The sequence below is a fragment of the Enoplosus armatus genome, chromosome 3 (assembly GCF_043641665.1).
Source record: "Enoplosus armatus isolate fEnoArm2 chromosome 3, fEnoArm2.hap1, whole genome shotgun sequence".
Taxonomy (NCBI): Eukaryota; Metazoa; Chordata; class Actinopteri; order Centrarchiformes; family Enoplosidae; genus Enoplosus; species Enoplosus armatus.
The window spans coordinates 20,985,158-21,129,336 of record NC_092182.1 but is presented as its reverse complement, the minus strand read 5'-3'; the positions used below and the strand labels follow the sequence as shown (position 1 = coordinate 21,129,336).

Here is a 144,179-nt window from a genome sequence, read left to right as displayed (position 1 = left end):
AAAAACAAAACCAGAAATTAAATGATTTATTGATATAAACATGTAGATGTTATATGTAGTTCACAGTAAATTCATGCTGTAAAATTCTTGTTAGACCTAGTTAGACTGAAAAGATGAAAAACTTGGGACAACCAGTATTTGGAACATCTGATCATTTAGTTACCGTAGAGAGTGTGTGTGAGTATCGTTGGGGAAAAAGCTGATTATGGACATGGATATGGACTTAATAATGTAGTGATAAAGGCATAAAGCCACAACAATTGTTCATCATAACACAGGGTAACACTCGAAAAGAGGTCACAGGCAACATCATTTTGGTAGTGTGGTCACCAGCCATATGTACATGTTCTTCCAGGAATCCAGCACCTTCCTGTAAAGATAAAGAAGTCATTTTAAAGTAACTTTAAAATTTGTATTCATCATTGTGGATGACAGTTTTAGAAACGCTACAAGTGTCACGCACCTTATGCTGCAAAGGCCTCATTCCTTCTGCTCCTAATTTGGGATTGCAACAGATGAGCAAATAACAACAACAGCTGTTAAAAAGGAGTCAGTACTGCAGTTGTAGAAACAGCAGCGATTCAGAATCACATAAAGTATAAAAGAAAATAATCTTCTGTTTTTAAATATATGTGTTTAAATATATCCAGCAATTCAGCATTGTATAAAACCACAACATTACACAGATTAAAGCTCCAAAATGTTTAAACTGTGTTAGTATTGACTAGTAACCTGCAAATAAAATGCCGTATCTCAGCGTCCTAAAGGAGACTGCTGCTGCTGCTGCTGAGTCAAGGAAATGTGATTAAGTCACCTGACCGAGTGCATGAGGAGCCATTACAGATTTAATTTATGGGCGCTACCTCTTGGACTCTTTCAGAGGCAGAGGCCACCTTTTCCAAGTTTAGTGCCCTCCATGTATGGAAAGTAAGTCATGGAGACGGCAGATGTCACCTCAGGACTCATATAGATCAACCTATCCAATACGTGCAGTTTAATTGTTAAGGTGTCCTTGCATTCATTTCACAAATAGGCCTGCTGTGCAACTGAACTACTGACAACTTACTCCAAATAATAATATAATCCAAATATAATTAGACTATATTCTCATATATGTTTTACAAGATTGACAGGCAAGACACTAATCATTTCTGACCTGTGAGAATGTGAATGTTGACCTATTTCTTGTCTGCATCTGCAACCAACGGCTCTGTTTAACAGAAAGACAAGGTATCAGCTTTCAGAAGACTCAAACATTGGTAAGGCAAGTGCTACAACTTAAATACAATTTTTACACCCATAAATACATTAAAAGGAGATCTGACTTACGTTTGACCTCCAGCTTGCAGCTGACTGTTACTTCTCCGTGATCGTTCTTGGCTTTGCAGGAGTACACACCTCCGTCAAAGTTACCAGGCTTGCGGATCTCCAGAGAGCAGATACCCTGAACGCAGATCTGCCTGAACTTGGGGTCGTCTCCAATAATCATCTGGTTCTTCATCCATATAACCTTGGGCTGTAAAAAAAAAAATGTGATTTTTGCATGTTTTCTTGCAGGAGTATGGTAATAACAACCATCATCTCACAAATAAACGAGCAGCAGTGGTGTTGTGTTATTTATGTTTGTGGTGCTTGGCAAGAAAAAAAACCTTTTGATTGAAGTGGACAAACAGCACACACCCAGTTTGGAAGTTTTAATGGCACTGACATGGTAAGAGCCTCCTGGGGCCCCACAGGGAATGTTATACATGTGACCCTGCTTCCCCACTGACCTGTCACCCTCATGGCCTCTCCTCCTCCTCCTCCCCTTCTTCAACAGCAAAGAATACCAATTCTAGCCTTCTCATCAAGACCATCCACACTACTGTCATGTCTGCGACCCGGTGGGATTATGTGCCCAAACAGGAGGTGAGAGGCTCAGACAGCAGGCTAACAAGGCCAGGTGAAGATTTCATACATTCTCAGCTCTGAGCCAAGCTGCTGACAAGTAGTTTTTAGCACTGGTGCTACAGTATAATCCAGCTAACACTGAATGCACTCTGCTAATGTTTTCTTGCAGCTGTTAGTTTAATGGAAAAATGTCATGATATGAAGCTGGTGGAGCATAAAAAAAGTTACTGTACTTTTGGGGATCCCCTGACGGAGCACAGCAGCTTGGTGCTGTAGCCGACAGTGGTGGCTCTGTCAGCCAGAGAGGTGGTGAACTTGGGCGGCTCGCTGAAGTTGTGTTCCTTGTACTCAGGAGGCTTGTACTCAATACCTGGAGGATGGAAGAGAAACAGACTTGACCATGAAGCTCCTACTGAACACATTAGTTGTTTTTTTTGGCCTATTAGTTTGGTTGATATTGATAATGATATTCTGACACTGTATGAGATGATTTTCATGCTCATCTCTTAACAGTTCTTAGAAATATATATATTAGAATTTCCTTTCTTTTATTTTCCACAAGGTTCAATCTAAAGGTCGGTTGCATTGCGCAATCGAATGTAGGATTACATCTTTGTCGATAAAGGTACCTACTGTATATGAGTAGATGACATTCGGGATCTGTAACAAAATAACCTCAGAGTCTGCTGAAAGTGGACTTTTGATTGTAGATTTGTTATATTTAGTTACATATACTGCTCCTAAAGGTCAAGAATGAACTTTCATACACACATTTGAATCAATTTAACTGAGTGAAAGCCTACAAGCAGACAACAGTAATGTTAATATACATTGCTACTGAATGAATACAGTCGTAAATGTCAGTCGAGGAACAACGAAAGAGAAAGTTACCTGTCTTCACGATCTTGGCCTCCTCCTTTGCAATAGAAGCGTCCTCGCTTATTCCACATTTGTTTTCAGAAAACACTCTGAACTTGTAGGTGTTGCCCATGATGAGGTCAGAGATGGTGGCATTCAGTCTATGGTAATGCTCCAACACAGTGAACCAGTCCTGTAGAAATGATGAATTAGAGGAGGACGTCTTGAGGATTCAGGATTTACTGTTTGTAATTTATCCTTCTGATAATAATCACCGTGTATAATTTATTATGACCTTGCAGTCTGACACCCTTTGATACTGAAAACTTACTCCGGTCTTTTTGTCGGCCTTCTGGATCATGTAACCTGTGATTTCTGTGTTTCCGTTGTCGGAGGGTGGGGTCCACTCCAGAGCGACATTGAAGCCCCAGGTATCCACAATCTTTACACTGGCAGGAGGCCCTGGCAGCTCTGTGAACAACGGGGCACTGATTAGGTATCATAGAGTATTACTTCAACAGTTTTCAATCTCATCAAAATCAAAATAATCTTCCACAACACTTCACTGCATCTCGGACACACCGATCACATTTCCTCTTTTTTTCCTCTCCCAACATTTTGCTCACCGACAATTTGAAGGATGAGTGAAGACTTGTCCTCGAAGTCATCCACCTTCACACTCATCTCATACACTCCAGAGTCATCTCTCTCAGATGCACGAATAAACAGGATGCTGTCTCTGTCAGTGCTGCGGATGTTCACCCTCTTTGTGTCCAGGGGCTGCCCATTCTTTGTCCAGGAGACCACAGGTTTGGGTTTGCCCTGGTATGAATGAAAAAAATAAATCAGACAGTGAATTTTGAAGAGTTACATAGTTTTATTCATCATGCATTTACAGGAAGATACAGCCATCTTCAGCTTACTGTGAAGGGGATGGTCAGGTTGATCTTAGCTCCAACGTTAGCGACGTATCTCTGCCTGAGGTAACGAGGCAAGCGGACCTTCGGGCGATCTGGAGAGAAAAACAATGAATAAAACAACCAGTGATTATTATAGTAAGTCAACATTTATACGCCAGAGCCTTTTTGATTTTTTTTTTTAATCTGCTGGTTCTAAGGGGGGAACAATGAAAGGAAGAAATAATCTGAAAAGGATTTTCAGGATCTGTTAAGAGGCTTTTGGAGTGAAACAAGAGGATTTCACTTTCTTTTGTGACCAACAAATCATGAGGAAATCAATAAACCTGCTGAGCTGATCTGAGCCCATCTTAGCCAGGGATTTTCACTGGTGCCATCAGGGTGTGTGCATGCTTTGACTGGTTTTAAAAGTAACTGTACTGTAAGTCCTTTATCCCTTTTGCTGTGTATATGTCTACTCAACACAATGCAACAGAATATGGAACAATGAGGACGTTGTATTGATGATAATGAAGGTAAATAAAATGAGAATTAGCTCATAATATTGGAAGACAGGAATCTATGAGAAGCAGGATAGTTAATATTTGTTTATGTTTATGTGTATGCATTTGTATGTTTGTATCCGTGTGTTTTTTTGGCCTAAAATATTAATCATAAAATGTTTTCTTAATGCCTTAATAATTGATGTTTTATTTATTCGTTTATTTAATATTCACTGAAACTCATCATACAACTTTTAACAATGTTTTATCAGTGATATGGGTTATCCAGTGTTTTTCTTCCCCCTAGTTTATTGTAGTTTGTTGTCCTATGTGCAGGCTGACAAGTACAATCGCCTTATTGGGACAAATCAAATTGAAGTGACACATGAAATTGGAAAAGTAAGAGGTGTAAATCTGCAGGTAGGGAATCAAAATCATTATAAATAAACAGGCGTGAGGTGCCCTGGTGGCTCATTTAGCAAATATGTGTACCATGTAACTGTGGCTCAGAAGCCACCCTTCTTCATATAACAGATCAGGCCTCTTTTATAAGCTATCCCTCCACTGTGTATTAGCTTGTAAAAATCCCAAAATAGCCCATAAATCATCATAAAAAGAAAATCATGAGGATACTTAGGCACTGTGACGTTTGAAATGACACTTAAGCCTCAGAAGTATCTTGCTGAGGCTCATTTGTAAGAGTGATTTGGTGAGAAGCACCACCTGCTGAGTCCAGCAGAGCAACATTTGTCAGGACTCTAAATAAAGCAAGCGTACTTTAGTATATCACCTCCCCTCGCGACACATGATTGGGAGCTTCAGTTACTCCCACTCACACCAGAATGCATTAAAATCAAACATGAATTACGCAGGATACAGAGACAGCTCCTAATAGCAACTGATGTGCAAACATAAACTGGAACATAAATTATTATCATTAAGAAATACACCACATGTTAAGTGTCTTATCACTTCATACGTAGAGGATTAGGCCTAATGAACATTCTCCCTGTAAAGTCTGTGGCATGTTTCAAAATAAACAGGGAATCTCTGGAAGTGTCATGAGATTTGGGTGCCACCTGAGAAGTTAGATCCATATCCACCCCCACTGCATCCCACCCCCCACCACTACGCAGAGACGGGACACACTGGAATTTACCATCGACCCCCTCTCCTCCCCCACAGCCCCCACCTGCTGGCAGCCAGATCACTTGTCACCATCGATCTTGCGTGAAAGGAGCCTGACACTCCTGCAGCATGAATCCTGGCAGGCATCACAATGCAATGCCAAGCCCTCCACAGAAAAATCCATGTTAATAGCTGAGACATCCCAGCTATTTTTTCCAAAGCTTTGTGGTAATTTTGTCGGAAACCATTCATAAGTTTCTATATGTGGACCGCCTGCTATGGCGAACATGACGGTGAACGTGGACGTGACTATTGAAATATTGCCCGTCCAGCTGGGATCAAGTTGCCGTCCCCTCCCTGTTCAGCTCTCCATTACGCATAACGATGATTTGTGAGTGAGGCCAAAGTAACGCAGCCTCTCCTTTTAAAGCCCTCAGGGTCCAATCATCATTTTCATCATCATCATCTCTTTAGTTATACTGTCTATGATTAACACTGTAAGGTGTATGCCATCAGTAAAACCGTCTACTTAACAAGCGTGTAGTTATCACGCTGTGGTTGGTTGGATCAGTGTTTCAACTCAAAGTGGAAACGAGTGAGAAGACCACAGTTTTACACCGTTAACACTGCAGGTATGTGCCAACAGGACAGCTGAGACGAAAACATTGCTGAGCTGCTTCGGTTTGACTCCTGGACTTTACAAGCCCCCTTTCCTGCAATAAAGGGGCTCTATAACGTTCAGGCCAGACCTGCGTCGAATAGCATGTCCCATATTTGCTTAGCTTATAAACAAATATATAAACAAACAACAAATACAAACAAATATAACAAATATTATAAACTTGTTTAACAGATGGATCAAGTTCATCATGAAGCATGTGAGAGAAAGTTTAATCACATAATACGACTTAGCGTTTTTCTCTTTTGTGGAAGCTTCTTTAACTGTCCTAATATGATAAACCCATTACAAATTAAATTAAAACATTTTTACCAATTCGATCTTAATTATTGGTCATGTGGGAGTTACGGTCCAACATTTTACACTGTGTAGTTACTATTTACATATGTATGGTGTATGTAGTGTTTAGTAACTTTTATTTTTGCTTCACTTTGGATAAAGTAGATGATACACAGAAAAAAAGCCTTCGTTGTTTTGTGGTGTTGATGCCAATGAGTGCCTGTACTTGTGCTCATATTTATCTCACTGTTCTGCATTTACTGCTCATATTGTTTAAAGTATTGTAGTATTTGTTGAAGGTTACTTGTCTGTATGATGCATCTGTTCCTGGCCTTCATTTTGCTGCTGTGACACCTTAACTTCCATGTGTGGGATCAATAAAGTTTATCTTATCTGACATTTTTTGTGATGAAGTGGTAACAGTAAGTTGTTCATTTATCGTGCTGAAAATGTACACTCTGCTGTTACTACATGTTAAGTTGCTGTGCTGGAGTGGATCTCGCTGTCTGTCTTTGTGAACACTTCTTACCAGCAACCTCCTTCACCAGGACAGCCTCGGGGAGGGTAACGGGGGGGCTGCGGCCGCCAGCATTCACAGCCACCACACGGATCTTCAGACGGTCACCGGTGGTCTGGTTCTTGATAACGTAGCGGCAGGACTTCTGCAGATCCTCATTGACTGCTTTCCAGTCCTCAGCTGAGTGGGAAAATTATACAAAATGAAGACAGACTGGTACAATTCACAGAGCTGTTGCTTATCTTGATATTATGGGATAGAGACTGTGATTATATAGGATGCTGACTGTGAGGAGCAGATCTAATTCATACAGAATGAATACATTAGAACAGTAAGCGCTGCTTGTTGTGCAGCTTTGTAACGGAAATAGAGTGATTACGTTTGACACTCATTTCTTGTATTATATATGAAATTGCTGCTCTGTGGGTAATCAGCGTGTCTGCTAAATCAAGCCTACATTGAACTGCCGCTGATATTAGCTTAGGGCTGTAAGTCTAAAAGCAGGACCTCCAGCAAGACCACAGCAGGTCCTGAAATGCCTCTTTCCTTGTAGGGAGAAGTTAGGTAGCTCATGATATAACTCTGCGAGTGACACTTCAGGGACAGCTGCAACCGATATGGCTGACCCACATTAAAACAGCAATTTAACAAGTTCCTGAGTGTATTTAAAAAGCATTTTTAACATTATAGATATAATTATAGATATTAGCAATATAGATGATACAGACATAATGACACTTAACAGAAAAACCTAAAATCAGCTTTCAAAATAATTTAAAGGTCAGCTGACATTTTTGTCAAGGTGTATTAATAATCTGACCCCTTCGGTGCACATGCCAGTATTCAGTGCACCTGGTCCAAAGCAGAGCAGGACTTACTTCCTTCCTTGCAGATTTCAATGGTGTATCCGTCCAGACCGGATGGCCCGACGGTCTCTGGCTGGCTCCAGATGATAGTGACTGAAGTGTCATTCTTATCCTCAACAAACATATCCAGTGGAACACTTGTGGGCTCTGCGGATGCCATAAAAACATTCAGTTATTCAGCAGACACAGAAATGCACAAAATCCTTCAAATCAGAAATCGATTCAAAGTTGAGGTTCACAAGAGGTGATGGCGCACTTCTTTATTTTAACACTGTAATAATAAAAAAAAAAGAACAAGTGATTAAAGTTTTCTTTCTGAATGCTGAATGGAGGGTTACCTTTGGGTGGAGGTGGTGGAGGTGTGGGTGGTTTAGGCTCCTCTGGTGCAGCTTCAGCAGCTTCAGCTGATGTTAAATAGGCATTTGCATTATTATTGGCAGCATGTGATAAGCAGAGCGATGCTACAGCATCAAATAAAGTCAAAGTTATGTACCTCGCAGCTCTCTGTCTCCCTTACTGGGAGGTCAAAGGATTTACAACGCTAATACTTATTTATCCACTTATTTGTCTTACATGACAACATCATCTCAGGTGTTATTGAGAGAGGAGTGAACAGGAGGATGTTCTGTTTTTGAAGGTTGGTTTACCATCAGCAGGTGCTTCAGAGTCAGCAGCGGGAGCAGCATCCCCTGTGGCTGGAGCGGCAGCAGCTATTATTAAATGTTAGATATTAATAATAGTTAGTTTTACTGTAGGTAGACAGCTCAAGATTTAATAATACTTATATAAGATGTCTGTCTGGTGCTCTTTTTTACCATTAGCAGGGGCTCATATTAGAGATTAGAAGATATTAGTGTGGCTAACTTTATTATAGGAGGTTCAAGTTTTAATAATACTTATAAAAGATCTCTGTTAATCCACTGATAATCCTCCATCAGCAGGAGCAGCTGATATTAGTGGTTAGAAGATGTCAGCAGGCTGTAACATTTTGAAAAAATTACATGACATTTTCAAAATGTTATGAAAGAGGTTGAATCTAAAGGGAAAAGTTAAAATGAGCAGAAATGGGTGAGTTAGGTGGTAGCTAAGTAGTAGAGTGAGATACTCCTCTCAGGGTGTCATACGATCAGCAGCAGCTTCATCAGTGGCAGCAGCTGGTGTAGATGTTAGATGTTAGAATGAGGGCTGAATCAATGTACAGGACAGGCGTTGTTAATATGCGTCATATACATCAGTCATGTAGAGTACAGCTAACCAGTCTCACCACCTTGAGTGTTTTTAGGTAACTTATTTTGATGTTTAGGTTTGTTAATGTTTGCTTGTTGGGCGTCAAGATGGAGCTTTCACTGAGGTATAAAAGCGCATATTAGCAACGACTTTACAAGTTAACGCCACAGTTTAGCTGAAGGGAGGCAATGCGCCCTTAAAAGAAAAGTAAAAGAATAAGACTTCCGGTAACTTTTGGAAATGAGGTAGTCAGACGTAGAAAGAGTCCAAGCCGGTGGTTTATGCAGGAACCATGCAGTCTCCTTACCAGCAGCACCTTCACACTGGCGCACCAGCGCACGTGCGTAACGGTTACCGCGCACTTACCACGAGACGAACCGACTACCTTGGCTTACATTAAAACAACAAATCCGAGGCTCAACCACTGACAATGCAATGAGGGTTGACTGTGTGCAGTTTAACCGACAACAACTCATGGCTCACACGCCGCTGCGCTCGGTGCATTACCATCTGCGGGTGGAGGGGTGGGGGCTTTGGGCTCCTCAGCTGGCGGGGCGGCAGGGGCCTCTCCCTCGGCAGGGGCCGCCTCAGCAGGTGCAGCTTCGCCCTCAGCGGGTGCTGGGGCGGCCTCAGGGACGGCCTCTGGGGCGGGTTCGGGAGCCGGCTCGGGAGCCTTCTCCTCCTCCTTCTTGGCTGGTTCTTTCTTAGCCGCCTTCTTGATTGGGGCAGGCTTGGACGGCATGTTGGAGGTTGCAGCTAATTCCCAACTCGGTTAAGTCCTTAAAACTGGATCCAATGCCGCAATTGCTGAGGGGGTGGCAGGCTTATATAGGGCTCAACAGATTCAGGCACCGCCCCCTAATGAATTACATGTAACAGATACTGGGCTCCATGTATGACTCAGACCACCATGTCTGTTTGTCTCACTCATCAACACTCACTGTGCATCATTTAATGTCCCAAACAGACTGTGGCCTAGCTAAATGATAATACATAAATATATGTATATATAATATATATATATATATATATACACACGTGTATGTCTTTATGATCCCATGTGTAATAAGTTTTTTTTGTTACTGAAAAACAACTTGATTTTTAACATTTGATCATCATCATGATGGGCCTTCATGATTACTTAAAGCAAATACATTACTACATTATCTTTCATAGGTCTTAACAACAGGTCAAATTGACACACAAGAAGCAACAGAATAAATATAACATGTATTTTATTGATTCCAACAACCAGTGATAGGTGGATGAAAGCCTTCAGAAACATGCCTTATCCATGTATTGGACCCAACTCTGAAGAAATATACCTTTCTCTCAAGGATGACCCCCCCCCCTCTCTCCTCAGTGATTGTTGCCGCATCCAGAATGCTGACCTATTTACAATCTTTACAATGATGTCCTGTACAAAATAGAGAAATTAAGTTTTACAAAGGATTCTTTAGAAAAAAAAGAAAAGAAATATCAAATATTTGAGTATTAAAAAGGAAAAAACATTATCTAGAATGATTTTCCTAAACAATACATTAACGTTAATGTTTTTTTCTCATCACACAGCAAGTTTACATGCATTTACAACACTTATAAACCCTTAACATTTGTACGTCAGTGACATTAGATACCGCATAACATTTTTTTAAATCTTAGTTTAGTCCACAACAAGCTTTGCAAAAATGACTATTCAGCAACCTGTATTGGCCTAAAATATCAGATTGACATCTTTATCTGGTTTGATTCTACTTTAAATCAACTATGCAAACAGTGAAGTGCTGATTCTTGCTGACTATTTCAAGCTCAAAATTCGATTTTTAATCTTTTTTTAAATTTGTTTATCGTCATTTGACCATTTACAAGTCCAGTCATGATACTTTTGTTGCCATTCATAAGGACAAAACACATAACACAGCTTCCAAACAGCTTAATTTATATAACTACATCTATGAACCCTGTTCTCAACGCAACGCCAAACAAATCTTCCTCTCTTTAAGGCTCTGTATCACCTGCTTAAACAAGCCTCCGCTTTTATCCCGTGATGCAATTTGGTCCAAATTAAGAACTCAAAGACAGACCAGATGAAAACACACCGCGTTTGTTCGTGAAGTTCAGACATTTGCTGATTGCCAACACCAGTAGAAGTTGCTGCATAGTCCTGATACACTAGTAAGCAAACACAAATCACAGCTACTACAGAGCAACAGGCACAACAACCAGTGAATGAGATGAGAAGCTTGAGCTGATGGCTTTTGTTAACCTGCAGAAACAGACCAGGGTGGGGTTGGTAATACTGTCTAATACCTGAAATATTTACAATAACTGACATTATTCTCAATCAGCATGTAACCAGTGTGAGAGTCACTGGCCATTTGCATCTTTTTGCTCTTTGATGTCTTCAATTCATTCATTTTTTAGTTTACATGTGACCAATCAGAGCTGCGGATTAGCTTGAAGTTTTGTTATCAGCCGTATGCAAACAGTGCAATAACGAAGCAAAAAGCAGCTCAGACACAATTTCAAATGTCAAACGTTCTAATCAAGCTGTCATAAAAGTGGTCTGACATTCATTTACAGGATTTATGTACATGTGAAGTTTAGTCTGAGCACCTGAACAATGACGCAGCTTGGGATGAACAGGTGAAATATTTCGGCACCACTTGCACAAAAACGTGCTTTGTCAGTCATTTACTACACAAAGCACCTTAAAAAGTGTTTAAATCTTTTGCTTTTTACTCTTGCCTTGGAACAAGTACTCTCCATAATCAGTTTGTTACTGTGTCGTGTACCCAAAGTGTTCTTAAATATGAATACTGTACGACATCAACATGGGCATACACCATTACAATGTCTCACATGACTTCACTGTCTCTACGTAATGTCTTCAACACTTCTTCAACAACACGTCCTAAAAAATATCAGAAATTTCTTTAGCGGTTGACAGCTCTGTGACACAAAACTAACCTACCCTGAAAGTCTACAAGATCTTTACTCAACACTACAACAGTTCGGGACATTGTTAAAGAGCACCATAAACCTAAATGATGATAATAACCATGAGTGACATTAAGAATGAGATTTTCAATTATGTTTAAGTGCATGAACTGTCGCAAATGAAATGGGCATAGGTAGCTTTAAAGTCACTCTACTCAGCCATTGTTAAAAGTGTTTTGCAGTGGAGCTTTGTGATAAGGCTTTCTTTAAAAAGCACCTACTAGATGACGGATACTGTTAAATGGTTGTTTTATAAGTGTTTTCTATACATTCATAATTGAACTTAGACCCCTAACTTGACAGTCAATATGCATGATTTAAGTACAGTATTTGGTTCAGTATATTAGATATTTGCACCAACTAATATAGATAAAATAACTGCGATGTAGCCTGATTGTATGTACATAATATATATAGTTACTACTCTGAATATGTGGGGGATAGATTTGAAACAAATGTACACTTTCCTGGATAAATGTTATAGAAAAAAATCTGAATTCACAATCAAAATCTGGATTCAAATAGCATTTGCTCGATCTGTTTAGTCAGAGGGTGTTTGTTATGTTATATAGTATCCCTGTGTATCTAATACCTGATATATATGGCAACATTGGTGACACCACTTGTTTTACATAAAGGAGTTCATAAAACTTAATTAAGTGCTTGGAAAATATGGTACTGTGCAGCGACAAAGTGATAAACTCACATCACTGATAAATAACTTTTGTTTTATGCAAAAGAGTATGACAGCAAGTTTAATTGTTTAACCACAAAAATGATAAAGAAGATGTAAAAAAAAATATGTGAAAACGTACACTGATAATTTATCCTGGAATATTTTATCATTTTATATATTGTAAAGAAAAGATGATTCATATAAATAATATAGAGAATTGAAGAAATAACTGATTTCTGACCATCTTAGCTGGGATGATATTGATGAAAGCACCAGTATACTCTGCTGAAGTTGAGGTGACACTGACGTCTTTGTTCTTAAGGCATTTTGCTTGTTTCACCTGCTCGGGTTGTAAAGTTCAGGATTGCATATGTATAAGATTTGGCCTTTGAAGACTTATACAGTAGATATGTACCAAAGAACTTTGCGATAAACAGTAACATCTGTCATGCTGTCATACTCTTTTCCAAAATTAGTCATCATAATTGAGATTAGCTCCTGTTGACAAGCACTCCATATCCCACGATGCACAGCAGCACACAACGGGATGGCCTGCGTGTGCTGTTGCAGAATCACCTGAAGTCTGAGTGCTGAGACGATGAGTTTCATAGTGATCTATTAGCACCGATCTAAGAGTACTGAGGGCTAACATGGCGGTAAAGGGATGTGAACTGAAGTGAATGTCATCCAGTCAAATATATAGTAAAGTCATACAATATAGCTTTTCATCCAATGCTTGTGAAGAGAGTTTTGAAAATACTGTATGTATTAGGATGATTTGTAATTACCCAGTTAGACTTTTAACCTACTGCGGGAATGACCGTTTAAATCACCCTACAACCATTTCTGAGGGTTCATTTGTTCCTGAATGTGCACTGCGTCATTACAGTGGGCAAAAAAAAAAAAAAAAAATTGAAGTGCTAAGTGTGAAGTCTAAGCTTTGTGTTCAAAGTTTAGGCAGGCTAGGGTCTTCTTTGTCTGGGGATTCAATGTAATTGGCAGCCTCTTGGAGTTTCAAAAGCATTGCCATCTACAACAAAGAAAAGAGAGAGTCGAGAAATCAGCAATCCGAAAAGGATCCATTTCAGTTTTAGGTGTTAAACAAGGCTGATAATTCTGACAAAAATCACAAGAAAAGACCATGAAGAGTTCTCTCTTACCAGTGGATCAGATTCCATGGAGCTGGGAGGAGTCTCTTTGTGAGGCCTCTCCTCGCAGGGCTGACCAGGGCTGCTGGAGCCAATGCTGGGGGGAGGCAGGTGGAACAGCTTCGCCTGGTCCTGCTGGGCAGACGGCCAAGGCAGGGTGCCCCTCACCCACTCCACTGGGTCCTCCCACACCGCCTTCTGTCCGTGGACCTGTGTCACAACACACCAGCAACAGTAAAATTAGAGCGCAGCTTTTCCTGTGAGAGGGAAGCCACAAGCACTTTGTGAGGAAGCATCTAATTCTAGCTGGAGACCATTTTCTAGATCTCTTGACTGTGGTTTTTCACCTTGATGCCGTCCTTGGCCCCCTCTTGCAGGTACGGGATAATAGAGTGGTTCCAAAGGTCAATGAACCATGATCGAAACTCATCCACCGTGACTGGGCAGGACAGGAAAAAGCAGGGGCCTGAGGAGACACGGTAGGAGGCAGAAGAACATTAAGGACACACACTGAGAAAAATTCGGCATCAAATTCGGTTCTACAAAATAAAAATGCAGCTTTCTTCAGCCCTTAAGTCATGCCCTGCCCTGATAAGAGTGTGTTTCATACCAATGAGGAAGTCCGATGTGCTGTGCTTCTCCAGGAAGGTGTGCAGATGATACCACAGTTTGGGCACCCAGTCTAAGACCCTGATCAGGTCCTCATTGGTCAAGCTTCTCTCATCCTCAGACTCCATCAACTTCCTGTGCAAATAGCGCACCAGGAAGCCGTTGGCTGGCTCCACATTGTTGGAGAAGGTCACCATCCTGACACGATGAAAAGCACATGACAAAAGTCAATCAAAATACAGACCGATATGTGTGTACATCAGTTGGCCAGTTTGTTAGCTGCATATGGGATTAGCTATGTCATTATCCCTCTTACACACATCAACATTAGATCCTTGAGTTTACGGTTTAAGTTAGACTCATAGTGATGGACTAATGGAAAACTGGATTGAGATCTAAAAACGTCACTTCCTACATTTTAACTATGGAAACAACCAGAAGTAATGATTTACAAACAAGTTCTTATTTCAGTCTTCACGTAGCTATATAAACATAAATGTATTAAAAAAACAAACAGCTGCTATTGCAATCTCTCATCATCGGTTTGATTCAACAAAATATTGTTAATTTGATAGTTTCACAGTCAAATCTTTTATTTTTTGTTTGATGTGTTTTCTGTTTTTGGTAGGGTTTTTTACTATTCTCAGGTTAAAATGTTACTTGAATAATCTCAAGTGCAAGTAACTGTGAGATGTTCATTATTGTTGTCCAACTTTAGACTAAGTCCTGACTGTCACTTACTATGCAGAAATTTGTGGTGTGTTATTTTACAGATATTACACTTTCTGTGTCTCAGCCAAAACAGAGTAAATTCATTGTTGGTATTCATGGCACTGAGGGAAATCAAACAGTATTAAATCATACTGTATCGGATAACATATAAACACATTAACTTACACTTTACTATTGATCTGCTTTTATTGTATTGACTTGTTTACTCCACAGTGAGCTGCAAATGTAACTTCAGTAGTAATCAGAAACAAATTTAGCTGTAACACATAAGACAATAACGCAGAAGAAGAAAATCCCACGTTCGTTCCTTTAACCCACCTGAAGCTGAGATGGAGGCCGTGGTTCGCTATCATCTTCACTGGCTGATTGCTTGTTCCAATAATGTACGGACTAAGGGCGGGAACAATATTACAGTTTAGGTCACATTAAACGATCACATAAATACTCCTGCACCATTGTTTAAGTCTGTGTATGTGGAGCTTACCATTTGTGATATTTGCAGGTGAGAGCACCATTGACAAGCTCACTGATGGAAGCAGGGTCATGAATATCATCCAGAATGACTACCAGCGGTGTTTCTGACGTGCTGGTTTCCCGATCGATTTGATTGGCCAGGTTGGAAAGATAAAGCTGCAGATCCTGCGGAGAGAACGGAGAGAGAGAGAGCGACGAGAGATGACTAAAGGAAGCTGACAACACGACACAAGAAATAATCCACTGTTGCACAGATTCACACAGGTCGTCAGCTTCTGTCACCTTGCATGACTGGCGGTGCATGTTGAAAGTGACCACGATGCCCTCTGTGACTTCGCGGGCGCTGCGGTCCACCAGGTACTCAGCCAGCCGGGAAGCGAGGTAGCTCTTACCCGTCCCGCTCGGTCCAGACAGGATGAGACGGCGGTGTTTGAGTAGCAGACTGATGTAGTGTTGCATCATGGGTTTAGGAATGAGGGTCTCGAATACCAGGTTGTCCACACACTTCTCCTTCAAACCTGAACATAGTGAGGAAAAGTGAGAATGGACTGTGCTGTAATAAGCAATGAGGTTGATGACTATCTGCCAATTACCCAGCACAAATTAGAACTGGTGATAAACTGTAGTGTGATACATGACATTTTAGCTCTTCTGTTAATATCTATTCCAAAACGAACATCACCATCACAAAGAGGAGGAGCCTGGGTAATAAGATGTGGTGAAAATGGATTTATATCACCTTGAAGGTCCTTCATAGGCAACATGGAGTTCAAGCATTTTGCTCTGAAAATAACTTTGCATCAAGTGTAGGGAGTCTGTGCACCCCCCCCCCCCCCCCCCCCCACCAGCCTGCAGGAGTCTAATGTTCCACCTTAACATCTATGGGGCCCATGTGTCTGAGGCTAGTCCACCAGCTGGGCCTCGCTGCATTGAGATCATGTTACCCAGAGCCCTGTCTGGGCTGCCGCTGCTTTCCCAGCTCTCCTAGCACTTCGCTCCTTGCATTCCTGCATGCAAAAGTTGGAGAGGGGTCGACTACCAAACCAGACCCCCGATTCTCCTCACTGATCACAGCTCTGGTTTAGAATCACTGATGGGCTCCACATATGTGCTACTCGCAAACCAAAACAATGCTGTTACAGAAATATAATGTATGTAAGACAGATAAATCTGTACTAGTAGTGATAATGTTAAATTTGCATGCATACTCTGACCAAATAAATCTACACTGTGGCTATTTCCAGAAAAACAAAACATAATGTTGTTAAACTGACGAGTTCATCAGCTGCCACGGGGTTATTTGAGTTTATGTTTTGGGGACAGCTCAAAGTTCAATGTAACTGAACGCACGTTGGACGTAATGAGTTGTAAAGCATAAAGAGCAACACTGGATCAAATGGTAATAAAGACAGACAGGCCCAAATGTAGTCGCTCTGATAAGCAGACAGACATGAGGATTTGCACTCAGTCCAGACTTGATTAGCACAAATTCAGATTGACTAGAGGTAAAAAAGCATCTCTTGCTTTGTTTTTCCAAAATAATATCTTTGAGCCTGTTCTATAGTCTTCACAAAATCAATGCTTTGACAGTGAAATTGTTCTCTAAATCTAAATGCTACTTATGCCGCCTGAATTAATTTACTTCCAAATGTGAGGAAGTAAATCTTCAATCTTCAACCTCATATGATTTTATATGTCACAGTTATATAAAATGTTTTGCCACAAACCTTTCAGAGCGACTGTGATGCCACTGGGGCCTCGGGACATGCAGCGAGAGGGCTGTGTCTCTGGAACTTCTCCTCCCAGCACTCTCTTAATGTGGCCCATACTGTAACTGTAGATGGAGTCTGTAGACAGGCCCAGACTGGAAGTGGGATCCACCTTGGCTATGTACACCTGGAATAAAAAGGAATGGGTGAAAAAGAAAAGTTAATCTATCTAAATAGGATTTAATGTGTGCTTTAGTGTGTGTAGACAGACAGTGCCCCTTGTAATGGTTCAGAGCTAACTTCCAATACCTGTCAAGGTGAAAGTAAACTCGATATGTAAATGGGGTTTACGACCTGCTCGTGAGCTCTTAGGTTTTATTGGGCACCTACATACTACGAAGTAAACTAGCAATTCCCTACAAGCAAGCCGTGGACAATCTTGTTTGATGACCTGCCAACATGTTGCAGTAAATTCAAATACCTCTTTTGAGATTTCTGAGATTGTCCATTTTCATGAAACCAGGATTCCAACGTGCTTCCATACGCAATCTCTGCATCTCAGTTTTCACCAGCTTGCAAAATTTAATGTGGCAGCTGGGTCAGGAGTGTGAGCATGCTTGATGCAAACTGTGCATTCAGTTCATGGATGGGTCAGAATGAATGAATGAAGCCGTCAGAAGAAAGCGACTCACCTTGAAAGCCTGGCTTACTGCTGAATCCAGCATGGGCCAGTCCATCCTGCCGTTCACCCTGACAGTGCCGACGAAGAAATCCTGCTGTTTGACCTCCTGTTGATACAAAGTGCAACAAACAGGTGATACAACGATTTAAAATCATGTTTATTGTTTATTGAAAGATGACAGACAACATACTTACATCTTTGAAGACATGTAAGTCTGCAACACAAATCACCACCCTGACACGGTGATCATCTCTCTGCGAGGAAAGACTGAGAGAATCTGCAGAGTGGATGTCTGCTGAGGAGTAGATTTCAAAAAAAGAGGAAAGAAAAACAAACAGAAAAGATAGATCATGTAGCATGTGTGACACAAGTGAGAACAAGATATAAGCAACAGCTTTTTGCGTTTGTTTTATAGTTTTAGTTCATCAGCACTGTGCCTCTCGAAGGTCATAAAATACCCTGAATGTCAAACTCTAAATGAAAGCACAGATTAATAATTGATATTGGAAAAATAGGGAAATTACTATAATACACCTTCTGTTTATACATTAGATAGTGCACAAAATGAATGAGAGGATTTATGAGAGGGCAGGAGGATCTGCTTTACTCAAATGTAAACTGCACCTGAGTAAAGTATTAACTATAAATGTCTTATGTGTCTTACACACATAAAGTATACACAATCATTAGGTAAAGTAATTAAGTAATGTGTTTATAGAAAGGTAATACACTACATTCATTTCACTAATTTGTGATTCATAGTGTAAACAGATAGTTTACATTATGAATTACACAGTGAACAAATAGATAGTATTTACAATTCATTCATTTTCTATCATGCGTGTATAAATACCATTTAATCCAAGTGCTGGTCCTACTTGTCTTACACACTGGTGAAACCATTCTGACTCTACATTGTCAACATGTCAGAAGTCGAACTGTACCTGAGCTGCTCCCCTCACTCAGCCCTCTGCTGTAGCTTTTGGGCATGTGCATGGCTACCGACTGTCGAGGTGATGAACTTCCCAGAGCGGTGAGACCTGAGGACTGGGAGGCGGAGCTGGAGGGTCCAGGAGATGGACAGGGGGACAGACCACCCGTCTTCAGTTGGTCATTCTCAGCCTTCAGGTTCTCCACCGTCACCTACAGACAAAAACACAATTGTTTGCAATTGTTGCTGCAATTTTCACACATTACAGTGCCGCTTCCACAATACGACTGCAGAGGTGATGCTTTTGTGAGTGCATATTAAAAAGATTTCTAATATTGAAGGTAATATTTGTTGGAATATTTAAGTTTAAAAACATTAACTATCACAAGACCAATTTTAGACACACACATTAGACATCAAACTAGAAAATAAATGACTTTACAAGGTGAACCTTGGCATGCAACTATAATTGTAGAAAAGCAAATCCAGAAAACAAGTAGATCGTATGGATGTAAGTCAAACCAATACTCCAAGTTGAAGATATATTTTATTAAAACCAAAAATATCTGCAAACAGTAAACTAAAAATGTCCTCGACTTTCTCCACATATTTTCACACAGTGTGGAGTATTAAAAGTTTGGCATCCAAATCATTTTTACCAACTCAACAGATGAACTGCAGGAACTAAAAGTGTTTTAACAAGAAAGTTTTGTGGAAGTAAAAATAAAGAAAAGAAACACATCACACATACCTGCATGTTGGTCATGGCCTCCTGCAGCTGCTCCAGGTGATGGGCAGAGCTGAGAGCCTCCAGGCGGATGTCTGTCAGTTTACGCTCCTTCTCCCAAAGCTCTGTACGCAGCTCTGTTACAACCTTATCATCCGCCTGCTCACCTCCTTCACAGAGGCTGGAGATATTCAGTTCAAATAAGATTAGATTAACATTAGAGATGTGTGAAGACAGCAAGGATCATCAGACAGTCAGCCAGAAACCTAAGGACCACTATGGACACAGCTAAACATAGATACAGTAACACATGTAAAAAAGCATAGAGTTCTGTAATAATCTACTGTATATTCACATCAATGTTTACAAATTACATTAATTTATCAATATGTTATAATGCGATTCAAATATTTACTGCATTGCCAGTTTAAGAGATCACTGCAGGGAGACGTTTACCCTGATGATAATGTAGAGGTTGAGGATTTCATTGAAGATGGAGGGTTATCTCTAACATGGTGGACTTTGGGGGAGGAAGGTGCCGAGGATTCTGGGGTGGAAATTTCCTCAATGTCAGCATACGGCCCTGACGACTTGGAGCCCTTCTTACTGAAAGCCTTGTTGAAGGAGCTACGTAACTGTACAGGGAAGACATACGAGACTGAAGTGAATGATGCGTCTGAAAATTACACCTGAGTATAATACAATCAATTACAGCGCTTGTGTTGAGCTGCTTCTATCAGATAAGCCATGTTTGCCACTGAAAGTTGTCATCCACACTTCTTTCCAGTGTACCTTTTATTTTACGCACCGTAAAATACCGTTTCTGAAAACCATCTCCATGTAAAGCTCCTACAACAGTAATACTCATCTTCACTGAAGTGTTTGATGTCAGTATTACAGAACAGTTGAATTTTTACAGATTACATCAGTACATAAAACCCAGATTCTGTAATTTATTTAACAAGTTAATATGATCAAAAACATAATCGCAAAGTGATTCTGTGAATCAAGTTTAGAAAGACACGGACGACAGAAACTTTCCAAACATTTCACAAGTATGACTCATGAAGTGCATGCAGGCTGGAGAAGGGGAGGGAGTTTATTTATTTACTGTAGCAACATCACTCACCTCAAAGACCTAAAATAAAAAGCAGGGCAGCATGAGGGAGAGACCAGAGTCATACTTAATAACAGATTTGGAACAAGATAGGCGGAGAATCACACACACACACACACATACACACACACACACACATATGGACATGCAGGAGAACAAACTAGGACAGCAGCTGACTGACTTCTGTTTTCTTCAGATCAAATACAACATACAGTAATAACACCAATGATAGCTCACAGCTCACCTACACTCTGGGCAAATATAAACGTATCATTTTTTACTTTTATTGCATATATTTACGATTTTTTATCTTTGATATTATATATTATTGTTATTCTTTATTCCAAATTAGATTTTCAGCTCAGACTCACTGCACATATTGTACAGTATGAGCATGTGACAAAACACCCTTTGAAAGTTTTTAAATTTGATAATCAAGGGCTATTAAAGACAATCATTAAATTTGCTCAAAGACTAATTTGTCAGAGATTGACAAAACTCTGATACACCAAACAGTATTTCTGCTCAGTGTGTCCTCACCCAGCTCTTCTTCTTCTTCTTCTTGGCCTCCTGCTCTTTAAGACTACCCATACTTGAGTGGCTGGTGGTGCTGGTGAGGCTGGTGATGCTTTCTGAGGAGTTCTGGCGATTAATCTGCAGTTCTAAATATCGGGAGAAAAGACAGCACATTGAATATTTTCGAAATCTTCATCTTCGCATGTGTTTTGGACAACAGTCCTCGTCACGCTGTACATATTCTCTACCTTTAGGTGTGATGTCCGGATTACTGAGAGCCACGTGTATGATTTCCTGGGCCTCTGTATTTTTGACCTTCAGGATCTCGATGGTATCTTTCAGGTCAGTGAGCTCAGTGTCCTGAAAAGGGAAAATATCAATATGTGTTCATGTTAGCTTACAGGCTGGTAACTGAATCAAGATTCTTCTGAACCAAGTATTGTGGAATGACTATCCGCTTTCAACAAGGATAACAGGTTGTGTTGAGTGGCTGATGACAACGTGGAAATCCCGCCATGCAAACCTTTGACCCACATCTCATTTCCAGAACGGCACTTGGTAGCTTCTCTTTCACTGACAGGATCTTATATAAAGTGGTTGAACCATGATTAGACTTATAATTCATCATGTATTTGTCGAGTATGAAGTTGACACAAGTATTTCTTTAGAACGATATTCAACTTTGCCTTTCAATCGTTCATCAATGGCTAGTTTCTTTGAGTGTCATGGACTTTTCTCTTCACTTTCCTTATACAAATAATATATATAATCTCTTTACAAAACGAGTCACAGGTGGTATAACACTCATGATATCACCAAGATACCTTTTGGTCCGAGGAGACGGACAGGGTCTGCAGGCGTGCCGTCATCAGTGCCAGACTCTGCTCAAATGCTGCTACCAGATTAGCCTTTAGAGGAGGACACAGAGGTAGAAGGAGACAGAGAGAGACAGAGAAAAGTGGGGGGGGGGGGTTGAGACCACGGACAGGTATGAGTCACCGGCTGCAGAAATTGAATTGGTCTGCAGCCTCACACTCACTGCACATCAAGCAAATGGCTTTCTCCATCTGATCTGCTGTGAGAGGAGGGAGGAGTAGTGGACAACTGTGGATGATGTCAGAGATGAAAGAGGACGTCAGGGCAATGGTGGTGAGGGAGGGCAGCGGTGTGGCACTGGGAGACAAACCTCGTCAACCTCATGTAGCGTGTTTGACCTTTAGGCTAGGATGTCCAACACTATTTCTGCTGATGATTGAGAATTACAATTTATTCCTGTAACAGTTAAACATCTTCTAAAATCTATGGCTGACACCATCATTGAGAATCTGTCAAGAAATTCTACATTGTGGGCCAGATAGTCCTCTTTTTATGGCTTTATTTCTGTTGGGTTTGTTTCTTCTTTGGTTTGATAGTTTAGGGAGACCGCCCAGGTCAGCCTATTGTGTGGTTGGTCTGTTCCATTCCTTTTGTTAAATTTGGCCAGCCTATTAATTACTTCTCCATTTGTTTTTGTTGGTACCTTGCTCAGGTATTTCTTTGGGGTTACATTTGTTTAATAATAGAATACTATTAGAACAGAATAATGTTGTGCTTTGAATCTGTTTGAATGATGTTACTGACCTCCTAAGAACAAACCTTTCAGAGGGTCGCAATGACTCAATAAAAATGCAATCAGCTATTCACTTTTTTCCATGAGCAGCAGACCTCGACTATGGCTGCTCTAAGTGTGTTACATCACCTTAAAGTCTTATAACTGCATTTCTCTCTAATGCCTATGAGTTGTATCCCAAAGGTTAGTATGTAGTATTACCCTTCAAATCTATGAAAGCTATCAGGAATAGTGTTGGTTAATTTATAGACAATAATCTAGATAATTGTTTGAGGAATTTATTCAATTTATTCATTGTCACCCTTCCAAAAATGCAGGGCAGATATTATAGATACACAAATGGGGTTTCTGTATCTCAGTTAGAGCAGCAACTCCTCAGATATCAATGTAAATTGAATATCTTTGGACTGTTAGTCAGACAAAACAAGACATATGAAGACACCAGTTTGGAAATTATGCTGACCTTTTCTCCCACTTGGACTCCAAAATTGCATTTTAGAATAAATGATTAATTGAAAACATAGTTGACAGATTAATAGATAAAAACAATAATTGGTTGCAGCCCTTGGCAACATGCTTTACAGAAAGTGATGAGATCAGCTGTGCCACGCAGCAAGCCCAACAGAGATGTAAGATGACATTAACCGGTCAGTTTGAAGAGAATCATGCGGAAGCGACAGACAGCGCTCTGGAAGCAACGGTCCAACAAACCTGGCCTAGCTGCTACACCCAGCATCCAGAGGTGTGGGGCAGCGGGAGGCAGGAAGGGGGCAGCAGTGAGTCCAGCAGTCAACACAGCCAAGAACGTAAAAGAGAGGGACAGTAGCATTAGGCGGGTGATTAAACTTCTCCTACAGTAAAAACATATACAGAGAGACACACACAGATAGGCTTCATGCAGTCACGTCATATGTGACTGTAAACACCCAGATTAGCCCAGGCTAGTTGATAGTTTAGCAGAGGCAGTGGGTAAAATGTGCAATAGGAGACTGTAGTCCTAACCGTTCATACTGGTTGTCTATTATTAGATCAGGATCAGTGGATAGGTGGTGTAAAAGTAAAAGTTGAGTGTGATTCAAACAGCAAGACTCAAGCGTCTAGAAGCTGCAGGGTGATACTATATGAAGAAGCAGAGGTGGAACATTTTCTAGATGGTTCAATCAAAGAGTTAAAAGTATTGAGGGTTATGGTTCAACAGGTGTCTATCAAGACGGCAGAGCTGAAAGATTATAGCAATATACAGCAGTGGAAAGATGTGAGTGTCAGTGAGAGAAATGGAAATATAACATGTCTGCCGTAAGACCAATGTGATAGGGGTCTTTCCTCCCTGCAAATCAGACAGGGGCCAGAGTTATGCCTTGGCATCCAGAGTCATCTACACTGATCCTCATTTTCTTAAGCGAGCAAGGATTCACACCATATTTTCCCAACATCTCACCCTCACAAAAATGCAGGGTAGATATTACAGATACACCTCTTAAATGGAGTTTAGTTGTAGGGTACAAACTCAATGACTTGGAGGTGTAATCTACATTTTGGATTGATTACAATCTGATAAAAGATCTGGCATGCATCCAAGACATTAACACATTAGCTTATGAAAAGAAGCCAAAAGGGAATCTTAAAGTAAAAAAATAATAATAACAGTACATACATTGGCAGAAAGCTGCATGGTCAAGTCAGCAACCTTTTCCTGCGATGATTCCAGCTCTCGCCTCAACTTGCGGATTTGCTGTGGACAAATTGAAAAGTAAGCCCTGCCAGTATTGATAATGTGTTGTACAGTTACCTCGGACAAAAAGCCAGAAGTGCTGAGGACATTAACAGGTATTGATTATGATGATGCAGCAGCTGAAAGTGTACAAATGTGTTGTCTGGTTAATGAAAAAAAAAAGAATATGCAAAAAAAAAAGAATAAACAACAAAATATGAAAGTTACTGTTCCACAATAGAAACCAAAATGATGGTAGGTAAATACACTCCAAACCAAAAGAAAATGTTTAATCAAGGGATGACAGTGGATTTTTACCACTTTTCTCATGCACTGAGAACTTTATGAGGTCTGAAATGTCTTTATTAAATGTTAGATGGTTGTGCTAAAGGACAAAGAATATTAGAGATAAAACAAAATGAACTGAGTTATGAGCTCCTGGGTAAGAGATCCGTGGTCACACTGAGCACTGATAACACCATCTGATGAATGGACCCCGTTTCAACAGGAAATGACTGACAGATGATGCAGACAAAAGGCACAATGTGAGCTGAAGAGTTATGGCACGTTGGCCTTACCTCTCCTTGTATCCTCTCCTCATTCTAAGGAAGGCATGGTGAAAACAAATAAACAATAAAGAGGGATAAGGTAGAGCATTCACTTTAGGGGCAGTTATGAAAATTACTTATCCACAGTAAAAGGGACATGACTGAAGTTTTATATAGATGACAATGGTGAAATACAAACTTGGAATAGGTACCGAATAGTTGTCCAAAACAACTAGGGAAGGCTTTAAGGGCATTTAATATAATGAAAGTAAGTTTCTCTTGCATGTAAAATGTTCATGAATCATTATGATTGTATTGGTTGTAATGGAGAAATAAGCTTTCTTATATAATCACTTTGCTTTTTGAAGACAGGACAATGTGTAAACTAAAGTCACAAAGCACCAAACTCAAAAGTTACAAAAGTAACATTATACTGTACGTGTTATGACTGCATCTACTCACCGAGGAATAGTTGGATGAAGCATTGGACGCCAAAGAGAGTACAGAGCCATGCACTGAAACAGGCAAGGTAGATATCTGACTTAATATCAAAAGTGATTCTTGATTTTAAGATATTAGTAGACTAACCAGGTTCATCAGAAATGATAGTATACAATAATCTATCATAATTTCCCAGCAATCACAAATAAATGATTAAAGTGGAGCATAAATTTTTGTTAATGTTTTTACTGCTGACAACCCTTAAGACAATGGAATATCTTCGACTCAAGTCAGCTTATCAAGAACATAAAACACATTCACAGATGTGATTGAAGAGTTCGACTTACTTCATAAAAATACAATTAAAATAGATGCTTGTTTGAATTTATACTTGAGAACAAACAAACCTTTGTTATAGCATTGAAATACATTAAGGACTTGGAGTTAGCGGTAGTCTAGTGCTGCAACGTATTAAAAGGCCTGCCAGTTATTTGAGGGTGAAAGCAGGCGTAAATTATTGGTGGAGGATCTCCTCTTCCATTTTCATTTGGATCACAGATGCATTAAGTGCATTCAGTCCTCATATAACTCCCAATTAATCTAAAATGGAGGCACCAAGACTCCTCTCCACTTTTCCTGTTCATGAAAACAAATGTTCCTTCTGACATTTTGCTTAACAGATTGCATGCTGTATGAGCGGACAGCTTTGTTTAAATTTGAGGCCATGTCGGGCGCCTCCCCTGCAGGGAGGCCGGCTGAGCAGGCTCACCATCATCCCCTGGTTCACGGAAAGACCCACACCGCATCATGCTTTTTGGCCGGTCAGCCAGGGACATACTGCTGCCCAGGGGGGAGGATCCATAGAGATCGCAGGCTGACTCACTGGGGGGGCCTATGCTGTTGGAGCGCGATATCCTCGGTGTGCCACTAGAAATTGGGGCAACTATCAGAAAAGAGAGATGTTTGGAAAGACAGTGAGTGGCACAGATAAAACTGTGGGACGCAGTGCTGTAGAGAAGCACTCCTTCACACACACACACAGACACACACACGCACGCGCACGCGCACGCACACGCACACACACACACAGTACACCTAGCAAACTTATTCTGATGACTCGGTGAAACGCAACACTACGGTTCCACAACAGTCAAAGAGATAAATATAGCCTGACTTGACCCCCTATTGCCTACATCTCCAGCATATTTCAGACTTTAACTCAAGTCTTAATGAGTGCAGATATGAGATTATAGTATTCACACGGTCAAATCTGATACCATAATAATTTGCCACCACTTCATCATTCAGACATAACTGGGTCTATTATTGACAACTTGTGTCAACATTTGTTAACTAAAACTAAGCTGGATTTCCCTCTCAGTGTGAACTCAATATCCCTGTCCTCAATAATAATCAACGATAAGATGGATGGCCTATCAGAGATCTCAAGTCTCATTAGTTTCAAAGCTCAAACAGTGAGTGTTTTTAGAACTTGGCAGCCAAATGGAGCGAGCAGACTCACCCACGTTGGTGAGAAGAGCCTTGCCGGAGGAGGGGTGGAGAGGGCGGGTGGGAGAAGGCAGCTGAGGGGGGCTATCGCTCTCTGTCATGCTCACTATGGTGTGGGAGTGGCGCCGTCCCGGTTTGCTTCCATCACTCTCTGACAGGCTTGAGCCGTAGCGTCTAAGAAAAGAGAGGCCACTTTAACTTCAAACAATGAGGAACACAGTGTGAGATTTCAAATATATGCTTGGACAACAACTGCTTTGACGTACTCTAAGCCTTTCTTCGGAAAGGTATTTCTGTCTGTTTGCAAGCTGCAAAGAAGAGAATAAAAGTATTAATTGAGAATAAACAAACAGTCATTGTGAATAATTCTAACAAACATAGCATGCTTCACAGACAAACACCATCACTGATTTATTCATTTTAAGTTTTGTCATAGGACTTGCTCAACACCCGGGTAAGACATCTCATGGGTTCATCTTCTAATCCTTTTTGTACATCCAGCCCATATGGCACACTGGGCACTTTCATACACACAGCGTGGGTGCCTAAAAGTACATTTCTTTGGCAGGCAATAATTCAGACCTTCTCCACCTTGACAAAGAAACATTTTCCAATGGATCCAGCCCTCCATCTTCTAAATGACACCTCAGAGTATTTGTTCCCGGAAAAAGCACATAAAATATGGTAGGCTGCTACATCTGCTGCCAAGATAACCCAATATTGGATGTCTTCAGGCAGAAACAGTGGTTCAACTGCCTACTGGACATTATGTTTCACACACAGCTGCTGGGGTAAATGCAATTACTTCTAGTAAGTATTGGTTCATAGGAAGATGGAAAAGTGGACGAGAGAGGCTTTTTACTCTTTGCACTTGCAGTTTTATGTCCCATGCAGGAGAGGGGGACTTAGGTGTCTTGGCCAATGTGCATTTCTTGTGTTGTTGACGGAGTTGCTTGGTTGCCAACGGAAATAATACAAATTGAATAACTATAGAGTTTTAAATAACTCAATTTTGCGGTTTGTTTTCCCACGCCTGTTTTTTAGAATAGTAAAATTATGTTTATAACTTAAGAATTCAAGAGGCTTGGAGGGCAACCTACTGTACCAAAAGTGACCTAATTAGTTTCTTTGTAATAATAAACACTGCGATTGTTTGCGATTGGTTGTTGTTTGTCTCAAATGAAAAATGCTCACTTGGAAATGATGGAATCACATTTTGTCACAAATACAGATTTTGACACTATGGACATTACATACTTACCTATCTGTGAGGTTCAGGGATGTCCTGCTTCCGGCTCCCCAGGTCCCTGTACCCCTCTCTTCCTTGTCATGCATCTCAGTTTTGACAAACCTCGCACTGGAAGGCACGCTCATCTGGAGGGGCAGGGACTCCATGCTGCGGTGCATGCCGGACAGCTTGGGGTACAGCAGCGGTGATCCGCTCACACTCAGGCTTTCACTGGTGTAGGAGCCGGGGGAATCGATGTGGAGCACAGGCGCTGGGCTGGGGGTGAGGCGGGCGGAGGTGTGGGAACTAGCCAAATCGTGCAGCTTGGAATATGGGGGTACTTTGGGCGGGAGGTCCTGGATGGTCACACAGGAGTCAAGACTGTTGGAGTTGACCTTGTCCAGGTGAGCCAAGCTGGGTGGACGACCCAGAGACTTAGTGTTCAGCATCCTAGGGATCAGGCATAAAAAAAAGATGTTAAAATATAAAAACGAGAAACCCTGAGACATGATGTTAAAAACAACCAATTTTATGGTATCAAGAAACCTTTATCTATAAGTCATAAAGCAATATATAGCCAGGCAGATAGTGGATGTATTTGCCAAAGTTTTGAGATACCTGTCTCGAAGATTTCTGCCTCTAAATTTCAACATAAATCCAAAGAAACAATATCCCCATTACTCTAAACCATTTCTTTGGCAGAAAGTAGTTGTATTCAAAACTGTTCATACTCTTTTTATAGAGTAAATGGGACACTGTTTGTGGAAAGAGATACTGCTGTTGAATTTTCTAAGATGTCATTACTCAGTGCCACAACTGGAATTTCATTCATTTTTATTAGTATTGTGGTGGCGTATTGGGGGGCAGCAGATATATATAAAACAAAAGTTACTGTAGCTGCATGGCTAGATACCACTAGAGAACAAGACATATAGGTTTATTTTCTTTGTAATTTGGGAGAACCAACAACCTTGGTGTGGTGGGTGATGACAGTTCAGGGTATTTGCTGCTGCTGGTCCGTCTCAGGCCATGCAGTTTCACAGCAGACTCTCCTGTGGATTGAATCTCCTCTCCTTTCAGAGAACCACAGTCCATGTCAGCCTTGGCTTTAGCTCTCTCCTTCTCCTTCTCGCGGTCTGTCTGGTTCACTGGGCCTGTGCTCGTTCGACTAGCCATTTTACTGCTGCAGCTACTAGGCTCTTTAACCCTGGGGCCTGTGGAGGCCATGGGCACAGGTTTCAAACTCAACAGACTGGGGTCAATGGTACCGCTGACTGGCCGAGGCACAGGGCGACCAATCACGCTGAGCGTGCTCGATTTGGCCGGTCGAGGCAGGCTGCGGTATTGAATGCTGTTTCGGGCGCTTGGCCCCAGGAAGCTCTGCTCACTGCTGGCATCAAAGCTGTTCTTTCGACCCGAGGGTGTTCCTCCTCCCACAGGCTTCACAGGGATGCCAGATGACTTGGGGGTTTTCCCCACAGTAGCAGAACCACTGGAGATGGTGGCGCCCCCTGCTGTCATAACAGTGGCGGTACCGGTGGCTATTGGTGGTTTCTTGTAGCCAAAGGAGGCTCCAGCAGTGGGTTTAACTAAACCTGATGGGGGCTTGCGGTGCTCTCCATGATGATCCCTGCCAGCATCTGAACGAGAGCGCTGTAGACCAGCAGTTTTGATGGAAATCTTGGATTTATCCAGTGGCCTTTCACTTTTAAGGGCTACAGAAACAAAGACATTGTATAGGTGAATAACAGTTATATGTACTGAAATTATGATAAGAAGCAGCAAGAATGTGTTGGCTGCTGTGTTTGCCGTGTTGCTACCATGACCTTCACAAGAATAAGCTACTCAGAAATAGATGGATAGATGATAAATGGACAACAGACTGGATGGGTTGATGGGCCAGTAAAACCAGTAAACTCAGGCTAACAAAAATGACAACAACTCCACTTAAATGACTGAAACTGAAATGGATAATCAGTAGTGTCATCCATCATTTCTCTCTAATTACTAGTAAACATGCATTTCATTCCAGCCAGCTGAGATAAAATATAAGCAAGAAACATCTGTATTTACTTAGAAAGCTTTTATGTGCCCATGACGTCAAATGTGACTCAACAACTGACTCTGACTAAAACACATCCAAGTTATATAATCAATCAAAATCTCATCTGTATGGATCATTAATGTAAAGTACAGAACTAGCAAATACATGGAGATTGAGGGGATCATTATAAGATAAGGGTAAAAGACTAAAATCGGATTTTTAAACTTGGGATTAAGGGTAAAAGTGAAGTTATTGTTAGTCATTCTGTAAACGCAGCACAAGCCTTAAAAATGCACCCACTAACAGAATATGTTTTCCTTACAAACCTGCAGCCAGAATACATACAATCAGATCTAATTTTAATCACTTATGTTTAAAGCCAGGGATATTAAAATGAAAGGCCAAGAAATGTTGGTTTTGGAACTTGATTTTAACCTATTATTTAATCATAGCATGTTTTGTTGGGGATTAAATACATTTAGTTGCTGCAGATGGCAGACACTGTGTCTCTGCAGACATGTAAAGAAACAGGCTTTTCTCTGATAATAGCAGAAACATGGTTCTGGCCTTTAAGATGAGGTTTTTTTCAATGAAATGGATTTCATGGTGCATTTTTCTTCAATATACTGTGCTGTGCAAGAAATCAAAACCTGGCTTACGCTAAGGGGTACACTTCTGTATTCATCTTGACACCAAGCAGATATCCGCCTTGGCTGCTCTATAAACAGGCTCTGTTTTACATTTGGATCCAGCATACAACGAGATAATGGATGACATAGATTTTATAGTTAAAACAAGTTGAAAACAGCAGTGGTACACTGAATTCCTTTAGCAGAGGAATAGCAGAGAAAAGGACCATTCGATCTCACCTGCGACTTTCAACGTGCTCTGAGAGGTGTGGGTGATGGGGGAGGTCACGCCTATAGGAGGATTACGACCCTTCTTGAAACTTCCTGGTTGACCCAAACTTTGAGGCTTCTTCAGTTCTCCTTTACCCCCCGAATCTTCGCTGAGACTCGGAGGCTTCTTTCTCCACTTGCTTGGGGCCTCTGTCTTGAGACTCCCCGTGTCATAGCTGCAACTATTGAGCTTGAGGCTGGCTTTGCCATCCTCGCTGTACCATGAAAGTCCACTTTCCACCAGGGAGCGCTTCTCTGCATCAGTGCGGAGCTGCAGAGAGAGGGGAAGGGAAGAGGCACCGTGTGGGTAACCATGAGACATGGTCTGTGTTATCTATGGAATTGAATGTTCTCTGTAATCTTTGTTTAATCTCAGCTGCATTCCAGTGGGAAGGAGGGAGAGATAGACGCCCCGAGAGGATTAAAGAAAACCACAGAATAAGACAAAGGAAGGAAAACTAAAACTAAAAAAACAGTTTCAGAGATAAATCAACACATTAAAGAATAATAAAGAAAATGTAAGAATAGAGTAGAGCTTGATCCTTTATTTTTGTAACGTATGACGATGATGCGCAGTGGTTAAAAAATACAGATTCACTGTAATAGAAAAACCATCATGTGGTGCATTGAGGAGGTGGCACTGAGGACAAAATTGGGCATGCTGCTTCTTGGCTCCCTATTAATGTGATATAAAGCGACAGATGGCTCACTGAGTTGCACTAATGCTCATTTCTTCCTACTGAGCATTCTGTAAGTAAGCAAAAAGACTAAATGTTTACCTGAGGAAAAAGTAGAAACAACTACCACTGATCCAAAGAGAACATGTAACAAGTTTGATCAAATTCGAAGATCCCCTCCAGACATGTAGATGTTTAAAATGTATTAATACTACATCTACTCCTTCTCCCTTATTGAATTTGATTTAAAAGTTTAACTACTAAACACAAGATGTCTCCTACTTCACAAGTCCATTGGCAATAATGTCAAACTCTGCACAGTGAAGGTACATCCAAGTGAATGAACAATAAGCAAGAGGGCTCAGTGGAACTACCAGAAGTTTACATGTCATTTTCTGAAGAGGCCAAACAGAGACCTGCCATAGTAAAGAGTTCCTGCACTGTGACGGAAAGTGTTTCTCTTCAGTTTCATTTCAGTGACAGAGGTGAGGTCTGTGGTGTCTCTTTGTGGTCTTGTCAAAACAAAGGACTCGCATTTAACACACAATACAAAGTAAACCACAGAGCTGTCACAGAGAAGTGGTTGCAGTCTTTAGCACTGCTTTTACAAAAAAAAAAACAAGATAAAGGAAAGCCAAATGTTGTCACAGACTGTGGGGGGACAGTATTACCATAGCAGAAGAGTTGCGTCTGGATCCCAGGGGTGTGCTTGGGAGGGAGTTGAGGGAGGAGCTGGCGTTGAACTCCTCTGAACTGAGGTTCTCCGAGCCATCACCATCACCGTCGCTGAGCCCACTGCTGATGGAGCTGCTCTCATCCCAACTGAAACAAGACAGGGTGACCATTCAGCAAAATATGTGCTGTAATAAAAATGTAAATCATATGAATTTACAGTAGGTAAAGCTGCAGAAACAGTGTTTGAAAAGGCTGGCAGCAACAGCGGCATGTCCATCTGTCTGCAGTAAGCTGTCTCTGGAGGTGGCCACACGCTCAAACAAGCAGGTAATTCCAACAAGGCTGCAGCTGCTTTGATTCAACTAATACGTCAGAGCTCCAGACCATATGGTGACCAAAGCCTCAAGGTGGTTCTTTCATGTTCTAATGAAATAAAGTACAAGTGTTTCACTTTTTATCTAACTGCCTATATCATAATGTTCTAAAAACAATTTTCAGGTATGTGTTTTTATATCAAATAACTTTGATTATATTTGCATTTATAACAGTTACTATGCTTACTGGTAAGAACATAGCATGATTAAGGCGCCAGATGCTGTAATTTATTCATTTTGACTGCATGATGAGAGCTAGTTTTTTGACTTTTTCATAAAATCAGGGCTTTTATTTGGATCTTTTCTCACTCAATATAACCCACCATTAACAAACTTTACAAAAGGTGAATGAAGCTTTTAGCAATCCACTACAATCTATTTGGGAATGGGACAGTTAATTTTAAGCTATAAAAATATAAGCATTTAATAAATCACTATGACAGCAAAGCTAGCCAGTTTTTAAACAAGGGGCAATACACTGCAAACTTTAACTGTAGCTTCAAGGGAAAATTTACAGGATATGCTGATAAATCATGCTGAATAAAAAGTATGGCGACTGACAGCTCAGGGCTTAAAAAGCAGTCTGGTATGCTCGAGAAGAAGCAGGATGAGGGGAAATCAGTGTGACAGGCTTCTGAACCCTCCCTGACCCTTCCCTCCACCCCACAATGAAGTCCTGCGTCGCCCTGAAACAGATGCTGCCAGACTGGCCCCTCATGTGAGGAAGGCAGGGAGGGCCAGCGCGGCTCAGAGAAATTGGTCACTAGGCATCAGGTCTCTGGATGTATTCATATTTGAATAACTACATTTAAAATGCAGATCACAGTGTGGAGTTCAACAAGGAGGTGAAGCCTCTCAGTCAACCAAAACATTGCAGGAGGATAAAACAATTCAGAGTCTGTGGGGAGTTTAAAATTGAAGAGTAAAACATTTTTATGTGCTTTAGAAGAGCAATAATGCCTTGTTGAATTCAAAAACGATATCTCCAGAGAGCTAAATATGAGTCCAATTGCGATTTGTATAATTACGTTCCCCATCATTACTACTGGCAACCACAGGTGGTAATCAAATTTATGTTGGCGCACAAAAATGTGGCACAGTGGAAACGGTAAATTAATAAGACCCTTTAAAGCTGAGTCACTGCTTGAGCTGAATCAGTTCTTTTCCCTTTCTTTTGCTTTCCCCACCGAGATGAAAATGCTCTTTGTGGGTCTGCAGCCTGCAATTAGCAGAGGCATGGAACATGGAATTGCATAGAAAAATACAGGGAGACAAAAATGGCCCATACACGTTCAGAGTTGGATTTAATTACATGGCTGTAGTTGAGTTGTAGTCGCAGTTGTGAAACAGAGAAGAAGCTTACCCTGACACTTTGTACTGGTTTAGAGCATTCTGATGCATAAAAGAAGTGATTTGTGGCCATAGATACACAACCTCAGAGGCGACCTTTGACATGAGCAAGGAAAAACCTAAGATTAATGTTTGATTTGAGAATTTTAAAATGTTTTCACACACCATCAATAAGGAGAATAATTTTGATTTACATTAATCCCAGATGTTCGTGGTATGTTTGAACAATACCACCTCTGTCAGGGGCGACAGGGAGGCCATGAATAACCCCACAGGGATGTCAGCCTAAGAAGAGGCAGGAGGGCTGTTGATGTTTCAAGCCAAACTGTCTGCTCTCAGAGGTGAAATCCAGTCAGGGAGAGGGTGGGAGTACACCAGCAAAGTGCATACTTCATACATAGGGTGGCAATTAACTTTTTGTTTTCTGTGGCACAACTCCAACATCTCTCTGATTTGTGTGTCCGTGCTATTATTCGAGTTGGGTTGCTGTGAAAACGTTTTGATTTAACAAGACTGAGGGGTGATTGGTGTGGTGGAGCAGAGTGGGGATGTTACAATCACTGTCCAGACTTGGACCTGGATCTAACAGCATCACTAAAGACGCGCTCACGGTGAAGCACAAGGCAAAGACAGATGAACAAAAAAAAAGGATGCATGACATTTTACAGAGAAACAAGGTGAGATTTTTAACTTGAACTGATACATGTACATAATCTCCACCCTATTGTAGCTATAAAACCAGATAACATAGCACACAGTAAGAATAATGCATCTTGCAGTCCAGACACTGTGTCTATTTTCTGCATAAAGGACAGCAAAGACAAGGCTCCTGGGGTGCATGCCTATGGCTGAGTGAGTGGCGAAGGCATCCTCTATTATACAGATAGCTGTGGTGGCAGTACCGCAGTGTCCTCCAAGAATAAAATGCGTTTCCACAGATGTTATGATTTCTAGTGCCAAATCACTCTCAACATAAATTCTTGCACTTTTCAACTTCATGTCAACATAATGCACACGTGTAGGCTATAACTCTGTAACAGTATCAGCCTATAACAGTAGAAGCTCAAAAAAAAAGAAATATAACTACTTACTAAAATCTATTTTTATCATGAAAGTATTCCAGTGTGATTTCATTATTAGAGCACAAAAGATGTCATGAAACCAGCCGAATTCATCCTGTACTTATTAGTAGCTAATCGGCTATTGTTACTATACTGTACCGTAAGTCAAAAGCAAGGTCGGAGGATGAATGATTTAAAGCCAACTAATTAAGCTAACCGACCACAGCCCCTATAAGTGGAACAACCATTAACGGTAGACAAATTACAAACCAGCAAACCAAGTAAATTCACAACTTTAAAAATGTCGAAAAAGTTGTTCATTGTGTCTAAGCGAAAAACGTAACGAAATATCACCATTACCTCGGCGTAAAAAGTAAAGTCCTTCTAGCTGTTGGCGCCGACTGCAGAGGAGGCACCTTCCCGATCAAAACACGACCGCTCATTTGTGACCGTTTATTGGTGAGCACAACTTCCTTGAATTATCTGTGTGCTGAGATTCAAATTCATATCCTCCGCAGGCAGAGACCCCCTTTTTTCCTCCCATTCAGCGAGCAGAGAGAAGAAACAGTCAGCCACTGGACAGGCAACACCCCCCTCCCAAAAAAAATTACAAAAAAAAAGAGAGAAAAAAGAGGCAGGGATGACGAGACCAGAGAGACCCCGATGTTCCTCTGTGAGATGATGGCAGACGACTGTCGAGCTGAGCGGTAACCATGGTAACCTCTATTACTATGCCACGGTGTAACACGTTACTGACCCGCAAGTGATCTGATTATTCAGAAATAAGCAGCGGTGGAGGAAGTATTCACATCCTTTACTAAAGTAAAAGTACTAATACCACACTGTAAACATATTCTGTTACAAGTCCCGCATTGAAAATGTAATAAGTAAACGTATAAGCAGAACAATGTCCCCTGTAACTGTCATAGATTATATCATTGGATTATACTCAGGCATTAATGTAAAAACAGGATTTTACTGCTTCAGTTGGTTGAGATGGAGCTGATTTTTTAACTATTTTGTATCAGACTGCAACTGATTATTTTCGTTATGGATTGACCTGCTCATTATTTTCTTAACTGATTGTTTGGTTTGTAAACATTGAGAAAATAGTGAGGAATGTCATCACAATTACCCAGAGCCCAAAGTGACACCTTCGCAATGCTCGTTTTATACAATAACAATTTAACAATTCAATACTACTTACTTTTATTGAACAGTTTTCTTATCAAATATCTCTCTCTGAAATCAGAATGAATGTTACCAAAAACAAAAACGCATGCAGTTCAATTAAGATTTTTTTTAATTGCCAGATATTAACCAAGACCACAGGTCACCAGATTTTACACTTTTTACTCCTCACGAGAAGTATTACTCCAACCCCCCCAGCCCCCCCTTGAGTCTTGAGACCAAAAATGAGAATCAAAAATCTCACAGAAAGCCTGCATAACATAGGCGTAGGGTAATGACACAGACATTTAGGAGGCAGGAAAGGTCTAATGTAAGAGTTAGCTATTGAGTTACAAAATGGGAAATGTAGGATCCAGCATTTTTGGAACTTGACCCGTACTAGGAACTAAAAGTCAGGATCTCTTTCCCTCTGCTGCTTCGATTTTGAGCTTTCTCTTCATAATGTCTCTCTTGCTTGAGTACTAAGCTTTAAATGTAAGGGAAGATGCACTATTTTGGAAATGCATATTACATATAGCAAGCTAGTGTATGGCATTTTATACTGCAGTATGTACTGTATAATGTAGTATGAATATAGCCAATTAGCTTAGCTATATCCTCAGATTCAGTACCTGTCACTAGGCTTACTACTACTAAGTGTGGGACCTGTGAGAGGGTGGTGTTAGTGAGATGGGCTCCTATATGACTTTGCCACACAAGCTACAGCAACTTAAGAAAAATGTTGAAAGCTACCATATGTGAAAACAATAAATGACAGCTGCTTGTAAATTCACAAGGCAGTATTCCAATGGGATGCCCATGTTGCTCAGTGTCTGCTGTAGGAAACTTTTACAGTTTAGCCGTAAGAACTGGACAGATAATAAAGTATATTAAGGCTGCTATGAGCACTAAATGGTGATTATTGTTTGTATGAAACACTTCAGAGTCAGTCATATTCACAGTGTTAGGTCCTTCTCAAACTCAAAAAATGCTGTGAAATAAAGCTAAGAGATTTAGTGATTTCTCACGGGAGTCTTGGGAGTGAGTTTGAGTCATTGTCAGGGTTTTGAACTGGCCTAAAACTGGACAAAGAATGTATTTATTTATTTATTTAAACACACAAATAAGTCAGACATTCTTTTAACGTTCTTAAAAATACAACGTGTTCTACCTTCATTCCTTACCCTCTGGGGCCAAGCTGGAAAAACTCAGTCCAAGGTAAGGCCTGAATCACTGCGAGTGCAACCACAAACCCACAGATGACACGAGGACCTCCAGTGAGGCATGAGTAGCCTTGGAAAACCTCCCTCCCCCTCTCATTAGCAGTGGAACAGTCTCACAGGGATGATCTCACCAGATCTCAGCTCTGTAAACTAACCACGCCAGGAGGTAGAGGCTCTGTGGGCCAAGGAGGTCCCACACCCTGTCCACATCTTAGGCCAAATCGGTTCAGCATATACAGTCAAGCCGGACTTATTTTGGCTCAGCATGTAGTGACAAAACATCATACGTGACCATGAGTTTGTGCTCATTTCATCTGGCAGGTAATCCATTACAGAGCAGGTAAAGCAAAGACGCAGGAAATGACAAAAGCATATAAGAAAAAGTTAATATTTCAAACGTAAGACCTTATTGACCCTTATGATGTGTTTCAGTTTTGAGGCTTTCTCTGTTTTTCCACATGAGGCCACATTTTGTAATATAAATACAGAGTCAGCTTAAATGGAATTTAAGATGACTGTGGTTTTACTTTTTGTTGAAATTAAACAAACTGTTTTGCTGTCGTGCGTGTACCAGACATACAGGCATTCCTCAAAACATCTTTAACAGAATGAGAAGCTACTTTGATAAAAGATTGTTGTGTCTGCCTCCATCTTTTCATATCGTCGCTGTGATCTTCATCTGAGAAAGAACGACGCTTCTTTGCCTGTTGCTGCAAAAAAAAGAACTATGTTTCTCGCATCTCCTGTTTATCTCAGCCCGGCCACCGAGCTGCTAAATAAGCGACCATCTAAAAAGCCTTTAAGTCATGTTTGTACTGTATACTAACAGCTGTCCTGCACTGATAACCAAATGGCTTGTGTCAGAAACATCCTCTGCATGTTTGCTTAGGTGGAGGGTCATTGAGCATTGTTGCCAGCGCTGGGTTTGGGTTATTTACAAACTGTTCAAATAGAGATTCAACCCATCTGTGAGGTTATCAGTCAAGAAACCACTTCCATGATCTGACCTTTACCGTTGGCTTTTGATCCATCAGTGCTATCTGCCTCTGGTGCCGAAACTGTGCCGCAGTAAACTGTGCTGCAATATGAGTCTAAAATTAAAAAATAAAAAGATATTGGAGGTAATAAAAGGGCAGAGACATTAAATCTCAAGTTCTCTAAAGGCCTTTCTTGATATACTTTATATATTTTTATGTTAGTTTTAAATATTTAGTGCAAATTGGAAGTTACTTAAATCAAATTGCAGCTGAACAAGTGTTCTCATTTTTTTTCTACAATGAGTAACGAGCCAAGGTGAAAAAACTGTCAAATATACTATCCATGGCCAAAAGTATGGGGACATGCAAACAATAACACCCATGTTTGATCATCGTAAATTTCAATCAAAACCATCATATGAAGCTATACTGCAGTTTCCACTCTTCAGAGATTTTGGAGCCTGGCTGCAGGGATTTGCTCCCATCCATCCAAGAGCATTAGTGAGGTTGGGCACTGATGTTGGGTGATAAGGCATGGCTCTTTCAAACCTTGTTGTTCCAGTTCATCCCAAAGGTGCGCACGCCAGTAAAGTGTTCTCCACCAAACTTGGAAAACCCTTTCTTCATGGATCTTGCCTTGTGCACAGACAGAGGCACTGTCATGTTGAAAAAGGAAAATCATAGATCTCCCTTGATTGGAACTGCAGGAGCCTAACCAAAAGCATGAAAAACAGCTCTAGACCATACAGTATAGTATGTGGAGAGGGGAGTCTGCATACTTTTGGACATACAATGCATCTTCCAGCTACAAATGTTCCCTAATCAATCGGAAAACATACATTCTGTGCAGGTAAAACTATATACAAATACAAAATCCCAGTTAATCTTACATTATAGGATTATAAATCAACACAGTAAACCTGGATGAGTTTGAATTGTGTTGCTGTTACACAGCCTGTTTCCATGTGGTGTCATGACATTAGATTTCCAGCAGGAGGCACAATGAGCTCCTATGGCTGCAGTTTAGTTTACATGCTCTACAACTGTGTATCAAAGGAGGCACCACTTGGCATTTAGAAATAAAAAAAAAGATTTTTAACCCTTTGATGCAGAGAAAGAGCAGACATTCCTCTACTCTGTGCATTCAATTCAATGGTACAATGTGGGGAAGACAGCATCACAGGAAAACACTGTGTTCAGTCATTTATGTCTGTTTAAGGATCATTCATTCAAAAAGGACTACAGATATAAAAGGCAGCGGATCTGTATTGAGCTTTGACCATAGCTAGGCAAACAGGATTGGGCTGCCTTCATCACAGAGCAGTGGTATATCAATGTGGTAAATGGGTCTGAAATGCATCAGTGACTGCGTCTGGGAGCCGGCCGCTCCATCTCCGCAGAGCCCCAGAAAATGGACTCGTCGCCTGATTATCGGACTGGAAAATGAATGTACGGTCTCCATCAACCTCAGACAGGAAACTTTCTCCCACAGATGTAGCCACAAAACAGCGGATGCACACTTCATCCTGAGACGCACAGTCTCATGTGGTGCCACATTTACAGCCTGAGTCTGGAATACTTTGTGGGTATCATGATGTTGTAGTGTTTCATGATGTTGCTCCGTTTTTTATCTCAGCCGCACTGAGAGAAATTCATATCGACTTGATTGATGCGACACTTAAATACTGAACTTAAACTGACTCTGCTTGTTATTTGAGTAATGCAGATTGTGTATTGTGTAAGTTGAAGAGGAGCCAAATCCAACATACAGCAGTATATTATGAACTAATCTCAACCAACCAGACTTCATTAGCCATGCTTAATGCAGATAATCTGACATTTTTGTACCAACCTCAAACAAGCATAGTGATGAACAGGGAATGATGGATGAACAGGTACCACATGATTCACATTTTGTAAAAAATATAATGCTGTCATCCAAAACAGTATCATATTTTCCACCTTGGGCAGAGTATTACGCACCGGTGGAATCCAAACTGCACACCCAGACGACCACACGCAGACATGATATAGGGATGATTCATACTCCCTGGGGTGCTGCTGTAATGGTCCATTATACACGTGGCTGAAGATGCTGGTGACAGTGGAGGCAGGTTTGTTGTTGGGGGGGCCTTCAAGATCCAGTATTTTACTGACCCTTGTTGGGGAATGAGAGCCCCATATTGACCCCAGATGTGTTGGAGCTGCCGACTGTGGGAGCCTGCGCGTACTGTATGTGTGGTTAACAGTACAAATAACAGGGTCTAACAGAGTGGGGGCTTTTTATTATTGCTCTTTCTTCAACCATTTTGAAACAAATGCAAATTACGAATTAAGTCAGCTTGAAAAAAAGCATTTCAAAGTGATTAGTGTATGACTTTATGTGTGTGTTTAGTATTCTGAGGCAAGAAAACAACATCCCTTCTCACTGAGCTGTAGCCCATAAAACACTGACCCCAAGCAGTGGCTTCACTAAACTGTAATCCCAGCAGCGCCTGCGGAGAGCCAGAGCAGAGAGGCCAAAATCCCCCAATTTTTGTGCAGATGGGTTTAAGTGGGTCAGAAAACGTGTGAGGCTTCAATAGTTAGGGAAGCACTCAGTGACTATAGAAAGGTCCACCCCGGCCAGGAAAGGGAAATTGAGTGCAGACTGCCGGGGGCACAGATCCAGGATCAGAGGACTGCAGCAAACCCTTTGTGCATTACAGAATGTGTTTGTCGATACACATAGTTTCCATGAGCGAGGCTATGAAGCATTCCAACATTTAGAAAACTATAAACACTCACTTTCATACTGTACATGCCAAGCTTTGAACAGATCCACTCACTCACTGGCAGAGGCAAAGCTTTATTATGGTTACCATGGAAATGACATTGCCAGAGAAGAAAACTAAGCCAAGGTCTTATCTACAATATACCGTAATGTGGGAAAACATATCAATGAAATACATTCAGTGCTTGTGAGGGATGAAAATATTTGTGTCTATAACATGCATGTATGTGTAACATCGTATACTTTCACTATTAAAGGAATTACATATTTTTGTTCTTTTTATGTCAATCTTCGAGACCAGATTTCTGGAAAGTCTGCTAGAATTAAATATTTTTACACAACCAGCGCTACTGTAAATCCTGGAAATACCAGGACGCAAATGGAAAAACAAACAATAGCTTTACAGGCAGACAGCTCTCCTCCATAAAGCCAATTAAAAAACGATCTAATTAAGAGGTTAGCGTGCTGTCTTCACACCAGTCTCTCTCTCTCTCTCTCTGTCAGTCTGTCTTTCGTTTCCTCTGCCTGTGTTTCTCTCTCTCTCTCTCCTTCTTTTTCTCCATCTCGCACACCAACCAGCCGTCGATGCACATCCTCCACACATACACCCGCTCAGCAGCAATCACACTGACACACAAGGCAGCCCATCAGTGGGTCAGTGGAAGACGGTTGCCATGGCAGCACATCCCGAGCCATGTTGCCGCATGATCAGAGGTGTGATGCTGCTGAACCAGCCTCCTTTCTCTGCTCTGCATTGCTGCCTGTATGCTCCTTTATAGAAACACAAAATGGTACAGTCCGGATTCCCAGATGTCCAAATACTCGCCTCAAACCCTCTGTTACCTTGTAGAGTAAAGGACAAGCAATTTTGCTTCACCTGCAACCAGTCTTTTTCCACAATATGTAATCTATACACATTGGCTATGATGAAACTATGACTCGCTCTGTGTCATGTGTGAGGCTATAAAGACATTATAGTGCTGTCATGAAATCTAATAAACGTACCAGATGAAACAAACATAGCATTAACCTGTATTGTATTGTATTCCAAAATATGCTCCATATCATATCCATACTATATTCTACATTAACCAAATAATTGCATATCATATAACAGAGTAGATGGTAAGATAAATGCATACTTCCCTGTCTATTCTCCTGTTAGCTACAGTTTTAAACAGACAGGAGTTGCTTGACAACAATAATGTCCCTCTGCATATGTCAGAAAATTAAAGCTGCTGTAATCAATATTTTTTAGTAACAATAGATCAGATGACTGTGTGTAACCTCAAAGGGGTTGCCAGACTCTGCTCTTCCCCTCAGCTATACAGAGAGTTTTAGGAACTGTTTTCAGCAAAAAAGCTGTGATGAACCCACTGTATACTACCAGCCCAGCACCAAACGAGAGACAGACAAAGTTACGACTATTGAACACAGTCGAGCATTTAGCAGATAACTGGGCCAGATATTTCCTTCAGGAGTTAGTGGAAACCAAACCAGAACTAAGAGCAGAGTGAATATTGGACTTCCATTCATCACGTGGCAAGAAACACGTCTCCAAAGGAATGATTATGATGTTAGCTGATATTGTTGTATCTGCTGGATGTGTAAACCTGCAATTATTTGCTAACATGTTTGCTAGGTCAACTTTATGAAGTGATAATACAGTATGTTGATGTGTTTACAGCTTGTTGTGCTGCCCCCAAGTGGTCATAAAAGCAATTAATGCAGGTTTAAGTCTAAGGCTAACTGCTTAGGTGTAACAACAGCAGTAGGTCTAAGCGTGGCCACTGCACAGACCATGGCATGCTATGGCAAGAGGAATGAAGCAACCATACTGTTTTATAAGTCTAATTTAGAAGTGAATTAGAATAATAACACTGGCCACACCTAATGGAGTATTCTAATACAGGTATCACAAGTCTTTGTATTCTAGTGACTCAGGTTTTAAGAGAGGGTGATGAGAGAAACAAAAGCATCATGTGGAACAAAAGCCCAAAAGTGAGGTGGGACCTCAGCTTCCTATAAGGCACTGCAGTCATCAATAGCTCTTTATTGCAGCTAAGTGCCTTTCGCTGCTTCTCTCCCCAGTCAGCCAAAGAGTTTGGAGCCAAACCAAATGCTGAGAGATATTTTTTTCGTCGAGGTCCTCCAATTTAAGGCTTTGAATCAGTTAATCTGCCAAGATAATACATAAATCTGTCGGATACAATAATCATGTTCACGCAGATGGGCCTCCTGTGAAATTCACATGTTCTGTTACAAACATTAAACTTTTAGCATTCATCCCATCAACTAAATGACATTATGGAAAAAACAAGTAATTTTCCCGGTGAACATCTGTATTGAATATGAAAAGCTAACCTGTGCTTACATACACTGCAGCTGAGCGCCTGCAAAACATCAACCATAATTGACTGAACACCACTAAAATGACACTGAATGCTGAATAGCACTCATAATTGATATACCAGATATGGAAAAACCAACCATCCACCAGCAATATAATGTGATTACTGCTCTACTCGTCAACCAGCGTTTTAAATATGGCTTGCAATAGTATGATATCATTGAGTGATGGTTAAAGTCTGCCAATATGGTGTGAAGAATGTAGCCACAGGAAACAGTTATGATTCTTGACGTGGTCAGACGTGGTCAAGGCTAAATAAGAAGCCACCTCAACACTCCTGAGACATGAGACACAGTCACTCACTCACTCCCTGTCAGAAAAGTTAGTGAAATTAGCAAAAACTCTTTTTATATTAAATATTGTATATAATATTATCATCTGAGTTAACAGTTTGAAAATGTGTCCTGAATGACTGCAAAAAACACTGTACGTAACGCAAACTGATGCAACTATCCTGTAATAACAAATATTTCCTTTGTGAACCTTTTTTGTGTCATTGACAGAGTGTCAGAGAGGCAGTTATTTAATATTTGAGACTGTACTTTGTAGTGTTGTTGGACCAATAATTAGAAACACCTTTCAATATAATACATCACCACAACCCTCAGTACAAGCAACCCCTTTCACATCACGTTTTTAAACTTCTTTTAGCTCATTGTGCCTGCAGGAGCCGCTCTAATCAACACAATTTCCAGCAGCAGCCAGCCGTTTCCAGTAAACACGCTCTTATAACCTACCTTGCAACAAAACTGCAGATAGACAATGATAGTCGCTAACTTTAGCAAGCTAAAGACCTAAATATAAGAGTTGGTGAAGACCAAACTAGAGCTAAAACATGAGCAAATATTGGACTTATGTACATCAAGTGATCAGGGAACAAGTCATAACGAATACTTATGGTGGCCGTGTCTGCTGAATGTGAAAATAAGCAATTGTTTGCCCTAAACTTTATGAGTTGGGGATATCATAGTGGTTGTGTATTTGTAAACTCATTTTGTTGTTGGTCTGCCCCATAGTGGCCAAAATGGATTAATGTTATTCCATGTCTGCTGGATGTGTAAATGTGCTAATATTTGCTTGCACGTTACGTTACGTTACGTTACGTTACGTTGCTACATCAGGATGTTTATGTCAGGACTATGTGTCTGTCAGCTTGTTTCTGAGTTCTATTGTCCTCTAGTGGTCAAAAGTAGGGTGTTTTTTATTGTAGGTCATTCTATTCTGCGGGATGACATATAGTAATAGTTGCAATGATAGAAACTGGCAACAGATTAAGGACCCTGTTTCCCAGGAACAAACACAAAGGCTATATGAGTGATTAATAAAACAGGCTAAGCCTTGTTGCTGTGGAGAAGTGACTGTTCCTCTCTGATGGAAAGATGGAGCTCATGAGGAGATTGGGGTGTATGTGGGATCAGATTATTGATGAGGCAGACACACAGTAGCAGTGATTACTGTCAGTGTGTACAAATTTAGCCTTAGATAGCCAGCACTGTCTGTTGTGGGCTAATCAATATCCATTAGACATCAAGCAATGTGCTGTAGTTCCATTCATCGACAAACAACAATGCACTGTGTCTTATTATGGCACCAGTCGTCAATTTCCAGATTGTTTTAAGCATTATACATTGGTCTTGTACATTATACAAACATTAAAATCATATTATTGATTGGCAAAGAGTCTCACTCTACCATTCAGATATATTCCAATATATTTGGGCTAATTTCAGATCAATGAGATGTATGAAACTGGGGCTTTAGTGAAAGGGAACAGAAATTGCACCTCTCCATACAGTCGATTACCAGCTGGTTTCCATGGTTACGCAGGAGGAGCCTGATCTATTTTCAAGAGCTGGGTAGCTAATGGCTCTCCATGAGCTGAACCGTGAGTGTGTGACAGGGCATGTACAGTAAAAATGCAAATGTATCACAGATTTTGTAAGAGGAGACCATAAGAAGAAAATTAGAGCATGTGCTGCTGAGCCTGCTTCAAAAACTGGATTAGCTAGTTATCTACACCAAAGGTTGTTGGTATATTTATGAAGCAGGATTAATTCTTGATATACGGAACAGCAGCACCAGCTTTCTAGTATTCCTGCAGGAGAATCAAGGATACTTTCCCCTGAGCCAATGCAAACACAGACCAGCAAAGCATACATGTCAGAGGGGTTTCCACAGTGTTGTATTTTCTACGTACAAGCATGCAACCTACTCAAGGTCAGAGAGAAAATAGCACCCAGTATTTCCATATCTTGGTGTGCTTTGGCAACAACAATAGCCTATTTTTACTCTGATAACACATTGGAAAAGCATGCATGTATTCAAACACACCCATAATCCTCTTGATGTCCTCAGCGTGTGTTACATGGTAATAATCTATTGCAGGGACCGGTTGTAGCCTTCAGTGTGTCTCACAGTCACCTTGAAAGCTCAGGGACTGTCGTCATCGGAGGCCTAACACTGAGCATGATGAGGCATTTTTAAAAAATGGTTACATAAAATGATTAGCATCTTTGGTGCCTGTGGTGTTGCAAAGCAGAGGCGAGTCCCCATGCTCACCTCTCACATGAATTTGAACCACCACAGTGGAGCTGATGCAGCGAGGGGCAGGACAAAATACAGGGCAGATTTAAATGGATTTCGAGTGCATGGATATTACTGTGAGGAATGGACCCATATGAAATAATCCCTGTTTAATCCCAACCTTATCAGGGTTCTGCTGTCTGATCTTTTTCACCTCCCTCCAAACAAAATGCCAGACCTTTAGACATGGAGCTAGTTCATCATCATTCTTAGCATCCATCTCATCATGTCGTTCTGATTCACCGCAGCTCCAAATTTTACAGAATTTAAATTGACCCATTTCCATTACACACTTTTTCTTCTCTGCTCTAATTTTGTACTCATCTAAAATGTGTCTCATCTCTTTTCGTCTCCTCACTGCACTCTGTAGTAAGAACGTGACCTGGCTAGCAGGGCCTAGAGAGCTCTCCAGAGGCTGAGCTTAAATCCCACTGCATGTGCAACAGCGATAAAGCTGCTAAACCACACTAGAGAACTGTCCTGGATTCTTTCTCTCCCTCTCCCTGACTCTCACTGTCAGCTGTCAACTCGGGAGAGGGAATTAGATAAAGACACACAAGGGATGTGAGAGGAGGGGAGCAAGGGTGAAGAAAGAAAGACAGAAAGAGAGAAGAAGCAGCAGCAAGGTTGAAGTAAGAAGAAGAAGAAGAAGAAGAAGAAGAAGAAGAAGAAGAAGAAGAAGAAGAAGAAGAAGAAGAAGAAGAAGAAGAAGAAGAAGAAGAAGAAGAAGAAGAAGAAGAAGAAGAAGAAGAAGAAGAAGAAGAAGAAGAAGAAGAAGAAGAAAGGGTGAAGTAAGAAGAAGAAGAAGAAGAAGAAAGGGTGAAGTAAGAAGAAGAAGAAGATGAGGAAGCAAGGGTGAAGTAAGAAGAAGAAGAAGAAGCAAGGGTGAAGAAAGAAAGACAGAAAGAGAGAAGAAGCAGCAGCAAGGTTGAAGTAAGAAGAAGAAGAAGGAGAGAAGCAAGGGTGAAGTAAGAAGAAGAAGAAGAAGAAGAAGAAGAAGCAAGGGTGAAGTAAGAAGAAGAAGAAGAAGAAGAAGAAGAAGAAGAAGAAGAAGAAGAAGAAGAAGAAGAAGCAAGGGTGAAGTAAGAAGAAGAAGAAGAAGAAGAAGCAAGGGTGAAGTAAGAAGAAGAAGAAGAAGAGGAAGCAAGGGTGAAGTAAGAAGAAGAAGAAGAAGAGGAAGCAAGGGTGAAGTAAGAAGAAGAAGAAGAAGAAGCAAGGGTGAAGGAAGAAAAAGAACAAGAAGAATAAGGCTCTGTATTTGTTGTCATAATCTTCACAAGATTCAAAAGCTGTACAGTTTATACCAGTCAGGGGCGAGGGAGCACTTATTGCGTAACCAGGAGGACACCTGATGAGTTTTTAAATTCTCTCCTTAGTGAAAAACTTCTGAAAGCATTCTCTCACAGTCAGCAAAACAGCATCCGACAGTGTCAGGGTCACTTTGAGAAAAAAGAAGAAGAAGAAAAAACTATCAACAGAGACTGCTGAAATGAAGAAAGCTCTATGATGAGCCTGACATGTACAACCATCAGATACCAGCACAAAGCAGAAAGAAGCCAAGATTTCTGCCCCACTGTTCAATGTTAAAATGCACATATTCTACGCATCCTAATTAAATACTGAAATGCAGCAATGACCAGCAATTACAGCAGGACACCGATCAGCATATTGCTTACTGTGAGCAAAATGCAATTTGACAACAACAACAACTAACTGACCTTTTCAGAGTCACAAGGTGGAGCCCTAAAGGACAAACCAGCATGCAGCCGTCTGCAGTCACTGATTGGTTCGTGTTGTCACGGTAACAGGAGGTTCAAACGCATGCTTATCTTCAGATACTCTTTCTTACCCATTCGCCAGGTTGTCGTCGTCATCCGGCAGGCTCTTCCCTAGAAGGTCACTGTCACTCAGGTAACCAGACTTGAGGTCGGTGTCATCCACGTCCAACCCTTCGATGAGCTCGATGCGAGACGTGCTGCTGAGGCGGCTGGAGCAGCGGGCTGGCATGGTATGGGCCGTATACTGGGAGCCAGTCTTACTCCCCTGGTATCCTCCACCAGTGGAGGATGGGGCGTCACCCGCTTGAAGACGAGGACTGGACTGGCCATGGCGCCAGGAGAGAGGTGACGAGCGGTTGGACAAGCTGGATATGCTGCGAGCGTTGGTCTCGTCACTGTCATAGGCCACATTACTGCTGTCCACACAGCTAGAGACACGCATGAGGGAACACATGGCTGTGTGTTACATTTATATACGTGAGGCATTTAGTTGAGAGTCTTGTCCAGAACAACACACAAAATCAGTATATCAACAACAGTGCAAAAGGATGAGACCCACCCAGCAGGACACTTTTCTTTCTCTGTCAAAAGTCCTTCAAAGAAACCCACAGTGGCATTGAGTCGCTGTTGACCCAGTTACAGAAGTTGTGTCGTATCATCTTCAGGGACTAAAGCTAGAAATGTGGCCTCTCAGAACCCAAAGACAAAGAGAGGGATGACCTGATATCTCTGTGTTAGTACACCATACAGTATCTCTCGCTGTCTCTCTGAGCAATACATTTACATACACTAAGGACTCTTCTTCGCATGACCACGCCCTTAAAATGCCGTTATAAATACAGTACACCTCTTTCCTTTATTCTGTATAGAGTTCAAAAAGTTTTCCTATTCACTCCTGTAAGTGGGTCAGGGTTAGAAATGCCCTCCAAATGGCTGTGAGCATCTTCTGTGTCTGCAGATTACATAACCACATGTACCAACTCACCCAAATAAATATTGCAATGGCCCCGACCATGGGAGTATTTTTATCCATTGTTGATGGATAATTTATCAATACGGAGGCTAACTGGTGCCACTCCAGTACTGAAACTGACATAGTGAATTAGTGATATAGTAACATGTTTAAAACACACATGAATGATTGTAAAAATGTATCTAATAATGTTTATCAAGATAACTGCCAAACGGCTGAGTATTACAAGATGTCTTTTTAAGCATCAAAAAGGTCTGGCCAATGTCAAGTGTACAAGATTTCACAGATAAGATAATGGATGGAGATGAATGAGGGATGACAAGCATATATTATTATATTGAAGTCACTTTCATAGCAGCCTGTGAAAACTGTTCAATCAAATAAATGGCTTTTTATTATAAAACATTAAACAATTAAAACATGCATCTTGTTTCATTGAGGCTGTGTAAGCGCAGATACTAATATCGATATTTGAGAGTTAAAATCTAACAATGATATCTCACGACGATATTCTAAATTCGGTTATAATAACCAAAAACATTTCAGTGCTCTCTGGTGGACACACAATATAATGGTGACCTTAAACATATCTAAGGCATTGAAATTTCCTGTTAATTATTGGTCGGCATATTTGCTGATACCAAAATATCCGTGATAAGAAAATCTGCTCTTGTAGGCACAGCATTATACGAAAACAGGAGACTTTAAAGCAGCTTTAATTCATTTCTGGTCACTAGGTGGCAGGAAAACAGTCACAGATACACAACCGCCACGGATTCACTAGCTTAAGTTGTTAGAGCAGTCAAGTCTTGAAATTTAGCCTAAGTTTAGTATTTTACTGGCCTTGTAGCTATGATTTGGGCCAAAGTTTCTTCTTTCTTATCTTGATAATGGGCATGTTGATAAACCAATTATAAGCTTATAATAATAAGCTTATAATTGGTTGGTTCTGTGTTAATAAAGAGATATAAGCAGAATGATGTACATGCTTGCGTTCATGTTACACAGTTCATGATATTACATCCCAACTTTAAAGTCCAAATTAAATAAAGACCAGTGTCTTGTTGAGGGTGTTGCAACAAATTATTGCCTGGGCCTTTTGCCTTTGAGAGCCAAACAGAGATTCCTAGAATGAAGTCATGACCATGAAACAGAGACGGGCTATTTAAGAAGGATAGAAGCCAGATGTGGACCAGGTGGCAACTCTCCAAGTGGCCACAGCACAACTGTTTACACATGATTGTGTTATGTATCGATCAAATAAGCCATCCGTCGGGTTTTCCACATGAGATTGTGTTTCTTTTCAGTTTAAACCAAAAACAGGAATTTGGCTCAGGGTTTTATGATTTCATGAGCATGTATTTGGTTTATATGTGATATTAGCCAGCAGACATCATTATGAAACAATGCAAAATTCTAAAATGCAGATATAGTGCACTTACCTATGGCTAAGCTGGGAGCCCCGCAGACTCGACATTGTATCCTCCAAATTCTGGCGGAGGTCAAGCACATTCTGCACGGTCCGCTTCCTCTGGGATTCAGGGTCTGTGGGTCAGTCATGCAGAAGAAAAGGGTTATAAAACATTTAGAGTGTCAAAATAAAACTCATATATAAAGGTGCTGTTTTATTGTAGTCTGTGCTTGTGTTTGAAGAGAATTCACACACACACTCACACACACACACACACACACACACACAATTTGCCTCCACATGCATGTGTTCTCGTTTGCATTATTTGTGTCTGGACTGATGTGACAGGTGTCTTCCTTGTAAGCACATCATTAGGCAGACAAATTTCACTCCATGGGCTCCCTCACCATGGTAACCTCCTCTCTACCCCACCTTCTGCACTGACGTGGTACATCCTGAGAATGAAATACTGAAAGGTTGCTTGTAACTTATTGGCCACCAGGGGGGTGTATTCTGACATTCATACCACACCAGGATCTCATTCAAGGCGCTGAGTTTTTATCTTTCCAGAGCGTGTGTTTTTTGTTATACTGAGCATTATCTCAGCGTCGTTCAGTTGAAGTTGTAAAGCTAACTGCAGCCAGAAGGATTTCACCGCAGGTCAGCTTATTTGGACAAAGCTGCGTACAATGTGAAGCGTGCAGTCAGTGGGTCATGACCATGTCAAATCAATATTACAGAACAATTCGGAGTGTTGTTGTGTTAGCTGTAACAAATGAGGGAAACCTCCCTGTCTCAAAAACACAAGGAGATTGGGTTTTCCACTGCAGCATGGAAGCAAAAACCCTTTGGGGAGAAAGAAATTAGCATTCAATGCATTAACTGGAATAGCTGGAGGAGAGACGAGGACGTCAGGGGAACACACGTCAAATAATGTGCTGCTCTCATAAGGAGATGTTGAAGTAATTCAGAAGGGTGTATAGAGGGTGTGAATTGTAAGCATCAATATCACATAGACACATTTACATACAGTTCACACATTCAAAAGATACATGGTCCAAATCTGCAATGAAACTGAGGGCTTGTTTAATCTAGAACTTCTGATAAATTAGCTGATTTCAATAGCAGGTTTCAATAGCATAGACCCCAAATAGGTTACATTAAATTTATGGTAAATTGTTTTCTGGAAACTGTATTGTGTATGTACAATATTGACAAGATTTATGAGTCTGTGTGACTGGAAAGAATGAGGTACTGAGTTAATCGTAAGAATTATGTTGATGGAAACTTGTCTGGGCTCAGGTATAATTCGCTTTTTTGAGTATTCATTTATATAGTAGAAACCCTGAAAAGACTTATTTAAAAGAATACAAATCTAATCATCAGTTGAAGTCAATGGCTGTGTCCAAAATCACTCCCTTATTCATCGTTTCTCTTATAATAGAGACCCAATAGTTTACCCCACAGTAAGCGGTAAAGTGAGATATTGGAAACTTATGAATCATTTTGCCTCATCGCTCACAAGCATATTGCATGACTGTTAATTGTGCATCTATAAAATGTGACGTATTGCATTATGGGATTGTTGGCAGAATGTAGGCATGTCATGGACTCAAATAAAATGGCTGACAGTGAAAACAGTGCACTATTTAAGAAACAGGGAGTGATTTCGGACTGAGCCAATAATATCTAGCTGAGATCCCAGTTCAGGTTCCAGCAGTCAGGAAGGTGCTCCATGTTACACTCAAAGCAATAAAAACATTTAGCTCACTACTTTCAAAGTCTGGTTTGATCCTAATAGAATAAATGAGTGATAAACAATAAATATGTGATAAAATATGTGATCTGGAGGTTCTATCGTTTATCGATTTTTATCAATATCCTTCCTTTTTGAGTTCTTAATCTTAGTTAGTTTATAGACTAGAGGCCTCCCCAGTCAACCCTGTCTCCCAGGAGTTGTATTTATACAGTGCCAGTTTGTTTTTGAACTACATTATGGTGGCAAAAGTAATTGCTTCCTGCGTTATGTTCACAGACAAGTTTAAGATTGTGGTTTCAATTACACGGGTATGAAGTACACACAATCTGTGTCTACTTAAAGACTTTTACTAAACCAAAACTATGATCTTTCCCTAACCTTATCCTAACCTAAGTGCTGTGAATGCCTAAACATAACCATACAAACATTTAATAATTAAAGTAGTTGCTACAATCATAATTTGTTTTGCAATATCTGATAACTGGGCAGAAAACAAATGAAATATGTTGTCAGCGAAACTTTCAATGATACATTGACATTTCTACAACTTGCCAGACAAGTTAAATAACAGTATTTCCTTACTATGTTCATAAATGATTAATCTGGGTGGTGTTAAGTTTCCTTCGTATTAAAAGGCACAAGCTTCCTGTGATCCCAAACAGGTATTTAGTTTAGTTTTTTGACATTATGAGAAGGGAGACATATTGTAAAAAAAACAACACCATTGTGGTCCCTTGATCTAAAGAATAAAGATGAGTGAGTCTAAGAATAAATCTTTAGGTCACATCACGTCCACAAACCCCAATAAACACTTTCTGATTCTGGGATACTGCTAATTTCCTTTGTGATGAATTCCTGGGAATATACTCAAACAGGAATCCTGGACACACACGTGAATCTGTTTTGAGTGTATACTGTGTGCATTATGCATTATGTGTTCCTATGCAGTGACTGACAGTCCTCTGGCACCCTGCATTGCAGTGATGTCTACGGTACAGAGAAGGAAAACTCGGACAGAATACTGAAGCAGATGTGAATCGGGGAAGACCTATGAATGATGCAACACAGGAAGTCGACACAGTGCAGAGGCAGGCTAAAGTATGGCAAAACTAATTCTAAAATATTGTTTAAAGCTCCTAGTTATTAACCTTGCAAACACTGCTAAATCAACATTAAAAAGGTCCTACATGTGTCAATTCATTGAGACATTAGTACAATCTCAATTTAAATTTCCATAAACAAACAAGACACGTGAGATGACTGACAGACTTTATCCACCTCTACAGTTCATTTCAAAGCCTCTTTCATTGGATGAGATTTCACTGGAAATCTGAGGCACTTGACAGAAAAAAGAGAAGTTGCTTTATGGCACAAAACCACAAGAGATTGCTATTCTTCTAGAGCTTTTCAGAGTTTCTCACAATGGCAAGTGATACAGTGAGTGAATACCGATAAGAAAATAACTCACTCAGTACTTCAAATGACAACTTGCATGTGATTCTTATGCCACAAATCAATTACTTCAGTGTTCACCGGAAGCTGAAACATTCAATCATGTTGCAGCTTTGGCCAATCATTTTGTTAAAACTGGCAGCTTCAAATACCTTGTAATCAGAAAACTGTTACCACCCCCAAATAAAGATAGGCAACTTTTGACAAAGATACTACATGTTTAAAAGTCTGTCTGCCATTTAAAAGTATTCAAATAGCACATCTTCAGATATTACTTGACCATGAGACCGTTTTTATGTTTAAAAATATTAACTTTACGTGCACTGTAGCTTTAAGAGTCAACATTTTATGACCCTTGCATGCCTGAGTAGCTTGAAATAATGCCATCCGTGACGATATCCAGTACCTACTCCACTGCTCCACTATGATTCTACATAGCTGTGGGCCATTGCTACGTTTGAGATCTTGCATGACAGATCACATATAATTACAATAAGATGAGGTTTGCTCGTCCCTTGTTGTCTGAGAGAGGTTTTTCCAGGAGCACTGCTGTCCGCGCTGCTCTAATCTTCTGCTTTCTTCACGAATATATATCTATCGTCCTAATGACCTGGAATTTATTTGTCAAAGTGCATTCATCATTTTGAAAATAATGTCAAGCAACTAATTTGACGTCAGTCTATTTTCATTTATCTCACAGCAGACAGCGCAAACTCAACTGTTCTGTGCGAAGAGAAAGAGTCAAACAGAGGTTGAAAGTATTTCATAAGATTTATAACCCACAAAATAAAGCATAAAAATTAAAAGTTTTTGTATTTTGTTGCGCATCTGCAGCCTTGTCTTGTGATGAGGCCGTGGTATGCGATGCTCCAGTAATGTACGACGGCCATGGTGCACAAACTTACATGGCAGGTTTAAATAAATGAGCCTATTAACAAAGTTCACCATTCTTGATGTCATATTGTTAAACAAAGAGACCCTCTATGGTCAGATATAAAAGCATCCTTTCACTGAGCTTATAATGAGATATGCTGCGGAGCACAGCATTAAGCAGGCCTTGAATATACTGAAGACTATTAATGAGAAGATCTATTTGCAGTAACAAGCATGTCCACTGTACATGTACAGTAAGGACATGTAGAAAAAAGTTCCAGTCTAATATACAGAGGAGTGTTTAGATGATGCTGCCATAAATGCAAAACATTAATATTAATGTTACATATTTATTCCATCTTGCTGATCAGTTAAAGTCAGTTTCCCGCCGTGCCATTACCATGTTCTGTTTCCATTTTGGTGGCTGTTCTTCCTTTCATCGGCACAAAGCACTTGACTCGTGTCAAAGGCCCGCATGGGATTATCATCTTAAATGATGATAAATAATTCATTGAGATAATAAACTCTCTTTTTGAGAAATAATGACTTCCGATTGATTTGGAAACACCATGGAGGTTGATGCGTTACATTGAGGAGAATAAATGTAGCAGCCTGCAGCATTGTGCTGCAAATTTTATGCAATACAACACACACACACACACACACACACACACACACACACACACACACACACACACACACACACACACACACACACACACACACACACACACACACACAATGATGCCATGTTGCTATCCATGATATCCTAGTTATTGTTTACAGTTCTTGGTTGACTTTAGGTGTGACTAACATGAGTGATAGATGTCCATATAGGCTAATGAGACATGGATGACAGATTAAATCACCACAGATGAGTTCATTAAGATGCAACAGAGAACATGCTCTCCTGATATATTGGAGCAATAACAAATAATTGAATAGTACATGAAATGCTTGTTGGTATATGATATGCTTGAACCTGATTTGTCAATGATAGGATTTTAGGAATGTAAATGAATGCAAAGTGTCAATAAGTGGGAAATGTGCACTCTAATATTCCCGTTCTTTAAATTAGAAAGCCTTCTATCAAAAGTGTCATCAGAAACCAAAAGACTGACGTTAAAAATGTAACCACTTAGCATTTTATTATGTTTACCATTTTTCTACCCAATGGTTGCTTAAAACTTAGATTTAACGTCTGAATGGTAAAATAACAAAAAATTGAGAGACTGGATTTGAACTGCAATGCAAATAAATTTGGGGTAAAACTGAATCTAACTGTCTCCAAAGACAAAGATACCTTCTCCTGTCATGTGACTGTAATACATAATAAGATACATACTACACCTGCAATGAAACAAGGAGGCATACTTTGATATACAAAGTCAGCTGAATCATGATCACCTTCATTTGATCTATACTGTTATTATTCATCCAGCCCTTCCCATTGATAAACCTGACCTACACCTCCAGAGAGAAAGCCATTTTCTCTGCCATTTGCACCGTTGTAGTACACAGGGTGTGAACCATCTGTCAACGCTCTACAGATGAATGGAGCAGGGAGGAGGCTAAATATGTGTCTGTGTGCCTAAAATGAATTCAATATGGCATGCCTTCTTTCCTCATCTCTCTTTTTGGAAGCGTACGTGGAGCAGAGGATGGACCCCTCGAGTGCATCGGCACATGTTGCAGCTAACGAGGGCTTTAGAAAGGAGATCAGTCTGCTGGTAATAATCCCCAACCCCTCAGGCTTTTTTTTCATGCAATCAGCCGGCAATGCTTTGATAGGAAGCAAGCATATTTCACATAATCAATGGCACCAAGCCCGACACCTGAGTGACATGCTGAAGGAATAAGAACAATAGAGCATCATTATAGCTTTGGTATTCTGCTAACCATTCAGCTTTATACGAAAATGCCAAACTGAAGCAGCATTCAATGAAATAATAAGAGGGGGAGCATGCTTTGCAAGCACAGCAAGGGTGTCTCAGTCACTGAGCGGCATAAAATCTGTTCAGGGGGAAATGTGGGTCTGCAGCAGCAAGCAGGTGCCGTGTGGTGGCTGTATCAAAGGGGGCGTGCTGCCGACTTTGAGAAGCACAAGGAAATCGTATAAGCGGGGCGTTGGGTTTGTCGCACATGGCGGCCACACTGTAAGGGCCCTGAGGTAGTAGAGGTATCAAGACTACTCTGCTGTACTCACCTAACATCTGACTGAAGAGCAGCTGCTCCAGGTCACCCAGCACTGTCACCACCAGTTCTGGGTCCACCTTCAGGAAGGGCTTGTCTCCCCCTTCCTCCCCTTGGCCTTTGGAACCGGACTCCCCTCCAGCTCCGGCTCCCTGCTTCTTAGCATTGGCCTTCGCCTTGCTGGAGAGGATCTCGTCATCTGACTTTCCATCCTCAGGTGCTTTGCTCAGGGGCTTCACCTCAGCGTAAGGACCACGAGGAATGCGACTCTGCTTGCTCAGAGCAGAGGGGGCAGCCAAAGGGCTGAAGGGCTTGGGTTTGCCCTGGAACAGCGAGTGTTCAGATTTGGATAGGTTTCGAGATAGAGGGGCACCCCCGCCGGCACTGCTGCCACCCCCTGCTGTCTTTGGCTTGCCCATCTTGGTCAGCCCTGCTCCAGGCTTGGTCATGTCATCACACCACTTGGGCTCATAAAGGTGCAACTTCTTCTCCGCATCAGTGAGTACAGCCAGGTTTGTCATAGACCTCTGCTTGCGGAGACTGGAGGGCACTGGTAGCCTGCCATCAGAGCTACCTGCCCGGTAAACCTTCAGTTCACCCCGCTGTGTGCTCTGGGGCACTCCAGACTTGGCCCTCTTAGCTGCCATGCCAACTCCTTTGCCATCTGCTTGGCCGTATGCCTTTGTGCTATCCGTCCTTTCCATCTTCAAATCTCCTCTGCCTTTCACACTATTTCCAAGCATGCCTCCTGCATGAGACCATATAGAAAAGCATCAGCAAGGGAGAAAACAGGCTTCCTTATCAAACCCTTTTCCTTGTGCAAAAACATACAGAAAAACGCTTCCTCTAAGGCAATCCTGCAGCCTTCTCTTTCTTCCCTCTGTCTCCTTCTCTCCCTCTTTCGTCCTGACAGGCTGCTGCAGCTGCAGCTGTTGCAGTGCTGCCCAGGCACTCCCTTTCTCTCCTTCTCTCCCGTCCTCCTTTCCTCCGTTTTTTCCACACTCCTCCCTTCAGCGCACCCTCCTGCCGCTGAACCGCGCAGCAGCGGAATGACAGCGGTGGCAGACGCAAAAACGCTCCCTCCTCCCCCTGCTTTCTCCTGCCTCTCCCTCGCCTCCGACTTCCCTCCCATCCTCCCCCCTCCTTCCCTCGTTTTTCCTTCATTTAAAGATGCTTTGCTGTGTCTCAGCAGAATATGTGAAATGCAAGAGAGCGATGAGAAATGATCGTCTGTAGCTTTGAAAACCAGGCACCATTCTCCTCTAACACACCATGTTTTCCCACCATCTCCTCCGATTCCTTTGTTCTTCCCCTCCCCCTCCCTCACCTCCAGTAGTCCCTGTTCAATGCACTCGACATGATGCATGATTTGTGATGTTAGTGGAAGTGTTATTAATGTGAATGGATACACATTTAGATATGAAATTACAGACTATGACATAAATTACGATCACTGTCAAAATCCCACACAATGCAACAACTGGAGCATCCAGATTATCTCTTGATCCTGTCTGAGCTTCCTTACGATATCAATTCCAGATTTAAAGCTGGATAAATCATATGCTAAAAATCAGCAGTGTGTTGTCCTGCTATAAATGGACAAGCATATTCTTGTCATATAATGTCAACAATGATGACATAAATATAAAAAAGGTAATGTAAATAAAGTGATTTTAATGAAAAATGTTGAACTAAAAAAAATTACTGAGTAGTTTTTGTCCACTGCTTCAAAATAAAAAAGGGGGAAAACTTGGCATAAAATCCAAAAAGTGTATCGGCCAAATGGGTGACTTCACTTTAGCAGACTGAGCGAGCAACAAGATGTGCCAGTGTAAGCAAGTAACACACCCAAAACCACACTTTGGAAATATCTTCAAATCAGTGTAAGACACATGTACACACACACACACACACACACACACGTGATTGTGTTCAATTGAAAATACGGACACATTGTTTTCAGGCAGGTTTTTTTTTGCTAACATGTGAGTATAATCATCTTTTTAAGATATTCCACACCACCGTCTCTCAGGAGGATTGAGGAGGCTCTGCAGCGCTCACATGCAGTGCTGCTCCATGGAAACCACCCTCTCTCATCGCCTGCATGTCATCTGCACCCGACCTCTGCTCTGCACAAACAGAGCTGCCAAAGAAACACTTACCTTTTCCATAAACTACAGTGATACAACCCAAGTTATTATGTGTTCATCAAATAAAATTTCTCTTTTAAATAATCTAAATGCAATGCTGGTGAATACATTTTTTTCTATTCTTATTAAGTGAATGACTGAGTAGACAGTTGCTCTATTACACAACACAGCATGACTGAATACGAGCATGCTAGATGATGCAAATCCACTGGATATGATTGACCTGTTAGCTACAATGCCCAGAGGGTACTACTCTAACTCTCACAATGGGTTTGCAAGACACTCCACTGCTTTTTCTACATGGGTTTCAGGGCACCTGGGGCGGCTCATGCACCAGTGAGGTTGTTTGATCTGGCAATTAGTTTCTGGAAACAATGTCATGTCTTGTTTCTCCTCATCACGGGTTCCAGGGCTCCTCTGCTGACCTCAGATCACTGACTGAGACCTTACACTGATGCAGTGAATAGCTTATTTGTTTTGGGGGAGTGGGAATTTCTTAATGAATCATAGGACAACAAATTCTGACATGCCAAATTCATTGCAAGCCTTAGATGTTTTCATAGCACATCGAGGCATAAAGTTTGCATCAGAGAGAAACTAAATCAACACCTCCGATCAGAGTTAAGTTGGTCAGTTCACCACTTTGGTCCGGAGCAAAATCTCTCAACAACTACAAAATTGGATGGAGTGAAATTTTGTTTCAAGGTCCTCAGTGGATGAATTCTATTGACTTTGGTGACATCCTTGTTTTTTAGTGTAATGTCTCGACAACTATTGGATGGATTGTCATAATATTTGGTACACGTATCCATTATCCCCAGAGCATAAATACTAATGACTTTGGTGATCCCGTGACCTTTCCTCTAGCACCACCAGCACGTTGACATTTATGGTGTTGAATGAAATATCCCGGTAACTATTGGACGGATTGAAGAAATATGGTGTCATTCTGTAAATATGAATGCAGAAACTTTAAATCGCCACCACTTCTCAGGGGAGAGGAGGGTGGAGCTGCATCTTTCATTTGGTTTCTTTCACATCTGGGTCTGATTCTCACTCTCCAACTGGCCATCTGAGTAATTGTGAGTGTGTTTATGTGTGTGCATGGTATGACAGGACGGTTACACAGCTGTTTGTTATATATTTCCCTGGACAGCACATGTAATCATTTTTGGGCTGCTCAGCTGCTATAAAGCAGTGGATTCAAGAACATCTGGGAGACTTCCACATGTGCTCAAAGGGGGAAAACCACAGAGAACGTCAATGTAGATGTGCACATAGTCACATGTAGGTCGAAGCGTGTTAAGGGAACATGTAATCGTGTTTGTGCACAGTGTTGAAGTCATGTGGTAAGTGAACAAAAACGCCTAAATAGAGATCTAATAGAATCATTGTGTTTGCTGGAACGTGAGAAGGCAGAAGGATGAAGACTGACCTGAACAATTATGAGGGTTTTCTCACCAAAATTAATTTCATGTGCTGAGCAATAGTCTATTCATGATTAACTCAAGCTGCTGTAAACAATAGCAAAAGTAAAACCATCTTGTCTGAGTTTAAACATTTGCCAGAGTGATTAATTTGTTTTGTATTAATCCTGGAGTAGTGAGTCTCCCATATTCTGAGACTTTAGTCAGTTTAAAACAAGATTTCTCACCAGGGATCCTAACTGAGCTTCAGTTTTCTGCAGATGTTTCTAGTGAATGGAACAGTCATTAAAACAACCCTATTTTTCATCTTCCAGCTAACTTGTAGTTGAAGCCGGATGACAGCTTACAAAGATACATCTCTTTGCTCTATGGTCAAAAACAGAATTTAAGCGTCCCTCAGGTCCGTCCAGTGGGGACAAGAGGAACTCGCAGACAGGAGGTGAAAGCCGATACTCCCATCAAACCACTCAATCTCTCAGTCCTGCATCTGTCCACCCTCGGCTGAGGACCACTCAGTCTGGTCTGGCCTCTCCCTGAGGAGGCTGGCTGGAGGCTCTCACCCCTCAAAGTCGTTAAGATAATTAAGAAGACAGTTAAGAGGGTTTTATAATAGCTCAGTGCAATTACACGAGGTATGTTCTGCATGTTAGGTGTTCAGGAGTGATAAATATTTCAGACAAAATTAGCTAAAATGACTTGTTGTAATTCAGGCTAGTAATTTAAGTTTTAACCATAATGATACTACTTCAGACACTGCTGCCATTTAATTAGGTGTGCTACCAACTAAAAAGAGAAATTAATTAACTGCTTAAGTGATAGATTATTTATATAGTTAAGTTAATAATAGTTAATATACTCCCTTTAGCCACCATGGCGGCTCTAAGGATGATCCGGACTGAAATATCTCATCAACTATTGAATGTATTGAAATTTGTGTGCTTGACATTTGAGGTTTGGGTTGAAATGTCTCAACATTTTAAAATTTTAAATTTGTCCAAAACTTAGATGTACGACCAAATACCTGCAAAACTAATGACATTCCCATCAGCCTCAGATGTATTTAAAGTAGCATAACATGCTAAACTACAATAGTGAAACTGGTAAACATTATACCTGCTAAACATCAGCATGTTAGCATTGTCATTGTGAGCATGTTAGCATGCTGATATTAGCATTTACCTCTGCTAAGTAAGGACATAGCACAGCCTGACAGAGCCACTAGCATTTACTGGATTAGCTATATAACAATAGTGTGTTTGATGTTGTGGTGTGAGGTCTGGAAAGAACTTGTAAAATCAGTTTTAACATTAAACGATGCAGAAATGATGGAAAAATATCTACCAATGTCTTGATGTGAACTCACACAACAATGTTTAAGTATTAATTCTGTTTTGTGGCTATTACACCTGAGTCTTTAGTATCTGCTTACTTACTTAGACCACATATTCACAGAATGATCTTTAATTATTAATCTCTCTCTAATTGGGATTAAATGATTGAATTGTTGTGGTTGTATCTGATAATGGTGAGTTGCCCTCACTCAGCAAGATATTCAGAGTTCCTTAAATACTGACAAAGCAAATACAGTGTGTGTATGTTCGTGTACACACTTCATGTTTGTATGTCAGTCTCTAAGCAACTAGATGTGTGTTGTACACAGTTGTTGCAGGCATCAGAACAAACACAACATTCAACTTTTAATGTTTAACACAGCACTGACACGAATGACGTACATCTAATCACGATGGCACACCAGAGACAGGAAAACTTTTGAGAAACAGTGCTGCATTAACAGTGCTGTGCGATTTGAGAGAAGGGCTCTCTGCCAAGAATCTGTGTTTTCCCACATGCACATGAAGAAAGAAGTGAAGTACTTCAGGAAATCCTGATGCACATAACAGGTGGTACATACAGTATGAAGCTTTCGTTGTGAGTTGGCAGCAGCTCTGGTGAGAACAACTGCCACGCTAAACAGAGTCCAGTGTCAACATTCAGCCACATTAAAGCTTGGGTGTTACAGGATGTAATATAATACAATTGGAAAAACAGGGTTTTGCATAACTAACTGGTTGAACTCTGTGAACCGAGTGAAAAAGTTTCCTCTTTCCAAGATTTAAGTAACTTGTTCTGGCATATTGACACTACAGAGGGAGGACAAGTACTTCTAAAGGACAAGGGGAGAGAATCATATTGTAAGTCGACAAAATGATTAAACTTTATGGACTTTTACCCTCAGATATCATTGAGCATCAGATGAACTGCTCATTAGTAGGTTTACTGCAGTGGTTCCCAACTTCTTTCGCTTGTGACCCCTTCAAATGTTTGTACAACCCCTCGTTACAGAACTTCTTTCTTATATGTGTTTTTGGAGGATTTTATGCCTTAATTGGATAGCCGACAGTAGAGAGATGACAGGAAACAAGGGGAGAGGGGGATGGGGAATCACATGCCTTAACCCTAACAGCCTTGAGCACTTCAACCACAGAGTGTTTTTTGCTTCTCATATTGATTCATCTGAATAATATCTAGAGGCCTGAAGAAAAATGTTTCTCAGTATTTCACAAGGAAAGAGCCAAGATTACAGAAAAGTCTATCCAGTCACTCATCTTGTGACCCCTTGGATTGATCCGGACGCCCAGGTTAGGAACCACTGCTTTAGGAACATCAGGTGTGTCGGTATTCCCAGGATGAAAAGAAAAAGATAAATTGGTGGGAAGAGATTCAAAAAGACTCACCTAGCTCGTCACAGCAGACCTCCATGGAGTCAGAGGAGCAGTCACTAAGATCATCGAGGGAGGCATCTGTGTCCTCATGGACCTGAAACCTACAAGAAAAGAAATAAACACATTTTAATAGACAAAGAAACAAACAAAAACAGACAAAATGTTGTGCTACTAAAAGTGGAAAACACACATTTTTAAAACAGAGATGGTGATTTATAAAAGAAAGCATGAGATGGCTGCATCATATTCGATGGGTCCTAAAATTAAACAGCAGTCTATGCAACGCTGTTTCATCTTAAAAAGGTGAAACACTGCCCTCACCTGAACCTGAAGGGAGCAACAGTGGCCATGTTGACTTTTCCTTGCTCACTCCCTCTGCGTGGCATGTTGAATGTGTGATAAGAAGACTTTGATTTGTTCCTGGACACGTCTCCTTCGGAACTTCGCAGGTCCTGGTTGGAGATGTTCCTCGCCTCCTTTTGGGTGTAGCCAATTCCAGCTGAAGACACCCCTGATATTTCATTCCCATTTGCACCTTTAGTATAAAGCACACGTCCTCTACCGTGGCCCAACTGGACATTAGCAGAGAGCCGGCACAAGGCGTCGTCCTCAGCGGCATTGTCCACGCTCCTCAGGCGATATTTTCCAAAGGTCCAGTTTTTGTTGGTGTTTCGTCTTAACTGGAGGTCTCGAAAAGCCGTCTGGGTCAGGGTGCTGGTGCGGAGGTCCAGTGTGTCTTTAGAGCGCGGGGCTTCTCTCTTTGGTATCTGAGGGCTGCTGTACGCCGAGCACGTTCCATCGGTTCGCTCTGTAGCCGCTGGGCTTCTATGAGAATACATGCCAGCTTTTTGTTGCAGCAGGTGGTTCTTTAAAGCTGCACCTCTCAGCAGCTCTGCAGGACCTGAGGAAACAGAAGATGAAGAATAGGTAGGCCTTCTCTTGGCGGCGTGCTGATACTGCACAGTGGGATTGGGGAGGCCACTGTATTGTTGTTTGGGATCCATCTTGGAGAGAGGCATCATGCTTCGAGGCAAAGGCAGAGTTGAGCTGACACCCCCGTCGCTCTGACTCTGAGATATGACTTTGATATTCACTCCACCGCTCATGGCTGGTGGGAGTCACTGGGCTGAGATCTGGAGAAGAAAGCAAGACAATCTCACTTAGAACAAAATCTTAAAATACACATTTCTTACGCTTCAGATGTGACATATCACTATATTAGCACGCAGCTTCAGAGAAATTGCACTGTTTTGCAGTTGTACAAATATAATTCAGTGTAAGATCAACACGCAAACGAAACTTCAGCTACAATACAAGTAAAGAGTCACAGTAGTTTTCTATGTGCTGATGTGAGAACGTCCTCATTTATAAAATGACACCAAGCAACATCAGGCGTGTTTGTTTCAAGGTTTTGGTTTGACTTAAAGAAATCATCAGAAACAGGCAGCAAGTATCAGGACACTAAACCTTGTTAGACAGAACAGACAATAATTCAACCCCTTTTTCATCAGGCAAATGGCTGACATGACAAAGGGCAAAGTACAGCATCTAGAGTGGGCATCAACGTGATGACTTTATGCTGATGTCATGATCAATCTATCAAGCAAAGCAATTTAGTCTGATGTTTTCATCAGAAAACAAATGGTTGCTACAAAAAAGTTAAATATATATATATATATATATATATTGAAAGGGGGTTCATCTTAATGTAACAATATTGTAAAATATTAAATATCCCTCACTGATTAGAAAATGACAGAGTTAAGGGTATGAGGAGTTAAGGGTTTCTGTTTATCTGATTGTTCAGTAACATGAATTAAGGTACTGGTGTATGTATATATACATATGTATATGTGTATAGTTACAAGTTACAAGTGTGTGTATATATATATATATATATATATATATATACATATATATATATATATATATATATATACACACACACTTGTAACTTGCACTTACAAGTCCTATTACAATTACCACTGTAATAGGAGGCAGTGGACATCCAACATGCTGTATACTGTATGATGGATAACAAGCCTTCATGTAAGATTCATCCTGTAGAAAATACTGTAAAACAGCTGTGCATTCCAGGGCGTCTGCCTCACAGAGAGAAGGTCTCTAACCGCAGACGTCCTGACTGAATGTGAATGTAAGTGAGTGGGAAAGAAGAAAGAGGAGAGGATGGTTTGAGGGGAAGGACCATTATGCCATTAAGTATCAATTACAACATCAAAGTAGCCTTAAGGTCTGAGAACCAGACCAGGAGAAACATTGAGATCAAGAAAGTGAATGGAACTTGACGGTGCCGGTTAGGTGACTTTTAGTGCCGCTCTTAAGTTAGGAAGTGAAACAGCTGATCTAAGGAAAGATAAAAAGAAACCAAAATGCTTCTCAGGAACAATTTAACTTACGTTGTACATTAAATTAGATTAAAACATAATCAAACACAAAATCAATCAAAGCAAATCAGTTGCATCTAAAAAGACACCATATGTTTCAACAGCTTTGCCTAATGTATTCCTGGTCCTGTAGCCACAACCTCCAGTGTGAAGCGTGCTGTGAAAGCCAGTAGCAGACTGACACCACTTGGCACATGCAGCAGGAGAACGGCTCCTTTCAGGCCATGCCAACACCGGCTGTCCCCACCACGGCCTGCCGACAGCAGAGAGGTGGGGGCTTCGTCAGCCCCCCAACTCCATCATCCCCATCCCATCATCCTGTCATCTAATGCTGATAACTGATAACAGTGATCAGGATCAAGTATTTATTAATACAGTGGTTCAGTTCAATGCTGTCTAACATTTCTAACTCTTCGTCACTAGTTAACAAATACCACTTTTCCCCCAGATGAATATTAAGCATTTTACAACAGAATTTCTCTGAAAAAACATTTTAATAATTTACTCCTTCTAAGTCTTCAGTTTAATATTCTAATTCTTGCACAGTATGTTGTAATTCTGTGTCTTTCAAACATTTACATTGTTATGTAAATGTGATGTAAATGTGTTGGTCTCGTGTCTGAGTCACTGAGTCGGACCCAATGTTAAATCCTTAACACAAATCTGAATTGGATGTCAATCAGGAAGAGCGAAGAGTGTATTTATCGATTAGTTGATCGAAGTGTTTTGATAATTGATTCATCATTTGAATAATTTTTCAAGCAAAAATGCCAAACATCTTCTGGTACCAGATTCTTAAATGTGTGCATTTGCCATTTTTCTCTGTAAATTGTAAATTGAACATCGTTGGGTTTTGGACTGGGCACTCTGTAGACGTAATGATTAATCGAGAGAATAATTGGCAGATTCATCGATAATAAAAAATAATCCTTAGTTGCAGCCCTTTCAAAAGGCTACAACAGAATAAGGTTACATACAGAGAGAGAGAGATTAAATGCACATCTTGTTCCACATTCTGAAGAGCACTATAATGAAGTTAAAATTTAATTAGTTTAATAAACCACAAAACACCAGGAATCAGCTAGTTTCAAGTTTCAGTCTATTTAAAAAAACTTTACAGTATCTGCATGACAAAAAAATTACTTAAGCCAGAAAGGTTTTGTTTGCAAAAAGTAATATTACAATGTAAGCCCTTAACTTGACAATAATATCACTGTGAATTCTGTTCATGCGACACCTTTTGCATGTCTGTTAGTCCCGAGAGAGGATTCCTCCTCTGTTGCTTTTCCTGTGGTTTCTCCCTTTGTTCTTTCTCCTGACAAAGTTTTTTCTAGACCAAAAACAAGTCCCTGTGTGCCCTCATCCCTCAAATATCGCTCCTATAAAGTGATGTGAAGCCTTGAAACATCCTGATGTGCATGACAAATACTGCTTCAACCGACACAAAACACACACATGCAGACTCATAGGTACATATATGTAAATAACACAGTATGTGTATTTAACAGAGCAGGAAATGACATCTTACATAGAAGCAATATGGTTGAAATCAGTGTAACAACATGAATACAAATATTTTTCAAAGATCAATGCACAGTATGTGACGATATGGAAATTAATGCAAATTCACATATTAAGCAAATTGATTGTGTTCCACTGTTAAACATTACATAAAAACACAAACTCATTTTATTATTATTTTTTAAATATAATTTGCAAAACAGAATTTATATAAAATGATAACAGTATTTATCCATGATGATGAAAAATGCACGCTCTCTGAATCTACACCGACAGGGCTAAATGAGATGAGGATGTGTCGTCTTACCTGAGTAAATACATGTCCAACATCAGTCAATCCTCAGCACCGAGACAATAAGACGACAACAGTGTGGTGCGGTGCAGACTAACTTGCTCTCAACACAGACGAGCTACACTTAGCAGTATGATGCAGCTTACGGTGAAACAATTTAGACCCACGTGCTGCTTTAATGTGAGTGGGGGCAAATGGATGCTGGACGGCAACAAGCCAGTGAGAAAAGATGAATGGAAACTACATGTCTTCACGTCCCCTACAGCTCCACACACTCACACACACACATTTCAGCCATTATGAACAGATATATTAGTGACTCATACTTCGATCTTCCTCTGGTGACATCAGGCTTTGTATTTCCCCCCCGGGGCTCATGTTTCTGTGACAGTTTTGAATGTGACTTTCAGCTCCTTTTTAACATGCCAGCCTTTCAACATGCCATCATCAAAGCATCCAGCCAGCAGCACAAGGAGCTAAAGCTGCCCCATTCTTCCAAACCTATAATCAGCCCGAGGGCCAGACTAAAGATACTCGTACAGACCAACAACATGTCGGCGTGGGATCACTTTACTCTGGTGAAGTCTCCAAACTGCAGTGCCAAAGGGTTTGATACTGTGCTCATAAGACATCAGAAGAGCCTATTTTCTAAATGCTATAAATCCATTTTGAAAGAAAAAAGAAAAGACCAAATCTGGAAATCATCATCATTCAGTGAACCGCTTCAGGGCTTTTGATGCCTTCCGTAATTACTGTTTTGTTTTGTGCCAAATGTCATCTCGTGAGGTGTCACCTTATAAAATGGTGAATGTTTCCTTTCACTTGCAGATATTTAACGAGCTGAATTTGGCCGTTTGCCGTTTCAGTCTCTTTGTGCTCCAGTTTCTCTCCATTCCAGCCGAGCACCAATAGATAATAGAGTTGAACGAGTGCATCATTATCTACATAATTCAATTTCCTCACTATCTAGTTTTACAAGAGGCCTGATCTAATTTTTATATATAGCACCAAGTCCCAGATTCCTGGTTTTCACTGCTTCCTCCTGTGTCCTATTTTGTCAGAGAGGAATTCTGTTGGGGCAAACATGGTCACAGTATCAAAGATGCACACATGCACACAAAGACACATTCACATGCACAGATGAACAATGAAGTGGACAGAAGTAAAGCTCGGCTCTTCTTACATTTGGCTGAAGGCACACTGTTAGGTGACACCAGTCCAGACTTTGCGTTTCCATTGTTTGTGACAGCTGAAAGCTACACTTTGTCTCTTTAGCAGCACAGTTTTTTAGCTACTTTGGATTTGTGGACAACAAAATAGTTGGAAGCCAAAAGCTACAGTTTCTTATATCATGACTATACACACACACACACACACACACACACACACACACACACACACACACACACACACACACACACACACACACACACACACACACACACACACACACACACACACACACACACACACACACACACACACACACACACACACACACACACACACTATATCTTTTTATATTATTTATTATATTATTTAAGTCAATCCAGTTAATTACGACGATGATTTGTAGACAAAGCTGCAAATTAACTAACTGGAACCAGAATAGCATTATATTAATTTTGTTATTCGAGTGTTGAGACATTTTTAGCAGTGTGACTCTAAGGATGGTTTACAACCAAATACCTGCAAAACCAATGGCATTCCCATCAGTTTCAACTGTACTTTATATTAAGTGCTAAATGTTAGCATGCAGGCTAAATTAAGATGGTGACCATGATAAACATTATGCCTGCAAAACTTCAGCATGTTTGCATGATCATTCGGAACATGTTAGCATGCTGGGGTTAGCTCAAAGCACCACACTGCCTCACAGAGACGCTAGCGTGGCCGTAGACTCTTAGTCTTGTCAAATGTTTCAGGCTTACTGTGAGTAACAAAATCAATTTGAGTAGTCTGATTAAATGACATATGGCAACAGTCTTTCAGCAGAAGGCATCACATGGCACTCAGAGCAATTAAATTTGCAGTGAGCGAGGTACAAAATTCTGTGGACAATCGACACACAAAGAAATCTGTAATGTGTTCAATTAAAACTGTAATCGGTGACATTGCCCACGAGACACTGTCAGTGTAAGTTATTTCTTTTGGTCACCCAAACCCAGGAAGTATTTAGATAAACATGTACGCAATGTAAAATATGGCATCCAGAAAAAAAAGAGTTACTATCATCATTATTGTAAAGAGACTCATCTGGAGACGAGTGTTGTAAAATAGTTTAGGCTACGGTGCTGTGGTACTTTATGTGGCATTGGTTCATGCTATGTATTTGTCCCTATAACAAAAATAAATAATTCACAATCATCATTTCAAGATGTATAAAAATGTATAAACATTTCACATTGTCACATTTTCTGTCTTTAATATAAGCTGCAATGTGTGTACATGGCTGCTTCTTGTGATCAAATTACTATAATGTTCTTATTCACCTGCCGTAGCAGCAAGCAAGCAGACTGAAGTGGATCTCTGGACAAAAACACTGAGAGCTTGTACAGCAAAACGTTTTAAAGTTTGCGTTTCCTGCTACAGAATAAAATGCACGGCCTCTCCAACATCGATTATAGTCAGGCTCTCCGTCCTCGTCCATCACACATTGTAATAAGAGCAGACTGCAGCAGCACTCCCCTGCACTGTGTTCACTTGTAAAGGCATTAAGTAAACCATGTTTTTCTGTCTTGTCATCACCAACAAATATGTCACTTCATACATTTTTCTGTCATGTTTGCTGAACATCAATTAGTCAAAGATTACCATAACACCATTAAATACTGACATATTGTCTTTTCCATTAAAGCCTACTGTACTTTTTGTGGCAAGCGAGATTAGTGTGGGCATTTAGGCGGGTGAGTTAATCTGTTGGCCCATTACAGGGATTTATCCCTTATAAGTCACTTTAAGTGATTAACCATGGTCAGTAATGCCATGACATCATCAACACCCTGAATAATGCGTCAGCATCAGGCAGCTGTGTTCTGCTAGCACTGTTTGAAAACACTCAATGTTGGGGATCAATCAATCAGACAGAAATCATCTTTAAGGGTAAAGTCCATATTGGATCAGGTTGTGGAACATTGCAGAACTACTGTCTGTACGCTTTGATACGTATATAAATCTGTACTTCTGGTCACACTTAATAATGATGGTATATTTATCAAAAAAGATGCTTTAAATGATGTCCTATGTATGTAACAATCTCTGTAAAATCTGTAGTCACGTCTGCTAGCTCTCTATTTCCCTTTTTTCAAAATAAGAGCACAGTTGCCCAAGATAATTTGACATTAAAAAGAAACACAAGCCTAGAAAATGACTCATATGAGAGGCAAATGCGCATTAATATCGGTTTGTAGTCCAATTAAAATGAACCATTCAAACTAGCAGTGTCTGCAGGGTCAATGAGGCCTTTTCAAATGTAATACCCCAGGTTACATCACTGCTCTGATATGAATCATTTATTTTAACCTGAAACAAAAGTAGACATGGCTTGGGAAAATGGTCATAAGCAGTACACGATGTTGCATTGTAAATTCCCTTATGCACACTGAAACAACCAGCCTCTGCAGTTATGCTGCTGTTATGCAACTGACACAGTTCTCTGAAGTGAACTGTAGCCCATGTAGGAACAGGAAGCCAGTTACACAGCATACTGCAGCGCTGTGATGAGTCAAAGTGTGGGCAGTTGTCTGTGGCGGACCATCAGTCTTGTGAACTGGGTCATTAGAATAGGTAGGAGAAGAGAAGTGCATCGGAAATACACTTGAAAACTCTCCAAACTATGTAGCAACAACACCTAAAATAGTACAAGTGATTCAGTTCATGCATAAGCAAATAAAACACGTCTTTTCACTTTCATCCTCGAGGCGCACAAGAAAAGACTGCAGTAAGTAAATTTGCACAGCGTTCTGCTTCTCTGTCTCGAGATCCTATTGAAAACCTATGAATGGTGCTCTATGGGGTAACTTGAAATAGCTCAACACTATCGACTACACCTGTCTTGCAGCAACGAAAAGGACCCAAATGCAAACAATGTTTAGTGATACACTAGTAAAATAATGATACACAAGCCTACAGGCAAAGGCAGCAGTCCAGGCAGAAGTAGCCAAGAATCCACAGGTTAACAGCAACAGGGCGGGGAAAAGGTACAGGTACAGATTTGAGTTCAAGAGGCTGGAAAGCAAAAGGCACAGAACAACACTGACAATCTGGCCAGGAGCAGGTGGAGATGGGCTGGTATAAATACTGTGAAGGTTTAATTGGGGAATGAGGAACAGGTGAGCATTTGGCTGCAGGAGTCAGGTAACCGGGGGGGACATCTGGGAGGGCATCTGGTGGATGGATGGAGAATGGCAGGTCGGGAGAGTTCCTTAAAAATGCTCGGCCCTGGGGGAAGTGAGAAGCTGGAGCTGGAGACAGTGACAGAAAGGCCGACTGAGTAAAAATAAAAACAACGAAGGCAGCAGACGTAACACCTGTATGTACAAACACATGCGCACGCATATTTTTTTACAATGTCAGAGCCTGATTGACAGAAGTCCTTCTGTCAGTTGCCACAGTCAAAGCCACAGTTTATGTGACCTGTTGAGCATCTGCTTCTCTGATTTCTGAAAGCTGTCAGCTTGTCTCAGGAGCCAGCAGAGTAAACAACACAGTGCTTTTCTTTTTTCATCTTGCACTTGGCGTAAAAAATAGAAAATGCTTTTGTAGGCCAGGGTGCTACAGCATAACAATATGCTGAACAGACACGTACGGATGTTTCCATTCATATCACTGAGTTCATTGTACTATTAACACTGCTTCCGGCAGAAGGGGAGGAACTAATTAGTGAAAACGGCTTAAATGGTTGGAGTGAAAACCTGCGTACATATGGCTCTCAGTGGCACCACTGAGCTCGGTCTTTAACACTGCAGAACCAAAATGACCAGCAGAAATGTTGACCCTCTCCATCTGTCAGTATTACCCACATCAGACCGAATGCAGACTTCCTTTTGAGGTGAAATGTACACCCAGTACATCTTTAGGGAAACTAGATCAGGGACAATCCAACATGGTGGGTTATACCAGCTACATATACAACCTCCCTGATGAACCCACTGTTAATCACAATCTGACCGTTTAAATCTGCGGCCAACACCAGCATTCACATTACTTACACTTTAAAACAAATATATTACTTGTTAGTTACTACTTGTAGTTAGAGGTAAGATAGGTCAGGTGATCCAGGAAATACAAAATCAGAATCTGGGCAAAAGCTGATGGGACTATTACACTGAACCTTTTCAGTTATAGCCAAATTTTGGCCTTCATTTACGCACATATTTGTAGTTCATACACCAGTTTATGTATGTTTTTTATAGTGTATTATAGGTGGACTCTGCTATGGTTATGTTTATATGTATGATATAAGTGATATTGTAGTAAGGATGCTTTTAGTGCATATGGGTCAAAGAAGTTTAGGAACAACATGTTGCTAGTTGGATGTAGAGAAGTCTACTAATTTTGGGTCAAGACAAACAGTCACAAAGCCATATTTACTCAAAGGATTCAAATACAGCCACTGTCTCCTAGTCCATCTATACAGTGTTATCACCAAGAGCCCCCTGTGTGTCTCCCATCAATGTCTGGTTCAACTGGGCTTCTGTTCACTGGGGGGCAAGCTGTACTGAAATGTCAGTTCTCCAGTGGCTGCAACATGTCACTCAACAGCTGTCAAGATGTTCACAGTGATATAAATTGTAACCTGAAGACTCAACACTGAAGGACTTTAGTTTCTGAAGTTCAAGTCAGATTATTTAAATATATATTTGTATCTTACTACACTTCAAACAAAAGCAAATACTGATCATTATGTATTTATTAAAGACGCCACAGTCAATACTAATAGTTGTTCTAACTGGACCAGAAACAGACCATAGTGTAAAGATCACCCCTGACATTGTCACCCAAAACTGCTCATGTTTGACATTCTTGCCTCTGGCTTTCATCACAGACTCAGACATCAAAACAAAGATAAAGCCAGACCTGCAACTCTGCACACAATATGGGGGAGTCATCTTCACCATCTTTATCCTCGTGTCGCGTCTTGTACCTGATCTTTGACAAAACTCTGTTCTGAACTCTCAATATTGTATAACAGCTTTATATGGAACGCATAAAATATGTATCAGGTTTTTCCGAGGCCATGCCATTTTGGGTTAGCCAAGGTGGAACATGTCTGCCACTGGAGCGTGTCTGTGGACTAGACTTTCCAAACCAGACAAACCACACACACACACACAGTTGGATTCAGGACACACTGAGACGTGGCATTTACGAGGGAACAAAAATCGCCCTTTGAAGATGATGCTTCCCAGTATTTGAAAACATCCCATCATAAACATCCCTGTAAATGCATGTGCTAGAATATTATAATCATCATAATTATTTTGACGACGTGTAATTTGAAATCATCTATGGATTTACTGTGCAGTAGCTCAGTGTGACCACAATGCTTGCAGTGGTACTTCTTTGAAGGAATGATGAGAAGGAAGCTACAAAGCATCTGCTTTACGTATGCAGAGCTTCTCAAAGTGTCTTGGACATGATGCAGGCTGTTGACAAGGGAGAAAATTATGCCCTCAGCAGCATTTTTCACCGCCATAATAGATGTCGTGTTACCACAGGACACTATTTCTGTGTTGTCATACCATAATCCAGAGTGACACTGAAATTAGTTAAAGTTCAAAAGTGCAGCCAGTTAGATCTGTTTTATTGGCAATGACATCACCCACCATTAGTGGTATTCCCAGAGCCATGCATGGGCTCCCTATGTAGCATTGAATTACTTTAAGGTCTGCATTGTGTGCATTAGTGCATGCTAGGGCTGGGTATGGAACTTCAATACGGTTTGGTACAAACCAGAATGTGTCATAGCAAAGCACAGAGTAATAAAAACTGTCAGATTCCTTCTTTACTTGTTAGCTCTGTTAAATGTCCTGTGGAATATACTATTTACTATAATATACTATGAACTAAAACAGTTGTGGGCTGGAAAACCAAAACAATGAGCTGAAAGAAGCTAAAAGACTCCGTAGAGCTGAGAAGAGCTGCAGACTCAGGTGATAATTCTCTGTGGGTTCATCACTACGAGCACACAATTACATTTACGCATTTAATCAATTCTTAATATAAAATATTGATGAGTAAAAGCACTTTAAATTAAAAAGGTTTTGCAGAAAAACATTCAACATAGTATTGAAAGATGTCTAAGGATACCCACCTCAAGTGCATTTATATGTTTGTATATTAATGGTGTTTTTTGTGTTTACAAATTAATATATTTTTTAGAATTTTTAAAACAAAACGCCACATATTTTAAAGAAATTGCTTCCAGCACTGAAAGAACAGCTCATGTTGATCCACTCTTTGATGAGGACATCAAACAGTAACGCATGAATGATCACAGTCTACTGTATCACGATGTAAACTAAGGAGATGAGTAGTGCGAAGTTTGAACCTGATGCAGTGGTAGCCTGTAGCACACACTGGTATGAGTCAGCAGTACATCCCAGGCAATTACTGAGCACATGACTCCCCGTCCCAGGCAGGACAATAAAAGTCCAGCACGGGACCACAAAGTCTTTGCAGGAATTAGTTCAGCAGCTTGACTTGTCCTGTTTCCCCTCAGGCCTCACTCTCTGCCTGCAGTCATTTTGTCAAAGGACTTTGTCTGCCAACTGCTCACATGCTCAACAAACACAGTGTAGTGTAGTGTAGTAGTGCACTTGTTTATCTGAGCTGTTTTGGACAACAAGGTCATGAGGAGGAATGGAAAGTTCAGATCAATAAAATGATTTAAAATCCAGTTTAATTAAAACAAATCTAACTGTGCAGCTGGCATGCCTCTCAGTAGCCACATTTTGGTATTACATACTCTTATGGACATTATTCGTCCCCAGTATTCAACAAGGAACTCAAACTTACCTAAAAGGAGCTTGACAAAACTTAGTGATGCAATAGCAAGTGCAGGGGAAGCTGAGACCCAGAGTGCCAAGCTGAGTGATGAGCCTTATCTTCCTGTGTCCATCAGTCCATCCCTCTTATGATCTAACTGGCTACTCCGAGCCCTGTGCTAGTGCAGTACACTGTCCAACAAGCTAATTCCCAGATGGGACTGCAAACGGCAGCCTCCAGCTCAAGCAGCATTGAGGACCGAAGCATTCCAGCCTCCGTCCGATGTCTGGATCAAAGTGGGACTGCTCCCTTCCTGCTTGCATAACAATACTCTAGACAGATCCTCTGCTGCAGTTGGTGCCTGTGGATGAGACTACTTAGCCGCCAGGCGTGCTCTCTCTGACTTGCAAATGGACCTGGCGCTGTTCCAGTGCAAGTATCTCTGAAGAAAAGTGCTGAGCTCAAACTGGGCCATATACCTGGTGAAATACTCACAAAATCTGCACTGTCTTGTCTCTCTCTCTTTCTATCTGTCACTGTTCAGCTTGGCGGGTTACGTATGCATCTTTTCCGCCTTGCGCTCAGTGTCCCGAGTCACAGCCAGAGCCAATGAACTGGACTGATTTGAATTGTCACTGCATGTTTGTAGTTAGCTGCCTACAGGGCACAGGCTCCCTCAGCACGACCCTCAGTGGGAATCTGGGCCAAAGGAAGCCGACTCAGAGGTGTCAGCTCAGGAAAAAAAGAATGACAGGAGCGATGACATGGTAACAGCATGGGCTCACACACACCTTTTCTCATAATCTTTGAGGTGGGGATTACAAACTGTGACTAAGACAACCCCCCGCCCGAGTGTTGTGAGGCCAAATATTGCAAAATGACTCACACAATCAACTTACAAGGCAGAAAATGTGCAGGCCAAGGACATGTGGTGGATCATGACCAAATTTAGCATGTGCCGAGAGCAATGACACAACACATACTGGTGTGAAGATACAAGGCAATGGGTGGTGTGAGGGTGGGTTATGTTATATTCCCTCTTGCGCATTTGAGCAAATTGCCTGTCCTTGAAGTTAAATCGCTCTGCAGGATGACTAAAGTTCATGAGGAGAGATTATAGACTGAGGCAGTTTGGAAATTAGAGCCCTACATCCTCTGTGTTGAGTCACAGGCAGGAGATAAGTGAGGATTACAGTCAAAGATGTGTACTGGCTGGACATCGAAATATTCAGAAATGTGTAATTAATCTCCACACAGACACACACACACAGTACACACACAGTACACACACAGTACACACACAGTACACACACAGTACACACACTGTACACATATTCTGTCTGACCTTGAGAGATACAAAATGCTATCTACATTATTGGATCCCTCGCACGGGGCGGAACATAATCACATCTTAATTAAAGGTGCAAAGATAAAGAATCAGTGGGTTCACAGGCAGGTACAAAACAGCCCAAGTGAACTGATTTGATAGCAAAGTCCTTCATCCCTCACTCTACTCTCACAGCTTATTAATTGTGCACTTCACACTCCGATGCATGCAAGCTCTGCTTCAGTTAATAGACCTTGTCACCTTTTCACATCAGCATGGCTTACAGCAAGTAGTACACACCAAAAGAGAGAAATCAGGGTGTGTCTCAGCTTCGCTCGAACATAATCTCTGGCCATACGTGACCTCTACTGACTAATTCATGAAACTGCATCTCTTCGCCTCTCATTATGGCCGCAGTGCGTGCAGCAGAGAGCACATTAAACTCAGTGAAACGTCAAACTGCTTCGTGTTGAATCAGACAGAGAGGGTCGGCCAGCTCTGACATCCTGCCAAACTCCCTCTGCCCTAAACACAATTACCACCCCCCCAAAATACATCTGATAATGTTTATTGTATGAACAGGGGTTATAATTTCATTTCGTAATCCATCTAAAAGACATTACATGAAACGTTACAAACATTTCTATTTACTGGTGTTTGAACGACTTTGCTTTTTGGTTAAAAAGTTAAATTTAGGATTAGTAACTTGAATACTGACGTCCCTGAACACTGAATAAAAAAAGAGTTTAATGAGTTTAATGAATAATACAATATTCAAACAATAAATCAGCAATGTTGGGCTGCAACTAATGATTATGTTCGTCAATTAATCTGTGGATTATTTTCTCGATTAAAATCGACAATCGAAAAGTAAAAAGTGACATCACAATTTCTCATAGCCCAAGTTGACGTATTTAAATGTCTTGTTTTGTCCAACCGTGAATCTAAAACCCGAAGACATGTGCTTTAATACCGTAGAAGACCAAGATGACCAGCAAATATTCACATTTCAGAAGGTGGAACCTGTAAATCTTAAACAATAAATAGATTATCAAAATAGTTGCTGATTAATCTTCTGGTCCATCTATTAATTGACTATTGGTTTCAGCTCATACAGTAAAGTTAGAACACACATTAAAAAACAGGCACTTGGAATTTGCAAACTGAGGCTACATGAGATTATTCTGGCAGAAATAACACACAACATCGTGCACATCAGCCACAGTAGATTTAACACTAAACACCGACGTGCACAAAGCCAAATACACTGACACGCTGACGGCTAGTTGCCATGCAAACGCATTCTCAGCGTGAAGTCAACTCACCTCCTCCAGCTCTTCCTCCTCACCTGACAACTTGGCAAAGCTTCTGTGAAAAACGCTGCCAAAGGGGAGACCATTACCAGGGGAGGAGTCCTGGCTCCAAGTCAGGTCAAAATGAAAAAAAAAAAGAGACTGAGCCGAATTCCTCCATGAGACTCCAATAAGCAATCACCACTCCTCCGTACACTGATGGATGGACCACAGCCCAGCCCCGTCCCTGCCTCTTATCCTCTCCTCTTCCTCTGGATTAAATCAACTGAGTCTCTGTCACTCTACTCCTCTCTTCCTCTCTTCTCCCTCTCTGTCATGAGCATAATCACATGTACACATACTACACAACTAGCCAAGGCGGATGTCCATACAGCAGAAACAGAGGGCTAGTGTTGGCCAATCACGAGCTATAAATAGGCTTCTTGAGTTCATCATTGTCTCTTCCTATGATGGTGAAGAGCCTAGAGGGCTTGGAGAGAGGGAGGAAGGCAGACCGAGCAGCATCACTCTCTGCTGGCTTTTACTCCCCCCCCCAGTATCGACTACAGTCTCCCTAGCAGTTTCACCTTTCCAGATTCTCCTCTTTTGTAGGGAGATATCTGAGCCATGCTGGAAGTGATAACATCCATGTTTTTTTTTACCAAATGACAAAAGAAAAACAAGGAACAAATGCTGCAGAATGCATGAGATTGTACCTCAGAGTTTAATTTTGGTGAACAGCAGGATGACTTTATAGTTACGTTGACTATCCATCTGTCACATCTATCATAATGTAAAGGTCACATGTGTGATGTGCTCTAATAAAGTGTGAGAGACAGTGTGTGAACCCCTACCTGCACAATTGTTGAATGTCACAGTGGACAAGATCACAGTAAAATGCCAACAATGCTCTTAATGTAGTAGTGGTAGTATTATTACTAGTAGTTGTTTATTGTGTCTATGTCTCTATTATGTGTGTATAAAACACCAAAATACTGTTGCAGTGGTGAAATTACTTTTCCTCGCTGTCCAGTGGAAGTCGTGTATCTTCAAAATTGGTGATCTTTCATTTAGTGTCACTTAAAACTTCCCACCTCTTGTTGAATAAACCATTTGCAAACCCTTTGGGTCCTCTGAAAAATGCATTGTCACAAGTTGTGATGATAAGTTGACGTTCTGGATATGCATGGTTTTCACACGACAGCATAACTGCCCACATGTAACACTGCATTGCGATCAAAGAACTGCGTCTGCTCTCTCAAACTCTACAAATAAAATCTACCACAACAAAAGGATCCCTTCCTAAAATACAACTCTTGTTTTTAGATAATCGTCTAACCAGAAGAAGACATTAGAGATGACGGACATTTTGCTAAAAGGAATAACTTTTAAATTATCATATAAAGAGCAATAAAAACATAAAATGGACTTCAACCTCACCTGAATCACATAACACACAAAATCTTTTCCTAAATTAAACCTACTCGTTTCTACAGATGATGGTAATGTACCTGAACGCAACAGTGCGCATAGAGATGTTTGCCTATTTGTTAAATTCCTCTTCAAATAGGTTCCTAATTTAGGTTTGTACCGAACATCAACAGACCATTTTCCTTATTCCGTAATCTGTTTATATAATTCAAAAGGTTTGTCGATGCCAAAATGTTCCAGTTAAAGATGTATTGTTAATACATGTATTGTTATTGTTACCAAAGAAAATAATCATTAATTTTCAAGTATACAAATGATGATTCACTTTAACTGAGATTTCCTAGTGTTTTTGTTAGCTGATTACAGCCACATTTGACACACGCAAAATATGTGTTAAGTTAACATTTCTGGAGAGAGATGTCCGATTGACCTATTGCCCCCTGAGTCACACGGCTCACTTAAACTCATCCAGAACTCATCCTCTGGGGACGGTGAGTAATCCACTGAGCAAGAAGGGACATCCCAGGCAGAAACACCCTGTAAGGCAGCAGCCACAGTGTTTCTTCTTCAAATCAAACAGATTTATCCGACGTCCGCTCTCGAAATCAACGCTGCTCATCATGCTTTATTAATGTTCGTCAGAGACTCAAAAGCATCAGCAGGGAGTGCACGCATCCAACACGCAAAGTCACCGAGTATTTCATGAGAGCACGCAGTACGTACTACCCCACAGACAAATCCACTGCAGCAGCTGTCAGGAGAAAATGTCAGATGTGGTTAAGAGCAAGAATCTGAAATAAACACAGTTGTTATCATGAAATAAAAGGTCGATTGCCTACTAGATTAACTGAATGAGAGAATAGAGAAACATGAAGTGCCATGTTTTGTTACTCAATCTGAATCCAGTGCAGCCAGATTACTAGTGTCAGGACAGTGATATGTTCTAGCCTCAATGAGTATGAGGTTAAAGTGGACTTTCAGCTTTTAAGGGTGTCTGTCTGAGGTTGTTCACGTCCATATTTGGTGAACAGTGTAGAACATGTAGCACTCTTTTCTTCATAGTCCCCCAATTTAAAATGCAGCAGGACAAGGATACCAAACTGATGTATAAACCAACCAAAGGAGGCTTTTACTGCCAAACGGTGGAATGCTCTCTAACTTGCCAAATCAGTCATCTGACCTCAATCCAACCGATCATGTGTTTCACTTGCTAAAGACCAAACAGATGGAGAAAAAAAAAAGAAGAATTCCCTCCAACGAGCAGGAAGGGAAGACGGCTGCAGTACAGGCCTGGCAGAGCATCACCAGGCTACTTGGGAGCAGCGGAAACAACCTTTAAACACAACATTTTTATTTTTTTTAAAGTTCATACAGTGTGCTTGATCAGTCGGATGAGACTTCTCTGTGGGTTCATCACTATAGGCCTCACTCCTCCTCTGTCCTCAGAAAAGTTCTGTGTCTTCTGTCCATTCAGGGTCACTAACATGCAGAACTACCTCGACAGTGTGGGGTCCTTTATAGACATGACAAGTTACCATCTGTTGCTTTTCGCATTTAATTAAAAGAAACAGTTTGAGCTTCTTTACCAAGTAGGACCGTTTCAGATAGGTCTTGTGGTCTCCCACCCTCCCCATCCATCAACGACTCCAACTATCCTTCTCCTCCTTTTCCTCCCTACATCTCTCTCCCTCTTTCTGTCTCTGTGTCCTAACTCCTCCCTCTGTTCAGCCTGATGTCCACTCAGCCTTCCTCTGCTTCTCTTCATCAGACCAGTGTCTCTGACCAACTCACCTCTTAACACAGAACAACCACAGAGCGGATCAGCCTTTCACTTCAGCACAGGTCGGTTTGTTTAAGTTGTAAGGATAAAGAAAACATAACTGTAGGATTTAACAGTGACATACTGTTAGTAAGTTCATGTCTTCATGCTTCATTGATTTAAAAGTGTTCATTTGGAGAGAAAGTATGAAACCCTTTTTTCAAGAATAAAATGCAATGAAAGCAACAATTTGAGATTTGAGATTTTAGAGACAAAGTTACTTCTAATCAAATAACTATGAAGTGGTGCTGGTTGCATACAGTTAAGAGGCCTATCTTTAAAGTTGGACATTTCCTCTTATTGTCTTGGATAGAATATGTTTATGCTTCAAATATGTTTCCTGAGCATCAGCAGGAAAGGCATCAGATAGGAAACAACCTTGAAAAAGGTGTCAGTGTAAAAAAAACAAAAAAAAAAGCAAGCTTTTTCATTTGCAGTCATGCTGAAACTATCCCCAAACAGTGTTTTTATTCATTATTTTCTAAAAGATCGTTTGAGTAGTGTATCATAGCTTGCTGGATTGTCTGAGGTCATGGCTGTTAACATGTGTGATTACAAGATGAAATGCAGGGAATTTCCTGTTTATCCAGAGCGATCTAGACTTTCTGACAAACTTTGGCCGATGCATCTCAAACATCACATGAGGTCATCGCCATGAAAAGAACACATTGGTGTGGTGTCCATGCAAAGTGAATTCTGACGCATATACATAAGAGGTGGTTTGGTGCTATCTGAGCGATGCCAGCAGGCACTTTGCATTTTACAATCAGGAATGAACAGTCCTTCTCATGAAAGTACGCTGAAACAAGAGGAGGGAAAGAAAGAGCACTGCATCGTAGCAAACCGGTACCTCTCCTTTTATAGGTACTGTTGCTTCTAGCCTTAAGTGTTGCAGATGGCCTCTGTCTGCAGAGTAACACTGATCTGTAATATAGAGGAAGAGACGTCATATATACAGTGAATGGCTCTCCTCTGTGCTTACAGAATGCCTTTCGGAGGAGGAAACAAGTGCGGCTGCTGCCAGAAAACCGTCTACTTCGCTGAGGAAGTGCAGTGTGAGGGGAAGAGCTGGCATAAATCCTGTTTTCTGTGCAGTAAGTATTAAAGTTCTCAGGTAATCTGCTTCGCCTACTGACTACCAGTGAGTAAACAACTCTGAAATCACAAGAGGTGCCAGGCGGCAATGCAGAGTATTTGGCATCAGAGTAGGAAAGTGAGCATCTGCAGGTTTTCGCTCGGACATCTCAGTCCTTATTTGGATCCAGTGGAAACATGTGACAAAGGCTTGGTCTTCCTTAAATGGCAGAGGGAGGTACACATGCTCCCCCTCCAGCACAGACAAGTATTTATCTGAGCCAGCTAAGCACACAGTGTGTTGCGTATGCCATTTTCTCCTTTAAAATGTCACGCATAGTTTGTGGTAATGTCACAGCTAAACATCTGTGACAAACTGTCAAGAACTGTTTAAGTTTGGTTTGCTTTAGATGCTGAGCTAAAAAATAAAAAAAAAGACAATCATATGCAGATTTGTATTTCTAATTCATTTTTCCCCCCTCTTTTTCTTTGCTGTAAGTGGTCTGTAAGAAGAACTTGGACAGCACAACAGTGGCCGTTCATGTGGATGAGATCTACTGCAAATCATGCTATGGCAAGAAATATGGGCCAAAAGGCTACGGCTTCGGAGGCGGAGCCGGCACCCTGAGTATGGACACAGGAGAGGGACTTGGAATCAAGCCTGAAGTGTGAGCAAAACAGCACTTCTATTGAGAACTAGAATTATTGAGAACAGTATAAAGCTACAGACTGTTACCCAGACTATAGAATGACAAAGTGCACTTCATAAAATGCTTGAGTTTACCTTTTTGTGTGCACAAACAAAACTACTTTTACACGTGATGGATGAAACATGAAAAAGGATCCACTTATCTGTATTAGTAGCTTTTAATACATTTAATAAAGCAACGTGTTTCCGTCTCAGAGATTTCCTCCAGCTCTTCTGTTTCCTTACCGCCTTCTTTAAAGCTCTATTTTTGTTGACAGACAAACTCCTCATCGCCCTACAAATAACCCCAACGCCTCAAAGTTTGCCCAGAAATCAGGGGGCTCAGATGTGTGTCCTCGATGCGGGAATACAGTGTACGCAGCGGAGAAGGCTATCGGAGGAGGCAACGTAAGAGAGATCTACTGTTATCGTAGTTTATAAATTGTGCTTTAAATGAAGAATAAAAATGGATGATTTGTCAGTTCTCTGTATATTCTTGAGCTTTAATCAACTCTCTGCTCTCTCCTTCAGTCCTGGCATAAAGCCTGCTTCCGCTGTGCCAAGTGTGGCAAAGGACTCGAGTCCACGACCGTCGCTGACAGGGACGGGGAGATCTTCTGTAAAGGTCTGTGTGTATCAACAAATTCCATTAGTTGACGAACAGAAAACTATTCTGATAATTATTCATACATTTTTATTCAAATATCCCCTTGGTCCAACTTGAAATGTGAGGATTTGTTGAATTTCTTTGTCTTATGTGACAGTAAATTGAATGTCTTTGGGGTTTTGGACCCAAAAACAGAAACAATTTAAAGACGTCACCTTTCGCTTTAGGAAGGTGTTGAGGGCATTTTTCACTATTTAATGATATCCTATACACCAAACGATATCTTGATTGATTAAGGAGATATTCTGCAGATTAATCGATGATGAAAATAATCATTTAGTTGCGTCAAATCGCCTCCAAACTACACCAAACAGCGGCCACTAATGAGAACGTTTTCTTATGAAACAAATGCATACTGGGAAAATTCTCACATGAATGAGTCAATACTGCATTACTGCATTACTGTATTGCAGTACTTGCAGTTGTTTTGTGATAAGCGGTATAATTGCATGACACACAGTACATACAGTCGCATCTGAACCTCAACCTAGAAGCAGTTGCTCTAAATTACTTAAGACAGAGACCCAATAGGTCAGCAGCCGCTTTGACCTTTTGCCATTTAGTATATTTTTATTCATATTTGAACAAGCTTTCATGTTCGACAGTTTAAATAAACCAGCTGACAACTAAGAATCTATGTGGCTTGGCAAGTTGAGGTTTAATAAACCATTAGTTTGTCTCCCAGTGTGTTTTGCACAGTGTTTCTCAGTAATGTCTGTAATGTCATTCACAGGTTGCTATGCAAAGAACTTTGGTCCCAAGGGGTTTGGCTTTGGTCAGGGTGCCGGAGCTCTGGCTCATTCCCAGTAAAGCCTGAAGCCTCGGCCCACCTGGGACTGACATCTGCGCTCCGATATCATCACTTCCAGCATCCGTCAGTCAATATCGAGCCTATTTTACTCTGCCCTTTAACTCCAGCTACAGGCAAAGAGGAATGAAAGAAGCACACAACACACAGCTTTTTGTCACCAAGTTCACCAAGTAGATTTTGCTCTACGTGTTTGAATCTGGATTATGATGTCCTGGTTTTTGACTGGTTGAAAAACTAAATATCACGCTAAACATTTATAACACACTGAATTCTAACTCTGTGTTTGGATGTGCACAATGTGTGTGTTTAACAGGAAGCTGGCTCCAAAATAAAATACATTTAAACTCTGTTTGCAATACCAAGAGACACTTTCACTGTAATAACAGAACTGAGTTTGGCAAATGTTGAGTTTGATTAACATCTGAATGAGTTGTTGTCTGAGCGAGAACAAACTTAAGATCAACATGTTTCAAGACTGACAGCCTCACATCATGCTTCAGTTACACTCGAGATAAAGCCTCCCTTTCTGCCTTGCATGTCAGATGGTGTACATACTGTCTTGAGATATGTATTATTGCTGAGACACAAAATAAATATCTGGCAAAAAAAAATTCCCTTATTATTATTACTTACTCCCACGTAATGCAAAATTTGGCATGCCTTACACAGTTGCCATTGTTCTTTGTAAGGTTCTGGTCTGATGAAATCAGTGTGTGTGTTTATGTGTTCTTGGGTGTGCTTGTTATTCCTTCTAATCATCGTCAAAACAGAGCAAAATGTCAGCTGTTGTGGTGAACAACGGAGTCGCAGTGCTCAGCCCTGTCTCTGCCATCGCCGAGGAGTTGGCACACTGACCACAGTGCCAGGCAGCTGTGGTGGTGGTGGTGGTGGTGGTGGGTGGGAGGGGCAGCTGTTTGTTTTGGAACAGATTACAACATGTGTGAGTCAGCAAAACTAGGTCTGAAATCCACGCTAAGATGGAAGTATTACACAGGGATCTGTTCCAGAGCTTTCACTTGTTTAGATTCATAATAAACGAGTGGAACAAAAATGTGCTTCATCTCCGACCTCGGAGACATCTTAAAAAAAGATATGTTTGCCCCAAATATCCTGCAGTAAGTATTAAATTACAATGAACATATAGTTTAATTCTCTTCAGCCACCAGAGGGCAATAGAGAGACCTGATCGTCAGGTGAAATGATCAAAATATTTATAACAATCTTCTTCACTTGGAAAATAAATAAATAAATAAAAATAAAGCTAATAATTATCATTTGGTTTTAGGCAGAGAACATACTGTCTATAATTCACTAAAATACAAAGTGAAACTGCATCACTTTGATGGTAATTCGTTAATTTTGTAACAATATTTTAAAATGTTGTTTTCCGGTGTCTTATTATTGAAAATGAATTCGCTAAACTCCGCCCTCAAACAGCAATTATCCAATCATAGCTTAGCAACCACAGCGAGGCACAGCAGGTCAAACAATATTCTAAACCTTTCCAAAAACACAAGAGCAAGAGTGTAATATTAGACTTTACATTAACGCCACATTTCAAATAAGAAATCAAACCAAACATTGCTGCTGTTACTCATTTACACATACAAATAACGTCTGCATGATACAGCAGCAGTGAGCACTTTAAATTCTTTTTTAGGACAAAAACTTAAACAATATACTTTGCAAAGTATCGCATGTGAAAACTACTGGACAGTAAACTGCTATATAATCCATCGACATCTGTATGAGTTTCCCAGAGACAGTCCAGCAAACACACACAGCACTTTGTTAATCCTGCTGCCATATATACTGTGGAAATATAAGCAGCTGCCATGAGCCAACAGCCCGGATCTCAGTGTCATAAATCAAATCAGCATCAGGGACTTTAAAGTCCTGACTCAGCGAGAGCGAGAGCGAAGTCCTGCAAATTTTAACAATCTAACGCCACCACTAAAAGAAAGACTAAGACGATACGGTTACAGTCAGATAGTGCAAATGCAATTATCTTGTACATCCACAGACTGATTTCACTAGAGACACTGATTCAGCAGTATCAGTATTTCCCATGGTTACGTCCCATCTTTGATGTGAGTCTGAACAATGCACAGCGATTCTCCATACATATGAAACTGTAATAAATAGCAGGGCTGGTGGCCCAGCAGGTCACAGTCACTGGGGTCTCATGAGGCTGACAGCAGCTACACACATGTTACCACAAATGTAAAGCACGTGTTTAGAAAGCGAGCGGACGAACATAACAATGCAGATGCTTCCATAGAGGAGGCCACAGGGTGGTTTGAGGAGTATGAAAATGATGTGAATCATATGCTATGGCCTTCGCAGTCACCAGATGTCAACTCAGTCTAACAGCTATGGGAGATTTTGCACTAACGATGTTCGATAGGACCCTCCACCACCCTCATCAAAACACCAAATAAGGGAACATGTTTTGGAGGAATGTTGTTCATCCCTTCGGTAGAGTTCAGACACTTGAACATTATGCCAAGGAGCACTGAAGCTGTTCTGCCTTCGCTAGCAGCGAGCTAACCCTAACCCTAACCCTAACCCTAAAACTGTGAAGTTATGTTTTGGTGGCTCCTCTTACAAGTAAAACAACAGTTAATCTAGTAAACATAAGCCCAACAGTTAATTCACAGTAATGAATTGTCCTGCAGGACTTTTGTGTAGCATAATGTGATATCTTTAAATTGTCTGTTTTGCCCAACCAACAGCTCATAAAAGAGAAGTATAAATCAATCAATTATCAAAATAGTTGATAGACTAATCCATTAATTGACTAATCATTTGCAAATATGTAACTTGATTTGGTCATTTGACTTTATTTTGCTACTTTTCCTTGAAGAGAGCCGTTATTACTGCGATCCTCCGTCCTCCCTGCTGGCTGTGGCTCCGGTAAATGATATGTGAACACGGCATGGTTTACTTGTTCTGGTCTCGTGGTACCAACAGGCAGCACTTGTGGTCCAGTAAAACTAGGCTTTTGTTCATTTATATTCCCATGACTCAGATTAAAGTGAAACGTTTTTAAATCATGCTAGCGTTGTGGCTCTGTGTCGGTCCGTCAGTCGGTCCACATCAAAGCTGTTGTGTCACTAACGAGTGTTACTATGTACAAGACTTTCAAACTGGACTTCTAAGTTTGTGCCACTGCTGTACAAACTGAAGACAATTAAATCTCTAATACAAACACAAACCAGACACAAGTGATTTTGTGGATTAATTTAAGGACTTAATGTCCTTGCATGACTGAACTGAGCACTGAGATGTGTGTTCACACAGACAGACACATTCATCTGCTAATATTTTGCTCTGCACACATGCACACACACACACACACACACACCATATACAAAGCATGCACACATATGCAAGCTGGAACCCAGAATCAAAGAGTGGCAGCATCACATGGTGATGCAATTTGTCTATGTTTAGTCGGTAGGCCTTAGCTAAATGTATACTGGAAACTACATTCCTGCCTTAAAACCACGGCTTAGCATTGTCTGCAGCTATTATCCTAATCAGACCAAGGGGGCCCTGCAGTCTCAGGGGGGGACAGGGCACGTCTCCAACATCACTCTCAGTAGCCAAAGAAAATCTCAGTAACAAGACAAACTGTTTGGCTATGGCTGCTTGAGGTTTGCTTCAAGATGGGAACTGTCACTTGAACTTTCAATACACGCAGCAGCTGTCTGTTATAAAGAACAAAGCTGGTGTTCAAGAGCAGGGAAAGATCCTACCTAGAGCCTTAAATAGTTTACCCCATGCGAAAGAGGAAAAACAGATTCACAACTGACTGAAAACTGCTGAAGTGAAAGTCGACGAGGATGTTGTTTCTCCCGTTCTGGCACACAGAAAAGTTCACACACATTATTATAACGAAGCAGAGAGCAGTGATCTGTCAACACAACAGGAGCATCACAGTCACTGTTATCCTGAGACCACCCCCTCTCATGGTGTGTGTGTTTCTATTTAAGTCTCCTTGTGATAGAGAGGAGGGACAAAGGGGAGCAGGAGATAAATATTCCAGTGAGCTCTTCTCTCCATCACTTTGTGTCGGTCTGCATCCACAGCATCAACACAGAAAGGTAAGGCCATGAATCTCTGCTGCACTAAATCAATGATTACTTCTGTGTCATTTTATTCCCCCCGGTCAGCATCAAAGGTTGTGATGGTTTGATCTGAACTGAATTTTAGGATCTTTGGATTTGATCAGTTAGATTAGACATTAAATAAAGCATTGGTATTTGGAATCAATATTGCATTTACAGCAACTTTTTCACGATTAATCATATCGATGTCTTAAAATGTCTTGTCTGACCAACCGTCCACAACCCACAGATACTCAGTGTACTATCATAGGAGATGAAGAAAATCAGCAAATATTCACTCTTTTTTTTGGTATTTTGCTTATAAAATTACTTAAACTATTACATCGATTACCATAATAGTTGACAAATAATGTTCTGTCTATTAATTAAGTGATTAATCAACTAATCGTTTCAGTTCCAATCCATTAAAAAAAGCTTTAAATTAAAGTCACATTGCTACGACCATGTAAACTCTCTAAATCACTGTTAATTGGATTTAATATCACATGATCGCAAGTGACTTAACTTTGGAACAATGAAATTATTAACTGTTCATGGATAAAAGTTTTGCCATAAAATCAGTCCAGTTCATTGATTTGCAACATTGCCTAGAATGGCCTAAAACACCCTGAGATATCAAAGGGAGAGGTACCACTGGTATGGTGAGGTAAAGTTGAAACGATTAGTCGATTAATCAATTAGTTGATCGACAGAAAAACAACCAGCAACTATTTTGATAATCACTTAATCACGTCATTTTTTGGCTTTTTTCTCAGTCATATCAGGAAAATGATCAGCCGATAAATCAATAATGAAAATAATTGTTAGCTGCAGCCCTACAAAATCTGAAACAGTGGACAAATGTATATAATCTCAAGATATATTATATACCATATAACTCTGTAGGCACATTATTTTCATCCTTTTGCTTGGTAAAGTCAACTGTTCTCTTTCTTAAAAAGTTTATCTCAGTCCTGTTCTGAGAACTGGGCACCTTGTTTATATTTGTGTCTTCATCCAGTGGAAAAGTCGGGGTGAAAGCAGGAAATGTTATCTGTCTGGAAGAGCTGCCATGCTTCTCCATGTCTGCCATCACTTTGCTCTCTGGCAGACGTGTGTGCTATCAGCACTGAGAGGTGGCTGCATGATTTTGTCCAGCAGGCCTTTCTATGAGTAAGACGTAACAATACCCGATAAACTAAACAAAACAGGTTGTGAAAAGTCACATCATGTAATAATTTAATATATAATTCACAAATCACTGCTAAAGAATAAAAACTGAGTTACAATTAACACTAGATAACTTTAAAAGATCAATGGATCTCTATATACACTGTATATTTCCATTCTTGTAACACTATACGCTCGACTGTGTGGAGCTAAAAGGGAAACCATAGTTAAGACCCATTGGGGCACTTGACCCAAGTGGTCCCCACTGTTGAAAACTTCAGAGGCAAAAGGTTTTATTTTTGTCTTCCAGGGGGAATTGAAATAGCCAAGATGCCTGAGAAAGCGTAAGTGTATTGTGTTTCTGTTATTGTTTCCATTTCCAAATCAGAGTATCAGTGTCATCCAGCAAATGGGATTTATCTATAGAAACACATGATGAAATACAATATGGCAACTATCAGATTCAATTAACATGTTTACAATACGCAATTGAATGATAATGCTACATTTCTGTGTCTATTGTGTCCTTTCTTTAATTTCTACCCACAGACTGGAGGTAAGATTTCACAAGACACTGCTCGCTAAGAAATCTCATAATTTAACAGGATCACATATTAAGATTATCACTCGGCTACTAAAATGTCACGTGAAATTAAAAAGAAAAGTGTCGTTCTTTTTGCAGAGGAAATCTAAAATCTCAGCCTCCCGCAAGCTCATGCTGAAGGTCAGTCCTCCGTCCAATTTGCACAGTCTTAAATAAGTAAACCAAACAGTTCAATTTACTTTGCGTGTGGTATTTCAGAGCTTGATGGTCGCCAAGGCCAAGGAGGAGCTGGAGCAGGAGATGGAAGAAAAAGAGGAACAGAAGGAAAAGTACCTGGAAGAAAAATCTCCTCCAATACAGACCAGTGGCATGTCCCTAGCAGAACTACAAGTATAATTCTACATGGACCACAGAGATGTTCATATTTGCAAACTAAAACTCACTGAAATATTGTTGCTAAAGATTTGTTATTTCACTCAGGAGGTGAGAAAGTTAACATCCAACTCCCCTTTATTTTCTATATAGACGTTATGTGAAGAGCTGCATGCCAAAATAGACGTGGTGGACGAGGAGCGGTACGATATTGAAGCCAAAGTCTTGCACAATAACAGAGAGGTAACCGAGCTCTAGTTAAGAAAGATAACAATGAACAGAATTGATCATTTCCACATCAACAACAAATATCTAAAACACATGAAGTAGTCCAAGTCCAACAATTAAATGAATGGATTCTACAATGGGACACTGTCTGTGGCAAATGACCAAGATCAACTCCAACTCTTCTGGCTCCACAGATCAAAGACCTGAACATCAAGGTACTGGACCTGCGAGGGAAGTTTAAGAGACCCAGCCTGAGAAGGGTGAGGGTCTCTGCTGATGCCATCCTGCGCTCCCTGCTGGGCTCCAAACACAAGGTCTCATTGGATCTGCGAGCTAATCTTAAATCGGTCAAGAAGGAGGACACAGAAAAGGTGCGTTTTGAGGAAAAACAAAAATTAAAAATAAAAACAGACAAAGCTAAGAAGATGCTTTTGGCCGAAAAGACAATGACACAATTCTGATTCATTCCCACGGCACGCAAGGTGCAGCTCTGGCAGCGATGCTTCCCAAGGTGATAATTTATGTTGACACTTTAAGCCTTTGGCTGATGTCCATATCAAGGGTGACTGCAAAGTGTGAAACAGACAAACCACCTTTCTTAGCCAAAACCACCACTGGTGCAAAGGTCAAAATATCAGGTTAAGTTTACCAAAGATTCCTACATGCCAGTGAGTGTTTCTGTTTAACACCACACTGGGAAAGACTTCAAATAAGTACGTCTCTGTGATTGTCTCTATGCAGGAGAAGACGGCGGAGGTGAGCGACTGGAGGAAGAACGTGGAAGCCATGTCGGGCATGGAGGGCCGCAAGAAGATGTTTGATGCAGCAAAGGGCCCCAACCAGTGAACGGGTGTGATTCAACAAACAGCTGGCTTTCATTTTACGTCTAAGACCATCACTTGTAAACCAGAGAGAGTAGAGTACAGCACAAAACATACACATATAAACTCACAGGGTAGAAGTACAAGTACTTCGCAGGGTCACAAAGGGTGTTTTGGTATTTTATATAAAGTACATTTTCTCTACAACTCCCACGTTATCTGTGCGTTTTGTTTCATGCTCACTGAAATAAACACGGCATATGCAGTCTCTCTTTCTGTGTCTTTTTGGTTGAAGTTCATTATTTAAATTTGAACTAATAAGAAGGGAAAGCTTTGCATTCTCACACACACACACACACATTTTAAATGAAGATGCAGGAATAAAGCTTTTTTAAAGACAATGCATTCAAAACGTAATCCAAGTCAGATAAATTACTATTGCAATGAGTGAAGACCCAACTTTCACCAGAATACAGGCACCATTCACCATTAGGCTACTTCAATCACATCAACAGCATGAAACTAAAACCAACCCGACAGCACACAAAGACTAAGCTCGATAACAACAAAGAATTAATTCACAATCACTACCAATGAAAATGAGGTAGCTGGACGAGCAGAAGCTAAGACAGCAACATGCAGACCTGCAGGAGAGACACACACAATATGAAAGCCACCACAAACAATACAATCCTACTGTAGCCCGGTGAAGTGAAGCGGGGATACCTGGCATCTCTGCGGGGAGTAAGTCCTCTGAGAAGAGTCTGTCTGCGGGGCGGGCGGGGACAGCAGCGGGGAGCCGCACAAGTATCGTTATTACCTCCAAATCTGTCCGGAAACAACATGACTGTACTGTTGGCGAGCTAGCTTCATCATGAAATGCTAAAATGAGTCAGTGGGCAGGACATCAACAGTTTAAATGGCCCGCTTCGCTGTGAAGGGTGCGTTTGATATATGCTGCAGCAAATGGACTGTGTCATGCGTGTGAGTGGGCTTCACTCCAGCAACACAATTCATTATTTATCTGCCAGAGTTTAGTCCCTAAAGAATGAGATGCTCTCAAAATGTAGCCTGAAATGGTGCTGGAGTTTTTATTTAAAGGCGACGACCTTGTATGTTTGTATTAATGACAGATGAAATGTGTGAAATTACAACAAAACTCCTGTCCAAGATGCACAAATAAATCATGTTAATATCTATAATAGGACTTAATTTGCAGATTATTTTCTCAATTAATCGATTAAATATCCCAGAGCCCTATGTGAAGTCAAAAAGTTTGTTTTGTCCTCTCAAAGGTCCAAGACTCAAAAATATTCACTGTATAGTGATAAATCATCACATTTGAGAAGCTATAACAACTAATGTTTGGCATTATTGCTTAAAAAATGACTAAATAATCATACAGTCGTTGATTGTTTCAGTTCTAATCTATAATATTTGAGTTTTTCAAGTTACTCATTTGTATTCTGATTATTTTTCATTTCCACCACAAGGTGGCAGTATCAGCTCACAGCCAGTTTACTGAGACAAAAACAGAGATTTTCCAACCAGCAAGTTTCAGTATCTGCAACTTAAGATAAAAAACATGGATGAAGGTAGCGTTTATGTCTAACTAACGGCACTGCTTATCATTAGAATAGATAGATAATAAATCTTGAAAATACTGAGACCAGTCTGAGCTGATCCATGTCAGGACTGGTGCCGTGTCAGGGTTAGATAGTATTAGGAGGTGTAAGTGCTTCCTGTTGTTTGTTTTAGTTGACTCAGGTGCCAGATGGGTGCAATACGAGCAGGAGGAGAAAGTTTATTCAATCAGATGAAAATACTCGGAACTCAATTCTGTGATTGTCCGACTTCCCTAATGCTGATTTACGGATTTTGTTGCAACCCACTCAACGGATATTAGTAAAGTAACACAAACTCTAAACATTCAAGCACAAACGTCTTTCATTAAGGTGTTTCATTTATCATATGTATCTGCATTCACTAGCTTTTTATCCAGTAAAAGAGAAGTGCCAAAACGTCGATTGATAGAATTAAAAAAGAAATGACTTTATTTTGGGTTGTGAGTGTGTAGCTTTCCTCTCCTTCCTTACATGCATTCCAAACATGTTTTATTTTTATGAAAAACCCATTACAGTTTCCTCTTATATGTCAACAACCACAGGACAAAACCCAGTTCAAATATTTGACACAAAAATAAGAATTTTATATATTCATCCGAGATGAATATCACACAAGATACTACTAGTACATCCTCAAAGCCTGCAGGCACGCTCTGTCGCATCATGGAGCCTGTTAGGGACTTGCATCTACATTAAACAAACAAAAGCAACCATTACATGGACTACAATGTACAGGGTCTGACAGGGGACATCCCTATGTGAGCAACACAATAACTAAAACTATACACAGATACACAGATACACATTCACAAGGAAAAATGATAATAATTACCACTATGAAGTCTGGATATAAAGATTCAGATCATAGCTTTTGTTTCTTTTTTTTCAATAGTTTCTAAATGTTTATGACAATAAAAAAAATCATAAAAAAATGTCAAATTCCTGGGGCTTCCCTTTGATGTTCTAATAACATGTACATCTCTCAAGCTTCAAATAATTAGAAAGTTCAGTTCATCTCTGTGAAGGAGTTGGCAATATAATAGATCTCCAGTGCATAGCAATGCATTGCTGCCAGTAGTTCTAAATCAGTATTATCATGTGAACTCCAGTTGTCTTGTCTTGTAGTACCTGATGAATAAAATCGAATAAAAAATAGATATCATAATGCATACACATGGATAAAATATCAACAACAGATTTCTGAGGATTTCTGTTATTCCTAATATGCTTAATAAACTTCCATCAGAGACATGAAAGACTTATTATAGATTTACTTTTATCCTCTGAAGACTTGCCATATGTGACTAGACTTTTATTAACCCCCAAAGACATCAGTCTCAGCTTGGGACTTGCTTTGACAAGATTTGAGACCTGACTAGAACTTGTCTCGACCGTCTTGAGGCTCAAACCCGCCCCACAAGACTTCAAAACCGCATCAACTGATCTGTAAACAAAGCCAGAGTCGAGGTGGCGGGGGAAACTCCCCTCAGTCAACCCCGTAAGCAGCGTTACATTTTGGCTCACAAGAGACATCTGTTGAGTCATAATCCCGACTGTGGGGTCAGATACAATATTGACAGCAAACACTGGGAGTATCAAAAGACTTGGCATGTTATTGCATGTAAGGACTGAGGGCAGAGATTCATGATTGAAGGCGAGGTGCAGGAGATGGTGAAGGGAGTGAGTTTTATTTTACTCATCCCCTTGGCAACCTGCTATGGGAAAATGCTCAAGGATTTGATTGCATAACAAATCCACTTTAGGGTATAAATTGTTACCGTAAACAAGTTAAATTGTGTGTGATAAATCTGGTATTCATCAGCAGAATCATAAAGTAGTTTCTTTGCTCTGAAATCAGAGGAGCTTGAGCCGCCCCTTTGTGTATTTGTGTGCACACAGGTGTAGCTTGACAAGGATTATTTCTAACCTTCCTCGTGTCTGCCAGAGCTGAAATACAGAAACCTTTCGAGGGCAATAATCCCGTGCCGTTCAGGTCTAGGTTTTGCCATGTAAAAATAGACAATGCAAGTCCATGGAGAATGCATGTTTTCCCATTTTGGTTAGCGACATCTGCCATCTGTTTGCAGGTATGTGCCCACCCATTGTAGACATGGGCAGCTTGCCGCCATGTGATCCACTACTGGGTTTAAAAGCTTATGGCCCACAGAGAAGGGCACAGTATACAATTCCCCACTGAGCCCCATCTGAAGCACACATCGCACTCTCCGGGTAAGTCTGTGTGCTCTTCTTATATGTTTTTAAACTGTAAATGCAGATTGTTTTATTCAGACATGTGGGCACAATTTGGCTTTATAATAATCACCTCGGGCTGTTGTTGATGCACTCACTGCTCTCCTCTGAATTGGACTGACTTGTGCAGGTGCTGCCACTTAAACATGTCAGACACAGAAGATGCCACCTATGAGTGAGTAAAATGGATCATTTCTGATGACGACAAAGCGATGCCTGCACAGATGGAAACAATTCTAACAAAATGTTTTCGCTGTGCTTTTGTTCTTCTTTCAGGGGACGACGTAAGTCAGTTTGTCAGTTCACTGAGCCAACACATGTGGGCAACATGAGTCTTCACAGTTTGTTATTGAAGTGTAGTTACTAGGCTGCAGATTCAGTAAGAAAAAAGCTGCTAGAAATTCGGACCAGCTGGATGATACACAGCTGCTTCACGTGACATAAAAATGCATTCAAATTGTTATTATGCTGCATGTATTTATATATATGAGAAATGCATTTATGTCCATGCCCATGTTTAATATACTTGTGTAGTACATTGGCATAGCTGACCTGTGCTCTTAACCTCTCTTTGTGTGTACGCTGTGAAGAAGACGAGGATATTGTTGGTATGTACTTTGATACAAACAATATCGATGAAAACAATGTCAAACTTTTTGCTTCTAAATGCATCAATGTTGAGAGGCTGGTTGTATTTATTTTTCCTGCCACTTTGTTACCTGCTTTACACACTTGAGCCTTGCGTTTAAACACTCTCAATCACTTAACACACTGCATCTGCTAAGCTGCTGGCTTCGCCTTACAGCATACTGTATTTTTGACATGTCAGTGCCACTGTGGAGGCAGCTGCTGTCCTTGAGCTCCTCTGCCAGATTGACCTTTGTCCTCTCAGTCAGTCCCGTCTGTCTGAGGCCGGAGATCAGTTCACCTAGTATGAACATCCCAGTGGATCTGTCCTTTCAATTGAAATGGTGCAGTGGGTCGCCATCAAAGAGATAAAGGGTCATACCTCTATTTCTGTCTCCTTTGTGGGGCTGTCCATGTGGGCCACTGTACAGCCCCGCCGTCCCTGAAACTAAGCGGCACCTGTCTCCCCTCTGTGTGGAGTGCAGTCGCTGTTAGAGAGCAATGTAGGTCAGCTTATGTTCTCAGTGGAGGACCTTGGGGAAGATAGCGGCTCAAGCACAATACCCACTTTCATTTTTATGCCTGTTAGAGGTCCTCGAAATGCAGATTGGCTTACCGTCTTTGCAAGGCAAAGAGGTTGAGTTACCCCCTGTGGCCGAAGGTACTCTGACTAAAGGCTCGGTTTTTCCCACAGAGGTCCGATGATGGAAGCACTGTCAGGAACAAAAAAGACAGCAATTTAACTACTTTGCAAATAAAAGCTAAATGCAACTGTGGGAAAGCTGGGGGTGGAATTAGTTTATTTCCTTTTTTTGATAAACCAGTTTCAGTGTAATTTACAAGAAGCTACATATCCTCCATTGCCAGTTTAGAGGATAAAACATGAAAAAGAAATGGCAGGTTGTAGAATATAAGGAAAATTAAATAGTACAAGTAAGAATACAAGAAAATGCTTTGCACAAATGACTGTCTTGGTTTTGAAGGCGCTGTCAAAAATACACATAGATGGCAGAAATAATGTTGATCTAAATGCTGTGTGAGATTACCACATTGTTTGCTTGCTAACTCTACATGCTTGCTTTGCACAGAAGATGAGGAGGAGGTGGAAGAGGTAGCAGAGGAGGAGGAGGAGGAGGAGGAGGAAGAGGAAGAGGTAGTAGAGGAGGAGGAGGTAGAAGGTAGTACTGCTTCTGCTAATATCTGTTTGCATGCCAGCAATACATAGATATGACTTTATTGTTGACACACTGTTGGCAAACATACAGTCTAATGACAGTCGCCATGTAAGGAACATATTGTCGCTGTCCAAGGAAAACCGTCTTTCTCCAAAACCTCAACTTTGAGCTGAGAAAAACAGCCCTGTTTTCAGCTTCATGACGATGTATTTCTCAGATAATCCAACGTGTCAGGTCATCTGAAAAATTCAAAATTATTAGGACATGCATGTTTTTTACTAGACAGTGATGATATAAAAGTATGGGGATATGTGATACTATCTCTAATACCGCCAATGTACCTGTATACTTGCTGAAAATGCAGTTATTGTTGAAATGTCCATTTCAAGTTGTACAGTGTGGTTTAAAACGGTTAATTTAACACCTAAATATAAATCGGAAATCATGTAGATACAGTACGTGTAAAAATGATTGATGATCAAGTATCATAGATCATTTTTCTTTTCTTTTTCAATTTGCTTTTTCTACCCAGGCCTATCTAAGTAACAGGATCTGGTATCACTGTTGAAAGACTCACATTTTTGTAAAAACCAAAATACAACAGACAAAACATTTACTATGAGGGACAGGTGAAAAGTTTACTCTCTGCCTCTTTGTTACCGAGCAGGGACTCGGGTGGAGGCGACAGGTGACATAATCTGTGATGATAATCTGATGCCGCCTCCTCTAAACTCTCAGAGAGAAACGCGTCTGCATACCTTTCTGGTTAAGTCCATCAACACTGACAGGAGATGGTCAGCTATGTTGCCTCAGTCAGCTGCTATGTGTCAGAGGTTACTCCAACTCCATCATTACTGACAGCTATTCCCTGCCTTTAATTTAGAGACCAACCGGAGAGCAACGTGTGTCAATCAGCAATGACACTTTCATTTATTTGTATTACGACTTGCTAAACCAGAAAGGCTTATAAAAAAAATAATACCATGCCTACATTAAGCGTTAAGAGAGCTTAGAAACAAAACTTTAATAAATATATTTTTTTTATCCAAAACATGTAGAACTCTTGCATTTAAGAGAGATTCAGAAAGGAGTTATAAAAAACATTCATCTATCTGGCCAACAATAATCACTTAAATCAAACTTCAAACACATTTATACAACTGCATATACTTTACACAGAGAATCACCTGCATTCTCTACATGTCAGCTCTCTGCAACTTTTCACTCACTGTTGACTTTGCACTGACGCTCTCATCTTTCAGCAGATGGTGCAGAGGAAAATGACGGAGGTATGGAAAGGTTATTAAAAAAGTACAGAGGCTACGTGTGTTGCTTTGTGGGTTATTGCATGCATGAAATGTTTCTTCTTCTTCTTCTTCTTTCTAATAAATTGCCTCATAAACTGATGATTTTACTTTGCTTTCTTCTTTTTATGGATTCACAGAAGAAGCAAAGCCCAAGTTAAAGTGAGAACAGAATTTAAAAGTATTTATATAACTTCAATTGAAACACAGGTCTCCGTGAGAGACGTACGAAAATAAAGAGATTTTCATTTTTCCATCCTCCTCAGGCCTGGTTTTGTGCCCGGCTTGGCAGCACCCAAAATCCCAGAGGGAGAAATAGTGGACTTTGATGTGAGTTCATCTGAGGACTGATTGAAGTTACACCTGCAAACTGTCTCCTGGGCAGATTGTTGGATAACGTTTCAGCTCACATTTCGACTTCTTGCTTTAATTTTAGGACATTCATAGAAAACGAATGGAAAAGGACCTGACGGAGCTCCACACTCTGATTGAAGCTCACTTTGAGAAGCGTAAGAAGGAGGAAGAAGAGCTTCTTAGCCTCACGGATCGCATCGTATGTTCACATCTCACCCTTGTGCTGCAATATATCCCATGTTTAGTCTCTTATATTACCCCATTCTACGATATGATAAGTGTTTACAGGATTTGTTTTGGTCTGTAAAATGTCTTTTCTTTCCTATTTCAGGAGAAACGCAGGTCAGAGAGAGCAGAGCAGATGAAGATCAGGGCAGAGAGAGAAAGAGAACGGCAGAACAAAGTAGCCGTACGTACACGTAGACAAAGATTTAGAATCATAACTGTAAGACCTGTAAGCTGTCAGTCTTTGAAATATTTGTCCCAGGACAATCCCACCTATTAATCATACTTCCATTCAATCAAACCCAGTTCAGACAATGTCATCAATGTCTCATCACAATACTGAAGATGAATAATCAAAGGTACCATGATTATTTCCACCAGGAAGAGAAAGCGAGAAAAGAAGACGAAGAGGCAAAGAAGAAAGCAGATGATGAGGCCAGGAAGAAGATGATCCTGTCCAACTTGAGTTTCACTGGATACAAGGTGATGCTTTTCTTTGAAATGTCATAGCGTGTTGGAGGCACACAACATACTGTACAGCACATGGCCTCATCTTCCCTCTTCCTGGCCGACAGACGCAGACTGGGCCGAAAAGACAAACGGAAAGGGAAAAGAAAAAGAAGATCCTGAGTGATCGACGCAAAGAGTTAAATACTGATCACATGAAAGAGGACAAACTCAGGTAAAATAAAAACACAGTAACGACAGTAACAGTAGTGATGAATTTCAGATGAAATAATGCTTTCGCTTTCTTGTCTGTGTTGAAACAGGGAAAAAGCTAAAGAACTGTGGGACTGGCTGCGTCAGTTGGAGGCAGAGAAATTTGAACTCCAGTATAAACACACAAAGCAGAAGTACGAGGTGAGATGTCAGTGTCGTCATTATCAAGTGAACATCACCAAGGTGTCTTCTGAACAAACAGACTCTAGGACGCAGGCCAAAATATAATCAGGCCATGACAGAAAGACTTATGAAAACGTTTACTTACATAAACACAATATCAGTTTCTCAGTCGTCAGAAGTGGAACTCAGCTCAGGAGTGAGAGATTTAATATTTGCTGCCCTACAAGAGCAGAAAGCAGTAATTACAGAAACAGTGAAGCTGATAAGGCTAGGTCTCGGCTAGTTTAGCAAGTATTTGCCTACTTTTTTTCTCCATCATGCTGCAGCTACTGCCTCATGTACGTGGGATGCCAAACTGAGTTACTAACATGTAAGATCATCAAAATACATGTTTCAGTTACAGGTCAGTTATGTTAGAAAAAGTATGTTGCAAATTTTACATGCAGTTTTTTTCAGAAATTGCACATTCATATAATGTTTTTTTAGATGGTAAAACAAATGTCAAAGAGTCAGATTCAGTTTTTGCTGGGCAGTAGATGTCAGTTTTAAACACCTCTTTTCTGCAGGTCACCGTGCTGAGAAACCGGGTCAGTGATCATCAGAAAGTGTAAGTCTTTGTGTTATCGATGCTGATATGGTGCACTTATTATGATGCCTTCTTACATAGTAATCTGGCATCTAATGTGTGTTAAAAAGTACTTGGACAACTGAGTAGACCTTTCTTCAAGACGGGTACAAAATCAAAACTAAGAAGGCATGAAAAGGCAGACTCATGAGCCCTGGTAGACAGTTCACCTTATGACCTCCTCAAGTTTCCACCTCCTCATATTTCAACTTCCCCTCAGCTTCTCTCACAACGCTGATCTCCATTTGTTTGAAGCGGCGTCAGTAGCAGCTGTTTGTGCCAGCTGCAGACAGAGAACACCCAGCCAAACAGGACTGGGAAAATAAAAGGACGAGCACACGAGAGGTGTTTTAACACAGGGCAGGCTGAGGTATCTGAACAACATACTGTATTTGAGCACTCAGTCTCAAAGGAGAGACGGGCTGCAAGGGAGGTACAACAGCTGAGAGATCTCATAACTGCTATGTGATATCATCTGTGATAATGTAGCTCACAATAACAACAGTGACCGGCCCCTGCTGCCATCCAAATCATGTGAATCCTCTCTCCTGATCTGTGCTGCAATGAGGGCTCAGGCTCTGCTAACTTTAACATGCGTATGATATTAGTTTTCCTGCAGAACATGGCATCGGCTTTGCAAACCAGGAACACTTTAACTCTGTCACTGATCAATGCAAACAACAAACAAATAGATTTTTTCAGGTAAAACAGATATTCATTTTCAGCAATTGTTAACATATAGAAAAGATAATTATTTGCCCCAGTTTCACCTAAAATTGATAAATGTATGTATTCATAGGGAGGCTGCAGGGGTTAGGTACCTCGGTAGCAACAGTAGATAAAGATAGCAGTCAACTATTTGGTAGCAAATCCCCTTCCAACAGCAGACAGCTGTGAAAAGCTTTCAGTAGGCCAGCAGCAGCTTTCTGTAGAGCAGTGGTTCCCAACCTGAGGGTCGGGACCCCTGGAAGGAGTCACAAGATGATTATTTCAGTAGAAAATAACACAGAAGCATGTTTATTTTTCCTCTAATCTTTGCTTTTTTCCTTTTGTGCTGCTAAAATTATTCAAATGAAATACAATGATGAAAATTTTCATGTGAGAAAGGAAATTAATTAATTTGACTGAACTTTTCCCACAACTCCCTGACACGCAGCCTGTCGTGAGGAGAGTCACAACATGTAGATATTGCTTTGTGGTGAGGATCTGCACTGGGACCAGACTTTATTGACTTGATGACATTGTAAAATGTTTCAGGATGATCAAACAGATTCTGGTCTGCAGTTCAAAACATCTAACATCTGAACTATGAGGATATCTTTTCTTCACATAAAAGGTTAATGACAATAAATCCAAAGGTTAAGACTGTCAAGAAAATGGTTGTTTGTGGTCTCATGCCTGAAATGAACTGAAATAATTTAAATTTCAAATATAGCCGCAGAGAGTAGCATCATTATTTACATGAGTAGCATAAATTAAATGTCTGACGCTCGAACAATGGAAGAAAAAAATGAGCGTGAGCCACACAACGCACAAATGGATTTTCCCATGATAAGAAAGATACAAGGTTCAGTTTGCATTACAGGTCAGGTAGGTTGTGTGCTGGTTAATGTGGTGGATCATTTGCTGACTTCCCCTTTATTCTCAGTTCAAAGGGTAGCAGGAGCAAGCGCGGCCTGAGGAAGTAACATCCGACACCGACCCGAGGAAAGCCGGCAACTTCTGACTTCCATGAAATTATTGAGAGAAACACAAACGGCATAATAATGTTTTCTAAATACTTGAACATGCAAGAACACATTACAATTCTGAAGATATCATAAGATGATCTTAAATATGTTTTCTGTGAAATGAAGTGCATGCTGAGTTCATCTGCAGGTATGTAGCAGCAGGGTGGACTGCCTCTTACTGTCGACTGATCAGGCGATGTGTTGCAGCTTGTGTTTAGTTGACAGGAGGTGTGTAACCCATTATAATGACTTTAGTGTCTGAAAGGATAACAAGTATGACACACTTTTCAATGTAATCCTAAATTACATGGCCTACCACTAAATCTGTAATTTCTAAAGCACTAAAAGTGAAGTTGAGATCGATTCATTGGTTCTTGTGTGTGGTTGCAACGAATTAAACAAATCTTTATCTAACAAACCAGAAATAGTGTCGTCTTTCTCTTAAGCCTTTGGTTCCTTCCCTTGTGGGAACTTTAAGATGAGCAGTAACTCCATTGTAATTATAAAAGCCACACCTTTTCCAATGAGGTCAAATTGAGCTTACCAAAACTATTCATGTGTAGTTTAGTTATTATGATTGGCAACCTCAGTTGAGTTCAGTTGGCTGAAAGCCAGCTTTCTTTCGGGCTTTTCATATTAGACATGCAGGCAGGCTTGATGTACGCCCACAGCATTATTGGTTTTCTATAAATGACCACATATGAGCACATAATAAATCTGTAAAAGCAAATGATTATAAACACAGATCAGCTGTGCCAGAAGCCTCATAAATCTAAATATCACCCATGACCCCAGAATTCCCTCGTGGCTGTTGGGTGGATTATGTGGTTTGAACTGTTGAGGACCGAAGTTCAAATCCGGTCAACAATTACATAATGCCCAGAGTGCAGCAACAGCTGCAGCGTTTTGCTCTAAGAGCTTGTTCTTAAGCCTCAGAATTAAATTATAAGGGTGGAGTAAACAGAATTTGAAAGATGTGTTTCTAATCTGCCCAGAAGCGTTTCAAACTGCAGCCAAAGCCTAGAGGGGTGTGACATGAGTGAGGTTTGACGAAACTGTTAACACTGCACAAGCGATTGTATGACAAATGACTGTTAATGAACTCAAATTCTCTGATTAAGTGATTTTTTAAATGAATTATTCATCACTTCTACAGCCGGAGGAGTAGATCTCTGTCCACTTTATTGACACTTTTTGTGACAATACAAACACACACACACATACATGTGAAAAGATCGACACACCACAAACAAAAGTTGTCTTTACAAAATGTAAACACACTTCACTGCTTAAGACACAGATTTTATAGCAAACTTATACACTCTAACAACAGAACATGTCCTCTGTTATCTATGCTCATTTTACATAATCAAAATTATGTTTTTTACAATGTTGTGTTATGATCTTAAAACAGCAATTTCAGTGCAAAATAAAAATCTTAACCCTCTTGTTGTTATCTAATAAAGCAAGCTCATGGTACCAGATTACACAGTGCAGGTACAGACATTAAAAGACGTTTGACAGCTGTTAAAACGAGCAAATAAAAGCTTAACCTCCACCTTTTTTCCTACAAAGCAAAAGTAACCTCACGGCATGTACGGGGCCACTGTACTGTGATGGAAACATGATATGGATACATGTGTAAAAAAACCAATCTGGAAGTCTTTGTGAAATGAGAAAGGATGCTGCTCGGCCTCCCACGTTTGCGTTCCCGTGGGTGTGCAGAGGACTTGCAGATGAGCTCCTTCAGGTGAATGACTTTCAATTTAAACCGACTTGAGTGCCGCCGTGGTGATGTCATTCACAAATGAGGACTTACTCATCCCTTGCTGCAGGACAAATAGTTGAATATAAATCAGTGTTCCACCTCAGTAATTATGCTGAATTTACAGTAAGTGACACGTTGACAAGCCCATGAGCTAAACTTCGCTGTGCTCATGCTCATTTCTCAATAACACACCTGAGTTGGAGTTGAACTGTGTGAGTACCCTCATTAGTGTTATAATGCATCGTGCTAACACGTTGTCGTACATGTGCAAACAAAGTGTTTCCTCGAACTTGAGCTACTAGATTCCTCAGCTGTACCACTTTAGTCTCATTCACTGGGCATTTCCTGATCATGCTGCCTAATCCTTCAACCTTTCTGCCTCTGTTTCTCACAAATACCTGATGTAGGTGTGGACGTTTGAGCTGAAGGTAGGAAACAGAGAGGACACACCCAAACCCTGACACATCTTGGCACTCAGGGTTAAGCGTCAACTCACCTTTTTCATGAAGCTTTGTAAATCTTTTTCTGACCAGAGGTTGTAGAGAAGCAGGGCTGCAGCTTTTTTGGATTTGGGGAAATATCTTAACAGAGGGGAAACAACTGTTAAAGATCAGTTTGCACTTGTGGAAATCTAACATGTATGCAAAATATAATCCCTGATGAGTCATAGGTATTCCCTGTGTCTTGAATAATCTAGTAGCCTACATATGCAGGCAAATTCTCTCTCTGCTCACATGTAAACTTACCCGTTTTGGCTGAGCTCACTCAGTGACTTTATCAGGTTGTTGTTTAACAGGTGCTTGCCAACCTCAGGGTCCTTCATAAGCAGGCAGTTGGCGGTATGGCAGGCCATGGCCAGTGTGTCATCAGACTCTCTCCCTCCCTGGGTGCCGGCGCTGAGGATGCCCAGCAGCTCCGGGAGGGCTTTACGAGCTTCAGGGACAAGGCAAACAAAACCCACTGGCTGTTTAACACAAGCAAACACTCAGCAAACTGCAAATGATTGTTTAGATAATGGATTTCAAGGTAAGGACCCAAATGTGACATCTGAAGCAAAACAAATTGTAGATTCTAAAAACATAGATGGATTTTCTGGAAATGTGTACCTTAGTATTTTAGATGCTTAATCATATTTATGTGCAGGTGATGTGGGGTTTTTTTTTAAATGAAGAGAAAATACTTGAAATGAATGAATGTCTGATAAAGCGACATACTACAAGTTTTGTCTTGCACCGGCTTCTTACCTATGGCGTTGTGCAGGTTTGGGTTCTTGGTCAGGTTTCCAACCAAAGCCACTGCGTTCCTCTGTAGGTTGACTTTGTTTGACTTTATAAGGGGACTGATAGCTTTCAGGCCATTCACTTTCTGCACAATGATCTGGCTCATTACACTGGAGACCTGTGAATACAGGGAACCAATATGAACTCCTTAACTCCACACCAGGTTGAGAGTGAAGTCTCCATGAGCTACAACTGCACAGATGTAAATTATATGTTTTTCTGTGCTGGTCAGTGTGAAACAGCAAAACATTTTTTCTTACAATGCCTTCGTGTGCGGTGAGGTTCTGCATCGCTCCACAACAGGCTTCCTGTGTTTCTTCTCGCTGGCTAGATTCAAGCAAAGACAGGTAATTCTGCAGAGTTTTGGAGTGAATCAGCCAGCCCGCCCCATTAGGTTGTGAATCCTCAACGACTGGGAAGTCAAAGACAGGCTGGACAAGAGAGGAGACAGATCATCCTCAACATGTAGCTGTTACAGCATATACTTTCAAAGAAATGCAGAATTTCACTGTAGGCTCTTTGGAAAAATAAGATAATCTGGATGACTTGAAAAACACAGAGTCATGGTGCTAAATACAAACATGCAACACATCTGACAGGTGCTTTACCTTGTGTAAAGGTTCAACACAATGTTGACACTCATTGGAATGAGCGCACAAAGTCTCACATTGTCACTCAAAGCCCTTGAAAAGCTGGAGCGTAATTAGAGTCATTCATCATAATTTTGGTACAATTAAGGATTAAGTCACACTGAGGAATAGGATTAATGATGCACATTGACAGGTGCTGTCTAGACAAACTGACAGGTAGTTGTGGGTAGTGTCTACATGAGGTGTCAAAATTAAAAGTATCCCTTGGGCATCGGTACGTATGTTTGTCTCTGTAGTGCACCTTCCTCGTCTCACCTCTTGTTCGGACGGCTTGCTCTGCGGACTGAAGCAGCCGATGGGGCCGGTGTCGCCCTCGTCGTGGCCTCTGTTGACATTCTTAGCCAAAGCTGCGATCCTGCCAAACAGAGCCGGAGCCTCGTCCTCCAGCTGGAACGTCAGGTTGTGCAGAATGCACACGCAGTTCTCTACAGACTGTTTCAACGGGTCGAACAACATACAACATAAGGGCACATGTAAGACTCAAGAGTAACGTGTGTGTGTGTGTGTGTGTGTACGTGCGTGCGCTCTACCTTGACTTCAGGCATCCTGACAAATACATATAAAATGATGACTTCTTCAGACGCACAGGGGAGTGGACTAGCAACACTTAATGCTCAATAAAGCTCTATTTTCATTCAGGTTTATTGTATGGCAGTGTAACATTTAATTGTATTATATTGTGCAGGTGTTGCTGTCACTTTGTCCCAACCCTGTAAATGTAATTGTTGACTGAAAATAAAACGTTTCAGTGCCTATTGTGCAATGAGATATTTAGTATAATTATTAAGCTGTAATGAAGAAGTAACTGCTTATAGTGCACTGAAAAATGTTGCCAATAATGAAGTTGTTGTACATGTTTAAAGACTGTATACTATAGTATGTAGTTTTCAGTGCAGCAGAAACAGAACATAACCACATTGTGACTCAGCTGTCAGCTTAGTTTCAGTAGAAAGACTCTCTGCAAACTATAATAATAGTCAGCTACATAATAGCAGAGGCTGATTAACTTCAAACTGCAGCTCCTCACTAGAGTGACACATCTTTTTTTTTTGGTAATGTTCCACATGAAGGTGTGTCGTGTGCATGAGAGGGAAGGAGAAAATGAGAGTGAAACAGGTACACAGAGAGAGAGAGTACATGATTAACAGGTAGCATAAATAAACATTGTTTTTGCTCTTGCTTACCTTATCATCTGGTTTTCCTGCTTCCACGCTGTCATTAACATAACTGACCAAAGAGTCGACCAAACCTCGACACTTTCTCATCGCCTGTCTGTTGTTTTGCTTCGCACTGCTTAGGTTTCTGTGGAAAATAACATATATGATGTTAAACAATGTTTGTGAGTATAAAGACACATCAGTGTAAGAGATGTTCTTGGCAAACACATACAGTGTATTTTATGAAGATAATAGCCACGGCTATAAGGGTGAAAATACAATATAAGTACACTATGTAAATATTTAATTTCATTAATACTCAGGTGCTGTATTGGTTTTATTTATTGTTCAGATTGAAACAGTTATGGAAAGGCCTTGCAGCAAAGGTTGTCTGATATTAATTAACCGTGCCTTAAAAGTAAACAGTAACAATCTTGTACAGTCGGGAAAATGAATAGAATGAGTAAAACAATTACAGCTCTCCCAGAATGACACAGGAAGTCAGAGAAATGTATGCTGATGTAGTACTTTTAAAACATGAAGGTAGGATTTAATGCAGGGCTTGTTCTGCATTGTCTACCTAATAAACTGGCAACTGAGCGTATGTCCGTAATTTGGTGACGATATTTAATCTAAGTAAAATATTACACATATTTGCAATTAACCCAAGTGTACTGTCACTATATTGTCCTACTAATTTATCCTGGTCCCAGCCTATAATGAATACAATTATTTACCTTTTTTCCAGAGAAAATCATGTAATGCTGCCCTGTGGGCCGAAAGAAATCTGTGAAAAACCTCTGACGCTGACTTACACCCCACTCCCATCACATCGCTGACGTACAAAAACAGAAATCAACTGTTGGCAGTGTTCAGAGTTTGAAGTGAAAGATTGAGAATGTGCAACCGAGAGTACTAGTAGTAAGCTAGTAGTTTATAGTATAGGCCAGTGTATAGTAGTATTGTATAAATATATAATAATGTATTAACTGCTTGATCCAGAGATGGGCTACACATGCACAAGCAATAAGATCCTAAGCCTTGTGAGAGGTAAAGCAAAGACGCTGACATGATATCAGGTGATCGTCGAATGTTTTGTTTACCTCAGACATCCAGTGGCGTGAAAGAGGACCTCAGGGTCTTGGCTGTCACTGTTGGTCCGGTTAGGACCTGTTGTGTAAGGCAGGATCAACCGCTCCATTAAGGCAGGCAGGGCACTCTTCAGCAGGTCTGGCTTCAGGCTGTCTACTGACGACAAATTCCACAGGAGTCCTGGAAAGAGAATGAAAACCTCAGCACATCAATCAAATACTCACTCACTGCCTGTAGTGAAAAACATCAAAAATCATGTTTATTTTATACGTTTACAGTGCACAATCAAGTATTTTAATGACAGGAAAAAGAGTTGACAGAACTAAAAGATGATTTTACAAATGTTTGTAATGTTCAGATGCAATCATAGTTTAATACACTTCCATCTAAATCAATATTTCGATTATTGATCGCAGGAACAGTAGCAGGGTGATTTTGGCAATATGCTTCAAAAGCTAATAAAACTTTGTAGAATGACAGCACCCAATAACAGCTCAGCGATTAACAGCAGGATCTAAACAGTATAATGTTAATGTTAATACTGCGCACAAGTTGCTCTCTGTCTGACTTATTTGCATAGACAGGTGTGTGTATGTACGTATAGGATTGTATATTTCAGGGTAAACGTGTACCTGTCAGCTGTTTCTGTATCTCTACAGAGTCTGTATCTCTGAGCAGAGCCACAGCCTCTGTGATGCCACCGGAGCGATGTATCACCTCCTTGTTATCGTTGCTTTTAAAGGACAGGTTACGGAGGGCAGCTGAGGCTGTCTGGTTGACTGGCAAACTGGGGCTGCGCAGCAGGCCCACCAAGGGAGGGATCCCATTGAGCTTCAGCACCTGCGAGACGAGAGCGCTTCAGGAGTTAGCACAGAACTGTTGAAGTTATAATGTTCATATCATAAAATCAAACCATGTTTTTGATAATATCTAGGGTCAGCATTTCTTCAGCAAGAGCCATTAAATGTATTTTCACCCTGTAATTACCTCTGTACATACTGTAGTAGTTTTCATTGTTAGTGGTGGAGTCAACATACGTAATAGACTAGAATCTTGCCTGTTTTGTCACAGTCGGGGCGAATTCAGCTGAACCAACCTCTCAAATCCAAGCAGACACATAAAAGCTAATTTGAAACAGAAAAAGCAGTTTTTACCCACAATATGAATATTGCTGAAAAAATCACCCGTATTCACATAATCTGCATCTATGCGATTGTGTGCACAGCGTAAAAAATGTAGTGGTTTGATAATTTGCCCGTTGCAGGTTTGTTTAGAAATATGCACCAATAAAGTTAAATATCAACTAAAACAGGTCCTCCTGCAACAATACATCATCTTGTGTCTCCGTCATGTAGACAGTGTCAAAACCTAGTTTTAAGAAGATGATTTAAACAAATGTTTTGAATTTATGTTAATATTTTAATATATATTATAATGTTTGTTTATACTGTGCTCACATGATGCATGTTCCTCACAGCAAACCTGAGGCTAGGTACAGGATAGGAGTACTGTTTGGTTTGTGGTTCTCTTGGAGGTGGAAGTACACAAACTACAAATGGTGGGAGGTGAGGGGGGGGTCAATAGCAGCTCAATAACAAATATCTGCACCGGGGCCTCAAATTCAGCACATACACATACACACAGAAATAAAAAAAGTCTTCATTGGAGTTTTGACTTATGAGTAGATGATGACATAATTGTCATGAAGGTTGCAGGACATTATAAGCAGTGTGACAACATGATAAGATAACAAGATAAACCACCTCCTCTTTAGCCTTGTTGTCAATGAAAGCGTTGTGCTGTATGTAGGAAGCGCCGCAGTGCTGATAAGTCTCGTCCCCGTTGGAAAGATACTCCACGGCCTCCTTCATAGTGATATCAGCGACTCCACTGTTGCCATTGGACCTGCATGCAGGAATAATTTGCTCATTGAAACATTTTATTTATATAATTTGAAATTAAGAAAATGAGGAGAATCTCACCTCGAATCCCCCTTGGTCTTTGTAGCAGACTCTGTGACGTAAGGCTTTGGAGGTGTTTTGGACATGTCAACTGGGCTGCACACGAACTGGGTGTTTGCTTTGGTCTGACCTGTGCCATTCATAGTGAACAGAGGCTGGGATGAGCTGCCTGTAAAAATCTGACTGGTGGCCCTTTCGGCCCTGTAGGTGCCCTTGTTGGAAAGGTGTCTCTGCAGAGGATTGGAGCGTTTTGGCATGGAGCGCTGCCAGGCCAGATCAGGCTCGCTGCGGCTGGTGTTGGTTTGACCGACAGCCATGGAGCCGACGGGGCCGCTACCCCTCTCATAGTGAAAGGTAGAAGCTGCTGTGTTCCTCTTCACAGTGGATCCCTTATTGTTGTTGACTACTTGCCAGTTGATGTGTCTGTCTAGGCTGAGCTGCAGAGCCAAAGAACACATGTGTTTGGAATGAAATATAATTTTGTCTTGTGAAGCAGACCGGCAGCTAAGCAAGGAGACAGAGTGACTGACATGGATCAAATTGTGAAATGACTTTTTGATGTGTAGCCCTGCGGGTTGGTTACACAAATGTCTGGCAGCCACTATGGGAGAGGCTGGTAAACACATTTTGATATGAGGAGACAGACAGACTGTAGAACGATCTGGAAACAAGTTTTTGAGGAAGAAACGGGAGAAAAGTCAATTGGGGACGAAATATTTTTGAGCCCGAGTTTCTTATTGCTGGCATAAGACCCCCACAATATGGTATACACAGTGTCGTACTAAACTGCAAAAGTAAACTCATGCTATCATGGTTGTTTCTTGTGTTATTTCTGCAACACTGACTCTGGGAACTCAGCCTTCAGTACAGGCTGCAGGCAGGATTTTAAAAACACTAAGGTCTGGAGTAAAGATTCCCCCCATGCAACCCGTCCCTTTTCACATTTCATTTATTCATTTTAAAGTTTCAATATCAACTGATTGATTAGTCAATTAGTCGGTTGAAATAAAACTAATCAATTTGAAGACGCCACTTTGGCTGCTAGGAAACTATAATCTGCAATTCTCACAATTTTCTTTATAGACAGAACAATGAAATCGATTAATTCTGAAAATATTTGGCACATTAATCAATGATGAAAATAGTTGCCAGTTGCAGCCCTGATCTAAACAGCGTTTTAAATACTTCTTATCTGCACACTGTGAAAAACAAAAGTGAGTTCCACGTGACACCAAAATCAGCCTGACAAAACATCACATGTAATTAGTTGCAGAGTTGAAGAATGAGAACTCCTCCACAGGCTGTTAAAAACCCAGAAATCTCTGTTATGATCCTCAATGGTAGCTGCGGCAGCGTCACATCAGTTATGACGACACTGCGATGATGCCGTGACCACAAGAGTCAATGATGCGATTAAAAAAATAGCTCCATAACTTACAGCATTAGACAAGCCATTCCCAAAGAAAGCACCTCCATTAGATGTGCTCGACTGTGCTGACTTCAAACCATCTACGAACACAGAGTCATAGACAGGGCCTGAGGAGAAAAGTGGAGGGTTATCAGCTGTACAGTACATACCTCAGATCAATGTCATTGATTAATTGTGCCTTTGTTTAAAGAAAAGGGAAATACTGTAACCTTCAGTTCCCTGACCGCAAGTCTGATCTTTGGTTTATGATTAAAGAAAGAAGTTTCCATTAAAGTCCTCACACAGTAGAACCTGAAAGCCAGCCAACACTTTAGACTGGTAGACAGCAGGAAGCCCAAACATGAATTAGTGAAAGTCTGCATGGACTCTTGTTTACTATTCCTGTAAAGTTCACACTACAAATTGTATTTTGATAATCAGCATATTCTATTGTCAACGTTCGCCTTTATTTACTTATCTATTGGACTAAAAGTAGTCAAAAAGGAAAATGTTTGTAATCGTGAGATAAAAACTTCCTCCAAGATGCTTAAACATGACTCAGTGTCTGAGTTTTTTATTTTCAAAATAATGTATCATGAGTCGCAGTCTCCACAACCCCACCCAAATAATAAAGACAATGGTGTTTTTTTTTTTACTTATTTGGATTCCTTTAAGTTACCTGTTAATTTATATTTTCTGCAGATTTCATTTAAATGGAGCACTTCTTTAAAGGAAATTCCCGCTGCTTATGAACTCAACACAAGTCTAAACTACAATTAAATAGTCTAAGAACTTTCTCCATAATTAGTACCAGATTACATAGTTGTTTCCAGAAAACGTCCTGGGAAATTACAGACCAGCTATTTGAAACATCACAGGTTTATTTCCCAGCATAAAGGTCTAAACGGTGTTTCAAATCCCTTTCCACGCTGCCGGGAGTTCTGTAGGAGAAATACTGAATCCCAACCAAAACTCCTCATAGTCCTATTGTCTGCTCTTACTTGTCGGAGACAAAGAAGTGGATCCATTCCTGCTGCTGGACTGCCTCGACTTGGTCCTCTTGATGCTTTGCACTTGTTCCAGGACGCGCTGTTGGCCTGATCGGTACTGGTTAACGGACGGCAGAGCCAGCGACGTGTCGTCCACATTCCCGATGGAAATGACTGATTTCAGACTCGTCATTTTTTAACCGTCCGGGTGGTCCAACATCAAATGCCTCAAAGAGGCTCGTACCGTCAGCTGCGCAGCGTCGGTGTCGTCTGTGGTAATAAAAGCGCACCTTGTCCTGTCCTGCAAGAGTTGACCGCGCCCATACAGACACAACGCCTGCGGGAGTGAACCGCAGTGTGGCATTAACGCTCACTGTGCACTTTCTCGTGACTTTGACAAATAATCACTCCATTAATAGTTGACATGTGCAGCTGGTTGAAGTATTCCTCACTGACGCACAGTATTTGGAAGTAACTATTCACTCTGTGGCCTACTTGTACTTTATATTACTTTTTCCATTTCATGCTACTTTTATTTTGTATTTCTACATTTACAGAGGTAGCCTAAATATATTTGACTGCTACTATGTACATTTCACATTTAACATCCAAAACCTACCATGAGCTTAATAAATGAATGCATTATTTAAACAACCTTTATAAATTAGTGAGCTACTACAAAAGTCCAAATACAACAATGTAAAAATACTCCATCACAAGTGAAGTTCTGCGTTCAAAATCCTATTTCAGTAGGATCATTCGTATTATTAGCAAAATTTACAAAAAGTATCAACAGTAAAATGGCTTGTGGCTTATTTATTATTATATATGACATTGTTAGATTTTTAATACTGATGCATCAGTGCTAAGTAAGTAATTTACTGCTGTAGGTGTTTGAGGTGAAGCTACTTTTAGTTGTTATATTCAGTCCAGTGATTCCCAACAACCTATGGGGGGTAAATCTGAGGGGTGCTGAGAAGATTAATGGAACAGGAAAGAGAAAAAACAACATTCTGCTGCACAAATGTGTATTCATTTCTTGGATTTCAAACTTTACTGTTTTGTGAATCATATATTGTAGAATATTGGATAATTTTTCTTTAGGACTTGACAGCCATTTGACAGTTATTGAAATAAAACTTTACAAAGTTTAGATGGGAAAACACTCACTAACTGCGAACAGCTCACCGACATCTGAAACGTGACAAGGGGCCCCAACTAAACTCTTCTTTTTTTGTAAGGGGTCACAAGCCAAAACTTTGGGAACGCTTTAACTTTTTAACAATGCATTGTTGTTTTATGTTCAATCTTAACCTGAAAAGTGGCTATAGGAACTATAGCTGTGAAATAGTACAGCAGTAAAAAGTGCAATATTTCCTTCTAATGCGTTCACTATATATTTTATAATAACACTGCGAGGAGAGAATATTTGCCTGAGTATGTTTTATAGTTTTTATATTTTTTTGATAATACTTCTGTGATTTGGCTAAAATTTTGAATGCATAACTTTTACTTACAATGGAGAAGTGTCATATTGTATTGGTACATTAACTTCAAAGGAGCTAAGTACTCCTTCCACTGTTGGTGTAGGTCAATGAAGGCTTCACTTCGCCAAGTCATGTAAAGTTAAATAAAAGCTACTGCAGCCATTCATTACAGCCATGTCACTATTAAGGGCTTCAACTTCAACTAATCAATCACAAAAGCTTGTTGAGGTGTAAATGATTACATGAAAATGATGAGTCCAGACCTTCTTACTTGCCACTGCAAGAGTTGGACAATGATGCCACCACTTCAGTACACTGCAGGACAAATAAAATGGGAATTAGCTTCATTCATTTAGCAATGCTGAAACAGATGAATAGAAATCAACAGGATAAGTAAGGATGTAGGTAAAGACTTGGGTAAAAGAAATATGACTTTTGTTGAAAATGGATAAAATACAAAAGCAGCATATTTAGTAGTAAAAAATGTTATATACTTACTGAAAATGAAAGAAAGGCTGTGGGTTGCACAATAGATGTGTGTCATATACCAAGTACTTCAACTGGCTCTGCTGAGCACCCCCTCTCATTTAAATCTTGCTCTGTTACACTGCTTCGTTGTCCTCGCCATTGATCTTGTGAATGATTGATTTTGGTATGTACAATAAAAGAACTGGTCCAGACTTTGCATTAGGTGCAGGGTAGCCCAATTTCCATACAGTATATGTATTTATTGCAGGGATTGTGTCATGCAGTCTGAAATGCCCGTTTGGCTCTACCAACTTCCTGGTATTTTATTGGTGACAAAGCCACAGCATTGTTTTGTGTGTAATGCGTCTGGTGATTTTGACATGGTGTGAATTAAATGCATTGACATAATTGCACTGGAAAAAAAAAAAGAAGTACCACACCCATGGGTGCTCTTGCCCTGAGGGTGTACATGTGCCAGCTGGCATGTGGGATGTGGCAAATTTTGCTGTTGCCTCCTCTCACATGCTCTGCCACCTTCAGTCTTATAATTGCTGCTCAAGAGCCAGTTTGGTGTTTCATTTGGAACAAGACCAGGTTTCATTTGGGAAGTCCTCGTGTACTTATATCGCTCTCTAGTGGTGAATGTGTAGACCTGTTGTGAATTATTATTAGTATAGTATAGTATAGTATAGTATTGTCTGCAGTTAAAATTGGCAGAGCACATCACCTGCTGACTTTATCCAGAGCAGCACAGCACAGCAGTCAAAAAGAATGATAATAAAATATTTATTATTGCTTTCATAATCATGCCCATCACAATTTTCAATTGGAATGAACATCAGGTATTATCTGAAATTCTGTCACCATTCTAAAATTAAGAACTACCAAGTACTTTTCCAACATCGAGGTGAAAGTTAAGAATAAAGTTTAAAAATGATCCGTCACTGTTCTTCTTCCTGCTGAGTGACAACGCTGTTTTACAGAGATACAGAAGATTCAGCAATTTCCTAAAATACATAAACGGAAGTGGTTTATCTGGTTAGTCGAGTAAGTGCACTGCACACTACAGACATTAAGCATTTTATAATTTTCTACAGTACATGATGTTTTCAAAGTTAAAAGAAAGTTAAGAGTATATATATATATTTATGACAGAATATCTTCAGTGCAATCCCATTGCTATACTTTGGGAAAGAAGAGTGTAGATTGTCTCAACACAAAGATACTTTCAAGTGCAACACAGTGAACATGATGAACATGAGAACAGACATGCAGATAGTTTGTCCCCTTTCATACAGTATACTACACTGGCAAGTCTTAACTGCTGCATGAAGATCTGTAAGAGCTACTTGAAGCAGCAATCTGTCCTGCAGGGAAAAGAAAATGTTACTGGCCAAAATGTAAACCTACGACCTTCAAAGTGTCTGCGTCTTCCGTGCAGTGGAGACCACAGGGCTACTTTCTGTAAGTAAACCAGCGAACAGTCTGGACCCACTATGATTGTGTGGTGGACAAAAGGGAAGCATGGAATTAAAAACAGAAACAACTGGTCCCGCTGAAATACTGCTGGGTGGAATGCAAGTCGGACCTGAGGCTTAAAAAACACAAATGTTCACATTCATGACCTTTAAGAACCGCTGTAGCACAGAAGTATCACACTATGTGGTAGGAAGCATGTTTGTTGAGGTGCAAAGAGGGAAATACAGGGGTAAAAAAGGCTAAAGACGAGTGTATAAAAAGTACAAAAATTTCAAAGCATGTGTCCTGCACTACTTTCAGAAACGACCTTCAAAAACTCCTTCATTCTGCAGTACAAATCTAAACCTCAAGAGCATAAAACACATTCAGAGGATAAGTGACTCCTTCACACATTCATCTTAAAGCTCACTTCAAAGGCTTCTTTCAGTGAGCCCACTTTGACCCAGTTGGCTCCTGCATTATTCCTCTGGGTCAAAGGCACTGGGCTCCTGACCCTCTGGGGGCCTCCGCTGGGGGTTGTGGGGCTGAGCCAAAGGAAAGCCCCTGAGCTTCTCTTGCAGACTGCCTACAGCCAGCCTCATCTGGTCTTCAGCCCCCTGAAGAGATTTCAGCTCCATGGTATAGAAGATGTACAGCAGAGAGGTGGTCAGCAGGATGGCGAAGCACAATGCAGCCAGCAGGTAGAAGGAGGTACGAGGGAAAGGCTGTTCTGCTCCCAGGGCCAACCAGGGCACAGCGGCGATGGCCAGCTCCAGAAACAGCAGAGCCAGCCCCATCACTCCGGTGCGCGCTGCTGTGTAGCGCATCCTCTCAGCGCAGTGCAAGCCCACTTTGACTTCAGTACGGGCCTCCGTCACAATGTCGACCAACTCAGCCACCTTCCCTGAGGACATGAAAGAGAGGAGACAAAGATTAAATCAGAAATCTTGCACGAGTTAATGGTTGACTTCAACACAAGCGGCATGGGTGTGGTTGATACAAGTCTACAGTTGAACAGTGAAGTGCCATTGAAAAAGAGTCTACAGACATGCTAGCTGCTCTGTAAGGCTGTACTTGAGCCCCACTTGGACGGGATTAACATTACAACATAACATTAAATACAGCCTGTAGTTGACATTACAACAGCCCATTTGATGAGCTTTCATGGGATCTTGCCCTTTTTTTCCAGTGTGAACATGTCTATCAGCTTAGCAAAAACTATTTTGACTTCCTCGATTTCACGTCAAATTTCACACTGAGCAGATAAAATAAAAGTAGAAGGATCCACTTTAAAATACAAGGACTTCGCTCTGGAGGTCATTTTAATTCAAGGGAGGACCAGCGAATTTGCTGAAAAACAGTAGATAATAACGGCAGTAATTGTTACTGGGGTGGGGGTGAAAATGTACCCACATACGCGCTCCAAAGAAATTAAATATCACTGACCAGCACAGGTAATGTTAAAGTCACCCCACCTCCCCTAGAAAAATAAATCCAGTCTGAATGGGGCTTTAGGCACAGTAGTGCTTTGAGCTGAATGCTAACATCATCATGTGCACATGCTCACAATGACAATGTTACTACACTGATGTTTAGCTGGTGCAAAGTTTACCATGTTCACCATCTTAGTTTAGAGTGTTAGCATGCTAACATTTGGTAATCAGCACTAAACACAAAGTACAGCTGAGGCTGATGGGACTGTCATTCATTTTGCAGATATTTTGTCATAAACCAAACCAAGTATTGGACTAATTGACATTTTGACCTGATGATGGCGCTAGATGAAAAGTCAGGGAATCACAAACGTTGTTATAATTCATCCTGAGGGGAACATTAATGTGTGTGCCAAATATCATGGCAACCCATTCATAATCAAAGTGATGGGCAGACCAATAGAATGACAATAGCATCCCTAGAGCCACCCTGCTAGCATGGCTAGTGAAAATACCTGCAGCAGAGTCCTTATTCTTTGATTGGCTGTCACTTCCGGTCTCAGTTGGAGTGTGCGTCTCCAGCCGAAGTTCAGTCGTCAGAGCCTCATGGTCGGAGTACGGGAATGGATGGTCAGGGACGGAGCCTTTGGTGGTGGACATGAAATCACAATAAATGTCCACTTTGGAAGAAGCCTGGGAATCAAAAAAAGGGAAATGCGTATTGAGAGTCAAAACACCTTGTGAACATAAAGGGATAAAAATTCAGCAGGTGTGACGACACAAAGCTTTCGCCCACCTTGAACAGGACGTAGTCGATTCGAATTCCCTTCTCAAAGGGAACAAGCTCCTTTTTACTGATAAAAGGGTTGTCAGCTATTAGCGTCATACCATCCTCGCATCCCTGCAATAGAAAATTATTTTTAACATTTATTAAAAATAGAAAATGCATTTTCTATCTTTACCACCTGGCTCTTGTTTTCATAGTCACAAACATTATTTCTGTCAGTCATGATGACATTGTACTTACTATCTTAATTCTACACTACTTCCTGACTGTAGTGTACTTATTGAAGTTGTGTTTGCAAGACATTTTAAAGCTCTGTGGATGATAACACCAGACTTATAGGGTACGGTCATCTTGCTTTTACATCCACAAGAATGTGGTTCAATTGGGGACTTGTTTTAAACCTGTCTGATTGCTTGCCACCCGAGCTGTCTACCACTGTCACCATATGTTACCATATTTTACCATAATACCATACCACCATAATGTTATCATAATCAATGTGAATTATAGCCAAACCTACAACAAGATCCTAATTGAAAATTTTCCTTTAATTACTGCATTGTGTCAGACAAATTAATCCTGTCACTACCTACATCGAATTTGGCAGTCTCTAAATAAGAGTCTCTGAGTCCGGTGTAAGTCCTCAGTAATCTGTTGCCGAGGTCCTGAGGGTGCATGTTGAGATCACCACCTAAAATCACCACATCTGCTCCATCAGAGGTGTGGCTAAAAGGCATAGAAAAACACATTATTACCAATGACACAACTTAACGATGGAAGATGAAACTTTACCGTGTTTAAAAGGAATTTAAAGGTTAAGAATACTGTCTGACACCAACACCAACTGACAACAGGAGAGGTTCACCTGAGGACAATATGCAAATACACACCTGAGTAAACAAATAGTGGCTCATGCTACAAGTGCAGAATCAACAAGCAAAGACACAGTACCGAATTAACTGCTGCAGCTCCCAGGCCTGAACCACTCTGTGAGGTAGATAAGAATCCTTGTCTCTGCAGTACTCTGCATGCAGCTGAAATCAATACACAGGGACAAAAGCACATTGATCAATAACTGTATGTAATATATAGGCAGGGCTGAGAGCTGATGTTAGGAAACCTTACATGAGTAACGTAGACGTTGGCAGTCAGGTGGCCAATGTTTAAGACAGCCATACCAACAGCTTTACCCCCAAACCAGTCTCCATGGTGAGCCTGAAGATTAGGAAAAATATAAAGTTATGAGAGAAAAGCAGGTAAGGCAGGTTGAAACACTAAAGAATCACAGATCCACTGTGAGGGTGAAAATGTTTAAACATCAGTCTATCTCTACTCTGGCTGTCTGTACATTTTAGATGGATTTTAATGAAAAGGCACGATAGGTCCCCATTAATAATTCCCAGGTCAAGACTAAAAACCACAGGAGATCTGGCCTTTGCAGTCACTGCCTCTCAAATCTGGAACGACCTGCCGGAGAAAATCGGGCAGGCTAGCTCTTTATCTTTGCTTAAAATTTTGCAATTAATTTAAAATTGCTATTTTAAGTTCTTACATTTATTCTGTGCTTTTACTGGTTTAGTTCTTCTAATTTCATCTGTTCAGTAGCTCTTTATTTCAATCCTAATTAATATTTTATCACACCATGCATCTCTTGGTTTTGTGTCTTTTGTGTAGCACTTGTTTTTTAAACATGCTACATGAATAAAGTTGTACATATTCTTTTTGGCAAATAATATGATTATCTTTTTCAACAGTTTTACTTATTACTGTTTGCTTTCATCAAGTCATATGTGGAATGTACAGTACAAAACACCACAGGCTCTCCTGACTTACCATGTATGGATAGCCATTCAGTGAGTAGCGATAAAGAAATGTATCATGGATTCTGTGTTTGGAGAAAATGGCCAGTCCACTGCCTATGACTCCACTGCAGAATGAGAGGAAAAGCAAGACACGAGCTGAAGTTGTACGTTCCACGCTAAACACCAGCTTCAGCAGTACGTGACTATTGTTTAATGAAATAACTCACATCCCTGGATCTACATTATGCTATCATAAGTAGGTGTTATCTGTAGTAGATGTGAGAACTTATCTACTAGAGTTGACATTTTTGTGGGCTACAGAGGGGATTAGAGAGGTAGAACCTTTGATTAATCTCAGTCTTATTCCTTGGTATGGAGGTCAAGAAAGAATTAAGCTTCAGAAGTTAATCCTTATAGGTAAGGCCTAAGCTTCAGTTAAGTTTTGCAGATGGATCAATGCCATGAAAGTACATTTTTCTGACACCTGGGCACTTCAGGAGTCTTTTGAAGATAGGACAACTTACTCATTAATTGTAGTAATAGATTGAAAGACGTTCAAAATGTAACAGGTTCAGAAAAGATTGCACAGCAACCTTGAGATGGGAGTAAAAACATTACCTTTTGAAGTAATGAGAGTGAGAATGACTACAGGCAAGTTTCTTCTTCAAGAAGAGATAGTCTTTCTCACTCCACACCTGGAAAAATAAAAATCACTTTAAAAGGTGGAATACCAGGTATCTTTGCATAATTAATATTGTTCATACGGGTTTACAAAAAGATTTATGACTTAAGGTAGGTCTTTATTGCTGCAGATTAGTGACTCTGCATCTTTATAACTTTGTAAGATGGCTTCCACCAACCTCTTGCAGTAAAACAATATCATGCTCTTCCTTGCACAACATATCTCCAATCATGGCATAGCGCTGAGAACAGTGTTTGCTCAGGTAGTGGATCCCCCTGAAAAAAGAAAGAGATATTGTGAACAGTGTGAGTTTACATACATGATCAAATACAAAAAACAATGCAAACCACAGCCACTGACCAGCAGTTCAGAGAGAAGACCCGGACACTGACAGAGTCTGCGTTAGCCATGCTGGCAGATCAGTGGATCAGTAGTTGAGATGATGGACGGTCAGATCAGGTGAGATGACTGGAACAGCTCCTAATGGGACACATAAAAGTGATCGTTTGAAGTTGCTGTCCAAGCATGATTTTTGATATCTAATGCCAAATGAACACATTAGGTGGAATGTCTGGTTGCCCAAAAACGTCCACACATAAGCATTGTAATAAAACGGGAGTAATTCAACAAGGAAAATTTCAGAGTTGGACAACTGCAACTTATAGACCAAGGGCTAATGCACACATAATTCAATTCATAAAATAAAAACTTTATAAACTGAAAAGGCACACAATCACGAGTCTCAGAAAGATGATTAGGAGGAAAAAGAATAAACACTAAAAAGTGCAGCGTAAGCGGCAAAAGTGCAAACCCAGCAGATTGCAGCCTGACTATAGTTCCAGTTCTTGGCCTTAAATTGTTTTATGGATTCAGCAAATCTTCACCATTGTTAACTGTAAAACTGTACATACATCTAATTTGCTCTATTAGATATGAACAGACTGTGAATATAATTCTGTATACTAAAATAATGAACTAGGTATGAAAATCAGCAACTATTCTTATTTAATAATGTGTTATAACTGGGCAGACCCTGGCAGGCTCCACTATGTCATGCAGTGGGGAAAAAGTTGTTGATTTTTCAAAAAAGGCACAAAGTAAAGAGACGTTTGCATTCACTCTCTGAATCTCCCGGGAGTGCAACAATACACCAGCCCCAAACAGAGTGCTGACATAGCTTTGCTCTGTCTGGAGAGAATAAGGGGGAAGCAGCAATGCAGTGAAAAGAATCAAGGGGCTTTAGTGTCAGAGGTAACGGTTCTCCTGACCAGGCAAAACTGAGCGTCAATACAGAGGAAACATACGGCATAAATGGAATAAACAATTTCTCCTGCAATTATACGTCTGACATTAACCTTAAATTATACAATGCATCTGTGTGTGCATCCAAAATACTGAGGGTGAGGGCTGACGCTGCATCACTCACAGAGGAGTGCACAGAGGGTAGATGTAATATAATTTAGCTAGCTGACAGGTAAAAGTTAGTGGCGCTGAAACAGGACTTTAATCCCAAAATGAAGATAAACTCACTAAATTTTGTCACGTCAATAGACTACATGAGCCTGGATCCTGCACAGCGATATTACTCCAGATTAAGTTACGTGTGATCCAAACTGCCAGTTGTCTGATGGTGTTCGGGCAATAAACGCAGAGGTAGAATAACGTTAGCTCGTAGACAAGGTGGAGAAAGTTTTCGCTACTTGTTAGCCTCCTGAATGCTTTGTAAGTGGACATTTTGATGAAACCGTTTGAACGCAATCAGCTTCATTATCATGCAACGTTAGCTATAATGTTCGAGCGTTAATCACTGCAGGTGACCCATTAGATACCGCTAACGGCTGCTAAACAACTCTAGCTAGCCATTTGGCTAACTTAGTCTCTGTAACCGTGAAGCTAGCTCCGGTTTCCGTTGACTCGTTACCCGAACGGTTTATTCATTGGTTGATTTAACTCACTTCACGAACCTGTTGACGTCAGCTGAAGTTATCTGGGCCGTTACAATGTTGTAATATCAGTTGTGGCTTTGGATCCAAAACACTTCCTGTTGCCGTGTCAGCTAACTATCGTTATACAATTAGCTAGTTAATTATTAACAAGGGTATACATAGTCGGTCGGTCAGCATCTCAGATGACGAACACTATGTTTGGCCACTTCCATTGCTACGTGCTTCTCCTGCCCCGTCGTAAAGTCAGCTGGGATAAAAATATTTGTTATGACCTCCGGTGTTAGCTAGTTTCCCCTCAAAGTAAAACAGGAACTTCACTTGCGTCCGTAATTTCAGTGACAGGATCCTCTGAGCACAGGTGTAGAACATATTTCTAATAAGATGGGTAGTAGCTGTGAATACCCTACTTGCAAAAACTCGATTTCAAATTAACAATCGATTCTTTTTGTGCAAACTTTTAATTTGGAGGCTGTCACCGAACAACCGTTGTCATTTTAGCTAGCTTGACAACTGTTTCCGGTTTTAATCCGTCACAGCCGCAAGTAATTCTGGGAGGTGAAGTAATTTCAGCCAAAAGCTTGGCCGTGGTGGCTCATCCCAAAAGCCCTTCATTAAAAACTCTTCTTATATAAAAGAACGTAAGTATTATCATCACGATGTAGTTAAAGTATCAAAAGAAGTAGTCATCATGCAGAAAATGGCCCTTGTTAATGATTTATTATTATAAATGACATTATTAGATTGTTAAGACTGATAAACTACATAAGTAGTTTTAGCAGTTAGGTAGTCCAGTGGTTCCCAACCAACAGGATTGAAAAGAAGGGGAAAAAGTTCTTCCACACAAATTTGTATTAGTATTTTTACTTTAAGTTTAGAGAGGAAAACAGCAAGTATTCCTAGGGGGTTTCAGGTGTTACACCATGACCTTTTTTTCATCTATATTCCCACTGAAAACATTTGAGCATACTTTATCACACAGACTACTACGATGCTAGAACATTAAGTACATGAACAACACTAAAGGGTCTGCTATGTTATTGACAGGTGAGGTGTTAGTGCTAACATTTGCAGCAGCAATACAGCTGAAATCTCTAATTGGATCACAGAATTTGGTGCAACACCTGGGACCTTATGGAAACATTGAAATAAATGCTAAACTGCACCTTTTAATCAGTAAAATTGGTAAAATATAGGCCCAAGCGAGTTCATATAACTAACTTGTGAAAGCCAACGCTAACACGGTATTTGGTTTCACAGGCCTCTGTATTATCGGTATGAAAAGAACCAGCATGGACAAAACAAATTTACAAACATGTTTAATAAGTTTTTCTGGGGAAAAATGGCCCCAAAGGCACCATGCGTCTTTTATTGTTAGATACATTTGTTTGATTACATAGTCCAACCTCTACTTTGAAGTATAAAATTGCAATGCACAATGGTAACAAAGACAACAGTAAACCGTAAACCAAAAAAACAAAACAAAAAAAAACAACTGCCCACACCATTCAGAATATGATACATTAGATATCTCATTATTAATTATCAATATCAGCACAATCACACATTATTTTCAGTGAAGCATATGGCAAACACTGAAAGTCAAAAGACAACAGAATCAAAACAAAACATTAATCTTGATAATGGCAAAAAAATGTCTGTATAAAAGATAAATTGAGAAACCTGCTAGAGGAGGAGTGTTATTGTATCTAGCTTGTGAAATATGACATTCAAAGCCAGGTGCAATTATTCCATCGTACAATATCTTAAATTTGAACTTTTATAACACAATTGTCCAGTGAACCACACAGAGTACACTTGTCAAGCAGGATCCATGGGATGACAGTTCTCCTGTCTCTAATAGGAGTCCTGCAATACTTTGAACATCTCCATCACAATGGAAAATGATCAATACATCTCCAGTACCCCACCCTGCCCTCCCGCTATTTCTTTTCCAACCCTATAAATAACAATCAATGGTCATACTCCACAGCACAGAGACAATAGCTCTCATTCAAGACAATGATTTAGTTTGATTTCAAAATAATTTCATGTATAATGTCAGTAAAAAATTGTCTTAAATATCAAAACTGAACTTTTATCAACGAATGCAGCTTCTCCACACATTACACGGAGAAGGGTGAAGCAAATGAACCGACTTCACAGCATACAATCTCTTTTTTAAACAAAAGAAACAGTGATTAACTTCTCTCCACTTAAACCATGGTCTCTGTGCTGAGTTACTTGATCACAAATATGAACATAAAGCCCCCCCAAAAAAATACTCCTATGTAACACATATTCCTTTAGCATCCGCTGACTCACAGTACAGAAACAATTCATTTTTCCATTAGGCTACATAACTCAAGGCAGAAAATAAGCACTGCTGTTGCTTCACCCCCCTTCTTCTTGATCTTTTAAGTGCAACCAAGCACACGTCTTCAAACAGAGAGAAATAACAGGGGATCTCGAAAGGATGGCAAAGCCCTGGCTTTATTTCAGGCTAGCAATGGTACAAGGCATCCCTAGTGTCAAAAGTCAGTTATAGATAGATGCTTGTAAGACCTGAATTTTAAATTGTGTAATAAAACATTAAAAAAGCAGAACCTAAATAGTACGATAACACAATAAACCTTCTCCCTGTACACTTGGACGATTTTTTTTTTTTGTAAAACAATAGGCTACATGAAAATTAGTTATCCCATCTCATTTCTCTGTGTGCCGGAATACAAAAACTGCCTCAAAAGATGCAGATATTACAGGTTTCTTTCCAATTTCTTTGACAAAATACACCTGTCTGACTATTTTCTGTTTGTTTAAAAACAAGAGGTAGTAAAAAAAAAGGCAATCCAAAGTTGCAGGCAATGATATAATCTTTGGAGAAAAGGCACTTGCTTTCCTAACAAACCTACTGCAACAACACCACTTGGCTCTGGTTTTCCCCTTCCGTGGTCCTGTTCTCTCTACCTTTTCAATCTTATATACACTTCTCTTATTGAGTGTGTTCCCTTGGATACTATGAGTCTTTTCAACCCTAAACACATTCTCGTTCCCTCAATAAAACATTTCAAGCTCCATCAATTACCTTGGCAAAAGTGACCCACTTCATCTAAAGCATGTTTAAAACACATGGAAAATAGCTAGTTGTTTGAAAAATCCGTAATTCTTCAAAATTTCTTGGCGTGTCGGCACGTTGAGATTCACTCTTTTTTTCCTTGCGAACTTTTATAAAGCATAAAATGTGTCCATGTTAGTTCGGTCTAGCATTGTTTGAATGGTTTTTTTTTTGTTGGTTTTTTTTGTTTTTTTCCTGGATGGTTGAGCTGGTCGAAGAAAGATTGTGTCACGCTATTGTCTGGCTTTTCCGAAAAAACCTCCCTGATGAGCTGTTAGTCTTTAACAAGTCTGTAGACATGATACTGAGCTCCATGTTCACTTGTGGAAACCTCAAAAACAAACGCTATACAGAGCAAGGTCTCCTGGGTGTCGCGGTTCGTCACCACCTGAGGGGCAAAGGGAAAAATGTCAAGTGAGAAATATGAAGCAGCACAGTCGGTTTAGAAATACGGCAGTGAGTCAGTTGATCATTTCTTAATTTGTTAAAGGAATAGTTTGACATTTTGGTAAATATTGGCTCAGTTAGAGGAGAAGATTGATATCACTCTCACGTCTGTACGCTCAATATATAAAACAGGTAACGTAATCCTCCTACCAGGACTTCTAAAGCTCACAAATTAACACATAACATCTCGTTTGTTAAATTCGTACAAAAAACAACGTAAATGTAAATGTGGTTTAAACGGGGGTTGTGTGCCGGGCTAGCTGTTTCCCTCTGTGGACAGTCTTTGTGCGACGCTAAGCTCAGCAGCTGCCGGCTACAGATTCATATCGACTGTACAGACATGAGAGTGGTGTCGGTCACATCATCTAACTCTCGGCAGAATAGTATATATATATTTCCCGAAATGTCAAACAATTCCTTTAACAATCTGATAAAATCGAGTGTATGTTACCTGTAGGATAGTGAAGTTTTCAAGAACACTGTTCATCATGTATTTTTCAGGCAAGTGTTTGAGTTTGTGGATAAAGTTGATCATGTACTCGCACATCGGAGAGCGGTGGATCCTGTAAACACACTTTCCTCCCTCCAGGCGGGCGTACTCTGTCTGCAACACACACAGAGTCAAACACACCAAGCGGTAAGGTGAAAATGAGAGACTGTGCATCGGTTTGTTTGAGAAGAGAAGACAGAATCAATGCACATTCTTACCTCTACTTTCTCGACAACCTGCTTGCCAAACGAGCAGACTTTGGTTGAAACAGTGATCGTCATGTTCTCAAGGCTGCTGTACTGGCTGCTGACACCGTAGAAAGAACCAGGGCCGTCCTGCATGCCGCTGCTATTCAGGTCCGCCTGCAGAGGGCATACATTTAATCAGATGAGTGATCACACACTTAGATAATTTCCTCATAACACATGAATTGTGAGGTTGCAAGGAAATTTCTGTGCAAACGTCAAACCGCTTGAGAATACATATTTGGGGACAACATAATGTGTGCAGAGACAGTTTATTAACATAAACAGAAATCCAGTGTTCACGATGAAGCAATCCATTGTGAAATGCCTTCTGTATAATCTAACATATTTCACGAAGCAGAAAACCACAGCTGTGTTAAAAAAGAAAAGGAAGTGGTTTGCATAAGCTGTCCTTTATCACTTGTGTGACTCTGAATATGTGGAGCTATATCTGCAATGGTCTTAATATAGGTTGACCATGTTGATGTGTGCCTGCCAGTACACAATGTAGTAACTACTAGAGAAAACATTAGTAATGTAATGGGATTTTGGAACAAAGTGAGAGAAATTGCCTCCCGGGTTGTACATAAATAAGATTTCACACTGTGCCGTGTTGGAATAATGTTGAGCACAAACCAGACAAAGTGAAAGACAAATGCACAATAACAAATAACTGGTCGATGATAATCTAATAACAACAACCCACCCAGAATTTAACTAGGAAGAAAGCATTCTGAGGGCCTTTCTCATAAAGCTCTTTGAGCCCGCCCTTCTTCTCTGGAAACTTATCGTAGATCTGCCGGATGTCCACAGCCTCGAGGAGGGGGTCGCTGTAGGATGGGTTGGTCTGTCCAATGTGGACAAACAGGTGTTTGCTGTACTGCAGTGGACAGAGACAGAAGAGACAAGGGAGGACGTGGTTAACCTCAAGAACATCAGCCGCAAAACGTGATATGACATTCTGCTCACTTTTGAGAAAAAGGAAAGAGGTGAGTATTCGGTTGTCTCCAGCTTTCTGACGTGAGATCTGTACCAAACGCTACTTGAATATTCTTAGCCTTTGTTGTACATTAGGTACCAGATAGTTTTACCACATCAGGACAATCCAGACGGGGTCAGAGATACTGTCCATCACCAAATATCCCATGTTTTGTTTCCGTGTGCATGGGCGGATTATGAGACAACGGGCCCCTGAGAACAGACATGTAAAAGTCCTTCCACCCCTCCTACACAGGACCCCCCCCAGATGACAAATGACACGGCTGTGACATTTGTAGTAATTTTGCGTGTCTTTGTAGTTGTTTTGTGTCTCTTTCAGTGGCATTCTGCAGGTGGACCAGGATTCTCAGGTGCTGCTGTTGGTTCAAAAACTGCACCTGAACTTCAGTATTTAGTTCATGCTAGAGATAAAGAGAGGCTGTCTGACTCCACACAGATATTATACTATTTTAACAGTCACTTCAAACAGAGGCTCTAGCCCAGGGGCCCCCTGACCCATTCAGTAACCCATGCATGTCTGTATGTGAAAAGCCTTTTTATAAATTTTCACTCACGTTGTCTGGGTCTCTCTGGACCTCCATGAAGGCTGAGTACTCCAGCATCCGCAGCTTTGAGGAGGCGATGGTCCGGTCCTGCCACACTGGCACTGCAGTAGCGCTTGGTGGAGGAGGAGGTGCCAAGGGCTCATAACCTGAATGACACACACACAAACATTTATAAAACTATTTTTGAAAAATCCCTCTCACCAATCTCACATAGCTTTACTTCATACTTACTTGGTATGGATTGTGGTACAGGACCTGATAGGCTTGTGTATGGGGGCTGTGCAAAAGGTTTGATACTGAAAGACAATGAATGGTTCAGTGAGACAGTGACCTCTACTATACAGGGTCAGTATCAGATGTTTGTGGCACATGGGTCCTACTATATTTGTATTTCTGATAAATGTTTTTTATTGTGAAAATCTGTTAGTGTCAAAGTATAAGCGTGTGTTGTTGCACCAGCTAGGCGTAAGTCCACCTGCTTCATTGCTTCTTAATGATGCAAAACAGCATCAACTAATTGTGCTTTCACTGACAAATCGAAGAAAATGTATTAAAATATTTATAGATTTCAGTACTTTTTCAGTGACAGCAAGTTGAGGAGGATTTGTCTTCCTTATTCCTTTTTTCTCAATCAAATTTGAAGCAGTTAATTTGCCCGGTGGTGGTTTACATCAGTGCAGGAAACATACAGTACAATACAGTGAAGAAGAAGAGTTAGTGCTGCTTTGTGCTCACAGTTGGACCTCGGCTAGGGGGAACTTACGCATGGCTGGTGCGGCCAAACCCAGGAGTCCTTCCCGGGTTGAGATCTAGAACCAGCCTGGTGTGCAAAAACGTGATCCGTTAAACATGCCCTGCAATACCCACCTGCCATTAGACCTACACCCCCTCCCTGACTCAGTCACTCATTCATGTATTTACTCATCTCTAGCACCAATCTCTCTCTTTAGAAGCTAAATGCACCCTGACGTCATCCCACAAACACCTTGTGGGTTCAGTGGAGGGGTTTTACTTACTCCTGAGAGGGTCCAGGCTGTCCTGGGATAGCAGGCCAGAACTGGAGAGTAAGAAGACATTGTTAATTGCTTTTGTAGTATTAATCAGTCATCTTCAGATCAAACCCAATGATATTTTCATGACCAACATGTGTTACGCTGCTTGTAATTGCCCAGAAAATGAATGGGGGTGCTCACTCTGGCTGGCTGGTAGGGGGCAGGAGGCAGTGGTGGAAGATGATTCTTGATCATACTCGGGGAGACGATCTGTGCAGACGACAGTGCTGCCATGTTCTGCAAGGCTTTGTCTTTAGACGCCTGATCCTACAGATTGAAACAGAGGAATGACGGGAGTCAAGCACAAGGTGGCACCATAACCCACACATTATATACTGCTGTATTAGAGTGTGGTTTTGTTTAAAGACTTCCACTTCCTGCATTTATTTGTAGCTGTTTGATGAAACAACACCTGAATTCTAAAATGAGTATATTTCATAATCTTAAGGAGAGCGTCTAAGAGTTACAATAAGCTTGACATGAGGCCATAAAAACACTTATTACATGGTTACAACTGTTCCACTTATTCTCAAAAGAGAATAAAGAGAACTTTTGAAAGAGCAGCGGGACAGACTGAAGCAGAGAGAAGAACAGAGAAGATGCCCCACTGGTATTTTAGCTCAGATAACAAGACAAACTGAATGACAGTGTGTTATCAGGATCACCACAAGGAAAAGGAGAATAAAGAGAGTGCATTGGTTTGGAATACAGATTTGCATTCATGTTGCATCGACAAGACAAGTGTTCATCAACAAATTCTAGTTTTACTATGCGGATGAAAGTGGTACTATGTAGGTGAAATAGGTAGCAAAAGATATACAAAGCCAACCAGTTCATGTCCATGGTGTATGGACGTACAAACACATCAAAGCTTTCATTTTAATAAACCAAATTACATTTACATGTTTTTCATGTTTGCAAAATAATGCACTTAATCTAATTAAGATATGACTTTATTTATAATTTTATTTATATTCATAATTAAAGGAAAGATGCCTCAGAAGAGAGACCCTGAATCAAAGAGCGACACCTTATGCAAAGCAAGCAAGACTTTGGCTTTCGGCAGACGCCGAGGGGATTACGCTACATCAGGCAGGATGCGCAGCAGTACTGTGTTCAAAGCGTGGCTGTTTCCTAAGCATTGCTTCAATACAGTATGGCAATGAGGCGAGACGCCATGCCAGTAGAGGGCCATAGCAAGGGGACAGTGCACTGGTGCTGCCAAACAAAGGGGGGGAGGGGAAGCATATTGCACAAGTCAAATTCACTTACCAAATTCATCGCCTGAATCAAAAAAGAGAGAAACCATTAGTACTGTGCAGTTCTAAATGATGTGTTCAGATTAATGAAGAGTTTTGGTTGACATAGTATTTGACTGTATGTTTTTATACTGTAGACATGGTGTACAACAACTCAAAGTCCCATGTTTATCCAAACACACCATCGCTGGCAGTTTGGTTTAGAGGTTCAGTAGGGAGTATGGTGTTAGAAGAATGCTTCAAATCAAAATGATCACAATATTTATATATAACTATTGGGTATAGCAATTTTGAAAAACATTTACATTAGGTACTGTAAATTCTTGTTTTATTTTATTTTATTAGACAGCAGTTAAAAGAATAGGCAAGAATTAATTAAAATCATGAATGACGGCTATAAAGCAAAGTGTACGTTTTTTTCAGGATATTCTTTCAGTTAGTTCCCAATAAATAAATGTACTGTATAACTGGGGAACACATGGCTTTATACACTGAACGTTTCCCTCACTAGAAGACAAACAGAGGAAAAACATGATGCTAATAGAACAAAGTTAAATCCTCGGAGGTTTAATGCAGCACAAGCCTTCAGTGTGTTACGTCAAATATACAGCCGGTACTACAGTGTGTCGCCATTTTAGCAGTCACACTTTTACTTCATGTTTGTTCAGCTGATGCTACAATTTCACTTTATTCCCTAGAGGAGGGATTTGCTCTATGTCTATGTCTCTATGTCTGCCATATGAGCTTAAAGGAGTCGGCTTGAAAAATAGTTTGTTGACTGTTTTTCATTGACAAATAAACTACTTTGGCTTAACTTGATAAAGTGTTTGAGAAACACTGATGTTCGTACAACTGCGTGTAAAGTTCATTAGTTGATGTTTAACATTGAAAGGCTAAAGTTAAAAGGAAGAACAGCATTGAAAATTCCTTCAAGTGCTGCCAATGCTACTATCCAACAAAGGTGAACTCACGAAAAACACCAAATGACTGGACTAAATTACAAACAGGTTTTTGTGGGTTTAAGAAGTACACATGAGCATGAGGTGATGATATTTCTTCATATTCATATTGCTACAAAAATGTGTCGACTGAAATATGTCATGTTGTGTGAAGGAGACAAAATACAGGTGGTTGTATGTGCCAAAAAGTGATCACAGAGAGAATAGAGGAAAACATGATTAACCCCTTCAGGAAGAGAGGCTAAAAGTCACCACACAGTATATTACAAGCCTGGTTTAATGCCATCATACTCCTACACGTTGGCCCATTTCTAGAGAATACCTTCCACTAAATACGTAAGAGGAAGAGTGTCGATCAAACGTATGGTTTAGATATGTTGACCCCCAAAAACGCCATAATGTGAATGTGAAAAGAGAGCGGAGAGGACAATGTGGCAGCCTTGCTTTGTAAGTCCTGTGACTTCATTTCTAACTTCCAAAGGGAGGGAAGTTACGGCTTACTATGAACAGTCTTATACTTTGTATTCAAGAGAAACTACTCACAACAACCTTGTATCACTGGATGAACGAGTTCATTCTTCCTACTACATGTTATATGTAACAAGGAGTAAGCAGTGTAAGGATGCATCCATTTCCTTACAGGTTACCACGCCAGCCACCGCTGAGTGAACTGAACTACATATGACATCACTGAAAAGACGGCTAATCTATCTTTTACAGTTTAATTTAAAACAAAATATGTCACTGGTGGATTAGTCTGCATAAAGGGGTTAATTTAAGTTGAAGTTAGCACTACAGAATACCAGTGTGTTCAGTATTTACACGCGTCTGCGTTATGTATATGCGAATATGCAAAAACAGTAAAAAGCATGAAGACAGACAAGAGGGGTTGAAAGAACTACAAGACGGGTCAAAAGGAGTCATATGATGCAAGTTAAAGATGGATGTTTTTTGACTGTTCAGTTTTACAAAACACATCACAGATAGACACTTTAAAGCAACTAAAGGTATCAGAGTAGAGAGAGTTTTAGGGACAGAAGAAGCCTCAGAGGAGTACAGTATGCTGCAGAAGCATTGGCTGGCACAGAGGACAGATACAGAGCTGGAGCAACATGCAGTTAAACAATCAGTCACTGGGCTCATCATAACAGCTGGTGTGGCATTCCTTTAAAGAAGAAGCTTTAGAATCGGCTGCTATGCTGTCACAACTGAGTGATGAGATTAGCCTTACAGTTCATGCAGCTCAAAGCTTTGTCTGTTTGTTCACTGCATGCATGGTACAGAGGGAGAACTGTGGTTCCGTTGGTGAATCTATATGATCTGATTTACCGTTAAACAATGTATTTTACTTGCCAAGCTTGCATCCACTTATCTAGGAGGAACTGGCCTTGCATCAAAGCAAGGACTGATATGAATGTGCACAAATTAGCAGGTTAGTGCAAAGCCAAGCCTTTACCAGCCCACGCCGAGCCCGCGGTGAAGCGCATACCTTTAGCTTTGACTGGATCTCGCGAGATTTTCTCCGGGCGAGAACCTGCAAGTGGCTAGAAACCTGCACAGAAGAATAGCCAAGAGGAGGGAAGAGCAAAAGGAGACAGGGAGAGAAAAGACAAGAGAAGAAAGAGAGAAGCCGTAACCAAAGAGGAAAGGGACGCCCAGTCAGTGTTGCCGGGAGGCAGGTTTGTGGCACCTACCTTTATACCCGCCTGGTATTCACGAACTTTCTTCCGTGCTAACACCTGTATGTGACTAGACACCTAAAGGGGTGTGAAACAGTTTTTGAGCACAAAAACAACATGCACTCAGATGCGTGCACACACACATGCATGTAAGTGCAGACATGTAAACACACGTACTTACAGAGATAACATACACATAGTTCTGAACAGTTCATGTAAACAATAAAAGTTGATTTAAAGGATAAAGCTGGTGATATTCTACATTTTTCATATTACCAATAAATCCCGTGAAAAGACCTAAACCATTAATGAACTCATGCAACACAAAGCCTGATATAGTTTATTTCTCATAGACCTTGTTGTCCAAAAGCTGTTAAATAGTAAGTTAAAGGTAAATTGAAAGCTATTCAAAGACAGACTATCACATTGCTGGTTTCGGTCTTTTCATGGGATTTGTTGACAATAAGAAATATATACAAAAAACAGACTTATGCAATAACTTGTAATCCACTTTTTTGTAATTTAGCATGAACTATGAATTCTTTGTTGTAACAGTTGTTGCTTCTGGCGATGTATTTGTTATGTTTTGCATCGTTCGTATCGTCAGTGACTAAAACCAAACTCATGCATGGTTATTTTAATCCAATCATCAACATTGTCAAAACTTGTTCACCTGTTTTCTTGTGCGGGTTTTGCCTGTCCTCAGCTTGATGTACCGTGCTATCAATTCATTGCGACCTGTAACAAAACACAGAGAGCAAGGCCATAAACAATTTGTACTGATAATACCCTAAATTGGACAGAAGGTGGCACTCTTGTCATACCTTGAATACACGTGTTATGTAAAAAAAAAAAAAAAAAAAGAAAAAAAGAAAAAAAACAGCAGTGTGACCTTTCCCAGAACTCCTGGAGTGCCGTGGGTCTGAGGAGTCCTCAGACTAACTCAAACACACTTTTGTCAAGGGTTACAGGCCACAATAACACCTCTGTTTCCCATAGGAGGCCGTATTCTAAAATGTCATTTGTTATTTAAAATAAGTCAGGTATTAAAAGGTTTACCCCCAAGTTTTCATTAGCTTGTTTCACACCCCCATATTGTTTGCTCACATGGCCTTGTAGCCTAATTACAGATTGCTTAGAAAACAGAACGTTTTTCATGACATAACATCTACTCTCGACATTCTGCACAAACAGGTTGTGCAGAGAACAGGCTTCTATTCTGGGCTTTCGTGGTCCTCTTTACATTCATTGCTGTGCACGAGATTTAACAAGAAGTGCCTTTTCAGCAAAGTGTAGCTGGGATCAAGCTAAAATCATCTTTGGTGTATGAGAAGTGCAAAAAGCATTATTATGTTGTCTCGAGGGAAAATAAGTCCATCAGTCTTTTTCACTTCTTTTCTTTGCCAAGTCACGCTTACTGGGTTTCTGTGGCTGAAAATTGGGCCAAAGGGAGAGGTTGAACCGCTGTATCATTATGAATAATGACCTAAACTCTTCTAAACTTGCTGACAGAAATTTACAACAACAAAATCTGGTCAAGATGTGTCTTCTTGAGAACACACAGACTGTGTCTACGGTCTTTAGAGTATCTAGACACATAATGACAGGAGAAACAAGTCCAGTTTTTTCACACACTTTTTAGCACTTGGCCTCCAGAAGGCCCTGGTTAGTGCAATTACCATAAAAGTACTGCAGGCCATCTCCAGCAGGCTTGCAGCACCCACCGTACTCTCCAACCAGTCAGCCCGGCAGTCGGCCAGCAGAGCAGAGCTGAACTGTCTGCCGATACTGAGCTAGCCCGTCCCCCCCTCTGCCCCGGGCCAAGGATGGACACGCCCGCTCCGGCGCCTCCGCATTCCTAGCATTCCTCTAAGCCTGTCACATCTGTGCTAGCCAGTCTGATTGGCCTGGGCCTGCGAACACAGCCAGAGCTCGGGTGAACACACACATGCTCACATGCACTGGGAGCTCTGGGAGAAGCAGGGGTTAGAGCAGGGGTGAGGGCCATTAGGTTGGGGTAGGGGGTCGTCAGTTAGAGGGGCAAAAGGGGCAGCTGATGCCGTAACTCTTGGAGGAAACACAAAGCCATAACTGTCTCTGCCAACAACTGCCACCTGGCAGCAAAGCAGCCCTTTTCCCAAAACAACACCACTGTGTGACCCTGCACTCAACGGACAGCAGCACCTGCTGCCGACTGTCCCAGCAGAGGATGGCAGAGAAAGAACAATGCCAGTTCGACCCCCACGCAACTGTCACTCTCAATCTCCTCAGCTGAGGGGCAGAGGGGGGAAAACATTACATTGTCCCAACCACAGAGTTCTGCTATGAATTTCACAGATATCTCATGGCTCTTTACTGAGACATAGTCTGAACTAGGTGCAAAGATAAGGACTTCTCTGATGGTGAGGTGGACTCGGTGCTGTACAAAGCTGGTCAAACTGTAAATTCACAGCAGACTTTCAGGACTCTCCAAGCTGAGGTTCAGTAAAACCAAGCAAAATCTCTTATTCACATGGAAATAATTGAATAATAGCAAACCATATAACATTTTTGTAACTTTCTTTATAACAGTTTTGAGCACAGTGAATGTTGGTATTGCGTGGTAAATCAAAAATGTGTCTGTTGAACAGTGCAGTTCTGTGGTTGTGAGCAGAGATGATATCTCTAGTTTTTTCCACAACATCTGGTTGTTTTTTAGATATTTTAAATGATTGCTTTTGTTTTATGTGATATAAAGTTTGCTGCAGAGACACCACTTTGAAGCGGGTTAGGCAAATAACTCAGTTTCAAATAAATGTTTATAAAGTTGAATGTTAAAATTATTTATTCTCAGGCGCCACGATAGCACCGCGGCTTCTTGAACAAAGCTTTGATTTTTAAGAATCATTACATCCCTAAACAATATGTAGGGCTACTTCATGACAAAAAAAGATGAGTTGTTCACAGGGCGATAGCAAAGGATTTTAGGAACACTGAGGTAATCAGTCCCAAATCCAAATCACCCTCCACTTCACACCCTTGAATCAAATTTTGAAAACCATAGCAAACAACACATTTTGAGGGGTAACATAATCACTCAGGAGACCTGTGTCCAACCCCAGCCCTCAGGCTGAACGGAGCTTATTCAACAGGCTCTAGATTGCTAAAATAAGGCGGTTGAGTTCATGCCTACAAAAACAAAATGTAGCTGGACGTCATTCACTTAGGGTAAAAAACAAAATCACAACCTGACAAAGAATATTAAAAAAAGTCCCAGAACTTCAAAGCAGCAGCTGCACGGTGTGTACATGCACATTTCATGGATAATAGTATTTCTGCCTTCTGCCTCTTAAAACAGTGACCCAGTAGAAGTGGTTATATTTTTTAGACACATTGCTCTCTCAGACCCCAACAAAGAAAATATAGAGGTCTCTGTGTTATCACTGGTAGCTGCAGCTGTGACAGCAAAGATCTGCCCAGACTTGACACGGTGGGGGCCAGAGAGATGGTGAAAAGGCTGGTCCACACAGCAGGGGAACGTGACAGGTGCATTCAAACAGACACAGACACACATTTGTAGAATTGCATGCACAGCCTCACTTGTCCTCTGCCTCTAATTTCCCTACACTCGCTGCCTTTCCATCTCTCCACCCTCTTTTTGAGCAGCTTATGATCCCCTTGTTGATTGCTCAACACCCACTGCGATCGCTGCAGGCTGCCATTCTTAACCTCTTCCCTGACAGGACACGCCTATCTTTTTCTTTTACTACATGACCGCTGGAATTTTCCACTTCCACGCTAAGATAGTGAGCAAAAAGGTAATCTCTCTTCACTCCCCCCCTCCCTGCCTCTCTCGCACTCTTCTGCTCCGTCTCTCTCCTGAACCTTTTTCTCCACCCATATTCTCTCCCCTCCTCCCTTCTCATAACATTGAGGTAATCCTAAATTGCTAACATACTGCTCAGCCATGACTGAAAACATTCCTAACATCTCAGTGAGGGGGCTGACAGGGAAGGCCTGCTCAGTCATCATTACAGAGCGCTCAGCCCCCTCTCTTATACCTTCATACCTTTTCTCACAACTTTGCACATGGACTGAACCGGCTGCTCATTCCTAATGTGGCCTTCAAAGGTCAAAACAGACATAAGTCTCTGAAATCTTTCTTTTTTTCTGTACCCAGAGTGCTTTGCAGTAGTGACAGCTGCAGGGCTGAGAGGGAGAGGGAAAGAGAGAGAGAGGTTTGTGCTTGGGGTTTGACATACCTGTCTGGACCAGAAAACGCAGGGGAACAACATGTCAGTACAGCCCCAAAGCAAAACAAGACAGGCAACATTTTTTTGACACACACACGCATCTTCTGAAAATACTTCCTCTGAACTTAGGGTGTGAAATGTGCCATCCATTTAATTCTACAAAGAAATGTCTCTGAGCTGCAAATATTCTTTGAATGTTTTGCTTTTAGTTTGTTCAAAAGACACCACAGATTATCACCGACCAGGAAAGGACAGGGAGTGTTCACTTCCATCTGAATGAATATGAGTGGAGCATCAAAGGTATCAAAGGTCTGACATTTTGCCAAAAAGATTGATTCCACTCTCATATTTGTCTGTTAAATATAAGGCTAGGCAGTTAGCTTAGCTTAGCTATAAACAGCTATAGACAGCTAGCCTGCCTCTGTCCAAAGGCAGCAAAATCTGCCTACCAGCTGCTCTAATGCTCAATAATTAACGTGTTACATCTTGTGTGTTTAATCTGTAAAAGTGTAAAAAAATTGTTTTTTTTTACAGGGGTTATGTGCCGGATTATTTTTTTGCCGGGGGTAGTGACTTCCTTCCCCTTGTTTTTACACACGGATTAAACAAATGAGATGTAACTTGTTGATTAGTGGGTTGAAGATGTGCTGGTAAAGTGGATTGTGTTTGGACAGAGCCGGGCTAGCTGCTTCCCTCTGTTTCATGTTTTTATGCTAAGCTAAGCTGACTGGCTGCTGGCTGTAGCCTCATGTTTACCATACAGACATGAGAGTGGTATCAAAAAGGTGGAAAAGGTGATCATGCTAGTATCGAGGATGAATTCCGGAGAGTTGTGGTAGACTTTTGAAAAGATAAAAGTAAAGCACACCTTGAAAAAGGTTTGACATGCAGAAACAGTTAGAATATATCGAACTGTGATTACATCACAAACCAGATTTTAGCTTCTTTAAGCGTTGTTCATGTTCTGAAACAACTGGTGTGATTATTAACATGTGTGACTCATTAAAATTGAGTGTTTTGTTCCTTTGAACTCTTTGTCACCCCTGAGCTACGTAAATGACTGGCAATGCTACTGGGAAGTCTAGACAGGTTTGTAGAGCAAAGAATACACATGTACAAAGCAGTCATCTTGCGAAGGCAATGGAAATTTGCAAAGGTTTCCCACCAAATGAAAAAAAAAATCCTGGCAGGAAAAGTGGAATTCCCAATGGGAGGGATGATTTGCCTGCTTTTGGAGGCCACTGGGACTCTGAGACTGCAAGGTAGACAGTATTACATACAGTGCAATCGTTAACATTCCCCTAACCTCACGTCAGGGCAGCTTTTAGATGTCTGAGGTAATCACCTTGTGAGAAGGCTTCTTCTGGGGCATGCCTTGGCTCTGCCAGCAGAGCCTCAGATGACTTATTGTAAATGGAGAGGGTGTTTAGTGCTCTAGAAAAAAACAGGCCTCTAAAAGGGGTCCTGACAGTTTGTTGCTAAGGGGGCAGGTTTGTGCACAGCCTGCCTCTTTGTTGACGTTCTCATGACAAATGTATGGAGCCTGGGACACAACACTGCCCTGCTAAACAGGACAGAAGAGTTATTTAGGTAAATTTAGAGATGCCTGCAGTGATTTGTGCTTCGGGTCTGTAAACAAATTAAAAGCTTTTCGTAAAACTAGTTGTGTTATCCTTGAAAATCATAGAATAAGTTTACTAAGGCTGTTATCTTTAAGCATACGTCCCTCAAGTCTGTCTAAAACTAAACATTTTATTTATTTAAAGAGATAAAAAGTAATTAAACATGGTTGCATTCATCATTGAATCACATCAGTTTAGTCTGTATCCAGCTTTCAGGTTCTGGTGAAGCAACTAATTATTATTTTCATAATCGATTATTCTGGCAATTCAATTTACCATGAATTCATTAATTGTTTAGTCTATAGAATGTCATGAAAATTGTGAAAACATGCCTGTGATGAGATCCTAGAGCCCAAGGTAATGTCTTTAAATATCTTGTTTTGTCTAACCAACAGTCCAAAACCCCAAAATATTCAAGTAACAACACAGAAATTTGAGAAGGTGGAATCAGTACATTTTTGCTTGATAAATGATGATAATGTATCATAAAAACTAATTGTTATCGATTAACTATCTAATCCACTATTTGTTTCCTCACTACTATGCTAAGACAGGATCAGTAACAACAGTGGCTGGAGTTATCTCAGGTATGTGCTTGAATATTCAAATCTGCCTGACGAGTGAGAGGATGAGATTACATCTTGGGTGAATCACGCCAAAAGAATCCCATCTAACGTCAAGCGCAGAAAAGCCACCCAAAAAAACAGTTCTTTAAAAACAAACACTAATGCTTCTGAAATACACACTCTGCCTGAGACTTTGGTGGCAGTGATTGATGGTTTTTATGGTTGCTCTGAAGCCGGAATCAATTTCAAGTTTTCGAGACATGATGGACAATAATTAAAGGGAAGGAAAGTCTTACAAAGCATTGCTTGAGGGAGTTGAATTACGATGGTGAAAATAACATAATTTCACAAAACCAAAAAGAGGTTTGTTGAGGACAGCGGCAAGTAAAGAAGGGAGCACAATTACTGTCAATCAACATTTATTGCTGCTCAGCAAAATTTCCAACGTCAAATGCTAAATTTAATTAGGAGAGCGTGCACTCTCTGAACAACAGGAATGGGAAAGTGGGATCAAAATAATGAAAGACAAATGCGTTCAGTTTCCTACACCTGGATGTCAGTGATTCTACCAAAGAACATGCCGACAGATCCATCTGGAGTTTTTCAGGACATTAAGGGCTCAACACCTGCAATTTAATGAACACGCTGCAGGAAACAGCGTAACTATTCGGAAACCATATGGATGTTTTAAATCTTCGACATGCCAATGTGATGTTTTTGTTCCTGAGCCCCGATTCACGCTGTGCTAATTATTGCTAATTTAACCGAGCCATCCAGCATCAAACGCAACACTGCTCCAGAAACCAGCTCCAACCAGTCACCTACAGGCAAAACTCTCCCAGCGATACCGGTGTGGGGAGAAACAAGCGCATGACGTTCGGGCGATAAAAAACAAAGAGCAGGTTTTGTGACTGAAAGTGTAGTGAGGAAGAGAGGAGGCCATAAAACAGTGGGCATAAAAATAGGCTGTAAAGAAAAAGACAGGTGTAAATCAAGGGGAGAGGAGATGCTCTCAGAACAGCAATAACCAGCTCTGACAGTGCTGGTGCAACTGGAAGAACCTGCCCCTTGGTCACAGCACAACAGGTACAGACTTGTTAAAGAGAGCTCTGCGTGGAAAGAAAACATTCACCTCTGCGTCAAAGCTGTGACATGAGCGCAAGAGGAAGAAAAGTATTTTTCTCATTTCGTTTTAGGGCACTATGGTGGATGTTTGTTTTCTTGTAGCCACAAATCTCTGTGGAATTTGCATTCATTATGGAACAGATTTCCATGTAATTGTTGTTCTTTTGTTGCTCTGGCTGTTATCCAGTGTACTCACCATACATCTTTCCCTCGTCTGACAGGATGATTTTCCTCCTGCCACAGGGAGGGTAGATGGCAAGGGCCTCCTGGAAGCTCTGCTCGATATCCGGGCTCCACACGCCCTCGGCGTCTCCGTCCAGGGTCTTGTCCTCGTTTTCCCCGTCCAGCCCATCTTCTGGGCTACCGTTGGCGCTCCACTCGTTGGACGCAATGGTGGCGGCTCCCCCTGGGCCCGACCCCGAGCCCCAATATCAAAGGATCTGTAGAAGATCTGTGGAATAAAGCTGTTTTTATTGAATACTGATTTGAATTGTACAACTTTAGCATATATTAATCATAATTACACAACACATGAAACCCAAACAGTGTTAATAGTTTGAAACACAGGCAGGTCAGCCTTCTTTACCCAGAAAGATAAAAGATAAGTGATATTCTATATTTTTCTTATTATCAACAAATCCCATGACATGACCAAATCAACAATGACTAGACAAGTAATGTCTGTGCAGCCAAAGCCTGATATGGCTTATTCCTGCCATAGAGGTCCATTAATGTCTAAAAGCATTTAAAACACATCAGTGAGCCACACTGTTGTAATTGATATGTTCCGTTTTTGTTTTTTTTTGTCAATCCAACACCCATTGGTGTGACACAACCTGGTGATGTAAGTACTCACTTGCACATCAAATCTGTATTAATCCGCAGCTGCAAATTGTCCATAACAAATGTACTATTTACTCCAGTTACTTAGTCTTACTAAAAAATGAAACTATATATTTGTGAGTCATTTTTAAGGATTTAAGTCTTTAGTAGAAATGAATGGGCTTGTGTCTGAGTGCCACAGGCAGGGTAGGAAAGTCAGCATTGAGAGACGTACTATCACATTGGTTATGGTATATTCACAGGATTTGTTGACAATAACTAAAATATAGAAAATCACAGACCTTATTGTTTAATGCATGCGTTGTTTATCTGATGGGAAAACAACCACATCAAGTCACAAGTGTGCTATAATCAGCCATAATTCAATATATATTCTAATAAAGACACTTCTCTGCTTAAACCACAGTATGTACAGCTTTGCAATATTGGAAAAGTCAGTCAATATAAGGTTATTTATAGTAGGAGAAATTACCTAAATTACCAGCATAGACTGCTTGTATCAATTTGGGTCTAGTGGCCACAGTTGGAACTGCAGGTCATGTGATGCCATGTGACAGACAAATCTATTAAAAACAACTGTAAAATTATAAAGGGAATTTCCTGCGTAACATCATTCAAAACTATTTCATTAGATCTATCATACAGTATAATTACAAGCCACCCTTTCACACATTCACATGTAGAGGAAACCAGCCAGGTATGCATAAGCCGGAAAAACCCTTTTGGTGTTTGTGCTTGAAGGGCAAGTTTCATGAGTCTTGGAACAGCATTCTCATCTGAACACAGTGAATTGCGAGTCAGCTTTCTCACTTTGTTCCTTCATTTTGAATTTATGATGCAACACTGCTGATATTCAAACAAATGTCAACTGATCAGTAAAACCCAGGAGAACATGGAGCAGGGACTTGATAAAATTCAACTCAATTACGTCTACAACCTAATTATCAGCGTTCATAATGTGTGAACTTAATCTCTGCTAAGTTTGTCCATAGTTTTTTCTTAAGAAATATACATAAATTGAATTAGCTGGTCAGCTAAAAAGCGCTGTGTGAGTTCATGTAAAGCATAATGAGAGATACTTTATGTCATTCATCTACAGGTCACAACTTTGGCTTTCTTTGACATTTTCTTTATTGCAGTCATTAAATTTGTATGAATAAACAATGCTAACCGTAATTATTACTATAATTTCCTATATTTTATTTCTCTGAAATGGCCAAATGAATTCAAGATATTCCATAAAATGAAGTTTAAAGACCCCACTAATCAGCACTGGCCTCAAAGAATTCTTGTGGTCTGGGAACTGTGTCCCAATGTGGTTGGCTTATGGCTGACTGCAGGCAAAGATCTTAAGTATTTTTCAAGCTGCTTTTCAGCATTGTATTGTTTCTGAAATGGAAGTCTATGAGGTAACCATGATCCTCCCAGGATGCTTGTGTTTCTGCTTTAGCATTTCTGCAGATGCTGAAAAAAATAAAGTATAATGGATAAATACAGAGTGCCAAAATGAGTGTTCCTGTGGGAAAATTACAATGATTAAATTATGTTGATATTTAGAGTTTATATGGATGTTGCGAGTTGCGATCTGTTCAGTTGTTCATATATATAAATAAAAGCCATATTTGACCTCTTTTATGAGGTTTTGCACTATTAACAGTTTGATTCCTTTAACATAAAAAAACAACCAAGAAATTAAGTTTCATGTTTCAGTCTTGAAATGTGATTTGTACTTGTATCTTTGAGAAAAATAATATAAAAAATATGAAAATGTCAATACAAATCAGTGAAGCTCTTGTTCTAAAAGCCACAAAAGTATCTATGTGTCATAGTATAATTACACGAAAACAACAGCAGAAGTTGTTTTATTTAATCTGGATATATTCGTGATGAGAGACAAAGTCGGCAATCTAAAAAAATAAATGAACAATACATAAATCTCCTGTAGCCTCCACTTAGCCTCTCTCTGTATTTAGAAAGATTCACACTTCATAATCGCTGCAGATACACCCGAAAACATCCGAGAACTACAAACTGGTGAAAAAGCAGAGGTAGAGGATTAGCAATGCTTCCTTTCCCTTCTCATCATCATTTAACAGGAATTACAAAAGATCAAAGGCGAGCAGACCAGTTACACAGCTCCTGCAGTGATA

At 40.6% G+C, this 144,179-nt stretch overlaps 8 protein-coding genes across 10 annotated transcripts; 3 read left to right on the top strand and 5 right to left on the bottom strand.

The window, feature by feature from the left end:
* Positions 1 to 33: 33 nt before the first annotated feature.
* Positions 34 to 9,585, bottom strand: mybphb (myosin binding protein Hb). The gene is made up of 14 exons (XM_070902443.1): positions 9,351 to 9,585; positions 8,264 to 8,311; positions 7,955 to 7,996; positions 7,629 to 7,763; positions 6,763 to 6,930; positions 3,672 to 3,760; positions 3,375 to 3,570; positions 3,080 to 3,219; positions 2,782 to 2,941; positions 2,124 to 2,260; positions 1,330 to 1,516; positions 1,157 to 1,210; positions 464 to 495; positions 34 to 370 (listed from the first exon to the last, which is right to left on the bottom strand). The coding sequence occupies exons 1-12, from the start codon at positions 9,583 to 9,585 to the stop codon at positions 1,179 to 1,181; spliced, it is 1,569 nt and encodes a 522-aa protein (XP_070758544.1). The 3' UTR covers positions 34 to 370; positions 464 to 495; positions 1,157 to 1,178.
* Positions 9,586 to 13,465: 3,880 nt separating this feature from the next.
* nav1b (neuron navigator 1b) lies at positions 13,466 to 64,271 on the bottom strand. Its single transcript, XM_070902024.1, has 34 exons — positions 63,487 to 64,271; positions 63,178 to 63,266; positions 56,879 to 57,613; positions 50,620 to 50,722; positions 48,276 to 48,632; positions 32,502 to 32,652; positions 31,124 to 31,424; positions 29,181 to 29,925; positions 28,244 to 28,660; positions 27,249 to 27,290; positions 26,996 to 27,174; positions 26,235 to 26,416; positions 25,495 to 25,569; positions 25,063 to 25,086; positions 24,428 to 24,505; positions 23,485 to 23,493; positions 21,989 to 22,072; positions 21,570 to 21,575; positions 21,413 to 21,524; positions 21,189 to 21,310; positions 20,661 to 20,669; positions 19,988 to 20,166; positions 19,556 to 19,712; positions 18,818 to 19,016; positions 18,068 to 18,165; positions 17,884 to 17,979; positions 17,210 to 17,378; positions 15,765 to 16,000; positions 15,493 to 15,647; positions 15,327 to 15,398; positions 14,278 to 14,474; positions 14,015 to 14,133; positions 13,680 to 13,877; positions 13,466 to 13,549 (listed from the first exon to the last, which is right to left on the bottom strand). The coding sequence occupies exons 1-34, from the start codon at positions 64,269 to 64,271 to the stop codon at positions 13,466 to 13,468; spliced, it is 6,564 nt and encodes a 2,187-aa protein (XP_070758125.1).
* Positions 64,272 to 81,197: 16,926 nt separating this feature from the next.
* Positions 81,198 to 85,076, top strand: csrp1b (cysteine and glycine-rich protein 1b). Its single transcript, XM_070902269.1, has 6 exons — positions 81,198 to 81,264; positions 82,226 to 82,335; positions 82,815 to 82,983; positions 83,282 to 83,411; positions 83,535 to 83,628; positions 84,404 to 85,076. Exons 2-6 carry the CDS (start codon positions 82,227 to 82,229, stop codon positions 84,478 to 84,480), a joined length of 579 nt encoding a protein of 192 aa, XP_070758370.1. The 5' UTR covers positions 81,198 to 81,264; position 82,226; the 3' UTR covers positions 84,481 to 85,076.
* A 2,131-nt stretch (positions 85,077 to 87,207) lies between these two features.
* Positions 87,208 to 91,753, top strand: tnni1b (troponin I type 1b (skeletal, slow)). Of its 3 annotated transcripts, none has more exons than XM_070902342.1 (6): positions 87,208 to 87,230; positions 90,448 to 90,487; positions 90,566 to 90,697; positions 90,833 to 90,922; positions 91,102 to 91,278; positions 91,649 to 91,753. In XM_070902342.1, exons 2-6 carry the CDS (start codon positions 90,479 to 90,481, stop codon positions 91,751 to 91,753), a joined length of 513 nt encoding a protein of 170 aa, XP_070758443.1. In that variant the 5' UTR covers positions 87,208 to 87,230; positions 90,448 to 90,478. The 3 variants fall into 3 exon arrangements, with proteins under 3 accessions (XP_070758443.1, XP_070758444.1, XP_070758442.1); XM_070902343.1 differs by lacking the exon at positions 87,208 to 87,230 and adding an exon at positions 89,233 to 89,241 and having other exon boundaries at positions 90,446 to 90,487; XM_070902341.1 differs by lacking the exon at positions 87,208 to 87,230 and having other exon boundaries at positions 90,257 to 90,487.
* A 3,996-nt stretch (positions 91,754 to 95,749) lies between these two features.
* On the top strand, positions 95,750 to 102,796 carry LOC139282570 (troponin T, cardiac muscle isoforms-like). The gene is made up of 11 exons (XM_070902345.1): positions 95,750 to 95,767; positions 97,384 to 97,408; positions 98,850 to 98,865; positions 98,976 to 99,039; positions 99,146 to 99,262; positions 99,395 to 99,472; positions 99,670 to 99,754; positions 99,829 to 99,970; positions 100,059 to 100,149; positions 100,698 to 100,738; positions 102,405 to 102,796. The coding sequence occupies exons 1-11, from the start codon at positions 95,750 to 95,752 to the stop codon at positions 102,442 to 102,444; spliced, it is 717 nt and encodes a 238-aa protein (XP_070758446.1). The 3' UTR covers positions 102,445 to 102,796.
* An 866-nt stretch (positions 102,797 to 103,662) lies between these two features.
* On the bottom strand, positions 103,663 to 113,041 carry pkp1b (plakophilin 1b). Its single transcript, XM_070902772.1, has 13 exons — positions 112,804 to 113,041; positions 111,833 to 111,930; positions 110,416 to 110,831; positions 110,197 to 110,338; positions 109,066 to 109,273; positions 108,445 to 108,613; positions 107,369 to 107,486; positions 106,440 to 106,616; positions 105,795 to 105,965; positions 105,499 to 105,652; positions 105,001 to 105,187; positions 104,751 to 104,835; positions 103,663 to 104,315 (listed from the first exon to the last, which is right to left on the bottom strand). The coding sequence occupies exons 1-13, from the start codon at positions 112,982 to 112,984 to the stop codon at positions 104,253 to 104,255; spliced, it is 2,169 nt and encodes a 722-aa protein (XP_070758873.1). The 5' UTR covers positions 112,985 to 113,041; the 3' UTR covers positions 103,663 to 104,252.
* Positions 113,042 to 116,674: 3,633 nt separating this feature from the next.
* On the bottom strand, positions 116,675 to 121,367 carry smpd2b (sphingomyelin phosphodiesterase 2b). The gene is made up of 10 exons (XM_070903295.1): positions 121,269 to 121,367; positions 121,087 to 121,183; positions 120,845 to 120,921; positions 120,258 to 120,351; positions 119,550 to 119,639; positions 119,376 to 119,458; positions 119,018 to 119,150; positions 118,434 to 118,538; positions 118,153 to 118,330; positions 116,675 to 117,108 (listed from the first exon to the last, which is right to left on the bottom strand). The coding sequence occupies exons 1-10, from the start codon at positions 121,316 to 121,318 to the stop codon at positions 116,684 to 116,686; spliced, it is 1,332 nt and encodes a 443-aa protein (XP_070759396.1). The 5' UTR covers positions 121,319 to 121,367; the 3' UTR covers positions 116,675 to 116,683.
* Positions 121,368 to 124,153: 2,786 nt separating this feature from the next.
* On the bottom strand, positions 124,154 to 141,617 carry LOC139283265 (transcriptional enhancer factor TEF-5-like; the record flags this gene model as incomplete). The annotated part of the gene is made up of 14 exons (XM_070903250.1): positions 124,154 to 126,354; positions 126,865 to 127,017; positions 127,122 to 127,265; positions 127,855 to 128,028; positions 128,702 to 128,838; positions 128,924 to 128,988; positions 129,456 to 129,512; positions 129,709 to 129,749; positions 129,886 to 130,011; positions 131,017 to 131,028; positions 133,452 to 133,514; positions 133,657 to 133,719; positions 134,315 to 134,379; positions 141,383 to 141,617. Coding segments are annotated over 14 exons (1,449 nt in total), but the record flags the coding sequence as incomplete, so codon positions are not given.
* Between the last annotated feature and the right edge of the window lie 2,562 nt (positions 141,618 to 144,179).

Bases quoted from the DNA above. Each gene is read 5' to 3' on its own strand.
- mybphb (XM_070902443.1), bottom strand. From the start codon at position 9,585: ATGCCGTCCAAGCCTGCCCCAATCAAGAAGGCGGCTAAGAAAGAACCA. The intron at 3,571-3,671 runs GTAAGCTGAAGA...CATTCATACCAG, and splicing joins ACCTGACCATCCCCTTCACA to GGCAAACCCAAACCTGTGGT. The intron at 2,261-2,781 runs GTAACTTTCTCT...TCCATCCTCCAG, and splicing joins GGCCAAGATCGTGAAGACAG to GTATTGAGTACAAGCCTCCT.
- nav1b (XM_070902024.1), bottom strand. From the start codon at position 64,271: ATGAGCGGTGGAGTGAATATCAAAGTCATATCTCAGAGTCAGAGCGAC. The intron at 63,267-63,486 runs GTGAGGGCAGTG...CTTTTCTTGTAG, and splicing joins GTTGCTCCCTTCAGGTTCAG to GTTTCAGGTCCATGAGGACA. The intron at 50,723-56,878 runs GTGAGTACAGCA...ACTGACCCACAG, and splicing joins GCTCTTCAGTCAGATGTTAG to ACCCTGAATCCCAGAGGAAG.
- csrp1b (XM_070902269.1), top strand. From the start codon at position 82,227: ATGCCTTTCGGAGGAGGAAACAAGTGCGGCTGCTGCCAGAAAACCGTC. The intron at 82,336-82,814 runs GTAAGTATTAAA...CTTTGCTGTAAG, and splicing joins TAAATCCTGTTTTCTGTGCA to TGGTCTGTAAGAAGAACTTG. The intron at 82,984-83,281 runs GTGAGCAAAACA...TTTTGTTGACAG, and splicing joins CTTGGAATCAAGCCTGAAGT to ACAAACTCCTCATCGCCCTA.
- tnni1b (XM_070902341.1), top strand. From the start codon at position 90,257: ATGATAATGCTACATTTCTGTGTCTATTGTGTCCTTTCTTTAATTTCT. The intron at 90,488-90,565 runs GTCAGTCCTCCG...GTGGTATTTCAG, and splicing joins CCCGCAAGCTCATGCTGAAG to AGCTTGATGGTCGCCAAGGC. The intron at 91,279-91,648 runs GTGCGTTTTGAG...GTCTCTATGCAG, and splicing joins AGAAGGAGGACACAGAAAAG to GAGAAGACGGCGGAGGTGAG.
- LOC139282570 (XM_070902345.1), top strand. The intron at 99,755-99,828 runs GTTTCACTGGAT...CATACTGTACAG, and splicing joins GATGATCCTGTCCAACTTGA to CACATGGCCTCATCTTCCCT. The intron at 100,150-100,697 runs GTGAGATGTCAG...TCTTTTCTGCAG, and splicing joins ACACAAAGCAGAAGTACGAG to GTCACCGTGCTGAGAAACCG.
- pkp1b (XM_070902772.1), bottom strand. From the start codon at position 112,984: ATGACGAGTCTGAAATCAGTCATTTCCATCGGGAATGTGGACGACACG. The intron at 110,339-110,415 runs GTGAGATTCTCC...TCCTGCATGCAG, and splicing joins AAGACCAAGGGGGATTCGAG to GTCCAATGGCAACAGTGGAG. The intron at 104,836-105,000 runs GTAAGTTTACAT...CCCTCTGTTAAG, and splicing joins AGTGAGCTCAGCCAAAACGG to ATATTTCCCCAAATCCAAAA.
- smpd2b (XM_070903295.1), bottom strand. From the start codon at position 121,318: ATGGCTAACGCAGACTCTGTCAGTGTCCGGGTCTTCTCTCTGAACTGC. The intron at 120,352-120,844 runs GTAATGTTTTTA...CTCATTCTGCAG, and splicing joins CACTCTCATTACTTCAAAAG to TGGAGTCATAGGCAGTGGAC. The intron at 117,109-118,152 runs GTATTTTCACTA...TCATGTCCTCAG, and splicing joins GAATAAGGACTCTGCTGCAG to GGAAGGTGGCTGAGTTGGTC.